The sequence below is a fragment of the Ascaphus truei genome (assembly GCF_040206685.1).
Source record: "Ascaphus truei isolate aAscTru1 chromosome 20 unlocalized genomic scaffold, aAscTru1.hap1 SUPER_20_unloc_1, whole genome shotgun sequence".
Lineage (NCBI taxonomy): Eukaryota > Metazoa > Chordata > Amphibia > Anura > Ascaphidae > Ascaphus > Ascaphus truei.
The window spans coordinates 6,479-136,121 of record NW_027453857.1 but is presented as its reverse complement, the minus strand read 5'-3'; positions in this window follow the sequence as shown (position 1 = coordinate 136,121).

The window sequence follows — 129,643 nt, the reverse complement described above, 5'->3', positions numbered from 1 at the left end:
TTAGGTTCTGTGTCAGCGCGTTAGGTTCTGTGTGTCAGTGCGTTAGGTTCTGTGTGTCAGTGCGTCAGGTTCTGTGTGTCAGTGCGTTAGGTTCTGTGTCAGTGCGTTAGGTTCTGTGTGTCAGCGCGTTAGGTTCTGTGTGTCAGTGCATTAGGTTCTGTGTGTCAGTGCGTTAGGTTCTGTGTGTCTGTGCGTTCGGTTCTGTGTGTGTCATGTTCTATGTGTCAGGTTCTGTGTGTCAGTGCATTAGGTTCTGTGTGTCAGCGCGTTAGGTTCTGTGTGTCAGGTTCTGTGTGTTAGTACGTTAGGTTCTGTGTGTCAGTGCGTTAGGGTCTGTGTGTCAGTGCGTTAGGTTCTGTGTGTCAGGTTCTGTGTGTTAGTACGTTAGGTTCTGTGTCAGCGCGTTAGGTTCTGTGTGTCAGTGCGTTAGGTTCTGTGTGTCAGTGCGTCAGGTTCTGTGTGTCAGTGCGTTAGGTTCTGTGTCAGTGCGTTAGGTTCTGTGTGTCAGCGCGTTAGGTTCTGTGTGTCAGTGCATTAGGTTCTGTGTGTCAGTGCGTTAGGTTCTGTGTGTCTGTGCGTTCGGTTCTGTGTCAGCGCGTTAGGTTCTGTGTGTCAGCGCGTTAGGTTCTGTGTGTCAGTGCGTTAGGTTCTATGTGTCAGTGCGTTAGGTTCTGTGTGTCAGCGCGTTAGGTTCTGTGTGTCAGCGCGTTAGGTTCTGTGTGTCAGTGCGTTAGGTTCTGTGTGTCATGTTCTATGTGTCAGGTTCTGTGTGTCAGTGCGTTAGGTTCTGTGTGTCATGTTCTATGTGTCAGGTTCTGTGTGTCAGTGCGTTAGGTTCTGTGTGTCATGTTCTATGTGTCAGGTTCTGTGTGTCAGTGCGTTAGGTTCTGTGTGTCAGCGCGTTAGGTTCTGTGTGTCAGGTTCTGTGTGTTAGTACGTTAGGTTCTGTGTGTCAGTGCGTTAGGGTCTGTGTGTCAGTGCGTTAGGTTCTGTGTGTCAGGTTCTGTGTGTTAGTACGTTAGGTTCTGTGTCAGCGCGTTAGGTTCTGTGTGTCAGTGCGTTAGGTTCTGTGTGTCAGTGCGTTAGGTTCTGTGTGTCAGTGCTTTAGGTTCTGTGTCAGTGCGTTAGGTTCTGTGTGTCAGCGCGTTAGGTTCTGTGTGTCAGTGCATTAGGTTCTGTGTGTCAGTGCGTTAGGTTCTGTGTGTCAGCGCGTTAGGTTCTGTGTCTGTGCGTTAGGTTCTGTGTGTCTGTGCGTTCGGTTCTGTGTCAGCGCGTTAGGTTCTGTGTGTCAGCGCGTTAGGTTCTGTGTGTCAGTGCGTTAGGTTCTATGTGTCAGTGCGTTAGGTTCTGTGTGTCAGTGCGTTAGGTTCTGTGTGTCAGTGCGTTAGGTTCTGTGTGTCAGTGCGTTAGGTTCTGTGTGTCAGTGCGTTAGGTTCTGTGTGTCAGCGCGTTAGGTTCTGTGTGTCAGTGCGTTAGGTTCTGTGTGTCAGTGCGTCTTAGGTTCTGTGTGTCAGCGTCTTAGGTTCTGTGTGTCAGCGCGTTAGGTTCTGTGTGTCAGCGCGTTAGGTTCTGTGTGTCAGGTTCTGTGTGTCAGTGCGTTAGGTTCTGTGTGTCAGTGCGTTAGGTTCTGTGTGTCAGTGTGTTAGGTTCTGTGTGTCAGGTTCTGTTTGTCAGTGCGTTAGGTTCTGTGTGTCAGTGCGTTGGGTTCTGTGTGTCATTGCGTTAGGTTCTGTGTGTCAGCGTGTTAGGTTCTGTGTGTCAGCGCGTTAGGTTTTGTGTGTCAGTGCGTTAGGTTCTGTGTTTCAGTGTGTTAGGTTCTGTGTGTTAGTACGTTAGGTTCTGTGTGTCAGTGCGTTAGGTTCTGTGTGTCAGTGCGTTAGGTTCTGTGTGTCAGGTTCTGTGTGTCAGTGCGTTAGGTTCTGTGTGTCAGCGCGTTAGGTTCTGTGTGTCAGGTTCTGTGTGTTAGTACGTTAGTTTCTGTGTGTCAGTGCGTTAGGTTCTGTGTGTCAGTGCATTAGGTTCTGTGTGTCAGGTTCTGTGTGTCAGCGCGTTAGGTTCTGTATGTCAGCGCGTTAGGTTCTGTGTCAGTGCGTTAGGTTCTGTGTGTCAGGTTCTATGTGTCAGGTTCTGTGTGTCAGGTTCTGTGTGTCAGGTTCTGTGTGTCAGGTTCTGTGTGTCAGCGCGTTAGGTTCTGTGTCAGTGCGCTAGGTTCTGTGTGTCAGGTTCTATGTGTCAGGTTCTGTGTGTCAGTGCGTTAGGTTCTGTGTGTCAGTGCATTAGGTTCTGTGTGTCAGTGCGTTAGGTTCTGTGTGTCAGGTTCTATGTGTCAGGTTCTGTGTGTCAGTGCGTTAGGTTCTGTGTGTCAGCGCGTTAGGTTCTGTGTGTCAGCGCGTTAGGTTGTGTGTGTCAGTGCGTTAGGTTCTGTGTGTCAGTGCGTTAGGTTCTGTGGGTCAGTGCGTTAGGTTCTGTGGGTCAGTGCGTTAGGTTCTGTGGGTCAGTGCGTTAGGTTCTGTGGGTCAGTGCGTTAGGTTCTGTGTGTCAGTGCGTTAGGTTCTGTGGGTCAGTGCGTTAGGTTCTGTGTGTCAGTGCGTTAGGTTCTGTGTGTCAGTGCGTTAGTTTCTGTGTGTCAGTGCGTTAGTTTCTGTGTGTCAGTGCGTTAGGTTCTGTGTGTCAGTGCGTTAGGTTCTGTGGGTCAGTGCGTTAGGTTCTGTGTGTCAGTGCGTTAGGTTCTGTGTGTCAGTGCGTTAGGTTCTGTGTGTCAGCGCGTTAGGTTCTGTGTGTCAGTGCGTTATGTCCTGTGTGTCAGTGCGTTAGGTTCTGTGTGTCAGTGCATTAGGTTCTGTGGGTCAGTGCGTTAGGTTCTGTGTGTCAGCGCGTTAGGTTCTGTGTGTCAGTGCATTAGGTTCTGTGGGTCAGTGCGTTAGGTTCTGTGTGTCAGCGCGTTAGGTTCTGTGTGTCAGTGCGTTAGGTACGGTGTGTCAGTGCGTTAGGTTCTGTGTGTCAGTGCGTTAGGTTCTGTGTGTCAGTGCGTTAGGTTCTGTGTGTCAGTGCGTTAGGTTCTGTGTGTCAGTGCGTTAGTTTCTGTGTGTCAGTGCGTTAGGTTCTGTGTGTCAGCGCGTTAGGTTCTATGTGTCAGCACGTTAGGTTCTGTGTGTCAGTGCGTTAGGTTCTGTGTGTCAGTGTGTTAGGTTCTGTGTGTCAGGTTCTGTGTGTCAGTGCGTTAGGTTCTGTGTGTCAGTGCGTTAGGTTATGTGTGTCAGTGCGTTAGGTTCTGTGTGTCAGTGCGTTAGGTTCTGTGTGTCAGGTTCTGTGTGTCAGTGCGTTAGGTTCTGTGTGTCAGTGCGTTAGGTTCTGTGTATCATTGCGTTAGGTTCTGTGTGTCAGCGTCTTAGATTCTGTGTGTCAGCGCGTTAGGTTTTGTGTGTCAGTGCGTTAGGTTCTGTGTTTCAGTGTGTTAGGTTCTGTGTGTTAGTACGTTAGGTTCTGTGTGTCAGTGCGTTAGGTTCTGTGTGTCAGTGCGTTAGGTTCTGTGTGTCAGTGCATTAGGTTCTGTGTGTCAGTGCATTAGGTTCTGTGTGTCAGTGCGTTAGGTTCTGTGTGTCAGGTTCTATGTGTCAGGTTCTGTGTGTCAGTGCGTTAGGTTCTGTGTGTCAGCGCGTTAGGTTCTGTGTGTCAGCGCGTTAGGTTCTGTGTGTCAGCGCGTTAGTTTCTGTGTGTCAGCGCGTTAGGTTCTGTGTGTCAGCGCGTTAGGTTCTGAGTGTCAGTGCGTTAGGTTCTGTGTGTCATGTTCTATGTGTCAGGTTCTGTGTGTCAGTGCGTTAAGTTCTGTGTGTCATGTTCTATGTGTCAGGTTCTGTGTGTCAGTGCGTTAGGTTCTGTGTGTCATGTTCTATGTGTCAGGTTCTGTGTGTCAGTGCGTTAGGTTCTGTGTGTCAGTGCGTTAGGTTCTGTGTGTCAGTGCGTTAGGTTCTGTGTCAGCGCGTTAGGTTCTGTGTGTTAGTTTCTGTGTGTCAGCGCGTTAGGTTCTGTGTGTCAGTGCATTAGGTTCTGTGTGTCAGTGCGTTAGGTTCTGTGTGTCTGTGCGTTAGGTTCTGTGTGTCAGTGCGTTAGGTTCTGTGTGTCAGCGCGTTAGGTTCCGTTTTTTAGCGCGTAAGGTTCTGTGTGTCAGTGCGTTAGGTTCTGTGTGTCAGTTTCTGTGTGTCAGTGCGTTAGGTTCTGTGTGTCAGCGCGTTAGTTTCTGTGTCAGCACGTTAGGTTCTGCGTGTCAGTGCATTAGGTTCTGTGTCAGCGCGTTAGGTTCTGTGTGTCAGTGTGTTAGGTTTTGTGTGTCAGGTTCTGTGTGTCAGGTTCTGTGTGTCAGGTTCTGTGTGTCAGGTTCTGTGTGTCAGGTTCTGTGTGTCAGGTTCTGTGTGTCAGCGCGTTAGGTTCTGTGTCAGTGCGCTATGTTCTGTGTGTCAGGTTCTATGTGTCAGGTTCTGTGTGTCAGTGCGTTAGGTTCTGTGTGTCAGTGCATTAGGTTCTGTGTGTCAGTGCATTAGGTTCTGTGTGTCAGTTTCTATGTGTCAGGTTCTGTGTGTCAGCGCGTTAGGTTCTGTGTGTCAGTGCTTAGGTTCTGTGTGTCAGTGCGTTAGGTTCTGTGTGTCAGTGCGTTAGGTTCTATGTGTCAGTGCGTTAGGTTCTGTGTCAGCGTGTTAGGTTCTGTGTGTCAGGTTCTGTGTGTCAGTGCGTTAGGTTCTGTGTGTCAGCGCGTTAGGTTCTGTGTGTCATTGCGTTAGGTTCTATGTGTCAGTGCGTTAGGTTCTCGCGTTAGGTTCTGTGTGTCAGTGCGTTAGGTTCTGTGTGTCAGTGCGTTAGGTTCTGTGTGTCAGTGCGTTACGTTCTGTGTCAGTGCGTTAGGTTCTGTGTGTCAGCGCGTTAGGTTCTGTGTGTCAGTGCATTAGGTTCTGTGTGTCAGTGCGTTAGGTTCTGTGTGTCAGCGCGTTAGGTTCTGTGTCTGTGCGTTAGGTTCTGTGTGTCTGTGCGTTCGGTTCTGTGTCAGCGCGTTAGGTTCTGTGTGTTAGTCTGTTAGGTTCTGTGTGTCAGCGCGTTAGGTTCTGTGTGTCAGTGCGTTAGGTTCTGTGTGTCAGTGCATTAGGTTCTGTGTGTCAGTGCGTTAGGTTCTATGTGTCAGTGCGCTAGGTTCTGTGTCAGCGCGTTAGGTTCTGTGTGTCAGCGCGTTAGGTTCTGTGTGTCAGCGCATTAGGTTCTGTGTGTCAGCGCGTTAGGTTCTGTGTGTCAGTGCGTTAGGTTCTGTGTGTCTGTGCATTAGGTTCTGTGTGTCAGTGCGTTAGATTCTGTGTGTTAGTGCGATAGGTTCTGTGTGTCAGCGCGTTAGGTTCTGTGTGTCAGCGCGTTAAGTTCTGTGTGTCAGCGCGTTAGGTTCTGTGTGTCAGGTTCTGTGTGTCAGTGCGTTAGGTTCTGTGTGTCAGTGCGTTAGGTTCTGTGTGTCAGCGCGTTAGGTTCTGTGTGTCATTGCGTTAGGTTCTATGTGTCAGTGCGTTAGGTTCTCGCGTTAGGTTCTGTGTGTCAGTGCGTTAGGTTCTGTGTGTCAGTGCGTTAGGTTCTGTGTGTCAGCGCGTTAGGTTCTGTGCCTGTGCGTTAGGTTCTGTGTGTCAGTGCGTTAGGTTCTATGTGTCAGTGCGTTAGGTTCTGTGTGTCAGTGCGTTAGGTTCTGTGTGTCAGTGCGTTAGGTTCTGTGTGTCAGTGCGTTAGGTTCTGTGTGTCAGTGCGTTAGGTTCTGTGTGTCAGTGCGTTAGGTTCTGTGTGTCAGCGCGTTAGGTTCTGTGTGTCAGCGTCTTAGGTTCTGTGTGTCAGTGCGTTAGGTTCTGTGTGTCAGCGCGTTAGGTTCTGTGTGTCAGTGTGTTAGGTTCTGTGTGTCAGCGCGTTAGGTTCTGTGTGTCAGGGTCTGTGTGTCAGTGCGTTAGGTTCTGTGTGTCAGTGCGTTAGGTTCTGTGTGTCAGTGCGTCAGGTTCTGTGTGTCAGTGCGTTAGGTTCTGTGTGTCAGTGCGTTAGGTTCTGTGTGTCATTGCGTTAGGTTCTGTGTGTCAGCGTGTTAGGTTCTGTGTGTCAGCACGTTAGGTTTTGTGTGTCAGTGCGTTAGGTTTTGTGTTTCAGTGTGTTAGGTTCTGTGTGTTAGTACGTTAGGTTCTGTGTGTCAGTGCGTTAGGTTCTGTGTGTCAGTGCGTTAGGTTCTGTGTGTCAGGTTCTGTGTGTCAGTGCGTTAGGTTCTGTGTGTCAGGTTCTGTGTGTTAGTACGTTAGGTTCTGTGTGTCAGTGCGTTAGGGTCTGTGTGTCAGTGCGTTAGGTTCTGTGTGTCAGTGCATTAGGTTCTGTGTGTCAGGTTCTGTGTGTCAGCGCGTTAGGTTCTGTGTGTCAGCGCGTTAGGTTCTGTGTCAGTGCGTTAGGTTCTGTGTGTCAGGTTCTATGTGTCAGGTTCTGTGTGTCAGGTTCTGTGTGTCAGGTTCTGTGTGTCAGGTTCTGTGTGTCAGCGCTTTAGGTTCTGTGTCAGTGCGCTAGGTTCTGTGTGTCAGGTTCTATGTGTCAGGTTCTGTGTGTCAGTGCGTTAGGTTCTGTGTGTCAGTGCATTAGGTTCTGTGTGTCAGTGCGTTAGGTTCTGTGTGTCAGGTTCAATGTGTCAGGTTCTGTGTGTCAGTGCGTTAGGTTCTGTGTGTCAGCGCGTTAGGTTCTGTGTGTCAGCGCGTTAGGTTCTGTGTGTCAGCGCGTTAGGTTCTGTGTGTCAGCGCGTTAGGTTCTGTGTGTCAGCGCGTTAGGTTCTGTGTGTCAGCGCGTTAGGTTCTGTGTGTCATGTTCTATGTGTCAGGTTCTGTGTGTCAGTGCGTTAGGTTCTGTGTGTCATGTTCTATGTGTCAGGTTCTGTGTGTCAGGGCGTTAGGTTCTGTGTGTCATGTTCTATGTGTCAGGTTCTGTGTGTCAGTGCGTTAGGTTCTGTGTGTCAGCGCGTTAGGTTCTGTGTGTCAGCGCGTTAGGTTCTGTGTGTCAGTGCGTTAGGTTCTGTGTGTCTGTGCATTAGGTTCTGTGTGTCAGTGCGTTAGATTCTGTGTGTTAGTGCGATAGGTTCTGTGTGTCAGCGCGTTAGGTTCTGTGTGTCAGCGCGTTAAGTTCTGTGTGTCAGCGCGTTAGGTTCTGTGTGTCAGGTTCTGTGTGTCAGTGCGTTAGGTTCTGTGTGTCAGTGCGTTAGGTTCTATGTGTCAGTGCGCTAGGTTCTGTGTCAGCGCGTTAGGTTCTGTGTGTCAGCGCGTTAGGTTCTGTGTGTCAGCGCATTAGGTTCTGTGTGTCAGCGCGTTAGGTTCTGTGTGTCAGTGCGTTAGGTTCTGTGTGTCTGTGCATTAGGTTCTGTGTGTCAGTGCGTTAGATTCTGTGTGTTAGTGCGATAGGTTCTGTGTGTCAGCGCGTTAGGTTCTGTGTGTCAGCGCGTTAAGTTCTGTGTGTCAGCGCGTTAGGTTCTGTGTGTCAGGTTCTGTGTGTCAGTGCGTTAGGTTCTGTGTGTCAGTGCGTTAGGTTCTGTGTGTCAGCGCGTTAGGTTCTGTGTGTCATTGCGTTAGGTTCTATGTGTCAGTGCGTTAGGTTCTCGCGTTAGGTTCTGTGTGTCAGTGCGTTAGGTTCTGTGTGTCAGTGCGTTAGGTTCTGTGTGTCAGCGCGTTAGGTTCTGTGTCTGTGCGTTAGGTTCTGTGTGTCAGTGCGTTAGGTTCTATGTGTCAGTGCGTTAGGTTCTGTGTGTCAGTGCGTTAGGTTCTGTGTGTCAGTGCGTTAGGTTCTGTGTGTCAGTGCGTTAGGTTCTGTGTGTCAGTGCGTTAGGTTCTGTGTGTCAGTGCGTTAGGTTCTGTGTGTCAGCGCGTTAGGTTCTGTGTGTCAGCGTCTTAGGTTCTGTGTGTCAGTGCGTTAGGTTCTGTGTGTCAGCGCGTTAGGTTCTGTGTGTCAGTGTGTTAGGTTCTGTGTGTCAGCGCGTTAGGTTCTGTGTGTCAGGGTCTGTGTGTCAGTGCGTTAGGTTCTGTGTGTCAGTGCGTTAGGTTCTGTGTGTCAGTGCGTCAGGTTCTGTGTGTCAGTGCGTTAGGTTCTGTGTGTCAGTGCGTTAGGTTCTGTGTGTCATTGCGTTAGGTTCTGTGTGTCAGCGTGTTAGGTTCTGTGTGTCAGCACGTTAGGTTTTGTGTGTCAGTGCGTTAGGTTTTGTGTTTCAGTGTGTTAGGTTCTGTGTGTTAGTACGTTAGGTTCTGTGTGTCAGTGCGTTAGGTTCTGTGTGTCAGTGCGTTAGGTTCTGTGTGTCAGGTTCTGTGTGTCAGTGCGTTAGGTTCTGTGTGTCAGGTTCTGTGTGTTAGTACGTTAGGTTCTGTGTGTCAGTGCGTTAGGGTCTGTGTGTCAGTGCGTTAGGTTCTGTGTGTCAGTGCATTAGGTTCTGTGTGTCAGGTTCTGTGTGTCAGCGCGTTAGGTTCTGTGTGTCAGCGCGTTAGGTTCTGTGTCAGTGCGTTAGGTTCTGTGTGTCAGGTTCTATGTGTCAGGTTCTGTGTGTCAGGTTCTGTGTGTCAGGTTCTGTGTGTCAGGTTCTGTGTGTCAGCGCTTTAGGTTCTGTGTCAGTGCGCTAGGTTCTGTGTGTCAGGTTCTATGTGTCAGGTTCTGTGTGTCAGTGCGTTAGGTTCTGTGTGTCAGTGCATTAGGTTCTGTGTGTCAGTGCGTTAGGTTCTGTGTGTCAGGTTCAATGTGTCAGGTTCTGTGTGTCAGTGCGTTAGGTTCTGTGTGTCAGCGCGTTAGGTTCTGTGTGTCAGCGCGTTAGGTTCTGTGTGTCAGCGCGTTAGGTTCTGTGTGTCAGCGCGTTAGGTTCTGTGTGTCAGCGCGTTAGGTTCTGTGTGTCAGCGCGTTAGGTTCTGTGTGTCATGTTCTATGTGTCAGGTTCTGTGTGTCAGTGCGTTAGGTTCTGTGTGTCATGTTCTATGTGTCAGGTTCTGTGTGTCAGGGCGTTAGGTTCTGTGTGTCATGTTCTATGTGTCAGGTTCTGTGTGTCAGTGCGTTAGGTTCTGTGTGTCAGCGCGTTAGGTTCTGTGTGTCAGGTTCTGTGTGTTAGTACGTTAGGTTCTGTGTGTCAGTGCGTTAGGGTCTGTGTGTCAGTGCGTTAGGTTCTGTGTGTCAGGTTCTGTGTGTTAGTACGTTAGGTTCTGTGTTAGCGCGTTAGGTTCTGTGTGTCAGTGCGTTAGGTTCTGTGTGTCAGTGCGTTAGGTTCTGTGTGTCAGTGCGTTAGGTTCTGTGTGTCAGTGCGTTAGGTTCTGTGTGTCAGCGCGTTAGGTTCTGTGTGTCAGTGCATTAGGTTCTGTGTGTCAGTGCGTTAGGTTCTGTGTGTCAGCGCGTTAGGTTCTGTGTCAGTGCGTTAGGTTCTGTGTGTCAGTGTGTTAGGTTCTGTGTGTCAGTGCGTTAGGTTCTGTGTGTCAGCGCATTAGGTTCTGTGTGTCAGTGTGTTAGGTTCTGTGTGTCAGCGCGTTAGGTTCTGTGTGTCAGGTTCTGTGTGTCAGTGCGTTAGGTTCTGTGTGTCAGTGCGTTAGATTCTGTGTGTCAGTGCGTTAGGTTCTGTGTGTCAGTGCGTTAGGTTCTGTGTGTCATTGCGTTAGGTTCTGTGTGTCAGCGTGTTAGGTTCTGTGTGTCAGCGCGTTAGGTTTTGTGTGTCAGTGCGTTAGGTTCTGTTTTTCAGTGTGTTAGGTTCTGTGTGTTAGTACGTTAGGTTCTGTGTGTCAGTGCGTTAGGTTCTGTGTGTCAGTGCGTTAGGTTCTGTGTCAGGTTCTGTGTGTCAGTGCGTTAGGTTCTGTGTGTCAGCGCATTAGGTTCTGTGTGTCAGGTACTGTGTGTTAGTACGTTAGGTTCTGTGTGTCAGTGCGTTAGGGTCTGTGTGTCAGTGCGTTAGGTTCTGTGTGTCAGTGCATTAGGTTCTGTGTGTCAGGTTCTGTGTGTCAGCGCGTTAGGTTCTGTGTGTCAGCGCGTTAGGTTCTGTGTCAGTGCGTTAGGTTCTGTGTGTCAGGTTCTGTGTGTCAGGTTCTGTGTGTCAGGTTCTGTGTGTCAGCGCGTTAGGTTCTGTGTCAGTGCGCTAGTTTCTGTATGTCAGGTTCTATGTGTCAGGTTCTGTGTGTCAGTGCGTTAGGTTCTGTGTGTCAGTGCATTAGGTTCTGTGTGTCAGTGCGTTAGGTTCTGTGTGTCAGGTTCTATGTGTCAGGTTCTGTGTGTCAGTGCGTTAGGTTCTGTGTGTCAGCGCGTTAGGTTCTGTGTGTCAGCGCGTTAGGTTCTGTGTGTCAGCGCGTTAGGTTCTGTGTGTCAGCGCGTTAGGTTCTGTGTGTCAGCGCGTTAGGTTCTGTGTGTCAGTGTGTTAGGTTCTGTGTGTCATGTTCTATGTGTCAGGTTCTGTGTGTCAGTGCGTTAGGTTCTGTGTGTCATGTTCTATGTGTCAGGTTCTGTGTGTCAGTGCGTTAGGTTCTGTGTGTCATGTTCTATGTGTCAGGTTCTGTGTGTCAATGCGTTAGGTTCTGTGTGTCAGTGCGTTAGGTTCTGTGTGTCAGTGCGTTAGGTTCTGTGTGTCAGCGCGTTAGGTTCTGTGTGTTAGGTTCTGTGTGTCAGCGCGTTAGGTTCTGTGTGTCAGGTTCTGTGTGTCAGTGCGTTAGGTTCTGTGTGTCAGTGCGTTAGGTTCTGTGTGTCAGGTTCTGTGTGTCAGTGCGTTAGGTTCTGTGTGTCAGTGCGTTAGGTTCTGTGTGTCATTGCGTTAGGTTCTGTGTGTCAGCGTGTTAGGTTCTGTGTGTCAGCACGTTAGGTTTTGTGTGTCAGTGCGTTAGGTTTTGTGTTTCAGTGTGTTAGGTTCTGTGTGTCAGTGCGTTAGGTTCTGTGTGTCATTGCGTTAGGTTCTGTGTGTCAGCACGTTAGGTTCTGTGTGTCAGCACGTTAGGTTTTGTGTGTCAGTGCGTTAGGTTTTGTGTTTCAGTGCGTTAGGTTCTGTGTGTCAGATTCTGTGTGTCAGTGCGTTAGGTTCTGTGTGTCAGGTTCTGTGTGTTAGTACGTTAGGTTCTGTGTGTCAGTGCGTTAGAGTCTGTGTGTCAGTGCGTTAGGTTCTGTGTGTCAGTGCATTAGGTTCTGTGTGTCAGGTTCTGTGTGTCAGCGCGTTAGGTTCTGTGTGTCAGTGCATTAGGTTCTGTGTGTCAGCGCGTTAGGTTCTGTGTCTGTGCGTTAGGTTCTGTGTGTCTGTGCGTTCGGTTCTGTGTCAGCGCGTTAGGTTCTGTGTGTCAGTGCGTTAGGTTCTGTGTGTCAGCGCGTTAGGTTCTGTGTGTCAGTGCGTTAGGTTCTATGTGTCAGTGCGTTAGGTTCTGTGTGTCAGTGCGTTAGGTTCTGTGTGTCAGTGCGTTAGGTTCTGTGTGTCAGTGCGTTAGGTTCTGTGTGTCAGTGCGTTAGGTTCTGTGTGTCAGTGCGTTAGGTTCTGTGTGTCAGCGCGTTAGGTTCTGTGTGTCAGTGCGTTAGGTTCTGTGTGTCAGCGCGTTAGGTTCTGTGTGTCAGCGCGTTAGGTTCTGTGTGTCAGCGTCTTAGGTTCTGTGTGTCAGTGCGTTAGGTTCTGTGTGTCAGCGCGTTAGGTTCTGTGTGTCAGTGTGTTAGGTTCTGTGTGTCAGCGCGTTAGGTTCTGTGTGTCAGGGTCTGTGTGTCAGTGCGTTATGTTCTGTGTGTCAGTGCGTTAGGTTCTGTGTGTCAGGTTCTGTGTGTCAGTGCGTTAGGTTCTGTGTGTCAGTGCGTTAGGTTCTGTGTGTCATTGCGTTAGGTTCTGTGTGTCAGCGTGTTAGGTTCTGTGTGTCAGCACGTTAGGTTTTGTTTGTCAGTGCGTTAGGTTCTGTGTGTCAGGTTCTGTGTGTTAGTACGTTAGGTTCTGTGTGTCAGTGCGTTAGGGTCTGTGTGTCAGTGCATTAGGTTCTGTGTGTCAGGTTCTGTGTGTCAGCGCGTTAGGTTCTGTGTGTCAGCGCGTTAGGTTCTGTGTCAGTGCGTTAGGTTCTGTGTGTCAGGTTCTACGTGTCAGGTTCTGTGTGTCAGGTTCTGTGTGTCAGGTTCTGTGTGTCAGCGTGTTAGGTTCTGTGTCAGTGCGCTAGGTTCTGTGTGTCAGGTTCTATGTGTCAGGTTCTGTGTGTCAGTGCGTTAGGTTCTGTGTGTCAGTGCATTAGGTTCTGTGTGTCAGTGCGTTAGGTTCTGTGTCAGTGCGTTAGGTTCTGTGTGTCAGCGCGTTAGGTTCTGTGTGTCAGTGCATTAGGTTCTGTGTGTCAGTGCGTTAGGTTCTGTGTGTCAGCGCGTTAGGTTCTGTGTCTGTGCGTTAGGTTCTGTGTGTCTGTGCGTTCGGTTCTGTGTCAGTGCGTTCTGTGTGTCAGTGCATTAGGTTCTGTGTGTCAGGTTCTGTGTGTCAGTGCGTTAGGTTCTGTGTGTCAGTGTGTTAGGTTCTGTGTGTCAGTGCGTTAGGTTCTGTGTGTCAGTGCGTTAGGTTCTGTGTGTCAGCGCGTTAGGTTCTGTGTGTCAGCGTCTTAGGTTCTGTGTGTCAGTGCGTTAGGTTCTGTGTGTCAGCGCGTTAGGTTCTGTGTGTCAGTGTGTTAGGTTCTGTGTGTCAGCGCGTTAGGTTCTGTGTGTCAGGGTCTGTGTGTCAGTGCGTTAGGTTCTGTGTGTCAGTGCGTTAGGTTCTGTGTGTCAGTGCGTTAGGTTCTGTGTGTCAGGTTCTGTGTGTCAGTGCGTTAGGTTCTGTGTGTCAGTGCGTTAGGTTCTGTGTGTCATTGCGTTAGGTTCTGTGTGTCAGCGTGTTAGGTTCTGTGTGTCAGCACGTTAGGTTTTGTGTGTCAGTGCGTTAGGTTTTGTGTTTCAGTGTGTTAGGTTCTGTGTGTTAGTACGTTAGGTTCTGTGTGTCAGTGCGTTAGGTTCTGTGTGTCAGTGCGTTAGGTTCTGTGTGTCAGGTTCTGTGTGTCAGTGCGTTAGGTTCTGTGTGTCAGGTTCTGTGTGTTAGTACGTTAGGTTCTGTGTGTCAGTGCGTTAGGTTCTGTGTGTCAGTGCGTTAGGTTCTGTGTGTCAGGTTCTGTGTGTCAGTACGTTAGGTTCTGTGTGTCAGTGCGTTAGGGTCTGTGTGTCAGTGCGTTAGGTTCTGTGTGTCAGTGCATTAGGTTCTGTGTGTCAGGTTCTGTGTGTCAGCGCGTTAGGTTCTGTGTGTCAGCGCGTTAGGTTCTGTGTCAGTGCGTTAGGTTCTGTGTGTCAGGTTCTATGTGTCAGGTTCTGTGTGTCAGGTTCTGTGTGTCAGGTTCTGTGTGTCAGGTTCTGTGTGTCAGCGCGTTAGGTTCTGTGTCAGTGCGCTAGGTTCTGTGTGTCAGGTTCTATGTGTCAGGTTCTGTGTGTCAGTGCGTTAGGTTCTGTGTGTCAGTGCATTAGGTTCTGTGTGTCAGTGCGTTAGGTTCTGTGTGTCAGGTTCAATGTGTCAGGTTCTGTGTGTCAGTGCGTTAGGTTCTGTGTGTCAGCGCGTTAGGTTCTGTGTGTCAGCGTGTTAGGTTCTGTGTGTCAGCGCGTTAGGTTCTGTGTGTCAGCGCGTTAGGTTCTGTGTGTCAGCGCGTTAGGTTCTGTGTGTCAGCGCGTTAGGTTCTGTGTGTCAGCGCGTTAGGTTCTGTGTGTCATGTTCTATGTGTCAGGTTCTGTGTGTCAGTGCGTTAGGTTCTGTGTGTCAGCGCGTTAGGTTCTGTGTGTCAGGTTCTGTGTGTTAGTACGTTAGGTTCTGTGTGTCAGTGCGTTAGGGTCTGTGTGTCAGTGCGTTAGGTTCTGTGTGTCAGGTTCTGTGTGTTAGTACGTTAGGTTCTGTGTTAGCGCGTTAGGTTCTGTGTGTCAGTGCGTTAGGTTCTGTGTGTCAGTGCGTTAGGTTCTGTGTGTCAGTGCGTTAGGTTCTGTGTGTCAGTGCGTTAGGTTCTGTGTGTCAGCGCGTTAGGTTCTGTGTGTCAGTGCATTAGGTTCTGTGTGTCAGTGCGTTAGGTTCTGTGTGTCAGCGCGTTAGGTTCTGTGTCAGTGCGTTAGGTTCTGTGTGTCAGTGTGTTAGGTTCTGTGTGTCAGTGCGTTAGGTTCTGTGTGTCAGCGCATTAGGTTCTGTGTGTCAGTGTGTTAGGTTCTGTGTGTCAGCGCGTTAGGTTCTGTGTGTCAGGTTCTGTGTGTCAGTGCGTTAGGTTCTGTGTGTCAGTGCGTTAGGTTCTGTGTGTCAGTGCGTTAGGTTCTGTGTGTCAGTGCGTTAGGTTCTGTGTGTCATTGCGTTAGGTTCTGTGTGTCAGCGTGTTAGGTTCTGTGTGTCAGCGCGTTAGGTTTTGTGTGTCAGTGCGTTAGGTTCTGTTTTTCAGTGTGTTAGGTTCTGTGTGTTAGTACGTTAGGTTCTGTGTGTCAGTGCGTTAGGTTCTGTGTGTCAGTGCGTTAGGTTCTGTGTCAGGTTCTGTGTGTCAGTGCGTTAGGTTCTGTGTGTCAGCGCATTAGGTTCTGTGTGTCAGGTTCTGTGTGTTAGTACGTTAGGTTCTGTGTGTCAGTGCGTTAGGTTCTGTGTGTCAGTGCATTAGGTTCTGTGTGTCAGTGCATTAGGTTCTGTGTGTCAGGTTCTGTGTGTCAGCGCGTTAGGTTCTGTGTGTCAGCGCGTTAGGTTCTGTGTCAGTGCGTTAGGTTCTGTGTGTCAGGTTCTGTGTGTCAGGTTCTGTGTGTCAGGTTCTGTGTGTCAGGTTCTGTGTGTCAGCGCGTTAGGTTCTGTGTCAGTGCGCTAGTTTCTGTATGTCAGGTTCTATGTGTCAGGTTCTGTGTGTCAGTGCGTTAGGTTCTGTGTGTCAGTGCATTAGGTTCTGTGTGTCAGTGCGTTAGGTTCTGTGTGTCAGCGCGTTAGGTTCTGTGTGTCAGCGCGTTAGGTTCTGTGTGTCAGCGCGTTAGGTTCTGTGTGTCAGCGCGTTAGGTTCTGTGTGTCAGTGCGTTAGGTTCTGTGTGTCATGTTCTATGTGTCAGGTTCTGTGTGTCAGTGCGTTAGGTTCTGTGTGTCATGTTCTATGTGTCAGGTTCTGTGTGTCAGTGCGTTAGGTTCTGTGTGTCATGTTCTATGTGTCAGGTTCTGTGTGTCAATGCGTTAGGTTCTGTGTGTCAGTGCGTTAGGTTCTGTGTGTCAGTGCGTTAGGTTCTGTGTGTCAGCGCGTTAGGTTCTGTGTGTTAGGTTCTGTGTGTCAGCGCGTTAGGTTCTGTGTGTCAGGTTCTGTGTGTCAGTGCGTTAGGTTCTGTGTGTCAGTGCGTTAGTTTCTGTGTGTCAGGTTCTGTGTGTCAGTGCGTTAGGTTCTGTGTGTCAGTGCGTTAGGTTCTGTGTGTCATTGCGTTAGGTTCTGTGTGTCAGCGTGTTAGGTTCTGTGTGTCAGCACGTTAGGTTTTGTGTGTCAGTGCGTTAGGTTTTGTGTTTCAGTGTGTTAGGTTCTGTGTGTCAGTGCGTTAGGTTCTGTGTGTCATTGCGTTAGGTTCTGTGTGTCAGCACGTTAGGTTCTGTGTGTCAGCACGTTAGGTTTTGTGTGTCAGTGCGTTAGGTTTTGTGTTTCAGTGCGTTAGGTTCTGTGTGTCAGATTCTGTGTGTCAGTGCGTTAGGTTCTGTGTGTCAGGTTCTGTGTGTTAGTACGTTAGGTTCTGTGTGTCAGTGCGTTAGAGTCTGTGTGTCAGTGCGTTAGGTTCTGTGTGTCAGTGCATTAGGTTCTGTGTGTCAGGTTCTGTGTGTCAGCGCGTTAGGTTCTGTGTGTCAGTGCATTAGGTTCTGTGTGTCAGCGCGTTAGGTTCTGTGTCTGTGCGTTAGGTTCTGTGTGTCTGTGCGTTCGGTTCTGTGTCAGCGCGTTAGGTTCTGTGTGTCAGCGCGTTAGGTTCTGTGTCAGTGCGTTAGGTTCTGTGTGTCAGGTTCTACGTGTCAGGTTCTGTGTGTCAGGTTCTGTGTGTCAGGTTCTGTGTGTCAGCGCGTTAGGTTCTGTGTCAGTGCGCTAGGTTCTGTGTGTCAGGTTCTGTGTGTCAGGTTCTGTGTGTCAGGTTCTGTGTGTCAGCGCGTTAGGTTCTGTGTCAGTGCGCTAGTTTCTGTATGTCAGGTTCTATGTGTCAGGTTCTGTGTGTCAGTGCGTTAGGTTCTGTGTGTCAGTGCATTAGGTTCTGTGTGTCAGTGCGTTAGGTTCTGTGTGTCAGGTTCTATGTGTCAGGTTCTGTGTGTCAGTGCGTTAGGTTCTGTGTGTCAGCGCGTTAGGTTCTGTGTGTCAGCGCGTTAGGTTCTGTGTGTCAGCGCGTTAGGTTCTGTGTGTCAGCGCGTTAGGTTCTGTGTGTCAGCGCGTTAGGTTCTGTGTGTCAGTGCGTTAGGTTCTGTGTGTCATGTTCTATGTGTCAGGTTCTGTGTGTCAGTGCGTTAGGTTCTGTGTGTCATGTTCTATGTGTCAGGTTCTGTGTGTCAGTGCGTTAGGTTCTGTGTGTCATGTTCTATGTGTCAGGTTCTGTGTGTCAATGCGTTAGGTTCTGTGTGTCAGTGCGTTAGGTTCTGTGTGTCAGCGCGTTAGGTTCTGTGTGTCAGTGTGTTAGGTTCTGTGTGTCAGCGCGTTAGGTTCTGTGTGTCAGGGTCTGTGTGTCAGTGCGTTATGTTCTGTGTGTCAGTGCGTTAGGTTCTGTGTGTCAGTGCGTTAGGTTTTGTGTTTCAGTGTGTTAGGTTCTGTGTGTCAGTGCGTTAGGTTCTGTGTGTCATTGCGTTAGGTTCTGTGTGTCAGCACGTTAGGTTCTGTGTGTCAGCACGTTAGGTTTTGTGTGTCAGTGCGTTAGGTTTTGTGTTTCAGTGCGTTAGGTTCTGTGTGTCAGATTCTGTGTGTCAGTGCGTTAGGTTCTGTGTGTCAGGTTCTGTGTGTTAGTACGTTAGGTTCTGTGTGTCAGTGCGTTAGAGTCTGTGTGTCAGTGCGTTAGGTTCTGTGTGTCAGTGCATTAGGTTCTGTGTGTCAGGTTCTGTGTGTCAGCGCGTTAGGTTCTGTGTGTCAGTGCATTAGGTTCTGTGTGTCAGCGCGTTAGGTTCTGTGTCTGTGCGTTAGGTTCTGTGTGTCTGTGCGTTCGGTTCTGTGTCAGCGCGTTAGGTTCTGTGTGTCAGCGCGTTAGGTTCTGTGTCAGTGCGTTAGGTTCTGTGTGTCAGGTTCTACGTGTCAGGTTCTGTGTGTCAGGTTCTGTGTGTCAGGTTCTGTGTGTCAGCGCGTTAGGTTCTGTGTCAGTGCGCTAGGTTCTGTGTGTCAGGTTCTATGTGTCAGGTTCTGTGTGTCAGTGCGTTAGGTTCTGTGTGTCAGTGCATTAGGTTCTGTGTGTCAGTGCGTTAGATTCTGTGTGTCAGGTTCAATGTGTCAGGTTCTGTGTGTCAGTGCGTTAGGTTCTGTGTGTCAGCGCGTTAGGTTCTGTGTGTCAGCGCGTTAGGTTCTGTGTGTCAGCGCGTTAGGTTCTGTGTGTCAGCGCGTTAGGTTCTGTGTGTCAGCGCGTTAGGTTCTGTGTGTCAGGTTCTGTGTGTCAGTGCGTTAGGTTCTGTGTGTCAGTGCGTTAGGTTCTGTGTGTCAGCGCGTTAGGTTCTGTGTGTCATTGCGTTAGGTTCTATGTGTCAGTGCGTTAGGTTCTCGCGTTAGGTTCTGTGTGTCAGTGCGTTAGGTTCTGTGTGTCAGTGCGTTAGGTTCTGTGTCAGTGCGTTAGGTTCTGTGTGTCAGCGCGTTAGGTTCTGTGTGTCAGTGCATTAGGTTCTGTGTGTCAGTGCGTTAGGTTCTGTGTGTCAGCGCGTTAGGTTCTGTGTCTGTGCGTTAGGTTCTGTGTGTCTGTGCGTTCGGTTCTGTGTCAGCGCGTTAGGTTCTGTGTGTCAGTGCATTAGGTTCTGTGTGTCAGCGCGTTAGGTTCTGTGTGTCAGTGCGTTAGGTTCTGTGTGTCAGTGCGTTAGGTTCTGTGTGTCAGTGCGTTAGGTTCTATGTGTCAGTGCGTTAGGTTCTGTGTGTCAGTGCGTTAGGTTCTGTGTGTCAGTGCGTTAGGTTCTGTGTGTCAGTGCGTTAGGTTCTGTGTGTCAGTGCGTTAGGTTCTGTGTGTCAGCGCGTTAGGTTCTGTGTGTCAGCGTCTTAGGTTCTGTGTGTCAGTGCGTTAGGTTCTGTGTGTCAGCGCGTTAGGTTCTGTGTGTCAGTGTGTTAAGTTCTGTGTGTCAGCGCGTTAGGTTCTGTGTGTCAGGGTCTGTGTGTCAGTGCGTTAGGTTCTGTGTGTCAGTGCGTTAGGTTCTGTGTGTCAGTGCGTTAGGTTCTGTGTGTCAGGTTCTGTGTGTCAGTGCGTTAGGTTCTGTGTGTCAGTGCGTTAGGTTCTATGTGTCATTGCGTTAGGTTCTGTGTGTCAGCGTGTTAGGTTCTGTGTGTCAGCACGTTAGGTTTTGTGTGTCAGTGCGTTAGGTTTTGTGTTTCAGTGTGTTAGGTTCTGTGTGTTAGTACGTTAGGTTCTGTGTGTCAGTGCGTTAGGTTCTGTGTGTCAGTGCGTTAGGTTCTGTGTGTCAGGTTCTGTGTGTCAGTGCGTTAGGTTCTGTGTGTCAGGTTCTGTGTGTTAGTACGTTAGGTTCTGTGTGTCAGTGCGTTAGGGTCTGTGTGTCAGTGCGTTAGGTTCTGTGTGTCAGTGCATTAGGTTCTGTGTGTCAGGTTCTGTGTGTCAGCGCGTTAGGTTCTGTGTGTCAGCGCGTTAGGTTCTGTGTCAGTGCGTTAGGTTCTGTGTGTCAGGTTCTATGTGTCAGGTTCTGTGTGTCAGGTTCTGTGTGTCAGGTTCTGTGTGTCAGGTTCTGTGTGTCAGCGCGTTAGGTTCTGTGTCAGTGCGCTAGGTTCTGTGTGTCAGGTTCTATGTGTCAGGTTCTGTGTGTCAGTGCGTTAGGTTCTGTGTGTCAGTGCATTAGGTTCTGTGTGTCAGTGCGTTAGGTTCTGTGTGTCAGGTTCAATGTGTCAGGTTCTGTGTGTCAGTGCGTTAGGTTCTGTGTGTCAGCGCGTTAGGTTCTGTGTGTCAGCGTGTTAGGTTCTGTGTGTCAGCGCGTTAGGTTCTGTGTGTCAGCGCGTTAGGTTCTGTGTGTCAGCGCGTTAGGTTCTGTGTGTCAGCGCGTTAGGTTCTGTGTGTCCGCGCGTTAGGTTCTGTGTGTCATGTTCTATGTGTCAGGTTCTATGTGTCAGTGCGTTAGGTTCTGTGTGTCAGCGCGTTAGGTTCTGTGTGTCAGGTTCTGTGTGTTAGTACGTTAGGTTCTGTGTGTCAGTGCGTTAGGGTCTGTGTGTCAGTGCATTAGGTTCTGTGTGTCAGGTTCTGTGTGTTAGTACGTTAGGTTCTGTGTTAGCGCGTTAGGTTCTGTGTGTCAGTGCGTTAGGTTCTGTGTGTCAGTGCGTTAGGTTCTGTGTGTCAGTGCGTTAGGTTCTGTGTGTCAGTGCGTTAGGTTCTGTGTGTCAGCGCGTTAGGTTCTGTGTGTCAGTGCATTAGGTTCTGTGTGTCAGTGCGTTAGGTTCTGTGTGTCAGCGCGTTAGGTTCTGTGTCAGTGCGTTAGGTTCTGTGTGTCAGTGTGTTAGGTTCTGTGTGTCAGTGCGTTAGGTTCTGTGTGTCAGCGCATTAGTTTCTGTGTGTCAGTGTGTTAGGTTCTGTGTGTCAGCGCGTTAGGTTCTGTGTGTCAGGTTCTGTGTGTCAGTGCGTTAGGTTCTGTGTGTCAGTGCGTTAGGTTCTGTGTGTCAGTGCGTTAGGTTCTGTGTGTCAGTGCGTTAGGTTCTGTGTGTCATTGCGTTAGGTTCTGTGTGTCAGCGTGTTAGGTTCTGTGTGTCAGCGCGTTAGGTTTTGTGTGTCAGTGCGTTAGGTTCTGTTTTTCAGTGTGTTAGGTTCTGTGTGTTAGTACGTTAGGTTCTGTGTGTCAGTGCGTTAGGTTCTGTGTGTCAGTGCGTTAGGTTCTGTGTCAGGTTCTGTGTGTCAGTGCGTTAGGTTCTGTGTGTCAGCGCATTAGGTTCTGTGTGTCAGGTTCTGTGTGTTAGTACGTTAGGTTCTGTGTGTCAGTGCGTTAGGGTCTGTGTGTCAGTGCGTTAGGTTCTGTGTGTCAGTGCATTAGGTTCTGTGTGTCAGGTTCTGTGTGTCAGCGCGTTAGGTTCTGTGTGTCAGCGCGTTAGGTTCTGTGTCAGTGCGTTAGGTTCTGTGTGTCAGGTTCTGTGTGTCAGGTTCTGTGTGTCAGGTTCTGTGTGTCAGGTTCTGTGTGTCAGCGCGTTAGGTTCTGTGTCAGTGCGCTAGTTTCTGTATGTCAGGTTCTATGTGTCAGGTTCTGTGTGTCAGTGCGTTAGGTTCTGTGTGTCAGTGCATTAGGTTCTGTGTGTCAGTGCGTTAGGTTCTGTGTGTCAGGTTCTATGTGTCAGGTTCTGTGTGTCAGTGCGTTAGGTTCTGTGTGTCAGCGCGTTAGGTTCTGTGTGTCAGCGCGTTAGGTTCTGTGTGTCAGCGCGTTAGGTTCTGTGTGTCAGCGCGTTAGGTTCTGTGTGTCAGCGCGTTAGGTTCTGTGTGTCAGTGCGTTAGGTTCTGTGTGTCATGTTCTATGTGTCAGGTTCTGTGTGTCAGTGCGTTAGGTTCTGTGTGTCATGTTCTATGTGTCAGGTTCTGTGTGTCAATGCGTTAGGTTCTGTGTGTCAGTGCGTTAGGTTCTGTGTGTCAGTGCGTTAGGTTCTGTGTGTCAGCGCGTTAGGTTCTGTGTGTTAGGTTCTGTGTGTCAGCGCGTTAGGTTCTGTGTGTCAGGTTCTGTGTGTCAGTGCGTTAGGTTCTGTGTGTCAGTGCGTTAGGTTCTGTGTGTCAGGTTCTGTGTGTCAGTGCGTTAGGTTCTGTGTGTCAGTGCGTTAGGTTCTGTGTGTCATTGCGTTAGGTTCTGTGTGTCAGCGTGTTAGGTTCTGTGTGTCAGCACGTTAGGTTTTGTGTGTCAGTGCGTTAGGTTTTGTGTTTCAGTGTGTTAGGTTCTGTGTGTCAGTGCGTTAGGTTCTGTGTGTCATTGCGTTAGGTTCTGTGTGTCAGCACGTTAGGTTCTGTGTGTCAGCACGTTAGGTTTTGTGTGTCAGTGCGTTAGGTTTTGTGTTTCAGTGCGTTAGGTTCTGTGTGTCAGATTCTGTGTGTCAGTGCGTTAGGTTCTGTGTGTCAGGTTCTGTGTGTTAGTACGTTAGGTTCTGTGTGTCAGTGCGTTAGAGTCTGTGTGTCAGTGCGTTAGGTTCTGTGTGTCAGTGCATTAGGTTCTGTGTGTCAGGTTCTGTGTGTCAGCGCGTTAGGTTCTGTGTGTCAGTGCATTAGGTTCTGTGTGTCAGCGCGTTAGGTTCTGTGTCTGTGCGTTAGGTTCTGTGTGTCTGTGCGTTCGGTTCTGTGTCAGCGCGTTAGGTTCTGTGTGTCAGTGCGTTAGGTTCTGTGTGTCAGCGCGTTAGGTTCTGTGTGTCAGTGCGTTAGGTTCTATGTGTCAGTGCGTTAGGTTCTGTGTGTCAGTGCGTTAGGTTCTGTGTGTCAGTGCGTTAGGTTCTGTGTGTCAGTGCGTTAGGTTCTGTGTGTCAGTGCGTTAGGTTCTGTGTGTCAGTGCGTTAGGTTCTGTGTGTCAGCGCGTTAGGTTCTGTGTGTCAGTGCGTTAGGTTCTGTGTGTCAGCGCGTTAGGTTCTGTGTGTCAGCGTCTTAGGTTCTGTGTGTCAGTGCGTTAGGTTCTGTGTGTCAGCGCGTTAGGTTCTGTGTGTCAGTGTGTTAGGTTCTGTGTGTCAGCGCGTTAGGTTCTGTGTGTCAGGGTCTGTGTGTCAGTGCGTTATGTTCTGTGTGTCAGTGCGTTAGGTTCTGTGTGTCAGGTTCTGTGTGTCAGTGCGTTAGGTTCTGTGTGTCAGTGCGTTAGGTTCTGTGTGTCATTGCGTTAGGTTCTGTGTGTCAGCGTGTTAGGTTCTGTGTGTCAGCACGTTAGGTTTTGTGTGTCAGTGCGTTAGGTTTTGTGTTTCAGTGTGTTAGGTTCTGTGTGTCAGTGCGTTAGGTTCTGTGTGTCATTGCGTTAGGTTCTGTGTGTCAGCACGTTAGGTTCTGTGTGTCAGCACGTTAGGTTTTGTGTGTCAGTGCGTTAGGTTTTGTGTTTCAGTGCGTTAGGTTCTGTGTGTCAGATTCTGTGTGTCAGTGCGTTAGGTTCTGTGTGTCAGGTTCTGTGTGTTAGTACGTTAGGTTCTGTGTGTCAGTGCGTTAGAGTCTGTGTGTCAGTGCGTTAGGTTCTGTGTGTCAGTGCATTAGGTTCTGTGTGTCAGGTTCTGTGTGTCAGCGCGTTAGGTTCTGTGTGTCAGTGCATTAGGTTCTGTGTGTCAGCGCGTTAGGTTCTGTGTCTGTGCGTTAGGTTCTGTGTGTCTGTGCGTTCGGTTCTGTGTCAGCGCGTTAGGTTCTGTGTGTCAGCGCGTTAGGTTCTGTGTCAGTGCGTTAGGTTCTGTGTGTCAGGTTCTACGTGTCAGGTTCTGTGTGTCAGGTTCTGTGTGTCAGGTTCTGTGTGTCAGTGCATTAGGTTCTGTGTGTCAGGTTCTGTGTGTCAGCGCGTTAGGTTCTGTGTGTCAGTGCATTAGGTTCTGTGTGTCAGCGCGTTAGGTTCTGTGTCTGTGCGTTAGGTTCTGTGTGTCTGTGCGTTCGGTTCTGTGTCAGCGCGTTAGGTTCTGTGTGTCAGCGCGTTAGGTTCTGTGTCAGTGCGTTAGGTTCTGTGTGTCAGGTTCTACGTGTCAGGTTCTGTGTGTCAGGTTCTGTGTGTCAGGTTCTGTGTGTCAGCGCGTTAGGTTCTGTGTCAGTGCGCTAGGTTCTGTGTGTCAGGTTCTATGTGTCAGGTTCTGTGTGTCAGTGCGTTAGGTTCTGTGTGTCAGTGCATTAGGTTCTGTGTGTCAGTGCGTTAGATTCTGTGTGTCAGGTTCAATGTGTCAGGTTCTGTGTGTCAGTGCGTTAGGTTCTGTGTGTCAGCGCGTTAGGTTCTGTGTGTCAGCGCGTTAGGTTCTGTGTGTCAGCGCGTTAGGTTCTGTGTGTCAGCGCGTTAGGTTCTGTGTGTCAGCGCGTTAGGTTCTGTGTGTCAGGTTCTGTGTGTCAGTGCGTTAGGTTCTGTGTGTCAGTGCGTTAGGTTCTGTGTGTCAGCGCGTTAGGTTCTGTGTGTCATTGCGTTAGGTTCTATGTGTCAGTGCGTTAGGTTCTCGCGTTAGGTTCTGTGTGTCAGTGCGTTAGGTTCTGTGTGTCAGTGCGTTAGGTTCTGTGTCAGTGCGTTAGGTTCTGTGTGTCAGCGCGTTAGGTTCTGTGTGTCAGTGCATTAGGTTCTGTGTGTCAGTGCGTTAGGTTCTGTGTGTCAGCGCGTTAGGTTCTGTGTCTGTGCGTTAGGTTCTGTGTGTCTGTGCGTTCGGTTCTGTGTCAGCGCGTTAGGTTCTGTGTGTCAGTGCATTAGGTTCTGTGTGTCAGCGCGTTAGGTTCTGTGTGTCAGTGCGTTAGGTTCTGTGTGTCAGTGCGTTAGGTTCTGTGTGTCAGTGCGTTAGGTTCTATGTGTCAGTGCGTTAGGTTCTGTGTGTCAGTGCGTTAGGTTCTGTGTGTCAGTGCGTTAGGTTCTGTGTGTCAGTGCGTTAGGTTCTGTGTGTCAGTGCGTTAGGTTCTGTGTGTCAGCGCGTTAGGTTCTGTGTGTCAGCGTCTTAGGTTCTGTGTGTCAGTGCGTTAGGTTCTGTGTGTCAGCGCGTTAGGTTCTGTGTGTCAGTGTGTTAGGTTCTGTGTGTCAGCGCGTTAGGTTCTGTGTGTCAGGGTCTGTGTGTCAGTGCGTTAGGTTCTGTGTGTCAGTGCGTTAGGTTCTGTGTGTCAGTGCGTTAGGTTCTGTGTGTCAGGTTCTGTGTGTCAGTGCGTTAGGTTCTGTGTGTCAGTGCGTTAGGTTCTGTGTGTCATTGCGTTAGGTTCTGTGTGTCAGCGTGTTAGGTTCTGTGTGTCAGCACGTTAGGTTTTGTGTGTCAGTGCGTTAGGTTTTGTGTTTCAGTGTGTTAGGTTCTGTGTGTTAGTACGTTAGGTTCTGTGTGTCAGTGCGTTAGGTTCTGTGTGTCAGTGCGTTAGGTTCTGTGTGTCAGGTTCTGTGTGTCAGTGCGTTAGGTTCTGTGTGTCAGGTTCTGTGTGTTAGTACGTTAGGTTCTGTGTGTCAGTGCGTTAGGGTCTGTGTGTCAGTGCGTTAGGTTCTGTGTGTCAGTGCATTAGGTTCTGTGTGTCAGGTTCTGTGTGTCAGCGCGTTAGGTTCTGTGTGTCAGCGCGTTAGGTTCTGTGTCAGTGCGTTAGGTTCTGTGTGTCAGGTTCTATGTGTCAGGTTCTGTGTGTCAGGTTCTGTGTGTCAGGTTCTGTGTGTCAGGTTCTGTGTGTCAGCGCGTTAGGTTCTGTGTCAGTGCGCTAGGTTCTGTGTGTCAGGTTCTATGTGTCAGGTTCTGTGTGTCAGTGCATTAGGTTCTGTGTGTCAGTGCGTTAGGTTCTGTGTGTCAGGTTCAATGTGTCAGGTTCTGTGTGTCAGTGCGTTAGGTTCTGTGTGTCAGTGCGTTAGGTTCTGTGTGTCAGGTTCAATGTGTCAGGTTCTGTGTGTCAGTGCGTTAGGTTCTGTGTGTCAGCGCGTTAGGTTCTGTGTGTCAGCGTGTTAGGTTCTGTGTGTTAGCGCGTTAGGTTCTGTGTGTCAGCGCGTTAGGTTCTGTGTGTCAGCGCGTTAGGTTCTGTGTGTCAGCGCGTTAGGTTCTGTGTGTCCGCGCGTTAGGTTCTGTGTGTCATGTTCTATGTGTCAGGTTCTGTGTGTCAGTGCGTTAGGTTCTGTGTGTCAGCGCGTTAGGTTCTGTGTGTCAGGTTCTGTGTGTTAGTACGTTAGGTTCTGTGTGTCAGTGCGTTAGGGTCTGTGTGTCAGTGCGTTAGGTTCTGTGTGTCAGGTTCTGTGTGTTAGTACGTTAGGTTCTGTGTTAGCGCGTTAGGTTCTGTGTGTCAGTGCGTTAGGTTCTGTGTGTCAGTGCGTTAGGTTCTGTGTGTCAGTGCGTTAGGTTCTGTGTGTCAGTGCGTTAGGTTCTGTGTGTCAGCGCGTTAGGTTCTGTGTGTCAGTGCATTAGGTTCTGTGTGTCAGTGCGTTAGGTTCTGTGTGTCAGTGCGTTAGGTTCTGTGTGTCAGTGCGTTAGGTTCTGTGTGTCATTGCGTTAGGTTCTGTGTGTCAGCGTGTTAGGTTCTGTGTGTCAGCGCGTTAGGTTTTGTGTGTCAGTGCGTTAGGTTCTGTTTTTCAGTGTGTTAGGTTCTGTGTGTTAGTACGTTAGGTTCTGTGTGTCAGTGCGTTAGGTTCTGTGTGTCAGTGCGTTAGGTTCTGTGTCAGGTTCTGTGTGTCAGTGCGTTAGGTTCTGTGTGTCAGCGCATTAGGTTCTGTGTGTCAGGTTCTGTGTGTTAGTACGTTAGGTTCTGTGTGTCAGTGCGTTAGGGTCTGTGTGTCAGTGCGTTAGGTTCTGTGTGTCAGTGCATTAGGTTCTGTGTGTCAGGTTCTGTGTGTCAGCGCGTTAGGTTCTGTGTGTCAGCGCGTTAGGTTCTGTGTCAGTGCGTTAGGTTCTGTGTGTCAGGTTCTGTGTGTCAGGTTCTGTGTGTCAGGTTCTGTGTGTCAGGTTCTGTGTGTCAGCGCGTTAGGTTCTGTGTCAGTGCGCTAGTTTCTGTATGTCAGGTTCTATGTGTCAGGTTCTGTGTGTCAGTGCGTTAGGTTCTGTGTGTCAGTGCATTAGGTTCTGTGTGTCAGTGCGTTAGGTTCTGTGTGTCAGGTTCTATGTGTCAGGTTCTGTGTGTCAGTGCGTTAGGTTCTGTGTGTCAGCGCGTTAGGTTCTGTGTGTCAGCGCGTTAGGTTCTGTGTGTCAGCGCGTTAGGTTCTGTGTGTCAGCGCGTTAGGTTCTGTGTGTCAGCGCGTTAGGTTCTGTGTGTCAGTGCGTTAGGTTCTGTGTGTCATGTTCTATGTGTCAGGTTCTGTGTGTCAGTGCGTTAGGTTCTGTGTGTCATGTTCTATGTGTCAGGTTCTGTGTGTCAGTGCGTTAGGTTCTGTGTGTCATGTTCTATGTGTCAGGTTCTGTGTGTCAATGCGTTAGGTTCTGTGTGTCAGTGCGTTAGGTTCTGTGTGTCAGTGCGTTAGGTTCTGTGTGTCAGCGCGTTAGGTTCTGTGTGTTAGGTTCTGTGTGTCAGCGCGTTAGGTTCTGTGTGTCAGGTTCTGTGTGTCAGTGCGTTAGGTTCTGTGTGTCAGTGCGTTAGGTTCTGTGTGTCAGGTTCTGTGTGTCAGTGCGTTAGGTTCTGTGTGTCAGTGCGTTAGGTTCTGTGTGTCATTGCGTTAGGTTCTGTGTGTCAGCGTGTTAGGTTCTGTGTGTCAGCACGTTAGGTTTTGTGTGTCAGTGCGTTAGGTTTTGTGTTTCAGTGTGTTAGGTTCTGTGTGTCAGTGCGTTAGGTTCTGTGTGTCATTGCGTTAGGTTCTGTGTGTCAGCACGTTAGGTTCTGTGTGTCAGCACGTTAGGTTTTGTGTGTCAGTGCGTTAGGTTTTGTGTTTCAGTGCGTTAGGTTCTGTGTGTCAGATTCTGTGTGTCAGTGCGTTAGGTTCTGTGTGTCAGGTTCTGTGTGTTAGTACGTTAGGTTCTGTGTGTCAGTGCGTTAGAGTCTGTGTGTCAGTGCGTTAGGTTCTGTGTGTCAGTGCATTAGGTTCTGTGTGTCAGGTTCTGTGTGTCAGCGCGTTAGGTTCTGTGTGTCAGTGCATTAGGTTCTGTGTGTCAGCGCGTTAGGTTCTGTGTCTGTGCGTTAGGTTCTGTGTGTCTGTGCGTTCGGTTCTGTGTCAGCGCGTTAGGTTCTGTGTGTCAGTGCGTTAGGTTCTGTGTGTCAGCGCGTTAGGTTCTGTGTGTCAGTGCGTTAGGTTCTATGTGTCAGTGCGTTAGGTTCTGTGTGTCAGTGCGTTAGGTTCTGTGTGTCAGTGCGTTAGGTTCTGTGTGTCAGTGCGTTAGGTTCTGTGTGTCAGTGCGTTAGGTTCTGTGTGTCAGTGCGTTAGGTTCTGTGTGTCAGCGCGTTAGGTTCTGTGTGTCAGTGCGTTAGGTTCTGTGTGTCAGCGCGTTAGGTTCTGTGTGTCAGCGTCTTAGGTTCTGTGTGTCAGTGCGTTAGGTTCTGTGTGTCAGCGCGTTAGGTTCTGTGTGTCAGTGTGTTAGGTTCTGTGTGTCAGCGCGTTAGGTTCTGTGTGTCAGGGTCTGTGTGTCAGTGCGTTATGTTCTGTGTGTCAGTGCGTTAGGTTCTGTGTGTCAGGTTCTGTGTGTCAGTGCGTTAGGTTCTGTGTGTCAGTGCGTTAGGTTCTGTGTGTCATTGCGTTAGGTTCTGTGTGTCAGCGTGTTAGGTTCTGTGTGTCAGCACGTTAGGTTTTGTGTGTCAGTGCGTTAGGTTTTGTGTTTCAGTGTGTTAGGTTCTGTGTGTCAGTGCGTTAGGTTCTGTGTGTCATTGCGTTAGGTTCTGTGTGTCAGCACGTTAGGTTCTGTGTGTCAGCACGTTAGGTTTTGTGTGTCAGTGCGTTAGGTTTTGTGTTTCAGTGCGTTAGGTTCTGTGTGTCAGATTCTGTGTGTCAGTGCGTTAGGTTCTGTGTGTCAGGTTCTGTGTGTTAGTACGTTAGGTTCTGTGTGTCAGTGCGTTAGAGTCTGTGTGTCAGTGCGTTAGGTTCTGTGTGTCAGTGCATTAGGTTCTGTGTGTCAGGTTCTGTGTGTCAGCGCGTTAGGTTCTGTGTGTCAGTGCATTAGGTTCTGTGTGTCAGCGCGTTAGGTTCTGTGTCTGTGCGTTAGGTTCTGTGTGTCTGTGCGTTCGGTTCTGTGTCAGCGCGTTAGGTTCTGTGTGTCAGTGCGTTAGGTTCTGTGTGTCAGCGCGTTAGGTTCTGTGTGTCAGTGCGTTAGGTTCTATGTGTCAGTGCGTTAGGTTCTGTGTGTCAGTGCGTTAGGTTCTGTGTGTCAGTGCGTTAGGTTCTGTGTGTCAGTGCGTTAGGTTCTGTGTGTCAGTGCGTTAGGTTCTGTGTGTCAGTGCGTTAGGTTCTGTGTGTCAGTGCGTTAGGTTCTGTGTGTCAGTGCGTTAGGTTCTGTGTGTCAGCGCGTTAGGTTCTGTGTGTCAGCGTCTTAGGTTCTGTGTGTCAGTGCGTTAGGTTCTGTGTGTCAGCGCGTTAGGTTCTGTGTGTCAGTGTGTTAGGTTCTGTGTGTCAGCGCGTTAGGTTCTGTGTGTCAGGGTCTGTGTGTCAGTGCGTTATGTTCTGTGTGTCAGTGCGTTAGGTTCTGTGTGTCAGGTTCTGTGTGTCAGTGCGTTAGGTTCTGTGTGTCAGTGCGTTAGGTTCTGTGTGTCATTGCGTTAGGTTCTGTGTGTCAGCGTGTTAGGTTCTGTGTGTCAGCACGTTAGGTTTTGTTTGTCAGTGCGTTAGGTTCTGTGTGTCAGGTTCTGTGTGTTAGTACGTTAGGTTCTGTGTGTCAGTGCGTTAGGGTCTGTGTGTCAGTGCATTAGGTTCTGTGTGTCAGGTTCTGTGTGTCAGCGCGTTAGGTTCTGTGTGTCAGCGCGTTAGGTTCTGTGTCAGTGCGTTAGGTTCTGTGTGTCAGGTTCTACGTGTCAGGTTCTGTGTGTCAGGTTCTGTGTGTCAGCGCGTTAGGTACTGTGTCAGTGCGCTAGGTTCTGTGTGTCAGGTTCTATGTGTCAGGTTCTGTGTGTCAGTGCGTTAGGTTCTGTGTGTCAGTGCATTAGGTTCTGTGTGTCAGTGCGTTAGATTCTGTGTGTCAGGTTCAATGTGTCAGGTTCTGTGTGTCAGTGCGTTAGGTTCTGTGTGTCAGCGCGTTAGGTTCTGTGTGTCAGCGCGTTAGGTTCTGTGTGTCAGCGCGTTAGGTTCTGTGTGTCAGCGCGTTAGGTTCTGTGTGTCAGCGCGTTAGGTTCTGTGTGTCAGTGCGTTAGGTTCTGTGTGTCATGTTCTATGTGTCAGGTTCTGTGTGTCAGTGCGTTAGGTTCTGTGTGTCATGTTCTATGTGTCAGGTTCTGTGTGTCAGTGCGTTAGGTTCTGTGTGTCATGTTCTATGTGTCAGGTTCTGTGTGTCAGTGCATTAGGTTCTGTGTGTCAGCGCGTTAGGTTCTGTGTGTCAGGTTCTGTGTGTTAGTACGTTAGGTTCTGTGTGTCAGTGCGTTAGGGTCTGTGTGTCAGTGCGTTAGGTTCTGTGTGTCAGGTTCTGTGTGTTAGTACGTTAGGTTCTGTGTCAGCGCGTTAGGTTCTGTGTGTCAGTGCGTTAGGTTCTGTGTGTCAGTGCGTTAGGTTCTGTGTGTCAGTGCGTTAGGTTCTGTGTCAGTGCGTTAGGTTCTGTGTGTCAGCGCGTTAGGTTCTGTGTGTCAGTGCATTAGGTTCTGTGTGTCAGTGCGTTAGGTTCTGTGTGTCTGTGCGTTCGGTTCTGTGTCAGCGCGTTAGGTTCTGTGTGTCAGCGCGTTAGGTTCTGTGTGTCAGTGCGTTAGGTTCTATGTGTCAGTACGTTAGGTTCTGTGTGTCAGCGCGTTAGGTTCTGTGTGTCAGCGCGTTAGGTTCTGTGTGTCAGCGCGTTAGGTTCTGTGTGTCAGCGCGTTAGGTTCTGTGTGTCAGTGCGTTAGGTTCTGTGTGTCATGTTCTATGTGTCAGGTTCTGTGTGTCAGTGCGTTAGGTTCTGTGTGTCATGTTCTATGTGTCAGGTTCTGTGTGTCAGTGCGTTAGGTTCTGTGTGTCATGTTCTATGTGTCAGGTTCTGTGTGTCAGTGCGTTAGGTTCTGTGTGTCAGCGCGTTAGGTTCTGTGTGTCAGGTTCTGTGTGTTAGTACGTTAGGTTCTGTGTGTCAGTGCGTTAGGGTCTGTGTGTCAGTGCGTTAGGTTCTGTGTGTCAGGTTCTGTGTGTTAGTACGTTAGGTTCTGTGTCAGCGCGTTAGGTTCTGTGTGTCAGTGCGTTAGGTTCTGTGTGTCAGTGCGTTAGGTTCTGTGTGTCAGTGCGCTAGGTTCTGTGTGTCAGGTTCTATGTGTCAGGTTCTGTGTGTCAGTGCGTTAGGTTCTGTGTGTCAGTGCATTAGGTTCTGTGTGTCAGTGCGTTAGATTCTGTGTGTCAGGTTCAATGTGTCAGGTTCTGTGTGTCAGCGCGTTAGGTTCTGTGTGTCAGCGCGTTAGGTTCTGTGTGTCAGCGCGTTAGGTTCTGTGTGTCAGCGCGTTAGGTTCTGTGTGTCAGCGCGTTAGGTTCTGTGTGTCAGCGCGTTAGGTTCTGTGTGTCAGCGCGTTAGGTTCTGTGTGTCATGTTCTATGTGTCAGGTTCTGTGTGTCAGTGCGTTAGGTTCTGTGTGTCATGTTCTATGTGTCAGGTTCTGTGTGTCAGTGCGTTAGGTTCTGTGTGTCATGTTCTATGTGTCAGGTTCTGTGTGTCAGTGCATTAGGTTCTGTGTGTCAGCGCGTTAGGTTCTGTGTGTCAGGTTCTGTGTGTTAGTACGTTAGGTTCTGTGTGTCAGTGCATTAGGGTCTGTGTGTCAGTGCGTTAGGTTCTGTGTGTCAGGTTCTGTGTGTTAGTACGTTAGGTTCTGTGTCAGCGCGTTAGGTTCTGTGTGTCAGTGCGTTAGGTTCTGTGTGTCAGTGCGTTAGGTTCTGTGTGTCAGTGCGTTAGGTTCTGTGTGTCAGTGCGTTAGGTTCTGTGTCAGTGCGTTAGGTTCTGTGTGTCAGTGCATTAGGTTCTGTGTGTCAGTGCGTTAGGTTCTGTGTGTCTGTGCGTTAGGTTCTGTGTCAGCGCGTTAGGTTCTGTGTGTCAGCGCGTTAGGTTCTGTGTGTCAGTGCGTTAGGTTCTATGTGTCAGTGCGTTAGGTTCTGTGTGTCAGCGCGTTAGGTTCTGTGTGTCAGCGCGTTAGGTTCTGTGTGTCAGCGCGTTAGGTTCTGTGTGTCAGTGCGTTAGGTTCTGTGTGTCATGTTCTATGTGTCAGGTTCTGTGTGTCAGTGCGTTAGGTTCTGTGTGTCATGTTCTATGTGTCAGGTTCTGTGTGTCAGTGCGTTAGGTTCTGTGTGTCATGTTCTATGTGTCAGGTTCTGTGTGTCAGTGCGTTAGGTTCTGTGTGTCAGCGCGTTAGGTTCTGTGTGTCAGGTTCTGTGTGTTAGTACGTTAGGTTCTGTGTGTCAGTGCGTTAGGGTCTGTGTGTCAGTGCGTTAGGTTCTGTGTGTCAGGTTCTGTGTGTTAGTACGTTAGGTTCTGTGTCAGCGCGTTAGGTTCTGTGTGTCAGTGCGTTAGGTTCTGTGTGTCAGTGCGTTAGGTTCTGTGTGTCAGTGCTTTAGGTTCTGTGTCAGTGCGTTAGGTTCTGTGTGTCAGCGCGTTAGGTTCTGTGTCAGTGCGTTAGGTTCTGTGTGTCAGCGCGTTAGGTTCTGTGTGTCAGCGCGTTAGGTTCTGTGTCTGTGCGTTAGGTTCTGTGTGTCTGTGCGTTCGGTTCTGTGTCAGCGCGTTAGGTTCTGTGTGTCAGCGCGTTAGGTTCTGTGTGTCAGTGCGTTAGGTTCTGTGTGTCAGTGCGTTAGGTTCTGTGTGTCAGTGCGTTAGGTTCTGTGTGTCAGTGCGTTAGGTTCTGTGTGTCAGCGCGTTAGGTTCTGTGTGTCAGCGCGTTAGGTTCTGTGTGTCAGCGTCTTAGGTTCTGTGTGTCAGCGTCTTAGGTTCTGTGTGTCAGCGCGTTAGGTTCTGTGTGTCAGCGCGTTAGGTTCTGTGTGTCAGCGCGTTAGGTTCTGTGTGTCAGGTTCTGTGTGTCAGTGCGTTAGGTTCTGTGTGTCAGTGCGTTAGGTTCTGTGTGTCAGTGCGTTAGGTTCTGTGTGTCAGGTTCTGTTTGTCAGTGCGTTAGGTTCTGTGTGTCAGTGCGTTGGGTTCTGTGTGTCATTGCGTTAGGTTCTGTGTGTCAGCGTGTTAGGTTCTGTGTGTCAGCGCGTTAGGTTTTGTGTGTCAGTGCGTTAGGTTCTGTGTTTCAGTGTGTTAGGTTCTGTGTGTTAGTACGTTAGGTTCTGTGTGTCAGTGCGTTAGGTTCTGTGTGTCAGTGCGTTAGGTTCTGTGTGTCAGGTTCTGTGTGTCAGTGCGTTAGGTTCTGTGTGTCAGCGCGTTAGGTTCTGTGTGTCAGGTTCTGTGTGTTAGTACGTTAGTTTCTGTGTGTCAGTGCGTTAGGTTCTGTGTGTCAGTGCATTAGGTTCTGTGTGTCAGGTTCTGTGTGTCAGCGCGTTAGGTTCTGTATGTCAGCGCGTTAGGTTCTGTGTCAGTGCGTTAGGTTCTGTGTGTCAGGTTCTATGTGTCAGGTTCTGTGTGTCAGGTTCTGTGTGTCAGGTTCTGTGTGTCAGGTTCTGTGTGTCAGGTTCTGTGTGTCAGGTTCTGTGTGTCAGCGCGTTAGGTTCTGTGTCAGTGCGCTAGGTTCTGTGTGTCAGGTTCTATGTGTCAGGTTCTGTGTGTCAGTGCGTTAGGTTCTGTGTGTCAGTGCATTAGGTTCTGTGTGTCAGTGCGTTAGGTTCTGTGTGTCAGGTTCTATGTGTCAGGTTCTGTGTGTCAGTGCGTTAGGTTCTGTGTGTCAGTGCGTTAGGTTCTGTGTGTCAGTGTGTTAGGTTCTGTGTGTCAGTGTGTTAGGTTCTGTGTGTCAGTGTGTTAGGTTCTGTGTGTCAGCGCGTTAGGTTCTATGTGTCAGTGCGTTAGGTTCTGTGTCAGCGCGTTAGATTCTGTGTGTCAGGTTCTGTGTGTCAGTGCGTTAGGTTCTGTGTGTCAGTGCGTTAGGTTCTGTGTGTCAGCGCGTTAGGTTCTGTGTGTCAGGTTCTCTGTGTCAGTGTGTTAGGTTCTGTGTGTCAGTGCGTTAGGTTCTGTGTCAGCGCGTTAGGTTCTGTGTGTCAGCGCGTTAGGTTCTGTGTGTCAGTGCATTAGGTTCTGTGTGTCAGTGCGTTAGGTTCTGTGTGTCAGTTTCTGTGTGTCAGTTCGTTAGGTTCTGTGTGTCAGCGCGTTAGGTTCTGTGTCAGCGCGTTAGGTTCTGTGTGTCAGTGTGTTAGGTTCTGTGTGTCAGCGCGTTAGGTTCTGTGTGTCAGGTTCTGTGTGTCAGTTTGTTAGGTTCTGTGTGTCAGCGCGTTAGGTTCTGTGTGTCAGTGCGTTAGGTTCTATGTGTCTGTGCGTTAGGTTCTGTGTGTCAGTGCGTTAGGTTCTGTGTGTCAGTGCGTTAGATTCTGTGTGTTAGTGCGTTAGGTTCTGTGTGTTAGTGCGTTAGGTTCTGTGTGTCAGTGCGTTAGGTTCTGTGTGTCAGTGCGTTAGGTTCTGTGTGTCAGCGCCTTAGGTTCTGTGTGTCAGTGCGTTAGGTTCTGTGTGTCAGCGCGTTAGGTTCTGTGTGTCAGTGCATTAGGTTCTATGTGTCAGTGCGTTAGGTTCTGTGTGTCAGTGTGTTAGGTTCTGTGTGTCAGCGCGTTAGGTTCTATGTGTCAGCGCTTTAGGTTCTGTGTGTCAGTGCGTTAGGTTCTGTGTGTCAGCGTGTTAGGTTCTGTGTGTCAGTGCTTAGGTTCTGTGTGTCATGTTCTATGTGTCAGGTTCTGTGTGTCAGTGCGTTAGGTTCTATGTGTCAGCGCTTTAGGTTCTGTGTGTCAGTGCGTTAGGTTCTGTGTGTCAGTGCGTTAGGTTCTGTGTCAGCGCGTTAGGTTCTGTGTGTCAGCGCTTTAGGTTCTGTGTGTCAGTGCGTTAGGTTCTGTGTGTCAGCGCGTTAGGTTCTGTGTGTCAGCGCGTTAGGTTCTGTGTGTCAGTGCTTAGGTTCTGTGTGTCATGTTCTATGTGTCAGGTTCTGTGTGTCAGTGCGTTAGGTTCTGTGTGTCAGTGCGTTAGGTTCTATGTGTCAGTGCGTTAGGTTCTGTGTCAGCGTGTTAGGTTCTGTGTGTCAGGTTCTGTGTGTCAGTGCGTTAGGTTCTGTGTGTCAGCGCGTTAGGTTCTGTGTGTCATTGCGTTAGGTTCTATGTGTCAGTGCGTTAGGTTCTCGCGTTAGGTTCTGTGTGTCAGTGCGTTAGGTTCTGTGTGTCAGTGCGTTAGGTTCTGTGTGTCAGTGCGTTAGGTTCTGTGTCAGTGCGTTAGGTTATGTGTGTCAGCGCGTTAGGTTCTGTGTGTCAGTGCGTTAGGTTCTGTGTGTCAGTGCATTAGGTTCTGTGTGTCAGTGCGTTAGATTCTATGTGTCAGTGCGCTAGGTTCTGTGTCAGCGCGTTAGGTTCTGTGTGTCAGCGCGTTAGGTTCTGTGTGTCAGCGCGTTAGGTTCTGTGTGTCAGCGCGTTAGGTTCTGTGTGTCAGTGCGTTAGGTTCTGTGTGTCTGTGCATTAGGTTCTGTGTGTCAGTGCGTTAGGTTCTGTGTGTCAGTGCGTTAGATTCTGTGTGTCAGTGCGTTAGGTTCTGTGTGTCATTGCGTTAGGTTCTGTGTGTCAGCGTGTTAGGTTCTGTGTGTCAGCAAATAGGTTTTGTGTGTCAGTGCGTTAGGTTTTGTGTTTCAGTGTGTTAGGTTCTGTGTGTTAGTACGTTAGGTTCTGTGTGTCAGTGCGTTAGGTTCTGTGTGTCAGTGCGTTAGGTTCTGTGTGTCAGGTTCTGTGTGTCAGTGCGTTAGGTTCTGTGTGTCAGGTTCTGTGTGTTAGTACGTTAGGTTCTGTGTGTCAGTGCGTTAGGGTCTGTGTGTCAGTGCGTTTGGTTCTGTGTGTCAGTGCATTAGGTTCTGTGTGTCAGGTTCTGTGTGTCAGCGCGTTAGGTTCTGTGTGTCAGCGCGTTAGGTACTGTGTCAGTGCGTTAGGTTCTGTGTGTCAGGTTTATGTGTCAGGTTCTGTGTGTCAGGTTCTGTGTGTCAGGTTCTGTGTGTCAGGTTCTGTGTGTCAGCGCGTTAGGTTCTGTGTCAGTGCGCTAGGTTCTGTGTGTCAGGTTCTATGTGTCAGGTTCTGTGTGTCAGTGCGTTAGGTTCTGTGTGTCAGTGCATTAGGTTCTGTGTGTCAGTGCGTTAGGTTCTGTGTGTCAGGTTCAATGTGTCAGGTTCTGTGTGTCAGTGCGTTAGGTTCTGTGTGTCAGCGCGTTAGGTTCTGTGTGTCAGCGCGTTAGGTTCTGTGTGTCAGCGCGTTAGGTTCTGTGTGTCAGCGCGTTAGGTTCTGTGTGTCAGCGCGTTAGGTTCTGTGTGTCAGCGCGTTAGGTTCTGTGTGTCATGTTCTATGTGTCAGGTTCTGTGTGTCAGTGCGTTAGGTTCTGTGTGTCATGTTCTATGTGTCAGGTTCTGTGTGTCAGTGCGTTAGGTTCTGTGTGTCAGCGCGTTAGGTTCTGTGTGTCAGGTTCTGTGTGTTAGTACGTTAGGTTCTGTGTGTCAGTGCGTTAGGGTCTGTGTGTCTGTGCGTTAGGTTCTGTGTGTCAGGTTCTGTGTGTTAGTACGTTAGGTTCTGTGTCAGCGCGTTAGGTTCTGTGTGTCAGTGCGTTAAGTTCTGTGTGTCAGTGCGTTAGGTTCTGTGTGTCAGTGCGTTAGGTTCTGTGTCAGTGCGTTAGGTTCTGTGTGTCAGCGCGTTAGGTTCTGTGTGTCAGTGCATTAGGTTCTGTGTGTCAGTGCGTTAGGTTCTGTGTGTCAGCGCGTTAGGTTCTGTGTCTGTGTGTTAGGTTCTGTGTGTCTGTGCGTTCGGTTCTGTGTCAGCGCGTTAGGTTCTGTGTGTCAGTGCGTTAGGTTCTGTGTGTCAGCGCGTTAGGTTCTGTGTGTCAGTGCGTTAGGTTCTATGTGTCAGTGCGTTAGGTTCTGTGTGTCAGTGCGTTAGGTTCTGTGTGTCAGTGCGTTAGGTTCTGTGTGTCAGTGCGTTAGGTTCTGTGTGTCAGTGCGTTAGGTTCTGTGTGTCAGCGCGTTAGATTCTGTGTGTCAGCGCGTTAGGTTCTGTGTGTCAGCGCGTTAGGTTCTGTGTGTCAGTGCGTTAGGTTCTGTGTGTCAGCGCGTTAGGTTCTGTGTGTCAGTGTGTTAGGTTCTGTGTGTCAGCGCGTTAGGTTCTGTGTGTCAGGTTCTGTGTGTCAGTGCGTTAGGTTCTGTGTGTCAGTGCGTTAGGTTCTGTGTGTCAGTGCGTTAGGTTCTGTGTGTCAGTGCGTTAGGTTCTGTGTGTCAGTGCGTTAGGTTCTGTGTGTCAGTGCATTAGGTTCTGTGTCAGTGCGTTAGGTTCTGTGTGTCAGCGCGTTAGGTTCTGTGTCTGTGCGTTAGGTTCTGTGTGTCTGTGCGTTCGGTTCTGTGTCAGCGCGTTAGGTTCTGTGTGTCAGCGCGTTAGGTTCTGTGTGTCAGTGCGTTAGGTTCTATGTGTCAGTGCGTTAGGTTCTGTGTGTCAGTGCGTTAGGTTCTGTGTGTCAGCGCGTTAGGTTCTGTGTGTCAGCGCGCTAGGTTCTGTGTGTCAGCGCGTTAGGTTCTGTGTGTCAGCGCGTTAGGTTCTGTGTGTCAGCGCGTTAGGTTCTGTGTGTCAGCGTGTTAGGTTCTGTGTGTCAGTGCGTTAGGTTCTGTGTGTCATGTTCTATGTGTCAGGTTCTGTGTGTCAGTGCGTTAGGTTCTGTGTGTCATGTTCTATGTGTCAGGTTCTGTGTGTCAGTGCGTTAGGTTCTGTGTGTCATGTTCTATGTGTCAGGTTCTGTGTGTCAGGTTCTGTGTGTCAGGTTCTGTGTGTCAGGTTCTGTGTGTCAGCGCGTTAGGTTCTGTGTCAGTGCGCTAGGTTCTGTGTGTCAGGTTCTATGTGTTAGGTTCTGTGTGTCAGTGCGTTAGGTTCTGTGTGTCAGTGCATTAGGTTCTGTGTGTCAGTGCGTTAGGTTCTGTGTGTCAGGTCCAATGTGTCAGGTTCTGTGTGTCAGTGCGTTAGGTTCTGTGTGTCAGCGCGTTAGGTTCTGTGTGTCAGCGCGTTAGGTTCTGTGTGTCAGCGCGTTAGGTTCTGTGTGTCAGCGCGTTAGGTTCTGTGTGTCAGTGCGTTAGGTTCTGTGTGTCAGTGCGTTAGGTTCTGTGTGTCATGTTCTATGTGTCAGGTTCTGTGTGTCAGCGTGTTAGGTTCTGTGTGTCAGTGCGTTAGGTTCTGTGTGTCATGTTCTATGTGTCAGGTTCTGTGTGTCAGTGCGTTAGGTTCTGTGTGTCATGTTCTATGTGTCAGGTTCTGTGTGTCAGTGCGTTAGGTTCTGTGTGTCATGTTCTATGTGTCAGGTTCTGTGTGTGTCAGTGCGTTAGGTTCTGTGTGTCAGTGCGTTAGGTTCTGTGTCAGTGCGTTAGGTTCTGTGTGTCAGCGCGTTAGGTTCTGTGTGTCAGTGCATTAGGTTCTGTGTGTCAGTGCGTTAGGTTCTGTGTGTCAGCGCGTTAGGTTCTGTGTCTGTGCGTTAGGTTCTGTGTGTCTGTGCGTTCGGTTCTGTGTCAGCGCGTTAGGTTCTGTGTGTCAGTGCGTTAGGTTCTGTGTGTCAGTGCGTTAGGTTCTGTGTGTCAGTGCATTAGGTTCTGTGTGTCAGTGCGCTAGGTTCTGTGTGTCAGTGCGCTAGGTTCTGTGTCAGCGCGTTAGGTTCTGTGTGTCAGCGCGTTTGGTTCTGTGTGTCAGCGCGTTAGGTTCTGTGTGTCAGCGCGTTAGGTTCTGTGTGTCAGTGCGTTAGGTTCTGTGTGTCTGTGCATTAGGTTCTGTGTGTCAGTGCGTTAGGTTCTGTGTGTCAGTGCGTTAGATTCTGTGTGTCAGTGCGTTAGGTTCTGTGTGTCATTGCGTTAGGTTCTGTGTGTCAGCGTGTTAGGTTCTGTGTGTCAGCACGTTAGGTTTTGTGTGTCAGTGCGTTAGGTTTTGTGTTTCAGTGTGTTAGGTTCTGTTTGTTAGTACGTTAGGTTCTGTGTGTCAGTGCGTTAGGTTCTGTGTGTCAGTGCGTTAGGTTCTGTGTGTCAGGTTCTGTGTGTCAGTGCGTTAGGTTCTGTGTGTCAGGTTCTGTGTGTTAGTACGTTAGGTTCTGTGTGTCAGTGCGTTAGGGTCTGTGTGTCAGTGCGTTAGGTTCTGTGTGTCAGTGCATTAGGTTCTGTGTGTCAGGTTCTGTGTGTCAGCGCGTTAGGTTCTGTGTGTCAGCGCGTTAGGTACTGTGTCAGTGCGTTAGGTTCTGTGTGTCATGTTCTATGTGTCAGGTTCTGTGTGTCAGGTTCTGTGTGTCAGGTTCTGTGTGTCAGGTTCTGTGTGTCAGCGCGTTAGGTTCTGTGTCAGTGCGCTAGGTTCTGTGTGTCAGGTTCTATGTGTCAAGTTCTGTGTGTCAGTGCGTTAGGTTCTGTGTGTCAGTGCATTAGGTTCTGTGTGTCAGTGCGTTAGGTTCTGTGTGTCAGGTTCAATGTGTCAGGTTCTGTGTGTCAGTGCGTTAGGTTCTGTGTGTCAGCGCGTTAGGTTCTGTGTGTCAGCGCGTTAGGTTCTGTGTGTCAGCGCGTTAGGTTCTGTGTGTCAGCGCGTTAGGTTCTGTGTGTCAGCGCGTTAGGTTCTGTGTGTCAGCGCGTTAGGTTCTGTGTGTCATGTTCTATGTGTCAGGTTCTGTGTGTCAGTGTGTTAGGTTCTGTGTGTCATGTTCTATGTGTCAGGTTCTGTGTGTCAGTGCGTTAGGTTCTGTGTGTCATGTTCTATGTGTCAGGTTCTGTTTGTCAGTACGTTAGGTTCTGTGTGTCAGCGCGTTAGGTTCTGTGTGTCAGGTTCTGTGTGTTAGTACGTTAGGTTCTGTGTGTCAGTGCGTTAGGGTCTGTGTGTCTGTGCGTTAGGTTCTGTGTGTCAGGTTCTGTGTGTTAGTACGTTAGGTTCTGTGTCTGCGCGTTAGGTTCTGTGTGTCAGTGCGTTAGGTTCTGTGTGTCAGTGCGTTAGGTTCTGTGTGTCAGTGCGTTAGGTTCTGTGTCAGTGCGTTAGGTTCTGTGTGTCAGCGCGTTAGGTTCTGTGTGTCAGTGCATTAGGTTCTGTGTGTCAGTGCGTTAGGTTCTGTGTGTCAGCGCGTTAGGTTCTGTGTCTGTGCGTTAGGTTCTGTGTGTCTGTGCGTTCGGTTCTGTGTCAGCGCGTTAGGTTCTGTGTGTCAGTGCGTTAGGTTCTGTGTGTCAGCGCGTTAGGTTCTGTGTGTCAGTGCGTTAGGTTCTATGTGTCAGTGCGTTAGGTTCTGTGTGTCAGTGCGTTAGGTTCTGTGTGTCAGCGCGTTAGGTTCTGTGTGTCAGTGCGTTAGGTTCTGTGTGTCAGTGCGTTAGGTTCTGTGTGTCAGCGCGTTAGATTCTGTGTGTCAGCGCGTTAGGTTCTGTGTGTCAGCGCGTTAGGTTCTGTGTGTCAGCGTCTTAGGTTCTGTGTGTCAGTGCGTTAGGTTCTGTGTGTCAGCGCGTTAGGTTCTGTGTGTCAGTGTGTTAGGTTCTGTGTGTCAGCGCGTTAGGTTCTGTGTGTCAGGTTCTGTGTGTCAGTGCGTTAGGTTCTGTGTGTCAGTGCGTTAGGTTCTGTGTGTCAGTGCGTTAGGTTCTGTGTGTCAGTGCGTTAGGTTCTGTGTGTCAGTGCGTTAGGTTCTGTGTGTCAGTGCATTAGGTTCTGTGTCAGTGCGTTAGGTTCTGTGTGTCAGTGCATTAGGTTCTGTGTGTCAGTGCGTTAGGTTCTGTGTGTCAGCGCGTTAGGTTCTGTGTCTGTGCGTTAGGTTCTGTGTGTCTGTGCGTTCGGTTCTGTGTCAGCGCGTTAGGTTCTGTGTGTCAGCGCGTTAGGTTCTGTGTGTCAGTGCGTTAGGTTCTATGTGTCAGTGCGTTAGGTTCTGTGTGTCAGTGCGTTAGGTTCTGTGTGTCAGCGCGTTAGGTTCTGTGTGTCAGCGCGTTAGGTTCTGTGTGTCAGCGCGTTAGGTTCTGTGTGTCAGCGCGTTAGGTTCTGAGTGTCAGCGTGTTAGGTTCTGTGTGTCAGTGCGTTAGGTTCTGTGTGTCATGTTCTATGTGTCAGGTTCTGTGTGTCAGTGCGTTAGGTTCTGTGTGTCATGTTCTATGTGTCAGGTTCTGTGTGTCAGTGCGTTAGGTTCTGTGTGTCATGTTCTATGTGTCAGGTTCTGTGTGTCAGGTTCTGTGTGTCAGGTTCTGTGTGTCAGGTTCTGTGTGTCAGCGCGTTAGGTTCTGTGTCAGTGCGCTAGGTTCTGTGTGTCAGGTTCTATGTGTTAGGTTCTGTGTGTCAGTGCGTTAGGTTCTGTGTGTCAGTGCGTTAGGTTCTGTGTGTCAGCGCGTTAGGTTCTGTGTGTCAGCGCGTTAGGTTCTGTGTGTCAGCGCGTTAGGTTCTGTGTGTCAGCGCGTTAGGTTCTGAGTGTCAGCGTGTTAGGTTCTGTGTGTCAGTGCGTTAGGTTCTGTGTGTCATGTTCTATGTGTCAGGTTCTGTGTGTCAGTGCGTTAGGTTCTGTGTGTCATGTTCTATGTGTCAGGTTCTGTGTGTCAGGTTCTGTGTGTCAGGTTCTGTGTGTCAGGTTCTGTGTGTCAGCGCGTTAGGTTCTGTGTCAGTGCGTTAGGTTCTGTGTGTCAGGTTCAATGTGTCAGGTTCTGTGTGTCAGTGCGTTAGGTTCTGTGTGTCAGCGCGTTAGGTTCTGTGTGTCAGCGCGTTAGGTTCTGTGTGTCAGCGCGTTAGGTTCTGTGTGTCAGCGCGTTAGGTTCTGTGTGTCAGCGCGTTAGGTTCTGTGTGTCATGTTCTATGTGTCAGGTTCTGTGTGTCAGTGTGTTAGGTTCTGTGTGTCATGTTCTATGTGTCAGGTTCTGTGTGTCAGTGCGTTAGGTTCTGTGTGTCATGTTCTATGTGTCAGGTTCTGTGTGTCAGTGCGTTAGGTTCTGTGTGTCAGCGCGTTAGGTTCTGTGTGTCAGGTTCTGTGTGTTAGTACGTTAGGTTCTGTGTGTCAGTGCGTTAGGTTCTGTGTGTCAGCGCGTTAGGTTCTGTGTCTGTGCGTTAGGTTCTGTGTGTCTGTGCGTTCGGTTCTGTGTCAGCGCGTTAGGTTCTGTGTGTCAGTGCGTTAGGTTCTGTGTGTCAGCGCGTTAGGTTCTGTGTGTCAGTGCGTTAGGTTCTATGTGTCAGTGCGTTAGGTTCTGTGTGTCAGTGCGTTAGGTTCTGTGTGTCAGTGCGTTAGGTTCTGTGTGTCAGTGCGTTAGGTTCTGTGTGTCAGTGCGTTAGGTTCTGTGTGTCAGCGCGTTAGATTCTGTGTGTCAGCGCGTTAGGTTCTGTGTGTCAGCGCGTTAGGTTCTGTGTGTCAGCGTCTTAGGTTCTGTGTGTCAGTGCGTTAGGTTCTGTGTGTCAGCGCGTTAGGTTCTGTGTGTCAGTGTGTTAGGTTCTGTGTGTCAGCGCGTTAGGTTCTGTGTGTCAGGTTCTGTGTGTCAGTGCGTTAGGTTCTGTGTGTCAGTGCGTTAGGTTCTGTGTGTCAGTGCGTTAGGTTCTGTGTGTCAGTGCGTTAGGTTCTGTGTGTCAGTGCGTTAGGTACTGTGTGTCAGTGCATTAGGTTCTGTGTCAGTGCGTTAGGTTCTGTGTGTCAGTGCATTAGGTTCTGTGTGTCAGTGCGTTAGGTTCTGTGTGTCAGCGCGTTAGGTTCTGTGTCTGTGCGTTAGGTTCTGTGTGTCTGTGCGTTCGGTTCTGTGTCAGCGCGTTAGGTTCTGTGTGTCAGCGCGTTAGGTTCTGTGTGTCAGTGCGTTAGGTTCTATGTGTCAGTGCGTTAGGTTCTGTGTGTCAGTGCGTTAGGTTCTGTGTGTCAGCGCGTTAGGTTCTGTGTGTCAGCGCGTTAGGTTCTGTGTGTCAGCGCGTTAGGTTCTGTGTGTCAGCGCGTTAGGTTCTGTGTGTCAGCGCGTTAGGTTCTGAGTGTCAGCGTGTTAGGTTCTGTGTGTCAGTGCGTTAGGTTCTGTGTGTCATGTTCTATGTGTCAGGTTCTGTGTGTCAGGTTCTGTGTGTCAGGTTCTGTGTGTCAGGTTCTGTGTGTCAGCGCGTTAGGTTCTGTGTCAGTGCGCTAGGTTCTGTGTGTCAGGTTCTATGTGTTAGGTTCTGTGTGTCAGTGCGTTAGGTTCTGTGTGTCAGTGCATTAGGTTCTGTGTGTCAGTGCGTTAGGTTCTGTGTGTCAGGTCCAATGTGTCAGGTTCTGTGTGTCAGTGCGTTAGGTTCTGTGTGTCAGCGCGTTAGGTTCTGTGTGTTAGCGCGTTAGGTTCTGTGTGTCAGCGCGTTAGGTTCTGTGTGTCAGCGCGTTAGGTTCTGTGTGTCAGTGCGTTAGGTTCTGTGTGTCAGCGCGTTAGGTTCTGTGTGTCATGTTCTATGTGTCAGGTTCTGTGTGTCAGCGTGTTAGGTTCTGTGTGTCAGTGCGTTAGGTTCTGTGTGTCATGTTCTATGTGTCAGGTTCTGTGTGTCAGTGCGTTAGGTTCTGTGTGTCAGCGCGTTAGGTTCTGTGTGTCAGGTTCTGTGTGTTAGTACGTTAGGTTCTGTGTGTCAGTGCGTTAGGGTCTGTGTGTCAGTGCGTTAGGTTCTGTGTGTCAGGTTCTGTGTGTTAGTACGTTAGGTTCTGTGTGTTAGTACGTTAGGTTCTGTGTGTCAGTGCGTTAGGTTCTGTCTGTCAGTGCGTTAGGTTCTGTGTGTCAGGTTCTGTGTGTCAGTGCGTTAGGTTCTGTGTGTCAGCGCGTTAGGTTCTGTGTGTCAGGTTCTGTGTGTTAGTACGTTAGGTTCTGTGTGTCAGTGCGTTAGGGTCTGTGTGTCAGTGCGTTAGGTTCTGTGTGTCAGTGCATTAGGTTCTGTGTGTCAGGTTCTGTGTGTCAGCGCGTTAGGTTCTGTGTGTCAGCGCGTTAGGTTCTGTGTCAGTGCGTTAGGTTCTGTGTGTCAGGTTCTATGTGTCAGGTTCTGTGTGTCAGGTTCTGTGTGTCAGGTTCTGTGTGTCAGCGCGTTAGGTTCTGTGTCAGTGCGCTAGGTTCTGTATGTCAGGTTCTATGTGTCAGGTTCTGTGTGTCAGTGCGTTAGGTTCTGTGTGTCAGTGCATTATGTTCTGTGTGCCAGTGCGTTAGGTTCTGTGTGTCAGGTTCTATGTGTCAGGTTCTGTGTGTCAGTGCGTTAGGTTCTGTGTGTCAGCGCGTTAGGTTCTGTGTGTCAGCGCGTTAGGTTCTGTGTGTCAGCGCGTTAGGTTCTGTGTGTCAGCGCGTTAGGTTCTGTGTGTCAGCGCGTTAGGTTCTGTGTGTCAGCGCGTTAGGTTCTGTGTGTCAGTCCGTTAGGTTCTGTGTGTCATGTTCTATGTGTCAGGTTCTGTGTGTCAGTGCGCTAGGTTCTGTGTGTCATGTTCTATGTGTCAGGTTCTGTGTGTCAGTGCGTTAGGTTCTGTGTGTCATGTTCTATGTGTCAGGTTCTGTGTGTCAATGCGTTAGGTTCTGTGTGTCAGTGCGTTAGGTTCTGTGTGTCAGTGCGTTAGGTTCTGTGTGTCAGCACGTTAGGTTCTGTGTGTTAGGTTCTGTGTGTCAGCGCGTTAGTTTCTGTGTGTCAGGTTCTGTGTGTCAGTGCGTTAGGTTCTGTGTGTCAGTGCGTTAGGTTCTGTGTGTCAGGTACTGTGTGTCAGTGCGTTAGGTTCTGTGTGTCAGTGCGTTAGGTTCTGTGTGTCATTGCGTTAGGTTCTGTGTGTCAGCGTGTTAGGTTCTGTGTGTCAGCACGTTAGGTTTTGTGTGTCAGTGCGTTAGGTTTTGTGTTTCAGTGTGTTAGGTTCTGTGTGTCAGTGCGTTAGGTTCTGTGTGTCATTGCGTTAGGTTCTGTGTGTCAGCGTGTTAGGTTCTGTGTGTCAGCACGTTAGGTTTTGTGTGTCAGTGCGTTAGGTTTTGTGTTTCAGTGCGTTAGGTTCTGTGTGTCAGATTCTGTGTGTCAGCGCGTTAGGTTCTGTGGGTCAGTGCGTTAGGTTCTGTGTGTCAGTGCGTTAGGTTCTGTGTGTCAGTGCGTTAGGTTCTGTGTGTCAGGTTCTGTGTGTCAGTGCGTTAGGTTCTGTGTGTCAGGTTCTGTGTGTTAGTACGTTAGGTTCTGTGTGTCAGTGCGTTAGGGTCTGTGTGTCAGTGCGTTAGGTTCTGTGTGTCAGTGCATTAGGTTCTGTGTGTCAGGTTCTGTGTGTCAGCGCGTTAGGTTCTGTGTGTCAGTGCATTAGGTTCTGTGTGTCAGTGCGTTAGGTTCTGTGTGTCAGCGCGTTAGGTTCTGTGTCTGTGCGTTAGGTTCTGTGTGTCTGTGCGTTCGGTTCTGTGTCAGCGCGTTAGGTTCTGTGTGTCAGTGCGTTAGGTTCTGTGTGTCAGCGCGTTAGGTTCTGTGTGTCAGTGCGTTAGGTTCTATGTGTCAGTGCGTTAGGTTCTGTGTGTCAGTGCGTTAGGTTCTGTGTGTCAGTGCGTTAGGTTCTGTGTGTCAGATTCTGTGTGTCAGTGCGTTAGGTTCTGTGTGTCAGTGCGTTAGGTTCTGTGTGTCATTGCGTTAGGTTCTGTGTGTCAGCGTGTTAGGTTCTGTGTGTCAGCACGTTAGGTTTTGTTTGTCAGTGCGTTAGGTTTTGTGTTTCAGTGTGTTAGGTTCTGTGTGTTAGTACGTTAGGTTCTGTGTGTCAGTGCGTTAGGTTCTGTGTGTCAGTGCGTTAGGTTCTGTGTGTCAGGTTCTGTGTGTCAGTGCGTTAGGTTCTGTGTGTCAGGTTCTGTGTGTTAGTACGTTAGGTTCTGTGTGTCAGTGCGTTAGGGTCTGTGTGTCAGTGCATTAGGTTCTGTGTGTCAGGTTCTGTGTGTCAGCGCGTTAGGTTCTGTGTGTCAGCGCGTTAGGTTCTGTGTCAGTGCGTTAGGTTCTGTGTGTCAGGTTCTATGTGTCAGGTTCTGTGTGTCAGGTTCTGTGTGTCAGGTTCTGTGTGTCAGGTTCTGTGTGTCAGCGCGTTAGGTTCTGTGTCAGTGCGCTAGGTTCTGTGTGTCAGGTTCTATGTGTTAGGTTCTGTGTGTCAGTGCGTTAGGTTCTGTGTGTCAGTGCATTAGGTTCTGTGTGTCAGTGCGTTAGGTTCTGTGTGTCAGGTTCAATGTGTCAGGTTCTGTGTGTCAGTGCGTTAGGTTCTGTGTGTCAGCGCGTTAGGTTCTGTGTGTCAGCGCGTTAGGTTCTGTGTGTCAGCGCGTTAGGTTCTGTGTGTCAGCGCGTTAGGTTCTGTGTGTCAGTGCGTTAGGTTCTGTGTGTCAGCGCGTTAGGTTCTGTGTGTCAGTGCGTTAGGTTCTGTGTGTCATGTTCTATGTGTCAGGTTCTGTGTGTCAGTGTGTTAGGTTCTGTGTGTCATGTTCTATGTGTCAGGTTCTGTGTGTCAGTGCGTTAGGTTCTGTGTGTCATGTTCTATGTGTCAGGTTCTGTGTGTCAGTGCATTAGGTTCTGTGTGTCAGCGCGTTAGGTTCTGTGTGTCAGGTTCTGTGTGTTAGTACGTTAGGTTCTGTGTGTCAGTGCGTTAGGGTCTGTGTGTCAGTGCGTTAGGTTCTGTGTGTCAGGTTCTGTGTGTTAGTACGTTAGGTTCTGTGTCAGCGCGTTAGGTTCTGTGTGTCAGTGCGTTAGGTTCTGTGTGTCAGTGCGTTAGGTTCTGTGTCAGTGCGTTAGGTTCTGTGTGTCAGCGCATTAGGTTCTGTGTGTCAGTGCGTTAGGTTCTGTGTGTCAGCGCGTTAGGTTCTGTGTCTGTGCGTTAGGTTCTGTGTGTCTGTGCGTTCGGTTCTGTGTCAGCGCGTTAGGTTCTGTGTGTCAGCGCGTTAGGTTCTGTGTGTCAGTGCGTTAGGTTCTGTGTGTCAGTGCGTTAGGTTCTGTGTGTCAGCGCGTTAGGTTCTGTGTGTCTGTGTGTCAGTGCGTTAGGTTCTGTGTGTCAGTGCGTTAGGTTCTGTGTGTCAGTGCGTTAGGTTCTGTGTGTCAGTGCGTTAGGTTCTGTGTGTCAGCGCGTTAGGTTCTGTGTGTCAGCGCGTTAGGTTCTGTGTGTCAGCGCGTTAGGTTCTGTGTGTCAGGTTCTATGTGTCAGGTTCTGTGTGTCAGGTTCTGTGTGTCAGGTTCTGTGTGTCAGGTTCTGTGTGTAAGCGCGTTAGGTTCTGTGTCAGTGCGCTAGGTTCTGTGTGTCAGGTTCTATGTGTTAGGTTCTGTGTGTCAGTGCGTTAGGTTCTGTGTCAGTGCGTTAGGTTCTGTGTGTCAGGTTCTATGTGTCAGGTTCTGTGTGTCAGGTTCTGTGTGTCAGGTTCTGTGTGTCAGGATCTGTGTGTCAGCGCGTTAGGTTCTGTGTCAGTGCGCTAGGTTCTGTGTGTCAGGTTCTATGTGTTAGGTTCTGTGTGTCAGTGCGTTAGGTTCTGTGTGTCAGTGCATTAGGTTCTGTGTGTCAGTGCGTTAGGTTCTGTGTGTCAGGTTCAATGTGTCAGGTTCTGTGTGTCAGCGCGTTAGGTTCTGTGTGTCAGCGCGTTAGGTTCTGTGTGTCAGCGCGTTAGGTTCTGTGTGTCAGTGCGTTAGGTTCTGTGTGTCAGCGCGTTAGGTTCTGTGTGTCAGTGCGTTAGGTTCTGTGTGTCATGTTCTATGTGTCAGGTTCTGTGTGTCAGTGTGTTAGGTTCTGTGTGTCATGTTCTATGTGTCATGTTCTGTGTGTCAGCGCGTTAGGTTCTGTGTGTCAGCGCGTTAGGTTCTGTGTGTCAGCGCGTTAGGTTCTGTGTGTCAGTGCGTTAGGTTCTGTGTGTCAGCGCGTTAGGTTCTGTGTGTCAGTGCGTTAGGTTCTGTGTGTCATGTTCTATGTGTCAGGTTCTGTGTGTCAGTGTGTTAGGTTCTGTGTGTCATGTTCTATGTGTCAGGTTCTGTGTGTCAGTGCGTTAGGTTCTGTGTGTCATGTTCTATGTGTCAGGTTCTGTGTGTCAGTGCATTAGGTTCTGTGTGTCAGCGCGTTAGGTTCTGTGTGTCAGGTTCTGTGTGTTAGTACGTTAGGTTCTGTGTGTCAGTGCGTTAGGGTCTGTGTGTCAGTGCGTTAGGTTCTGTGTGTCAGGTTCTGTGTGTTAGTACGTTAGGTTCTGTGTCAGCGCGTTAGGTTCTGTGTGTCAGTGCGTTAGGTTCTGTGTGTCAGTGCGTTAGGTTCTGTGTCAGTGCGTTAGGTTCTGTGTGTCAGCGCGTTAGGTTCTGTGTGTCAGTGCATTAGGTTCTGTGTGTCAGTGCGTTAGGTTCTGTGTGTCAGCGCGTTAGGTTCTGTGTCTGTGCGTTAGGTTCTGTGTGTCTGTGCGTTCGGTTCTGTGTCAGCGCGTTAGGTTCTGTGTGTCAGCGCGTTAGGTTCTGTGTGTCAGTGCGTTAGGTTCTGTGTGTCAGTGCGTTAGGTTCTGTGTGTCAGCGCGTTAGGTTCTGTGTGTCTGTGTGTCAGTGCGTTAGGTTCTGTGTGTCAGTGCGTTAGGTTCTGTGTGTCAGTGCGTTAGGTTCTGTGTGTCAGTGCGTTAGGTTCTGTGTGTCAGCGCGTTAGGTTCTGTGTGTCAGCGCGTTAGGTTCTGTGTGTCAGCGCGTTAGGTTCTGTGTGTCAGGTTCTATGTGTCAGGTTCTGTGTGTCAGGTTCTGTGTGTCAGGTTCTGTGTGTCAGGTTCTGTGTGTAAGCGCGTTAGGTTCTGTGTCAGTGCGCTAGGTTCTGTGTGTCAGGTTCTATGTGTTAGGTTCTGTGTGTCAGTGCGTTAGGTTCTGTGTCAGTGCGTTAGGTTCTGTGTGTCAGGTTCTATGTGTCAGGTTCTGTGTGTCAGGTTCTGTGTGTCAGGTTCTGTGTGTCAGGATCTGTGTGTCAGCGCGTTAGGTTCTGTGTCAGTGCGCTAGGTTCTGTGTGTCAGGTTCTATGTGTTAGGTTCTGTGTGTCAGTGCGTTAGGTTCTGTGTGTCAGTGCATTAGGTTCTGTGTGTCAGTGCGTTAGGTTCTGTGTGTCAGGTTCAATGTGTCAGGTTCTGTGTGTCAGCGCGTTAGGTTCTGTGTGTCAGCGCGTTAGGTTCTGTGTGTCAGCGCGTTAGGTTCTGTGTGTCAGCGCGTTAGGTTCTGTGTGTCAGCGCGTTAGGTTCTGTGTGTCAGCGCGTTAGGTTCTGTGTGTCAGTGCGTTAGGTTCTGTGTGTCAGCGCGTTAGGTTCTGTGTGTCAGTGTGTTAGGTTCTGTGTGTCATGTTCTATGTGTCATGTTCTGTGTGTCAGTGCGTTAGGTTCTGTGTGTCATGTTCTATGTGTCAGGTTCTGTGTGTCAGTGCATTAGGTTCTGTGTGTCAGCGCGTTAGGTTCTGTGTGTCAGGTTCTGTGTGTTAGTACGTTAGGTTCTGTGTGTCAGTGCGTTAGGGTCTGTGTGTCAGTGCGTTAGGTTCTGTGTGTCAGGTTCTGTGTGTTAGTACGTTAGGTTCTGTGTCAGCGCGTTAGGTTCTGTGTGTCAGTGCGTTAGGTTCTGTGTGTCAGTGCGTTAGGTTCTGTGTGTCAGTGCGTTAGGTTCTGTGTCAGTGCGTTAGGTTCTGTGTGTCAGCGCGTTAGGTTCTGTGTGTCAGTGCATTAGGTTCTGTGTGTCAGTGCGTTAGGTTCTGTGTGTCAGCGCGTTAGGTTCTGTGTCTGTGCGTTAGGTTCTGTGTGTCTGTGCGTTCGGTTCTGTGTCAGCGCGTTAGGTTCTGTGTGTCAGCGCGTTAGGTTCTGTGTGTCAGTGCGTTAGGTTCTGTGTGTCAGTGCGTTAGGTTCTGTGTGTCAGCGCGTTAGGTTCTGTGTGTCTGTGTGTCAGTGCGTTAGGTTCTGTGTGTCAGTGCGTTAGGTTCTGTGTGTCAGTGCGTTAGGTTCTGTGTGTCAGTGCGTTAGGTTCTGTGTGTCAGCGCGTTAGGTTCTGTGTGTCAGCGCGTTAGGTTCTGTGTGTCAGCGTCTTAGGTTCTGTGTGTCAGCGTCTTAGGTTCTGTGTGTCAGCGCGTTAGGTTCTGTGTGTCAGCGCGTTAGGTTCTGTGTGTCAGCGCGTTAGGTTCTGTGTGTCAGGTTCTGTGTGTCAGTGCGTTAGGTTCTGTGTGTCAGTGCGTTAGGTTCTGTGTGTCAGTGCGTTAGGTTCTGTGTGTCAGGTTCTGTTTGTCAGTGCGTTAGGTTCTGTGTGTCAGTGCGTTAGGTTCTGTGTGTCATTGCGTTAGGTTCTGTGTGTCAGCGTGTTAGGTTCTGTGTGTCAGCGCGTTAGGTTCTGTGTGTTAGTACGTTAGGTTCTGTGTGTCAGTGCGTTAGGTTCTGGGTGTCAGTGCGTTAGGTTCTGTGTGTCAGGTTCTGTGTGTCAGTGCGTTAGGTTCTGTGTGTCAGCGCGTTAGGTTCTGTGTGTCAGGTTCTGTGTGTTAGTACGTTAGGTTCTGTGTGTCAGTGCGTTAGGTTCTGTGTGTCAGTGCATTAGGTTCTGTGTGTCAGGTTCTGTGTGTCAGCGCGTTAGGTTCTGTGTGTCAGCGCGTTAGGTTCTGTGTGTCAGCGCGTTAGGTTCTGTGTGTCAGCGCGTTAGGTTCTGTGTGTCAGTGCGTTAGGTTCTGTGTGTCATGTTCTATGTGTCAGGTTCTGTGTGTCAGTGCGTTAGGTTCTGTGTATCATGTTCTATGTGTCAGGTTCTGTGTGTCAGTGCGTTAGGTTCTGTGTGTCATGTTCTATGTGTCAGGTTCTGTGTGTCAGTGCGTTAGGTTCTGTGTGTCAGCGCGTTAGGTTCTGTGTGTTAGGTTCTGTGTGTCAGCGCGTTAGGTTCTGTGTGTCAGGGTCTGTGTGTCAGTGCGTTAGGTTCTGTGTGTCAGTGCGTTAGGTTCTGTGTGTCAGTGCGTTAGGTTCTGTGTGTCAGGTTCTGTGTGTCAGTGCGTTAGGTTCTGTGTGTCAGTGCGTTAGGTTCTGTGTGTCATTGCGTTAGGTTCTGTGTGTCAGCGTGTTAGGTTCTGTGTGTCAGCACGTTAGGTTTTGTGTGTCAGTGCGTTAGGTTTTGTGTTTCAGTGTGTTAGGTTCTGTGTGTTAGTACGTTAGGTTCTGTGTGTCAGTGCGTTAGGTTCTGTGTGTCAGTGCGTTAGGTTCTGTGTGTCAGGTTCTGTGTGTCAGTGCGTTAGGTTCTGTGTGTCAGGTTCTGTGTGTTAGTACGTTAGGTTCTGTGTGTCAGTGCGTTAGGGTCTGTGTGTCAGTGCGTTAGGTTCTGTGTGTCAGTGCATTAGGTTCTGTGTGTCAGGTTCTGTGTGTCAGCGCGTTAGGTTCTGTGTGTCAGCGCGTTAGGTTCTGTGTCAGTGCGTTAGGTTCTGTGTGTCAGGTTCTGTGTGTCAGGTTCTGTGTGTCAGGTTCTGTATGTCAGGTTCTGTGTGTCAGGTTCTGTGTGTCAGGTTCTGTGTGTCAGGTTCTGTGTGTCAGTGCGTTAGGTTCTGTGTCAGTGCGCTAGGTTCTGTGTGTCAGGTTCTATGTGTCAGGTTCTGTGTGTCAGTGCATTAGGTTCTGTGTGTCAGTGCATTAGGTTCTGTGTGTCAGTGCGTTAGGTTCTGTGTGTCAGGTTCAATGTGTCAGGTTCTGTGTGTCAGTGCGTTAGGTTCTGTGTGTCAGCGCGTTAGGTTCTGTGTGTCAGCGCGTTAGGTTCTGTGTGTCAGCGCGTTAGGTTCTGTGTGTCAGCGCGTTAGGTTCTCTGTGTCAGTGCGTTAGGTTCTGTGTGTCATGTTCTATGTGTCAGGTTCTGTGTGTCAGTGCGTTAGGTTCTGTGTGTCATGCTCTATGTGTCAGGTTCTGTGTGTCAGTGCGTTAGGTTCTGTGTGTCAGTGCGTTAGGTTCTGTGTGTCAGTGCGTTAGGTTCTATGTGTCAGTGCGTTAGGTTCTGTGTCAGCGCGTTAGGTTCTGTGTGTTAGTTTCTGTGTGTCAGCGCGTTAGGTTCTGTGTGTCAGTGCATTAGGTTCTGTGTGTCAGTGCGTTAGGTTCTGTGTGTCTGTGCGTTAGGTTCTGTGTGTCAGTGCGTTAGGTTCTGTGTGTCAGCGCGTTAGGTTCCGTTTGTTAGCGCGTAAGGTTCTGTGTGTCAGTGCGTTAGGTTCTGTGTGTCAGTTTCTGTGTGTCAGTGCGTTAGGTTCTGTGTGTCAGTGCATTAGGTTCTGTGTCAGCGCGTTAGGTTCTGTGTGTCAGTGTGTTAGGTTTTGTGTGTCAGGTTCTGTGTGTCAGTGCATTAGGTTCTGTGTGTCAATGCGTTAGCTTCTATGTGTCAGTGCGTTAGGTTCTGTGTCAGCGCGTTAGGTTCTGTGTGTCAGTGCGTTAGGTTCTGTGTGTCAGCGCGTTAGGTTCTGTGTGTCAGGTTCTGTGTGTCAGTGCATTAGGTTCTGTGTGTCAGGTTCTGTGTGTCAGCGCGTTAGGTTCTGTGTGTCAGCGCGTTAGGTTCTGTGTCAGTGCGTTAGGTTCTGTGTGTCAGGTTCTATGTGTCAGGTTCTGTGTGTCAGGTTCTATGTGTCAGGTTCTGTGTGTCAGGTTCTGTGTGTCAGGTTCTGTGTGTCAGGTTCTGTGTGTCAGGTTCTGTGTGTCAGCGCGTTAGGTTCTGTGTCAGTGCGCTATGTTCTGTGTGTCAGGTTCTATGTGTCAGGTTCTGTGTGTCAGTGCGTTAGGTTCTGTGTGTCAGTGCATTAGGTTCTGTGTGTCAGTGCATTAGGTTCTGTGTGTCAGTTTCTATGTGTCAGGTTCTGTGTGTCAGCGCGTTAGGTTCTGTGTGTCAGCGCGTTAGGTTCTGTGTGTCAGCGTCTTAGGTTCTGTGTGTCAGCGTCTTAGGTTCTGTGTGTCAGCGCGTTAGGTTCTGTGTGTCAGCGCGTTAGGGTCTGTGTGTCAGTGCGTTAGGTTCTGTGTGTCAGTGCGTTAGGTTCTGTGTGTCAGTGCATTAGGTTCTGTGTGTCAGGTTCTGTGTGTCAGCGCGTTAGGTTCTGTGTGTCAGCGCGTTAGGTTCTGTGTCAGTGCGTTAGGTTCTGTGTGTCAGGTTCTGTGTGTCAGGTTCTGTGTGTCAGGTTCTGTGTGTCAGGTTCTGTGTGTCAGGTTCTGTGTGTCAGGTTCTGTGTGTCAGGTTCTGTGTGTCAGCGTGTTAGGTTCTGTGTGTCAGCGCGTTAGGTTCTGTGTGTCAGGTTCTGTGTGTCAGTGCGTTAGGTTCTGTGTGTCAGTGCGTTAGGTTCTGTGTGTCAGTGCGTTAGGTTCTGTGTGTCAGGTTCTGTTTGTCAGTGCGTTAGGTTCTGTGTGTCAGTGCGTTAGGTTCTGTGTGTCATTGCGTTAGGTTCTGTGTGTCAGCGTGTTAGGTTCTGTGTGTCAGCGCGTTAGGTTTTGTGTGTCAGTGCGTTAGGTTCTGTGTTTCAGTGTGTTAGGTTCTGTGTGTTAGTACGTTAGGTTCTGTGTGTCAGTGCGTTAGGTTCTGTGTGTCAGTGCGTTAGGTTCTGTGTGTCAGGTTCTGTGTGTCAGTGCGTTAGGTTCTGTGTGTCAGCGCGTTAGGTTCTGTGTGTCAGGTTCTGTGTGTTAGTACGTTAGGTTCTGTGTGTCAGTGCGTTAGGTTCTGTGTGTCAGTGCATTAGGTTCTGTGTGTCAGGTTCTGTGTGTCAGCGCGTTAGGTTCTGTGTGTCAGCGCGTTAGGTTCTGTGTCAGTGCGTTAGGTTCTGTGTGTCAGGTTCTATGTGTCAGGTTCTGTGTGTCAGGTTCTGTGTGTCAGGTTCTGTGTGTCAGGTTCTGTGTGTCAGGTTCTGTGTGTCAGCGCGTTAGGTTCTGTGTCAGTGCGCTAGGTTCTGTGTGTCAGGTTCTATGTGTCAGGTTCTGTGTGTCAGTGCATTAGGTTCTGTGTGTCAGTGCATTAGGTTCTGTGTGTCAGTGCGTTAGGTTCTGTGTGTCAGGTTCTATGTGTCGGGTTCTGTGTGTCAGCGCGTTAGGTTCTGTGTGTCAGCGCGTTAGGTTCTGTGTGTTAGCGCGTTAGGTTCTGTGTGTCAGCGCGTTAGGTTCTGTGTGTCAGTGCGTTAGGTTCTGTGTGTCATGTTCTATGTGTCAGGTTCTGTGTGTCAGTGCGTTAGGTTCTGTGTATCATGTTCTATGTGTCAGGTTCTGTGTGTCAGTGCGTTAGGTTCTGTGTGTCATGTTCTATGTGTCAGGTTCTGTGTGTCAGTGCGTTAGGTTCTGTGTGTCAGCGCGTTAGGTTCTGTGTGTTAGGTTCTGTGTGTCAGCGCGTTAGGTTCTGTGTGTCAGGGTCTGTGTGTCAGTGCGTTAGGTTCTGTGTGTCAGTGCGTTAGGTTCTGTGTGTCAGGTTCTGTGTGTCAGTGCGTTAGGTTCTGTGTGTCAGTGCGTTAGGTTCTGTGTGTCATTGCGTTAGGTTCTGTGTGTCAGCGTGTTAGGTTCTGTGTGTCAGCACGTTAGGTTATGTGTGTCAGTGCGTTAGGTTTTGTGTTTCAGTGTGTTAGGTTCTGTGTGTTAGTACGTTAGGTTCTGTGTGTCAGTGCGTTAGGTTCTGTGTGTCAGTGCGTTAGGTTCTGTGTGTCAGGTTCTGTGTGTCAGTGCGTTAGGTTCTGTGTGTCAGGTTCTGTGTGTTAGTACGTTAGGTTCTGTGTGTCAGTGCGTTAGGGTCTGTGTGTCAGTGCGTTAGGTTCTGTGTGTCAGTGCATTAGGTTCTGTGTGTCAGGTTCTGTGTGTCAGCGCGTTAGGTTCTGTGTGTCAGCGCGTTAGGTTCTGTGTCAGTGCGTTAGGTTCTGTGTGTCAGGTTCTGTGTGTCAGGTTCTGTGTGTCAGGTTCTGTGTGTCAGGTTCTGTGTGTCAGTGCATTAGGTTCTGTGTGTCAGTGCATTAGGTTCTGTGTGTCAGTGCGTTAGGTTCTGTGTGTCAGGTTCAATGTGTCAGGTTCTGTGTGTCAGTGCGTTAGGTTCTGTGTGTCAGCGCGTTAGGTTCTGTGTGTCAGCGCGTTAGGTTCTGTGTGTCAGCGCGTTAGGTTCTGTGTGTCAGCGCGTTAGGTTCTCTGTGTCAGTGCGTTAGGTTCTGTGTGTCATGTTCTATGTGTCAGGTTCTGTGTGTCAGTGCGTTAGGTTCTGTGTGTCATGCTCTATGTGTCAGGTTCTGTGTGTCAGTGCGTTAGGTTCTGTGTGTCAGTGCGTTAGGTTCTGTGTCAGCGCGTTAGGTTCTGTGTGTTAGTTTCTGTGTGTCAGCGCGTTAGGTTCTGTGTGTCAGTGCATTAGGTTCTGTGTGTCAGTGCGTTAGGTTCTGTGTGTCTGTGCGTTAGGTTCTGTGTGTCAGTGCGTTAGGTTCTGTGTGTCAGCGCGTTAGGTTCCGTTTGTTAGCGCGTAAGGTTCTGTGTGTCAGTGCGTTAGGTTCTGTGTGTCAGTTTCTGTGTGTCAGTGCGTTAGGTTCTGTGTGTCAGCGCGTTAGGTTCTGTGTCAGCGCGTTAGTTTCTGTGTGTCAGTGCATTAGGTTCTGTGTCAGCGCGTTAGGTTCTGTGTGTCAGTGTGTTAGGTTTTGTGTGTCAGGTTCTGTGTGTCAGTGCATTAGGTTCTGTGTGTCAATGCGTTAGCTTCTATGTGTCAGTGCGTTAGGTTCTGTGTCAGCGCGTTAGGTTCTGTGTGTCAGTGCGTTAGGTTCTGTGTGTCAGCGCGTTAGGTTCTGTGTGTCAGGTTCTGTGTGTCAGTGCATTAGGTTCTGTGTGTCAGGTTCTGTGTGTCAGCGCGTTAGGTTCTGTGTGTCAGCGCGTTAGGTTCTGTGTCAGTGCGTTAGGTTCTGTGTGTCAGGTTCTATGTGTCAGGTTCTGTGTGTCAGGTTCTATGTGTCAGGTTCTGTGTGTCAGGTTCTGTGTGTCAGGTTCTGTGTGTCAGGTTCTGTGTGTCAGGTTCTGTGTGTCAGCGCGTTCGGTTCTGTGTCAGTGCGCTATGTTCTGTGTGTCAGGTTCTATGTGTCAGGTTCTGTGTGTCAGTGCGTTAGGTTCTGTGTGTCAGTGCATTAGGTTCTGTGTGTCAGTGCATTAGGTTCTGTGTGTCAGTTTCTATGTGTCAGGTTCTGTGTGTCAGCGCGTTAGGTTCTGTGTGTCAGTGCTTAGGTTCTGTGTGTCATGTTCTATGTGTCAGGTTCTGTGTGTCAGTGCGTTAGGTTCTGTGTGTCAGTGCGTTAGGTTCTATGTGTCAGTGCGTTAGGTTCTGTGTCAGCGTGTTAGGTTCTGTGTGTCAGGTTCTGTGTGTCAGTGCGTTAGGTTCTGTGTGTCAGCGCGTTAGGTTCTGTGTGTCATTGCGTTAGGTTCTATGTGTCAGTGCGTTAGGTTCTCGCGTTAGGTTCTGTGTGTCAGTGCGTTAGGTTCTGTGTGTCAGTGCGTTAGGTTCTGTGTGTCAGTGCGTTACGTTCTGTGTCAGTGCGTTAGGTTCTGTGTGTCAGCGCGTTAGGTTCTGTGTGTCAGTGCATTAGGTTCTGTGTGTCAGTGCGTTAGGTTCTGTGTGTCAGCGCGTTAGGTTCTGTGTCTGTGCGTTAGGTTCTGTGTGTCTGTGCGTTCGGTTCTGTGTCAGCGCGTTAGGTTCTGTGTGTCAGTGCGTTAGGTTCTGTGTGTCAGCGCGTTAGGTTCTGTGTGTCAGTGCGTTAGGTTCTGTGTGTCAGTGCATTAGGTTCTGTGTGTCAGTGCGTTAGGTTCTATGTGTCAGTGCGCTAGGTTCTGTGTCAGCGCGTTAGGTTCTGTGTGTCAGCGCGTTAGGTTCTGTGTGTCAGCGCGTTAGGTTCTGTGTGTCAGTGCGTTATTTTCTGTGTGTCTGTGCATTAGGTTCTGTGTGTCAGTGCGTTAGATTCTGTGTGTTAGTGCGATAGGTTCTGTGTGTCAGCGCGTTAGGTTCTGTGTGTCAGCGCGTTAAGTTCTGTGTGTCAGCGCGTTAGGTTCTGTGTGTCAGGTTCTGTGTGTCAGCGCGTTAGGTTCTGTGTGTCAGTGCGTTAGGTTCTGTGTGTCAGCGCGTTAGGTTCTGTGTGTCATTGTGTTAGGTTCTATGTGTCAGTGCGTTAGGTTCTCGCGTTAGGTTCTGTGTGTCAGTGCGTTAGGTTCTGTGTGTCAGTGCGTTAGGTTCTGTGTTTCAGTGCGTTAAGTTCTGTGTGTCAGCGCGTTAGGTTCTGTGTGTCAGGTTCTGTGTGTCAGCGCGTTAGGTTCTGTGTGTCAGTGCGTTAGGTTCTGTGTGTCAGTGCGTTAGGTTCTGTGTTTCAGTGCGTTAGGTTCTATGTGTCAGTGCGTTATGTTCTGTGTGTCAGTGCGTTAGGTTCTGTGTGTCAGGTTCTGTGTGTCAGTGCGTTAGGTTCTGTGTGTCAGTGCGTTAGGTTCTGTGTGTCATTGCGTTAGGTTCTGTGTGTCAGCGTGTTAGGTTCTGTGTGTCAGCACGTTAGGTTTTGTTTGTCAGTGCGTTAGGTTCTGTGTGTCAGGTTCTGTGTGTTAGTACGTTAGGTTCTGTGTGTCAGTGCGTTAGGGTCTGTGTGTCAGTGCATTAGGTTCTGTGTGTCAGGTTCTGTGTGTCAGCGCGTTAGGTTCTGTGTGTCAGCGCGTTAGGTTCTGTGTCAGTGCGTTAGGTTCTGTGTGTCAGGTTCTATGTATCAGGTTCTGTGTGTCAGGTTCTGTGTGTCAGGTTCTGTGTGTCAGCGCGTTAGGTTCTGTGTCAGTGCGCTAGGTTCTGTGTGTCAGGTTCTATGTGTCAGGTTCTGTGTGTCAGTGCGTTAGGTTCTGTGTGTCAGTGCATTAGGTTCTGTGTGTCAGTGCGTTAGGTTCTGTGTGTCAGGTTCAATGTGTCAGGTTCTGTGTGTCAGTGCGTTAGGTTCTGTGTGTCAGCGCGTTAGGTTCTGTGTGTCAGCGCGTTAGGTTCTGTGTGTCAGCGCGTTAGGTTCTGTGTGTCAGCGCGTTAGGTTCTGTGTGTCAGCGCGTTAGGTTCTGTGTGTCAGCGCGTTAGGTTCTGTGTGTCAGCGCGTTAGGTTCTGTGTGTCATGTTCTATGTGTCAGGTTCTGTGTGTCAGTGCGTTAGGTTCTGTGTGTCATGTTCTATGTGTCAGGTTCTGTGTGTCAGTGCGTTAGGTTCTGTGTGTCATGTTCTATGTGTCAGGTTCTGTGTGTCAGTGCATTAGGTTCTGTGTGTCAGCGCGTTAGGTTCTGTGTGTCAGGTTCTGTGTGTTAGTACGTTAGGTTCTGTGTGTCAGTGCGTTAGGGTCTGTGTGTCAGTGCGTTAGGTTCTGTGTGTCAGGTTCTGTGTGTTAGTACGTTAGGTTCTGTGTCAGCGCGTTAGGTTCTGTGTGTCAGTGCGTTAGGTTCTGTGTGTCAGTGCGTCAGGTTCTGTGTGTCAGTGCGTTAGGTTCTGTGTCAGTGCGTTAGGTTCTGTGTGTCAGCGCGTTAGGTTCTGTGTGTCAGTGCATTAGGTTCTGTGTGTCAGTGCGTTAGGTTCTGTGTGTCTGTGCGTTCGGTTCTGTGTGTGTCATGTTCTATGTGTCAGGTTCTGTGTGTCAGTGCATTAGGTTCTGTGTGTCAGCGCGTTAGGTTCTGTGTGTCAGGTTCTGTGTGTTAGTACGTTAGGTTCTGTGTGTCAGTGCGTTAGGGTCTGTGTGTCAGTGCGTTAGGTTCTGTGTGTCAGGTTCTGTGTGTTAGTACGTTAGGTTCTGTGTCAGCGCGTTAGGTTCTGTGTGTCAGTGCGTTAGGTTCTGTGTGTCAGTGCGTCAGGTTCTGTGTGTCAGTGCGTTAGGTTCTGTGTCAGTGCGTTAGGTTCTGTGTGTCAGCGCGTTAGGTTCTGTGTGTCAGTGCATTAGGTTCTGTGTGTCAGTGCGTTAGGTTCTGTGTGTCTGTGCGTTCGGTTCTGTGTCAGCGCGTTAGGTTCTGTGTGTCAGCGCGTTAGGTTCTGTGTGTCAGTGCGTTAGGTTCTATGTGTCAGTGCGTTAGGTTCTGTGTGTCAGCGCGTTAGGTTCTGTGTGTCAGCGCGTTAGGTTCTGTGTGTCAGTGCGTTAGGTTCTGTGTGTCATGTTCTATGTGTCAGGTTCTGTGTGTCAGTGCGTTAGGTTCTGTGTGTCATGTTCTATGTGTCAGGTTCTGTGTGTCAGTGCGTTAGGTTCTGTGTGTCATGTTCTATGTGTCAGGTTCTGTGTGTCAGTGCGTTAGGTTCTGTGTGTCAGCGCGTTAGGTTCTGTGTGTCAGGTTCTGTGTGTTAGTACGTTAGGTTCTGTGTGTCAGTGCGTTAGGGTCTGTGTGTCAGTGCGTTAGGTTCTGTGTGTCAGGTTCTGTGTGTTAGTACGTTAGGTTCTGTGTCAGCGCGTTAGGTTCTGTGTGTCAGTGCGTTAGGTTCTGTGTGTCAGTGCGTTAGGTTCTGTGTGTCAGTGCTTTAGGTTCTGTGTCAGTGCGTTAGGTTCTGTGTGTCAGCGCGTTAGGTTCTGTGTGTCAGTGCATTAGGTTCTGTGTGTCAGTGCGTTAGGTTCTGTGTGTCAGCGCGTTAGGTTCTGTGTCTGTGCGTTAGGTTCTGTGTGTCTGTGCGTTCGGTTCTGTGTCAGCGCGTTAGGTTCTGTGTGTCAGCGCGTTAGGTTCTGTGTGTCAGTGCGTTAGGTTCTATGTGTCAGTGCGTTAGGTTCTGTGTGTCAGTGCGTTAGGTTCTGTGTGTCAGTGCGTTAGGTTCTGTGTGTCAGTGCGTTAGGTTCTGTGTGTCAGTGCGTTAGGTTCTGTGTGTCAGCGCGTTAGGTTCTGTGTGTCAGTGCGTTAGGTTCTGTGTGTCAGTGCGTCTTAGGTTCTGTGTGTCAGCGTCTTAGGTTCTGTGTGTCAGCGCGTTAGGTTCTGTGTGTCAGCGCGTTAGGTTCTGTGTGTCAGGTTCTGTGTGTCAGTGCGTTAGGTTCTGTGTGTCAGTGCGTTAGGTTCTGTGTGTCAGTGTGTTAGGTTCTGTGTGTCAGGTTCTGTTTGTCAGTGCGTTAGGTTCTGTGTGTCAGTGCGTTGGGTTCTGTGTGTCATTGCGTTAGGTTCTGTGTGTCAGCGTGTTAGGTTCTGTGTGTCAGCGCGTTAGGTTTTGTGTGTCAGTGCGTTAGGTTCTGTGTTTCAGTGTGTTAGGTTCTGTGTGTTAGTACGTTAGGTTCTGTGTGTCAGTGCGTTAGGTTCTGTGTGTCAGTGCGTTAGGTTCTGTGTGTCAGGTTCTGTGTGTCAGTGCGTTAGGTTCTGTGTGTCAGCGCGTTAGGTTCTGTGTGTCAGGTTCTGTGTGTTAGTACGTTAGTTTCTGTGTGTCAGTGCGTTAGGTTCTGTGTGTCAGTGCATTAGGTTCTGTGTGTCAGGTTCTGTGTGTCAGCGCGTTAGGTTCTGTATGTCAGCGCGTTAGGTTCTGTGTCAGTGCGTTAGGTTCTGTGTGTCAGGTTCTATGTGTCAGGTTCTGTGTGTCAGGTTCTGTGTGTCAGGTTCTGTGTGTCAGGTTCTGTGTGTCAGCGCGTTAGGTTCTGTGTCAGTGCGCTAGGTTCTGTGTGTCAGGTTCTATGTGTCAGGTTCTGTGTGTCAGTGCGTTAGGTTCTGTGTGTCAGTGCATTAGGTTCTGTGTGTCAGTGCGTTAGGTTCTGTGTGTCAGGTTCTATGTGTCAGGTTCTGTGTGTCAGTGCGTTAGGTTCTGTGTGTCAGCGCGTTAGGTTCTGTGTGTCAGCGCGTTAGGTTGTGTGTGTCAGTGCGTTAGGTTCTGTGTGTCAGTGCGTTAGGTTCTGTGGGTCAGTGCGTTAGGTTCTGTGGGTCAGTGCGTTAGGTTCTGTGGGTCAGTGCGTTAGGTTCTGTGGGTCAGTGCGTTAGGTTCTGTGTGTCAGTGCGTTAGGTTCTGTGGGTCAGTGCGTTAGGTTCTGTGTGTCAGTGCGTTAGGTTCTGTGTGTCAGTGCGTTAGTTTCTGTGTGTCAGTGCGTTAGTTTCTGTGTGTCAGTGCGTTAGGTTCTGTGTGTCAGTGCGTTAGGTTCTGTGGGTCAGTGCGTTAGGTTCTGTGTGTCAGTGCGTTAGGTTCTGTGTGTCAGTGCGTTAGGTTCTGTGTGTCAGCGCGTTAGGTTCTGTGTGTCAGTGCGTTATGTCCTGTGTGTCAGTGCGTTAGGTTCTGTGTGTCAGTGCATTAGGTTCTGTGGGTCAGTGCGTTAGGTTCTGTGTGTCAGCGCGTTAGGTTCTGTGTGTCAGTGCATTAGGTTCTGTGGGTCAGTGCGTTAGGTTCTGTGTGTCAGCGCGTTAGGTTCTGTGTGTCAGTGCGTTAGGTACGGTGTGTCAGTGCGTTAGGTTCTGTGTGTCAGTGCGTTAGGTTCTGTGTGTCAGTGCGTTAGGTTCTGTGTGTCAGTGCGTTAGGTTCTGTGTGTCAGTGCGTTAGTTTCTGTGTGTCAGTGCGTTAGGTTCTGTGTGTCAGCGCGTTAGGTTCTATGTGTCAGCACGTTAGGTTCTGTGTGTCAGTGCGTTAGGTTCTGTGTGTCAGTGTGTTAGGTTCTGTGTGTCAGGTTCTGTGTGTCAGTGCGTTAGGTTCTGTGTGTCAGTGCGTTAGGTTATGTGTGTCAGTGCGTTAGGTTCTGTGTGTCAGTGCGTTAGGTTCTGTGTGTCAGGTTCTGTGTGTCAGTGCGTTAGGTTCTGTGTGTCAGTGCGTTAGGTTCTGTGTATCATTGCGTTAGGTTCTGTGTGTCAGCGTCTTAGATTCTGTGTGTCAGCGCGTTAGGTTTTGTGTGTCAGTGCGTTAGGTTCTGTGTTTCAGTGTGTTAGGTTCTGTGTGTTAGTACGTTAGGTTCTGTGTGTCAGTGCGTTAGGTTCTGTGTGTCAGTGCGTTAGGTTCTGTGTGTCAGTGCATTAGGTTCTGTGTGTCAGTGCATTAGGTTCTGTGTGTCAGTGCGTTAGGTTCTGTGTGTCAGGTTCTATGTGTCAGGTTCTGTGTGTCAGTGCGTTAGGTTCTGTGTGTCAGCGCGTTAGGTTCTGTGTGTCAGCGCGTTAGGTTCTGTGTGTCAGCGCGTTAGTTTCTGTGTGTCAGCGCGTTAGGTTCTGTGTGTCAGCGCGTTAGGTTCTGAGTGTCAGTGCGTTAGGTTCTGTGTGTCATGTTCTATGTGTCAGGTTCTGTGTGTCAGTGCGTTAAGTTCTGTGTGTCATGTTCTATGTGTCAGGTTCTGTGTGTCAGTGCGTTAGGTTCTGTGTGTCATGTTCTATGTGTCAGGTTCTGTGTGTCAGTGCGTTAGGTTCTGTGTGTCAGTGCGTTAGGTTCTGTGTGTCAGTGCGTTAGGTTCTGTGTCAGCGCGTTAGGTTCTGTGTGTTAGTTTCTGTGTGTCAGCGCGTTAGGTTCTGTGTGTCAGTGCATTAGGTTCTGTGTGTCAGTGCGTTAGGTTCTGTGTGTCTGTGCGTTAGGTTCTGTGTGTCAGTGCGTTAGGTTCTGTGTGTCAGCGCGTTAGGTTCCGTTTTTTAGCGCGTAAGGTTCTGTGTGTCAGTGCGTTAGGTTCTGTGTGTCAGTTTCTGTGTGTCAGTGCGTTAGGTTCTGTGTGTCAGCGCGTTAGTTTCTGTGTCAGCACGTTAGGTTCTGCGTGTCAGTGCATTAGGTTCTGTGTCAGCGCGTTAGGTTCTGTGTGTCAGTGTGTTAGGTTTTGTGTGTCAGGTTCTGTGTGTCAGGTTCTGTGTGTCAGGTTCTGTGTGTCAGGTTCTGTGTGTCAGGTTCTGTGTGTCAGGTTCTGTGTGTCAGCGCGTTAGGTTCTGTGTCAGTGCGCTATGTTCTGTGTGTCAGGTTCTATGTGTCAGGTTCTGTGTGTCAGTGCGTTAGGTTCTGTGTGTCAGTGCATTAGGTTCTGTGTGTCAGTGCATTAGGTTCTGTGTGTCAGTTTCTATGTGTCAGGTTCTGTGTGTCAGCGCGTTAGGTTCTGTGTGTCAGTGCTTAGGTTCTGTGTGTCAGTGCGTTAGGTTCTGTGTGTCAGTGCGTTAGGTTCTATGTGTCAGTGCGTTAGGTTCTGTGTCAGCGTGTTAGGTTCTGTGTGTCAGGTTCTGTGTGTCAGTGCGTTAGGTTCTGTGTGTCAGCGCGTTAGGTTCTGTGTGTCATTGCGTTAGGTTCTATGTGTCAGTGCGTTAGGTTCTCGCGTTAGGTTCTGTGTGTCAGTGCGTTAGGTTCTGTGTGTCAGTGCGTTAGGTTCTGTGTGTCAGTGCGTTACGTTCTGTGTCAGTGCGTTAGGTTCTGTGTGTCAGCGCGTTAGGTTCTGTGTGTCAGTGCATTAGGTTCTGTGTGTCAGTGCGTTAGGTTCTGTGTGTCAGCGCGTTAGGTTCTGTGTCTGTGCGTTAGGTTCTGTGTGTCTGTGCGTTCGGTTCTGTGTCAGCGCGTTAGGTTCTGTGTGTTAGTCTGTTAGGTTCTGTGTGTCAGCGCGTTAGGTTCTGTGTGTCAGTGCGTTAGGTTCTGTGTGTCAGTGCATTAGGTTCTGTGTGTCAGTGCGTTAGGTTCTATGTGTCAGTGCGCTAGGTTCTGTGTCAGCGCGTTAGGTTCTGTGTGTCAGCGCGTTAGGTTCTGTGTGTCAGCGCATTAGGTTCTGTGTGTCAGCGCGTTAGGTTCTGTGTGTCAGTGCGTTAGGTTCTGTGTGTCTGTGCATTAGGTTCTGTGTGTCAGTGCGTTAGATTCTGTGTGTTAGTGCGATAGGTTCTGTGTGTCAGCGCGTTAGGTTCTGTGTGTCAGCGCGTTAAGTTCTGTGTGTCAGCGCGTTAGGTTCTGTGTGTCAGGTTCTGTGTGTCAGTGCGTTAGGTTCTGTGTGTCAGTGCGTTAGGTTCTGTGTGTCAGCGCGTTAGGTTCTGTGTGTCATTGCGTTAGGTTCTATGTGTCAGTGCGTTAGGTTCTCGCGTTAGGTTCTGTGTGTCAGTGCGTTAGGTTCTGTGTGTCAGTGCGTTAGGTTCTGTGTGTCAGCGCGTTAGGTTCTGTGCCTGTGCGTTAGGTTCTGTGTGTCAGTGCGTTAGGTTCTATGTGTCAGTGCGTTAGGTTCTGTGTGTCAGTGCGTTAGGTTCTGTGTGTCAGTGCGTTAGGTTCTGTGTGTCAGTGCGTTAGGTTCTGTGTGTCAGTGCGTTAGGTTCTGTGTGTCAGTGCGTTAGGTTCTGTGTGTCAGCGCGTTAGGTTCTGTGTGTCAGCGTCTTAGGTTCTGTGTGTCAGTGCGTTAGGTTCTGTGTGTCAGCGCGTTAGGTTCTGTGTGTCAGTGTGTTAGGTTCTGTGTGTCAGCGCGTTAGGTTCTGTGTGTCAGGGTCTGTGTGTCAGTGCGTTAGGTTCTGTGTGTCAGTGCGTTAGGTTCTGTGTGTCAGTGCGTCAGGTTCTGTGTGTCAGTGCGTTAGGTTCTGTGTGTCAGTGCGTTAGGTTCTGTGTGTCATTGCGTTAGGTTCTGTGTGTCAGCGTGTTAGGTTCTGTGTGTCAGCACGTTAGGTTTTGTGTGTCAGTGCGTTAGGTTTTGTGTTTCAGTGTGTTAGGTTCTGTGTGTTAGTACGTTAGGTTCTGTGTGTCAGTGCGTTAGGTTCTGTGTGTCAGTGCGTTAGGTTCTGTGTGTCAGGTTCTGTGTGTCAGTGCGTTAGGTTCTGTGTGTCAGGTTCTGTGTGTTAGTACGTTAGGTTCTGTGTGTCAGTGCGTTAGGGTCTGTGTGTCAGTGCGTTAGGTTCTGTGTGTCAGTGCATTAGGTTCTGTGTGTCAGGTTCTGTGTGTCAGCGCGTTAGGTTCTGTGTGTCAGCGCGTTAGGTTCTGTGTCAGTGCGTTAGGTTCTGTGTGTCAGGTTCTATGTGTCAGGTTCTGTGTGTCAGGTTCTGTGTGTCAGGTTCTGTGTGTCAGGTTCTGTGTGTCAGCGCTTTAGGTTCTGTGTCAGTGCGCTAGGTTCTGTGTGTCAGGTTCTATGTGTCAGGTTCTGTGTGTCAGTGCGTTAGGTTCTGTGTGTCAGTGCATTAGGTTCTGTGTGTCAGTGCGTTAGGTTCTGTGTGTCAGGTTCAATGTGTCAGGTTCTGTGTGTCAGTGCGTTAGGTTCTGTGTGTCAGCGCGTTAGGTTCTGTGTGTCAGCGCGTTAGGTTCTGTGTGTCAGCGCGTTAGGTTCTGTGTGTCAGCGCGTTAGGTTCTGTGTGTCAGCGCGTTAGGTTCTGTGTGTCAGCGCGTTAGGTTCTGTGTGTCATGTTCTATGTGTCAGGTTCTGTGTGTCAGTGCGTTAGGTTCTGTGTGTCATGTTCTATGTGTCAGGTTCTGTGTGTCAGGGCGTTAGGTTCTGTGTGTCATGTTCTATGTGTCAGGTTCTGTGTGTCAGTGCGTTAGGTTCTGTGTGTCAGCGCGTTAGGTTCTGTGTGTCAGCGCGTTAGGTTCTGTGTGTCAGTGCGTTAGGTTCTGTGTGTCTGTGCATTAGGTTCTGTGTGTCAGTGCGTTAGATTCTGTGTGTTAGTGCGATAGGTTCTGTGTGTCAGCGCGTTAGGTTCTGTGTGTCAGCGCGTTAAGTTCTGTGTGTCAGCGCGTTAGGTTCTGTGTGTCAGGTTCTGTGTGTCAGTGCGTTAGGTTCTGTGTGTCAGTGCGTTAGGTTCTATGTGTCAGTGCGCTAGGTTCTGTGTCAGCGCGTTAGGTTCTGTGTGTCAGCGCGTTAGGTTCTGTGTGTCAGCGCATTAGGTTCTGTGTGTCAGCGCGTTAGGTTCTGTGTGTCAGTGCGTTAGGTTCTGTGTGTCTGTGCATTAGGTTCTGTGTGTCAGTGCGTTAGATTCTGTGTGTTAGTGCGATAGGTTCTGTGTGTCAGCGCGTTAGGTTCTGTGTGTCAGCGCGTTAAGTTCTGTGTGTCAGCGCGTTAGGTTCTGTGTGTCAGGTTCTGTGTGTCAGTGCGTTAGGTTCTGTGTGTCAGTGCGTTAGGTTCTGTGTGTCAGCGCGTTAGGTTCTGTGTGTCATTGCGTTAGGTTCTATGTGTCAGTGCGTTAGGTTCTCGCGTTAGGTTCTGTGTGTCAGTGCGTTAGGTTCTGTGTGTCAGTGCGTTAGGTTCTGTGTGTCAGCGCGTTAGGTTCTGTGTCTGTGCGTTAGGTTCTGTGTGTCAGTGCGTTAGGTTCTATGTGTCAGTGCGTTAGGTTCTGTGTGTCAGTGCGTTAGGTTCTGTGTGTCAGTGCGTTAGGTTCTGTGTGTCAGTGCGTTAGGTTCTGTGTGTCAGTGCGTTAGGTTCTGTGTGTCAGTGCGTTAGGTTCTGTGTGTCAGCGCGTTAGGTTCTGTGTGTCAGCGTCTTAGGTTCTGTGTGTCAGTGCGTTAGGTTCTGTGTGTCAGCGCGTTAGGTTCTGTGTGTCAGTGTGTTAGGTTCTGTGTGTCAGCGCGTTAGGTTCTGTGTGTCAGGGTCTGTGTGTCAGTGCGTTAGGTTCTGTGTGTCAGTGCGTTAGGTTCTGTGTGTCAGTGCGTCAGGTTCTGTGTGTCAGTGCGTTAGGTTCTGTGTGTCAGTGCGTTAGGTTCTGTGTGTCATTGCGTTAGGTTCTGTGTGTCAGCGTGTTAGGTTCTGTGTGTCAGCACGTTAGGTTTTGTGTGTCAGTGCGTTAGGTTTTGTGTTTCAGTGTGTTAGGTTCTGTGTGTTAGTACGTTAGGTTCTGTGTGTCAGTGCGTTAGGTTCTGTGTGTCAGTGCGTTAGGTTCTGTGTGTCAGGTTCTGTGTGTCAGTGCGTTAGGTTCTGTGTGTCAGGTTCTGTGTGTTAGTACGTTAGGTTCTGTGTGTCAGTGCGTTAGGGTCTGTGTGTCAGTGCGTTAGGTTCTGTGTGTCAGTGCATTAGGTTCTGTGTGTCAGGTTCTGTGTGTCAGCGCGTTAGGTTCTGTGTGTCAGCGCGTTAGGTTCTGTGTCAGTGCGTTAGGTTCTGTGTGTCAGGTTCTATGTGTCAGGTTCTGTGTGTCAGGTTCTGTGTGTCAGGTTCTGTGTGTCAGGTTCTGTGTGTCAGCGCTTTAGGTTCTGTGTCAGTGCGCTAGGTTCTGTGTGTCAGGTTCTATGTGTCAGGTTCTGTGTGTCAGTGCGTTAGGTTCTGTGTGTCAGTGCATTAGGTTCTGTGTGTCAGTGCGTTAGGTTCTGTGTGTCAGGTTCAATGTGTCAGGTTCTGTGTGTCAGTGCGTTAGGTTCTGTGTGTCAGCGCGTTAGGTTCTGTGTGTCAGCGCGTTAGGTTCTGTGTGTCAGCGCGTTAGGTTCTGTGTGTCAGCGCGTTAGGTTCTGTGTGTCAGCGCGTTAGGTTCTGTGTGTCAGCGCGTTAGGTTCTGTGTGTCATGTTCTATGTGTCAGGTTCTGTGTGTCAGTGCGTTAGGTTCTGTGTGTCATGTTCTATGTGTCAGGTTCTGTGTGTCAGGGCGTTAGGTTCTGTGTGTCATGTTCTATGTGTCAGGTTCTGTGTGTCAGTGCGTTAGGTTCTGTGTGTCAGCGCGTTAGGTTCTGTGTGTCAGGTTCTGTGTGTTAGTACGTTAGGTTCTGTGTGTCAGTGCGTTAGGGTCTGTGTGTCAGTGCGTTAGGTTCTGTGTGTCAGGTTCTGTGTGTTAGTACGTTAGGTTCTGTGTTAGCGCGTTAGGTTCTGTGTGTCAGTGCGTTAGGTTCTGTGTGTCAGTGCGTTAGGTTCTGTGTGTCAGTGCGTTAGGTTCTGTGTGTCAGTGCGTTAGGTTCTGTGTGTCAGCGCGTTAGGTTCTGTGTGTCAGTGCATTAGGTTCTGTGTGTCAGTGCGTTAGGTTCTGTGTGTCAGCGCGTTAGGTTCTGTGTCAGTGCGTTAGGTTCTGTGTGTCAGTGTGTTAGGTTCTGTGTGTCAGTGCGTTAGGTTCTGTGTGTCAGCGCATTAGGTTCTGTGTGTCAGTGTGTTAGGTTCTGTGTGTCAGCGCGTTAGGTTCTGTGTGTCAGGTTCTGTGTGTCAGTGCGTTAGGTTCTGTGTGTCAGTGCGTTAGGTTCTGTGTGTCAGTGCGTTAGGTTCTGTGTGTCAGTGCGTTAGGTTCTGTGTGTCATTGCGTTAGGTTCTGTGTGTCAGCGTGTTAGGTTCTGTGTGTCAGCGCGTTAGGTTTTGTGTGTCAGTGCGTTAGGTTCTGTTTTTCAGTGTGTTAGGTTCTGTGTGTTAGTACGTTAGGTTCTGTGTGTCAGTGCGTTAGGTTCTGTGTGTCAGTGCGTTAGGTTCTGTGTCAGGTTCTGTGTGTCAGTGCGTTAGGTTCTGTGTGTCAGCGCATTAGGTTCTGTGTGTCAGGTACTGTGTGTTAGTACGTTAGGTTCTGTGTCAGGTTCTGTGTGTCAGTGCGTTAGGGTCTGTGTGTCAGTGCGTTAGGTTCTGTGTGTCAGTGCATTAGGTTCTGTGTGTCAGGTTCTGTGTGTCAGCGCGTTAGGTTCTGTGTGTCAGCGCGTTAGGTTCTGTGTCAGTGCGTTAGGTTCTGTGTGTCAGGTTCTGTGTGTCAGGTTCTGTGTGTCAGGTTCTGTGTGTCAGCGCGTTAGGTTCTGTGTCAGTGCGCTAGTTTCTGTATGTCAGGTTCTATGTGTCAGGTTCTGTGTGTCAGTGCGTTAGGTTCTGTGTGTCAGTGCATTAGGTTCTGTGTGTCAGTGCGTTAGGTTCTGTGTGTCAGGTTCTATGTGTCAGGTTCTGTGTGTCAGTGCGTTAGGTTCTGTGTGTCAGCGCGTTAGGTTCTGTGTGTCAGCGCGTTAGGTTCTGTGTGTCAGCGCGTTAGGTTCTGTGTGTCAGCGCGTTAGGTTCTGTGTGTCAGCGCGTTAGGTTCTGTGTGTCAGTGTGTTAGGTTCTGTGTGTCATGTTCTATGTGTCAGGTTCTGTGTGTCAGTGCGTTAGGTTCTGTGTGTCATGTTCTATGTGTCAGGTTCTGTGTGTCAGTGCGTTAGGTTCTGTGTGTCATGTTCTATGTGTCAGGTTCTGTGTGTCAATGCGTTAGGTTCTGTGTGTCAGTGCGTTAGGTTCTGTGTGTCAGTGCGTTAGGTTCTGTGTGTCAGCGCGTTAGGTTCTGTGTGTTAGGTTCTGTGTGTCAGCGCGTTAGGTTCTGTGTGTCAGGTTCTGTGTGTCAGTGCGTTAGGTTCTGTGTGTCAGTGCGTTAGGTTCTGTGTGTCAGGTTCTGTGTGTCAGTGCGTTAGGTTCTGTGTGTCAGTGCGTTAGGTTCTGTGTGTCATTGCGTTAGGTTCTGTGTGTCAGCGTGTTAGGTTCTGTGTGTCAGCACGTTAGGTTTTGTGTGTCAGTGCGTTAGGTTTTGTGTTTCAGTGTGTTAGGTTCTGTGTGTCAGTGCGTTAGGTTCTGTGTGTCATTGCGTTAGGTTCTGTGTGTCAGCACGTTAGGTTCTGTGTGTCAGCACGTTAGGTTTTGTGTGTCAGTGCGTTAGGTTTTGTGTTTCAGTGCGTTAGGTTCTGTGTGTCAGATTCTGTGTGTCAGTGCGTTAGGTTCTGTGTGTCAGGTTCTGTGTGTTAGTACGTTAGGTTCTGTGTGTCAGTGCGTTAGAGTCTGTGTGTCAGTGCGTTAGGTTCTGTGTGTCAGTGCATTAGGTTCTGTGTGTCAGGTTCTGTGTGTCAGCGCGTTAGGTTCTGTGTGTCAGTGCATTAGGTTCTGTGTGTCAGCGCGTTAGGTTCTGTGTCTGTGCGTTAGGTTCTGTGTGTCTGTGCGTTCGGTTCTGTGTCAGCGCGTTAGGTTCTGTGTGTCAGTGCGTTAGGTTCTGTGTGTCAGCGCGTTAGGTTCTGTGTGTCAGTGCGTTAGGTTCTATGTGTCAGTGCGTTAGGTTCTGTGTGTCAGTGCGTTAGGTTCTGTGTGTCAGTGCGTTAGGTTCTGTGTGTCAGTGCGTTAGGTTCTGTGTGTCAGTGCGTTAGGTTCTGTGTGTCAGTGCGTTAGGTTCTGTGTGTCAGCGCGTTAGGTTCTGTGTGTCAGTGCGTTAGGTTCTGTGTGTCAGCGCGTTAGGTTCTGTGTGTCAGCGCGTTAGGTTCTGTGTGTCAGCGTCTTAGGTTCTGTGTGTCAGTGCGTTAGGTTCTGTGTGTCAGCGCGTTAGGTTCTGTGTGTCAGTGTGTTAGGTTCTGTGTGTCAGCGCGTTAGGTTCTGTGTGTCAGGGTCTGTGTGTCAGTGCGTTATGTTCTGTGTGTCAGTGCGTTAGGTTCTGTGTGTCAGGTTCTGTGTGTCAGTGCGTTAGGTTCTGTGTGTCAGTGCGTTAGGTTCTGTGTGTCATTGCGTTAGGTTCTGTGTGTCAGCGTGTTAGGTTCTGTGTGTCAGCACGTTAGGTTTTGTTTGTCAGTGCGTTAGGTTCTGTGTGTCAGGTTCTGTGTGTTAGTACGTTAGGTTCTGTGTGTCAGTGCGTTAGGGTCTGTGTGTCAGTGCATTAGGTTCTGTGTGTCAGGTTCTGTGTGTCAGCGCGTTAGGTTCTGTGTGTCAGCGCGTTAGGTTCTGTGTCAGTGCGTTAGGTTCTGTGTGTCAGGTTCTACGTGTCAGGTTCTGTGTGTCAGGTTCTGTGTGTCAGGTTCTGTGTGTCAGCGTGTTAGGTTCTGTGTCAGTGCGCTAGGTTCTGTGTGTCAGGTTCTATGTGTCAGGTTCTGTGTGTCAGTGCGTTAGGTTCTGTGTGTCAGTGCATTAGGTTCTGTGTGTCAGTGCGTTAGGTTCTGTGTCAGTGCGTTAGGTTCTGTGTGTCAGCGCGTTAGGTTCTGTGTGTCAGTGCATTAGGTTCTGTGTGTCAGTGCGTTAGGTTCTGTGTGTCAGCGCGTTAGGTTCTGTGTCTGTGCGTTAGGTTCTGTGTGTCTGTGCGTTCGGTTCTGTGTCAGTGCGTTCTGTGTGTCAGTGCATTAGGTTCTGTGTGTCAGGTTCTGTGTGTCAGTGCGTTAGGTTCTGTGTGTCAGTGTGTTAGGTTCTGTGTGTCAGTGCGTTAGGTTCTGTGTGTCAGTGCGTTAGGTTCTGTGTGTCAGCGCGTTAGGTTCTGTGTGTCAGCGTCTTAGGTTCTGTGTGTCAGTGCGTTAGGTTCTGTGTGTCAGCGCGTTAGGTTCTGTGTGTCAGTGTGTTAGGTTCTGTGTGTCAGCGCGTTAGGTTCTGTGTGTCAGGGTCTGTGTGTCAGTGCGTTAGGTTCTGTGTGTCAGTGCGTTAGGTTCTGTGTGTCAGTGCGTTAGGTTCTGTGTGTCAGGTTCTGTGTGTCAGTGCGTTAGGTTCTGTGTGTCAGTGCGTTAGGTTCTGTGTGTCATTGCGTTAGGTTCTGTGTGTCAGCGTGTTAGGTTCTGTGTGTCAGCACGTTAGGTTTTGTGTGTCAGTGCGTTAGGTTTTGTGTTTCAGTGTGTTAGGTTCTGTGTGTTAGTACGTTAGGTTCTGTGTGTCAGTGCGTTAGGTTCTGTGTGTCAGTGCGTTAGGTTCTGTGTGTCAGGTTCTGTGTGTCAGTGCGTTAGGTTCTGTGTGTCAGGTTCTGTGTGTTAGTACGTTAGGTTCTGTGTGTCAGTGCGTTAGGTTCTGTGTGTCAGTGCGTTAGGTTCTGTGTGTCAGGTTCTGTGTGTCAGTACGTTAGGTTCTGTGTGTCAGTGCGTTAGGGTCTGTGTGTCAGTGCGTTAGGTTCTGTGTGTCAGTGCATTAGGTTCTGTGTGTCAGGTTCTGTGTGTCAGCGCGTTAGGTTCTGTGTGTCAGCGCGTTAGGTTCTGTGTCAGTGCGTTAGGTTCTGTGTGTCAGGTTCTATGTGTCAGGTTCTGTGTGTCAGGTTCTGTGTGTCAGGTTCTGTGTGTCAGGTTCTGTGTGTCAGCGCGTTAGGTTCTGTGTCAGTGCGCTAGGTTCTGTGTGTCAGGTTCTATGTGTCAGGTTCTGTGTGTCAGTGCGTTAGGTTCTGTGTGTCAGTGCATTAGGTTCTGTGTGTCAGTGCGTTAGGTTCTGTGTGTCAGGTTCAATGTGTCAGGTTCTGTGTGTCAGTGCGTTAGGTTCTGTGTGTCAGCGCGTTAGGTTCTGTGTGTCAGCGTGTTAGGTTCTGTGTGTCAGCGCGTTAGGTTCTGTGTGTCAGCGCGTTAGGTTCTGTGTGTCAGCGCGTTAGGTTCTGTGTGTCAGCGCGTTAGGTTCTGTGTGTCAGCGCGTTAGGTTCTGTGTGTCATGTTCTATGTGTCAGGTTCTGTGTGTCAGTGCGTTAGGTTCTGTGTGTCAGCGCGTTAGGTTCTGTGTGTCAGGTTCTGTGTGTTAGTACGTTAGGTTCTGTGTGTCAGTGCGTTAGGGTCTGTGTGTCAGTGCGTTAGGTTCTGTGTGTCAGGTTCTGTGTGTTAGTACGTTAGGTTCTGTGTTAGCGCGTTAGGTTCTGTGTGTCAGTGCGTTAGGTTCTGTGTGTCAGTGCGTTAGGTTCTGTGTGTCAGTGCGTTAGGTTCTGTGTGTCAGTGCGTTAGGTTCTGTGTGTCAGCGCGTTAGGTTCTGTGTGTCAGTGCATTAGGTTCTGTGTGTCAGTGCGTTAGGTTCTGTGTGTCAGCGCGTTAGGTTCTGTGTCAGTGCGTTAGGTTCTGTGTGTCAGTGTGTTAGGTTCTGTGTGTCAGTGCGTTAGGTTCTGTGTGTCAGCGCATTAGGTTCTGTGTGTCAGTGTGTTAGGTTCTGTGTGTCAGCGCGTTAGGTTCTGTGTGTCAGGTTCTGTGTGTCAGTGCGTTAGGTTCTGTGTGTCAGTGCGTTAGGTTCTGTGTGTCAGTGCGTTAGGTTCTGTGTGTCAGTGCGTTAGGTTCTGTGTGTCATTGCGTTAGGTTCTGTGTGTCAGCGTGTTAGGTTCTGTGTGTCAGCGCGTTAGGTTTTGTGTGTCAGTGCGTTAGGTTCTGTTTTTCAGTGTGTTAGGTTCTGTGTGTTAGTACGTTAGGTTCTGTGTGTCAGTGCGTTAGGTTCTGTGTGTCAGTGCGTTAGGTTCTGTGTCAGGTTCTGTGTGTCAGTGCGTTAGGTTCTGTGTGTCAGCGCATTAGGTTCTGTGTGTCAGGTTCTGTGTGTTAGTACGTTAGGTTCTGTGTGTCAGTGCGTTAGGTTCTGTGTGTCAGTGCATTAGGTTCTGTGTGTCAGTGCATTAGGTTCTGTGTGTCAGGTTCTGTGTGTCAGCGCGTTAGGTTCTGTGTGTCAGCGCGTTAGGTTCTGTGTCAGTGCGTTAGGTTCTGTGTGTCAGGTTCTGTGTGTCAGGTTCTGTGTGTCAGGTTCTGTGTGTCAGGTTCTGTGTGTCAGCGCGTTAGGTTCTGTGTCAGTGCGCTAGTTTCTGTATGTCAGGTTCTATGTGTCAGGTTCTGTGTGTCAGTGCGTTAGGTTCTGTGTGTCAGTGCATTAGGTTCTGTGTGTCAGTGCGTTAGGTTCTGTGTGTCAGGTTCTATGTGTCAGGTTCTGTGTGTCAGTGCGTTAGGTTCTGTGTGTCAGCGCGTTAGGTTCTGTGTGTCAGCGCGTTAGGTTCTGTGTGTCAGCGCGTTAGGTTCTGTGTGTCAGCGCGTTAGGTTCTGTGTGTCAGCGCGTTAGGTTCTGTGTGTCAGTGCGTTAGGTTCTGTGTGTCATGTTCTATGTGTCAGGTTCTGTGTGTCAGTGCGTTAGGTTCTGTGTGTCATGTTCTATGTGTCAGGTTCTGTGTGTCAGTGCGTTAGGTTCTGTGTGTCATGTTCTATGTGTCAGGTTCTGTGTGTCAATGCGTTAGGTTCTGTGTGTCAGTGCGTTAGGTTCTGTGTGTCAGTGCGTTAGGTTCTGTGTGTCAGCGCGTTAGGTTCTGTGTGTTAGGTTCTGTGTGTCAGCGCGTTAGGTTCTGTGTGTCAGGTTCTGTGTGTCAGTGCGTTAGGTTCTGTGTGTCAGTGCGTTAGTTTCTGTGTGTCAGGTTCTGTGTGTCAGTGCGTTAGGTTCTGTGTGTCAGTGCGTTAGGTTCTGTGTGTCATTGCGTTAGGTTCTGTGTGTCAGCGTGTTAGGTTCTGTGTGTCAGCACGTTAGGTTTTGTGTGTCAGTGCGTTAGGTTTTGTGTTTCAGTGTGTTAGGTTCTGTGTGTCAGTGCGTTAGGTTCTGTGTGTCATTGCGTTAGGTTCTGTGTGTCAGCACGTTAGGTTCTGTGTGTCAGCACGTTAGGTTTTGTGTGTCAGTGCGTTAGGTTTTGTGTTTCAGTGCGTTAGGTTCTGTGTGTCAGATTCTGTGTGTCAGTGCGTTAGGTTCTGTGTGTCAGGTTCTGTGTGTTAGTACGTTAGGTTCTGTGTGTCAGTGCGTTAGAGTCTGTGTGTCAGTGCGTTAGGTTCTGTGTGTCAGTGCATTAGGTTCTGTGTGTCAGGTTCTGTGTGTCAGCGCGTTAGGTTCTGTGTGTCAGTGCATTAGGTTCTGTGTGTCAGCGCGTTAGGTTCTGTGTCTGTGCGTTAGGTTCTGTGTGTCTGTGCGTTCGGTTCTGTGTCAGCGCGTTAGGTTCTGTGTGTCAGCGCGTTAGGTTCTGTGTCAGTGCGTTAGGTTCTGTGTGTCAGGTTCTACGTGTCAGGTTCTGTGTGTCAGGTTCTGTGTGTCAGGTTCTGTGTGTCAGCGCGTTAGGTTCTGTGTCAGTGCGCTAGGTTCTGTGTGTCAGGTTCTGTGTGTCAGGTTCTGTGTGTCAGGTTCTGTGTGTCAGCGCGTTAGGTTCTGTGTCAGTGCGCTAGTTTCTGTATGTCAGGTTCTATGTGTCAGGTTCTGTGTGTCAGTGCGTTAGGTTCTGTGTGTCAGTGCATTAGGTTCTGTGTGTCAGTGCGTTAGGTTCTGTGTGTCAGGTTCTATGTGTCAGGTTCTGTGTGTCAGTGCGTTAGGTTCTGTGTGTCAGCGCGTTAGGTTCTGTGTGTCAGCGCGTTAGGTTCTGTGTGTCAGCGCGTTAGGTTCTGTGTGTCAGCGCGTTAGGTTCTGTGTGTCAGCGCGTTAGGTTCTGTGTGTCAGTGCGTTAGGTTCTGTGTGTCATGTTCTATGTGTCAGGTTCTGTGTGTCAGTGCGTTAGGTTCTGTGTGTCATGTTCTATGTGTCAGGTTCTGTGTGTCAGTGCGTTAGGTTCTGTGTGTCATGTTCTATGTGTCAGGTTCTGTGTGTCAATGCGTTAGGTTCTGTGTGTCAGTGCGTTAGGTTCTGTGTGTCAGCGCGTTAGGTTCTGTGTGTCAGTGTGTTAGGTTCTGTGTGTCAGCGCGTTAGGTTCTGTGTGTCAGGGTCTGTGTGTCAGTGCGTTATGTTCTGTGTGTCAGTGCGTTAGGTTCTGTGTGTCAGTGCGTTAGGTTTTGTGTTTCAGTGTGTTAGGTTCTGTGTGTCAGTGCGTTAGGTTCTGTGTGTCATTGCGTTAGGTTCTGTGTGTCAGCACGTTAGGTTCTGTGTGTCAGCACGTTAGGTTTTGTGTGTCAGTGCGTTAGGTTTTGTGTTTCAGTGCGTTAGGTTCTGTGTGTCAGATTCTGTGTGTCAGTGCGTTAGGTTCTGTGTGTCAGGTTCTGTGTGTTAGTACGTTAGGTTCTGTGTGTCAGTGCGTTAGAGTCTGTGTGTCAGTGCGTTAGGTTCTGTGTGTCAGTGCATTAGGTTCTGTGTGTCAGGTTCTGTGTGTCAGCGCGTTAGGTTCTGTGTGTCAGTGCATTAGGTTCTGTGTGTCAGCGCGTTAGGTTCTGTGTCTGTGCGTTAGGTTCTGTGTGTCTGTGCGTTCGGTTCTGTGTCAGCGCGTTAGGTTCTGTGTGTCAGCGCGTTAGGTTCTGTGTCAGTGCGTTAGGTTCTGTGTGTCAGGTTCTACGTGTCAGGTTCTGTGTGTCAGGTTCTGTGTGTCAGGTTCTGTGTGTCAGCGCGTTAGGTTCTGTGTCAGTGCGCTAGGTTCTGTGTGTCAGGTTCTATGTGTCAGGTTCTGTGTGTCAGTGCGTTAGGTTCTGTGTGTCAGTGCATTAGGTTCTGTGTGTCAGTGCGTTAGATTCTGTGTGTCAGGTTCAATGTGTCAGGTTCTGTGTGTCAGTGCGTTAGGTTCTGTGTGTCAGCGCGTTAGGTTCTGTGTGTCAGCGCGTTAGGTTCTGTGTGTCAGCGCGTTAGGTTCTGTGTGTCAGCGCGTTAGGTTCTGTGTGTCAGCGCGTTAGGTTCTGTGTGTCAGGTTCTGTGTGTCAGTGCGTTAGGTTCTGTGTGTCAGTGCGTTAGGTTCTGTGTGTCAGCGCGTTAGGTTCTGTGTGTCATTGCGTTAGGTTCTATGTGTCAGTGCGTTAGGTTCTCGCGTTAGGTTCTGTGTGTCAGTGCGTTAGGTTCTGTGTGTCAGTGCGTTAGGTTCTGTGTCAGTGCGTTAGGTTCTGTGTGTCAGCGCGTTAGGTTCTGTGTGTCAGTGCATTAGGTTCTGTGTGTCAGTGCGTTAGGTTCTGTGTGTCAGCGCGTTAGGTTCTGTGTCTGTGCGTTAGGTTCTGTGTGTCTGTGCGTTCGGTTCTGTGTCAGCGCGTTAGGTTCTGTGTGTCAGTGCATTAGGTTCTGTGTGTCAGCGCGTTAGGTTCTGTGTGTCAGTGCGTTAGGTTCTGTGTGTCAGTGCGTTAGGTTCTGTGTGTCAGTGCGTTAGGTTCTATGTGTCAGTGCGTTAGGTTCTGTGTGTCAGTGCGTTAGGTTCTGTGTGTCAGTGCGTTAGGTTCTGTGTGTCAGTGCGTTAGGTTCTGTGTGTCAGTGCGTTAGGTTCTGTGTGTCAGCGCGTTAGGTTCTGTGTGTCAGCGTCTTAGGTTCTGTGTGTCAGTGCGTTAGGTTCTGTGTGTCAGCGCGTTAGGTTCTGTGTGTCAGTGTGTTAAGTTCTGTGTGTCAGCGCGTTAGGTTCTGTGTGTCAGGGTCTGTGTGTCAGTGCGTTAGGTTCTGTGTGTCAGTGCGTTAGGTTCTGTGTGTCAGTGCGTTAGGTTCTGTGTGTCAGGTTCTGTGTGTCAGTGCGTTAGGTTCTGTGTGTCAGTGCGTTAGGTTCTATGTGTCATTGCGTTAGGTTCTGTGTGTCAGCGTGTTAGGTTCTGTGTGTCAGCACGTTAGGTTTTGTGTGTCAGTGCGTTAGGTTTTGTGTTTCAGTGTGTTAGGTTCTGTGTGTTAGTACGTTAGGTTCTGTGTGTCAGTGCGTTAGGTTCTGTGTGTCAGTGCGTTAGGTTCTGTGTGTCAGGTTCTGTGTGTCAGTGCGTTAGGTTCTGTGTGTCAGGTTCTGTGTGTTAGTACGTTAGGTTCTGTGTGTCAGTGCGTTAGGGTCTGTGTGTCAGTGCGTTAGGTTCTGTGTGTCAGTGCATTAGGTTCTGTGTGTCAGGTTCTGTGTGTCAGCGCGTTAGGTTCTGTGTGTCAGCGCGTTAGGTTCTGTGTCAGTGCGTTAGGTTCTGTGTGTCAGGTTCTATGTGTCAGGTTCTGTGTGTCAGGTTCTGTGTGTCAGGTTCTGTGTGTCAGGTTCTGTGTGTCAGCGCGTTAGGTTCTGTGTCAGTGCGCTAGGTTCTGTGTGTCAGGTTCTATGTGTCAGGTTCTGTGTGTCAGTGCGTTAGGTTCTGTGTGTCAGTGCATTAGGTTCTGTGTGTCAGTGCGTTAGGTTCTGTGTGTCAGGTTCAATGTGTCAGGTTCTGTGTGTCAGTGCGTTAGGTTCTGTGTGTCAGCGCGTTAGGTTCTGTGTGTCAGCGTGTTAGGTTCTGTGTGTCAGCGCGTTAGGTTCTGTGTGTCAGCGCGTTAGGTTCTGTGTGTCAGCGCGTTAGGTTCTGTGTGTCAGCGCGTTAGGTTCTGTGTGTCCGCGCGTTAGGTTCTGTGTGTCATGTTCTATGTGTCAGGTTCTATGTGTCAGTGCGTTAGGTTCTGTGTGTCAGCGCGTTAGGTTCTGTGTGTCAGGTTCTGTGTGTTAGTACGTTAGGTTCTGTGTGTCAGTGCGTTAGGGTCTGTGTGTCAGTGCATTAGGTTCTGTGTGTCAGGTTCTGTGTGTTAGTACGTTAGGTTCTGTGTTAGCGCGTTAGGTTCTGTGTGTCAGTGCGTTAGGTTCTGTGTGTCAGTGCGTTAGGTTCTGTGTGTCAGTGCGTTAGGTTCTGTGTGTCAGTGCGTTAGGTTCTGTGTGTCAGCGCGTTAGGTTCTGTGTGTCAGTGCATTAGGTTCTGTGTGTCAGTGCGTTAGGTTCTGTGTGTCAGCGCGTTAGGTTCTGTGTCAGTGCGTTAGGTTCTGTGTGTCAGTGTGTTAGGTTCTGTGTGTCAGTGCGTTAGGTTCTGTGTGTCAGCGCATTAGTTTCTGTGTGTCAGTGTGTTAGGTTCTGTGTGTCAGCGCGTTAGGTTCTGTGTGTCAGGTTCTGTGTGTCAGTGCGTTAGGTTCTGTGTGTCAGTGCGTTAGGTTCTGTGTGTCAGTGCGTTAGGTTCTGTGTGTCAGTGCGTTAGGTTCTGTGTGTCATTGCGTTAGGTTCTGTGTGTCAGCGTGTTAGGTTCTGTGTGTCAGCGCGTTAGGTTTTGTGTGTCAGTGCGTTAGGTTCTGTTTTTCAGTGTGTTAGGTTCTGTGTGTTAGTACGTTAGGTTCTGTGTGTCAGTGCGTTAGGTTCTGTGTGTCAGTGCGTTAGGTTCTGTGTCAGGTTCTGTGTGTCAGTGCGTTAGGTTCTGTGTGTCAGCGCATTAGGTTCTGTGTGTCAGGTTCTGTGTGTTAGTACGTTAGGTTCTGTGTGTCAGTGCGTTAGGGTCTGTGTGTCAGTGCGTTAGGTTCTGTGTGTCAGTGCATTAGGTTCTGTGTGTCAGGTTCTGTGTGTCAGCGCGTTAGGTTCTGTGTGTCAGCGCGTTAGGTTCTGTGTCAGTGCGTTAGGTTCTGTGTGTCAGGTTCTGTGTGTCAGGTTCTGTGTGTCAGGTTCTGTGTGTCAGGTTCTGTGTGTCAGCGCGTTAGGTTCTGTGTCAGTGCGCTAGTTTCTGTATGTCAGGTTCTATGTGTCAGGTTCTGTGTGTCAGTGCGTTAGGTTCTGTGTGTCAGTGCATTAGGTTCTGTGTGTCAGTGCGTTAGGTTCTGTGTGTCAGGTTCTATGTGTCAGGTTCTGTGTGTCAGTGCGTTAGGTTCTGTGTGTCAGCGCGTTAGGTTCTGTGTGTCAGCGCGTTAGGTTCTGTGTGTCAGCGCGTTAGGTTCTGTGTGTCAGCGCGTTAGGTTCTGTGTGTCAGCGCGTTAGGTTCTGTGTGTCAGTGCGTTAGGTTCTGTGTGTCATGTTCTATGTGTCAGGTTCTGTGTGTCAGTGCGTTAGGTTCTGTGTGTCATGTTCTATGTGTCAGGTTCTGTGTGTCAATGCGTTAGGTTCTGTGTGTCAGTGCGTTAGGTTCTGTGTGTCAGTGCGTTAGGTTCTGTGTGTCAGCGCGTTAGGTTCTGTGTGTTAGGTTCGGTGTGTCAGCGCGTTAGGTTCTGTGTGTCAGGTTCTGTGTGTCAGTGCGTTAGGTTCTGTGTGTCAGTGCGTTAGGTTCTGTGTGTCAGGTTCTGTGTGTCAGTGCGTTAGGTTCTGTGTGTCAGTGCGTTAGGTTCTGTGTGTCATTGCGTTAGGTTCTGTGTGTCAGCGTGTTAGGTTCTGTGTGTCAGCACGTTAGGTTTTGTGTGTCAGTGCGTTAGGTTTTGTGTTTCAGTGTGTTAGGTTCTGTGTGTCAGTGCGTTAGGTTCTGTGTGTCATTGCGTTAGGTTCTGTGTGTCAGCACGTTAGGTTCTGTGTGTCAGCACGTTAGGTTTTGTGTGTCAGTGCGTTAGGTTTTGTGTTTCAGTGCGTTAGGTTCTGTGTGTCAGATTCTGTGTGTCAGTGCGTTAGGTTCTGTGTGTCAGGTTCTGTGTGTTAGTACGTTAGGTTCTGTGTGTCAGTGCGTTAGAGTCTGTGTGTCAGTGCGTTAGGTTCTGTGTGTCAGTGCATTAGGTTCTGTGTGTCAGGTTCTGTGTGTCAGCGCGTTAGGTTCTGTGTGTCAGTGCATTAGGTTCTGTGTGTCAGCGCGTTAGGTTCTGTGTCTGTGCGTTAGGTTCTGTGTGTCTGTGCGTTCGGTTCTGTGTCAGCGCGTTAGGTTCTGTGTGTCAGTGCGTTAGGTTCTGTGTGTCAGCGCGTTAGGTTCTGTGTGTCAGTGCGTTAGGTTCTATGTGTCAGTGCGTTAGGTTCTGTGTGTCAGTGCGTTAGGTTCTGTGTGTCAGTGCGTTAGGTTCTGTGTGTCAGTGCGTTAGGTTCTGTGTGTCAGTGCGTTAGGTTCTGTGTGTCAGTGCGTTAGGTTCTGTGTGTCAGCGCGTTAGGTTCTGTGTGTCAGTGCGTTAGGTTCTGTGTGTCAGCGCGTTAGGTTCTGTGTGTCAGCGTCTTAGGTTCTGTGTGTCAGTGCGTTAGGTTCTGTGTGTCAGCGCGTTAGGTTCTGTGTGTCAGTGTGTTAGGTTCTGTGTGTCAGCGCGTTAGGTTCTGTGTGTCAGGGTCTGTGTGTCAGTGCGTTATGTTCTGTGTGTCAGTGCGTTAGGTTCTGTGTGTCAGGTTCTGTGTGTCAGTGCGTTAGGTTCTGTGTGTCAGTGCGTTAGGTTCTGTGTGTCATTGCGTTAGGTTCTGTGTGTCAGCGTGTTAGGTTCTGTGTGTCAGCACGTTAGGTTTTGTGTGTCAGTGCGTTAGGTTTTGTGTTTCAGTGTGTTAGGTTCTGTGTGTCAGTGCGTTAGGTTCTGTGTGTCATTGCGTTAGGTTCTGTGTGTCAGCACGTTAGGTTCTGTGTGTCAGCACGTTAGGTTTTGTGTGTCAGTGCGTTAGGTTTTGTGTTTCAGTGCGTTAGGTTCTGTGTGTCAGATTCTGTGTGTCAGTGCGTTAGGTTCTGTGTGTCAGGTTCTGTGTGTTAGTACGTTAGGTTCTGTGTGTCAGTGCGTTAGAGTCTGTGTGTCAGTGCGTTAGGTTCTGTGTGTCAGTGCATTAGGTTCTGTGTGTCAGGTTCTGTGTGTCAGCGCGTTAGGTTCTGTGTGTCAGTGCATTAGGTTCTGTGTGTCAGCGCGTTAGGTTCTGTGTCTGTGCGTTAGGTTCTGTGTGTCTGTGCGTTCGGTTCTGTGTCAGCGCGTTAGGTTCTGTGTGTCAGCGCGTTAGGTTCTGTGTCAGTGCGTTAGGTTCTGTGTGTCAGGTTCTACGTGTCAGGTTCTGTGTGTCAGGTTCTGTGTGTCAGGTTCTGTGTGTCAGCGCGTTAGGTTCTGTGTCAGTGCGCTAGGTTCTGTGTGTCAGGTTCTATGTGTCAGGTTCTGTGTGTCAGTGCGTTAGGTTCTGTGTGTCAGTGCATTAGGTTCTGTGTGTCAGTGCGTTAGATTCTGTGTGTCAGGTTCAATGTGTCAGGTTCTGTGTGTCAGTGCGTTAGGTTCTGTGTGTCAGCGCGTTAGGTTCTGTGTGTCAGCGCGTTAGGTTCTGTGTGTCAGCGCGTTAGGTTCTGTGTGTCAGCGCGTTAGGTTCTGTGTGTCAGCGCGTTAGGTTCTGTGTGTCAGGTTCTGTGTGTCAGTGCGTTAGGTTCTGTGTGTCAGTGCGTTAGGTTCTGTGTGTCAGCGCGTTAGGTTCTGTGTGTCATTGCGTTAGGTTCTATGTGTCAGTGCGTTAGGTTCTCGCGTTAGGTTCTGTGTGTCAGTGCGTTAGGTTCTGTGTGTCAGTGCGTTAGGTTCTGTGTCAGTGCGTTAGGTTCTGTGTGTCAGCGCGTTAGGTTCTGTGTGTCAGTGCATTAGGTTCTGTGTGTCAGTGCGTTAGGTTCTGTGTGTCAGCGCGTTAGGTTCTGTGTCTGTGCGTTAGGTTCTGTGTGTCTGTGCGTTCGGTTCTGTGTCAGCGCGTTAGGTTCTGTGTGTCAGTGCATTAGGTTCTGTGTGTCAGCGCGTTAGGTTCTGTGTGTCAGTGCGTTAGGTTCTGTGTGTCAGTGCGTTAGGTTCTGTGTGTCAGTGCGTTAGGTTCTATGTGTCAGTGCGTTAGGTTCTGTGTGTCAGTGCGTTAGGTTCTGTGTGTCAGTGCGTTAGGTTCTGTGTGTCAGTGCGTTAGGTTCTGTGTGTCAGTGCGTTAGGTTCTGTGTGTCAGCGCGTTAGGTTCTGTGTGTCAGCGTCTTAGGTTCTGTGTGTCAGTGCGTTAGGTTCTGTGTGTCAGCGCGTTAGGTTCTGTGTGTCAGTGTGTTAGGTTCTGTGTGTCAGCGCGTTAGGTTCTGTGTGTCAGGGTCTGTGTGTCAGTGCGTTAGGTTCTGTGTGTCAGTGCGTTAGGTTCTGTGTGTCAGTGCGTTAGGTTCTGTGTGTCAGGTTCTGTGTGTCAGTGCGTTAGGTTCTGTGTGTCAGTGCGTTAGGTTCTGTGTGTCATTGCGTTAGGTTCTGTGTGTCAGCGTGTTAGGTTCTGTGTGTCAGCACGTTAGGTTTTGTGTGTCAGTGCGTTAGGTTTTGTGTTTCAGTGTGTTAGGTTCTGTGTGTTAGTACGTTAGGTTCTGTGTGTCAGTGCGTTAGGTTCTGTGTGTCAGTGCGTTAGGTTCTGTGTGTCAGGTTCTGTGTGTCAGTGCGTTAGGTTCTGTGTGTCAGGTTCTGTGTGTTAGTACGTTAGGTTCTGTGTGTCAGTGCGTTAGGGTCTGTGTGTCAGTGCGTTAGGTTCTGTGTGTCAGTGCATTAGGTTCTGTGTGTCAGGTTCTGTGTGTCAGCGCGTTAGGTTCTGTGTGTCAGCGCGTTAGGTTCTGTGTCAGTGCGTTAGGTTCTGTGTGTCAGGTTCTATGTGTCAGGTTCTGTGTGTCAGGTTCTGTGTGTCAGGTTCTGTGTGTCAGGTTCTGTGTGTCAGCGCGTTAGGTTCTGTGTCAGTGCGCTAGGTTCTGTGTGTCAGGTTCTATGTGTCAGGTTCTGTGTGTCAGTGCATTAGGTTCTGTGTGTCAGTGCGTTAGGTTCTGTGTGTCAGGTTCAATGTGTCAGGTTCTGTGTGTCAGTGCGTTAGGTTCTGTGTGTCAGTGCGTTAGGTTCTGTGTGTCAGGTTCAATGTGTCAGGTTCTGTGTGTCAGTGCGTTAGGTTCTGTGTGTCAGCGCGTTAGGTTCTGTGTGTCAGCGTGTTAGGTTCTGTGTGTTAGCGCGTTAGGTTCTGTGTGTCAGCGCGTTAGGTTCTGTGTGTCAGCGCGTTAGGTTCTGTGTGTCAGCGAGTTAGGTTCTGTGTGTCCGCGCGTTAGGTTCTGTGTGTCATGTTCTATGTGTCAGGTTCTGTGTGTCAGTGCGTTAGGTTCTGTGTGTCAGCGCGTTAGGTTCTGTGTGTCAGGTTCTGTGTGTTAGTACGTTAGGTTCTGTGTGTCAGTGCGTTAGGGTCTGTGTGTCAGTGCGTTAGGTTCTGTGTGTCAGGTTCTGTGTGTTAGTACGTTAGGTTCTGTGTTAGCGCGTTAGGTTCTGTGTGTCAGTGCGTTAGGTTCTGTGTGTCAGTGCGTTAGGTTCTGTGTGTCAGTGCGTTAGGTTCTGTGTGTCAGTGCGTTAGGTTCTGTGTGTCAGCGCGTTAGGTTCTGTGTGTCAGTGCATTAGGTTCTGTGTGTCAGTGCGTTAGGTTCTGTGTGTCAGTGCGTTAGGTTCTGTGTGTCAGTGCGTTAGGTTCTGTGTGTCATTGCGTTAGGTTCTGTGTGTCAGCGTGTTAGGTTCTGTGTGTCAGCGCGTTAGGTTTTGTGTGTCAGTGCGTTAGGTTCTGTTTTTCAGTGTGTTAGGTTCTGTGTGTTAGTACGTTAGGTTCTGTGTGTCAGTGCGTTAGGTTCTGTGTGTCAGTGCGTTAGGTTCTGTGTCAGGTTCTGTGTGTCAGTGCGTTAGGTTCTGTGTGTCAGCGCATTAGGTTCTGTGTGTCAGGTTCTGTGTGTTAGTACGTTAGGTTCTGTGTGTCAGTGCGTTAGGGTCTGTGTGTCAGTGCGTTAGGTTCTGTGTGTCAGTGCATTAGGTTCTGTGTGTCAGGTTCTGTGTGTCAGCGCGTTAGGTTCTGTGTGTCAGCGCGTTAGGTTCTGTGTCAGTGCGTTAGGTTCTGTGTGTCAGGTTCTGTGTGTCAGGTTCTGTGTGTCAGGTTCTGTGTGTCAGGTTCTGTGTGTCAGCGCGTTAGGTTCTGTGTCAGTGCGCTAGTTTCTGTATGTCAGGTTCTATGTGTCAGGTTCTGTGTGTCAGTGCGTTAGGTTCTGTGTGTCAGTGCATTAGGTTCTGTGTGTCAGTGCGTTAGGTTCTGTGTGTCAGGTTCTATGTGTCAGGTTCTGTGTGTCAGTGCGTTAGGTTCTGTGTGTCAGCGCGTTAGGTTCTGTGTGTCAGCGCGTTAGGTTCTGTGTGTCAGCGCGTTAGGTTCTGTGTGTCAGCGCGTTAGGTTCTGTGTGTCAGCGCGTTAGGTTCTGTGTGTCAGTGCGTTAGGTTCTGTGTGTCATGTTCTATGTGTCAGGTTCTGTGTGTCAGTGCGTTAGGTTCTGTGTGTCATGTTCTATGTGTCAGGTTCTGTGTGTCAGTGCGTTAGGTTCTGTGTGTCATGTTCTATGTGTCAGGTTCTGTGTGTCAATGCGTTAGGTTCTGTGTGTCAGTGCGTTAGGTTCTGTGTGTCAGTGCGTTAGGTTCTGTGTGTCAGCGCGTTAGGTTCTGTGTGTTAGGTTCTGTGTGTCAGCGCGTTAGGTTCTGTGTGTCAGGTTCTGTGTGTCAGTGCGTTAGGTTCTGTGTGTCAGTGCGTTAGGTTCTGTGTGTCAGGTTCTGTGTGTCAGTGCGTTAGGTTCTGTGTGTCAGTGCGTTAGGTTCTGTGTGTCATTGCGTTAGGTTCTGTGTGTCAGCGTGTTAGGTTCTGTGTGTCAGCACGTTAGGTTTTGTGTGTCAGTGCGTTAGGTTTTGTGTTTCAGTGTGTTAGGTTCTGTGTGTCAGTGCGTTAGGTTCTGTGTGTCATTGCGTTAGGTTCTGTGTGTCAGCACGTTAGGTTCTGTGTGTCAGCACGTTAGGTTTTGTGTGTCAGTGCGTTAGGTTTTGTGTTTCAGTGCGTTAGGTTCTGTGTGTCAGATTCTGTGTGTCAGTGCGTTAGGTTCTGTGTGTCAGGTTCTGTGTGTTAGTACGTTAGGTTCTGTGTGTCAGTGCGTTAGAGTCTGTGTGTCAGTGCGTTAGGTTCTGTGTGTCAGTGCATTAGGTTCTGTGTGTCAGGTTCTGTGTGTCAGCGCGTTAGGTTCTGTGTGTCAGTGCATTAGGTTCTGTGTGTCAGCGCGTTAGGTTCTGTGTCTGTGCGTTAGGTTCTGTGTGTCTGTGCGTTCGGTTCTGTGTCAGCGCGTTAGGTTCTGTGTGTCAGTGCGTTAGGTTCTGTGTGTCAGCGCGTTAGGTTCTGTGTGTCAGTGCGTTAGGTTCTATGTGTCAGTGCGTTAGGTTCTGTGTGTCAGTGCGTTAGGTTCTGTGTGTCAGTGCGTTAGGTTCTGTGTGTCAGTGCGTTAGGTTCTGTGTGTCAGTGCGTTAGGTTCTGTGTGTCAGTGCGTTAGGTTCTGTGTGTCAGCGCGTTAGGTTCTGTGTGTCAGTGCGTTAGGTTCTGTGTGTCAGCGCGTTAGGTTCTGTGTGTCAGCGTCTTAGGTTCTGTGTGTCAGTGCGTTAGGTTCTGTGTGTCAGCGCGTTAGGTTCTGTGTGTCAGTGTGTTAGGTTCTGTGTGTCAGCGCGTTAGGTTCTGTGTGTCAGGGTCTGTGTGTCAGTGCGTTATGTTCTGTGTGTCAGTGCGTTAGGTTCTGTGTGTCAGGTTCTGTGTGTCAGTGCGTTAGGTTCTGTGTGTCAGTGCGTTAGGTTCTGTGTGTCATTGCGTTAGGTTCTGTGTGTCAGCGTGTTAGGTTCTGTGTGTCAGCACGTTAGGTTTTGTGTGTCAGTGCGTTAGGTTTTGTGTTTCAGTGTGTTAGGTTCTGTGTGTCAGTGCGTTAGGTTCTGTGTGTCATTGCGTTAGGTTCTGTGTGTCAGCACGTTAGGTTCTGTGTGTCAGCACGTTAGGTTTTGTGTGTCAGTGCGTTAGGTTTTGTGTTTCAGTGCGTTAGGTTCTGTGTGTCAGATTCTGTGTGTCAGTGCGTTAGGTTCTGTGTGTCAGGTTCTGTGTGTTAGTACGTTAGGTTCTGTGTGTCAGTGCGTTAGAGTCTGTGTGTCAGTGCGTTAGGTTCTGTGTGTCAGTGCATTAGGTTCTGTGTGTCAGGTTCTGTGTGTCAGCGCGTTAGGTTCTGTGTGTCAGTGCATTAGGTTCTGTGTGTCAGCGCGTTAGGTTCTGTGTCTGTGCGTTAGGTTCTGTGTGTCTGTGCGTTCGGTTCTGTGTCAGCGCGTTAGGTTCTGTGTGTCAGTGCGTTAGGTTCTGTGTGTCAGCGCGTTAGGTTCTGTGTGTCAGTGCGTTAGGTTCTATGTGTCAGTGCGTTAGGTTCTGTGTGTCAGTGCGTTAGGTTCTGTGTGTCAGTGCGTTAGGTTCTGTGTGTCAGTGCGTTAGGTTCTGTGTGTCAGTGCGTTAGGTTCTGTGTGTCAGTGCGTTAGGTTCTGTGTGTCAGTGCGTTAGGTTCTGTGTGTCAGTGCGTTAGGTTCTGTGTGTCAGCGCGTTAGGTTCTGTGTGTCAGCGTCTTAGGTTCTGTGTGTCAGTGCGTTAGGTTCTGTGTGTCAGCGCGTTAGGTTCTGTGTGTCAGTGTGTTAGGTTCTGTGTGTCAGCGCGTTAGGTTCTGTGTGTCAGGGTCTGTGTGTCAGTGCGTTATGTTCTGTGTGTCAGTGCGTTAGGTTCTGTGTGTCAGGTTCTGTGTGTCAGTGCGTTAGGTTCTGTGTGTCAGTGCGTTAGGTTCTGTGTGTCATTGCGTTAGGTTCTGTGTGTCAGCGTGTTAGGTTCTGTGTGTCAGCACGTTAGGTTTTGTTTGTCAGTGCGTTAGGTTCTGTGTGTCAGGTTCTGTGTGTTAGTACGTTAGGTTCTGTGTGTCAGTGCGTTAGGGTCTGTGTGTCAGTGCATTAGGTTCTGTGTGTCAGGTTCTGTGTGTCAGCGCGTTAGGTTCTGTGTGTCAGCGCGTTAGGTTCTGTGTCAGTGCGTTAGGTTCTGTGTGTCAGGTTCTACGTGTCAGGTTCTGTGTGTCAGGTTCTGTGTGTCAGCGCGTTAGGTACTGTGTCAGTGCGCTAGGTTCTGTGTGTCAGGTTCTATGTGTCAGGTTCTGTGTGTCAGTGCGTTAGGTTCTGTGTGTCAGTGCATTAGGTTCTGTGTGTCAGTGCGTTAGATTCTGTGTGTCAGGTTCAATGTGTCAGGTTCTGTGTGTCAGTGCGTTAGGTTCTGTGTGTCAGCGCGTTAGGTTCTGTGTGTCAGCGCGTTAGGTTCTGTGTGTCAGCGCGTTAGGTTCTGTGTGTCAGCGCGTTAGGTTCTGTGTGTCAGCGCGTTAGGTTCTGTGTGTCAGTGCGTTAGGTTCTGTGTGTCATGTTCTATGTGTCAGGTTCTGTGTGTCAGTGCGTTAGGTTCTGTGTGTCATGTTCTATGTGTCAGGTTCTGTGTGTCAGTGCGTTAGGTTCTGTGTGTCATGTTCTATGTGTCAGGTTCTGTGTGTCAGTGCATTAGGTTCTGTGTGTCAGCGCGTTAGGTTCTGTGTGTCAGGTTCTGTGTGTTAGTACGTTAGGTTCTGTGTGTCAGTGCGTTAGGGTCTGTGTGTCAGTGCGTTAGGTTCTGTGTGTCAGGTTCTGTGTGTTAGTACGTTAGGTTCTGTGTCAGCGCGTTAGGTTCTGTGTGTCAGTGCGTTAGGTTCTGTGTGTCAGTGCGTTAGGTTCTGTGTGTCAGTGCGTTAGGTTCTGTGTCAGTGCGTTAGGTTCTGTGTGTCAGCGCGTTAGGTTCTGTGTGTCAGTGCATTAGGTTCTGTGTGTCAGTGCGTTAGGTTCTGTGTGTCTGTGCGTTCGGTTCTGTGTCAGCGCGTTAGGTTCTGTGTGTCAGCGCGTTAGGTTCTGTGTGTCAGTGCGTTAGGTTCTATGTGTCAGTACGTTAGGTTCTGTGTGTCAGCGCGTTAGGTTCTGTGTGTCAGCGCGTTAGGTTCTGTGTGTCAGCGCGTTAGGTTCTGTGTGTCAGCGCGTTAGGTTCTGTGTGTCAGTGCGTTAGGTTCTGTGTGTCATGTTCTATGTGTCAGGTTCTGTGTGTCAGTGCGTTAGGTTCTGTGTGTCATGTTCTATGTGTCAGGTTCTGTGTGTCAGTGCGTTAGGTTCTGTGTGTCATGTTCTATGTGTCAGGTTCTGTGTGTCAGTGCGTTAGGTTCTGTGTGTCAGCGCGTTAGGTTCTGTGTGTCAGGTTCTGTGTGTTAGTACGTTAGGTTCTGTGTGTCAGTGCGTTAGGGTCTGTGTGTCAGTGCGTTAGGTTCTGTGTGTCAGGTTCTGTGTGTTAGTACGTTAGGTTCTGTGTCAGCGCGTTAGGTTCTGTGTGTCAGTGCGTTAGGTTCTGTGTGTCAGTGCGTTAGGTTCTGTGTGTCAGTGCGCTAGGTTCTGTGTGTCAGGTTCTATGTGTCAGGTTCTGTGTGTCAGTGCGTTAGGTTCTGTGTGTCAGTGCATTAGGTTCTGTGTGTCAGTGCGTTAGATTCTGTGTGTCAGGTTCAATGTGTCAGGTTCTGTGTGTCAGCGCGTTAGGTTCTGTGTGTCAGCGCGTTAGGTTCTGTGTGTCAGCGCGTTAGGTTCTGTGTGTCAGCGCGTTAGGTTCTGTGTGTCAGCGCGTTAGGTTCTGTGTGTCAGCGCGTTAGGTTCTGTGTGTCAGTGCGTTAGGTTCTGTGTGTCATGTTCTATGTGTCAGGTTCTGTGTGTCAGTGCGTTAGGTTCTGTGTGTCATGTTCTATGTGTCAGGTTCTGTGTGTCAGTGCGTTAGGTTCTGTGTGTCATGTTCTATGTGTCAGGTTCTGTGTGTCAGTGCATTAGGTTCTGTGTGTCAGCGCGTTAGGTTCTGTGTGTCAGGTTCTGTGTGTTAGTACGTTAGGTTCTGTGTGTCAGTGCGTTAGGGTCTGTGTGTCAGTGCGTTAGGTTCTGTGTGTCAGGTTCTGTGTGTTAGTACGTTAGGTTCTGTGTCAGCGCGTTAGGTTCTGTGTGTCAGTGCGTTAGGTTCTGTGTGTCAGTGCGTTAGGTTCTGTGTGTCAGTGCGTTAGGTTCTGTGTCAGTGCGTTAGCTTCTGTGTGTCAGCGCGTTAGGTTCTGTGTGTCAGTGCGTTAGGTTCTATGTGTCAGTGCGTTAGGTTCTGTGTGTCAGCGCGTTAGGTTCTGTGTGTCAGCGCGTTAGGTTCTGTGTGTCAGCGCGTTAGGTTCTGTGTGTCAGTGCGTTAGGTTCTATGTGTCAGTGCGTTAGGTTCTGTGTGTCATGTTCTATGTGTCAGGTTCTGTGTGTCAGTGCGTTAGGTTCTGTGTGTCATGTTCTATGTGTCATGTTCTGTGTGTCAGTGCGTTAGGTTCTGTGTGTCATGTTCTATGTGTCAGGTTCTGTGTGTCAGTGCATTAGGTTCTGTGTGTCAGCGCGTTAGGTTCTGTGTGTCAGGTTCTGTGTGTTAGTACGTTAGGTTCTGTGTGTCAGTGCGTTAGGGTCTGTGTGTCAGTGCGTTAGGTTCTGTGTGTCAGGTTCTGTGTGTTAGTACGTTAGGTTCTGTGTCAGCGCGTTAGGTTCTGTGTGTCAGTGCGTTAGGTTCTGTGTGTCAGTGCTTTAGGTTCTGTGTCAGTGCGTTAGGTTCTGTGTGTCAGCGCGTTAGGTTCTGTGTGTCAGTGCATTAGGTTCTGTGTGTCAGTGCGTTAGGTTCTGTGTGTCAGCGCGTTAGGTTCTGTGTCTGTGCGTTAGGTTCTGTGTGTCTGTGAGTTCGGTTCTGTGTCAGTGCGTTAGGTTCTGTGTGTCAGCGCGTTAGGTTCTGTGTGTCAGTGCATTAGGTTCTATGTGTCAGTGCGTTAGGTTCTGTGTGTCAGTGCGTTAGGTTCTGTGTGTCAGTGCGTTAGGTTCTGTGTGTCAGTGCGTTAGGTTCTGTGTGTCAGCGCGTTAGGTTCTGTGTGTCAGCGCGTTAGGTTCTGTGTGTCAGCTCGTTAGGTTCTGTGTGTCAGCGCGTTAGGTTCTGTGTGTCAGGTTCTGTGTGTCAGTGCGTTAGGTTCTGTGTGTCAGTGCGTTAGGTTCTGTGTGTCAGTGCGTTAGGTTCTGTGTGTCAGGTTCTGTGTGTCATTGCGTTAGGTTCTGTGTGTCAGCGTGTTAGGTTCTGTGTGTCAGCGCGTTAGGTTTTGTGTGTCAGTGCGTTAGGTTCTGTGTTTCAGTGTGTTAGGTTCTGTGTGTTAGTACGTTAGGTTCTGTGTGTCAGTGCGTTAGGTTCTGTGTGTCAGTGCGTTAGGTTCTGTGTGTCAGGTTCTGTGTGTCAGTGCGTTAGGTTCTGTGTGTCAGTGCATTAGGTTCTGTGTGTCAGGTTCTGTGTGTCAGCGCGTTAGGTTCTGTATGTCAGCGCGTTAGGTTCTGTGTCAGTGCGTTAGGTTCTGTGTGTCAGGTTCTATGTGTCAGGTTCTGTGTGTCAGGTTCTGTGTGTCAGGTTCTGTGTGTCAGGTTCTGTGTGTCAGGTTCTGTGTGTCAGCGCGTTAGGTTCTGTGTCAGTGCGCTAGGTTCTGTGTGTCAGGTTCTATGTGTCAGGTTCTGTGTGTCAGTGCGTTAGGTTCTGTGTGTCAGTGCATTAGGTTCTGTGTGTCAGTGCGTTAGGTTCTGTGTGTCAGGTTCTATGTGTCAGGTTCTGTGTGTCAGTGCGTTAGGTTCTGTGTGTCAGTGCGTTAGGTTCTGTGTGTCAGTGCGTTAGGTTCTGTGTGTCACTGTGTTAGGTTCTGTGTGTCAGTGTGTTAGGTTCTGTGTGTCAGTGTGTTAGGTTCTGTGTGTCAGCGTGTTAGGTTCTGTGTGTCAGTGTGTTAGGTTCTGTGTGTCAGCGCGTTAGGTTCTGTGTGTCAGTGTGTTAGGTTCTGTGTGTCAGTGCGTTAGGTTCTGTGTGTCAGGTTCTGTGTGTCAGCGCGTTAGGTTCTGTGTGTCAGCGCGTTAGGTTCTGTGTGTCAGCGCGTTAGGTTCTGTGTGTCAGTGTGTTAGGTTCTGTGTGTCAGTGCGTTAGGTTCTGTGTGTCAGTGTGTTAGGTTCTGTGTGTCAGTGTGTTAGGTTCTGTGTGTCAGTGTGTTAGGTTCTGTGTGTCAGCGCGTTAGGTTTTGTGTGTCAGCGCGTTAGGTTCTGTGTGTCAGCGCGTTAGGTTCTGTGTGTCAGTGCGTTAGGTTCTGTGTGTCAGTGCGTTAGGTTCTGTGTGTCAGTGCGTTAGGTTCTGTGTGTCAGGTTCTATGTGTTAGGTTCTGTGTGTCAGTGCGTTATGTTCTGTGTGTCAGTGCGTTAGGTTCTGTGTGTCAGTGTGTTAGGTTCTGTGTGTCAGTGTGTTAGGTTCTGTGTGTCAGTGTGTTAGGTTCTGTGTGTCAGTGTGTTAGGTTCTGTGTGTCAGCGCGTTAGGTTCTGTGTGTCAGTGTGTTAGGTTCTGTGTGTCAGCGCGTTAGGTTCTGTGTGTCAGGTTCTGTGTGTCAGCGCGTTAGGTTCTGTGTGTCAGCGAGTTAGGTTCTGTGTGTCAGCGCGTTAGGTTCTGTGTGTCAGTGTGTTAGGTTCTGTGTGTCAGTGCGTTAGGTTCTGTGTGTCAGTGTGTTAGGTTCTGTGTGTCAGTGTGTTAGGTTCTGTGTGTCAGTGTGTTAGGTTCTGTGTGTCAGCGCGTTAGGTTTTGTGTGTCAGCGCGTTAGGTTCTGTGTGTCAGCGCGTTAGGTTCTGTGTGTCAGTGCGTTAGGTTCTGTGTGTCAGTGCGTTAGGTTCTGTGTGTCAGCGCGTTAGGTTCTGTGTGTCAGTGTGTTAGGTTATGTGTGTCAGTGCGTTAGGTTCTGTGTGTCAGGTTCTGTGTGTCAGCGCGTTAGGTTCTGTGGGTCAGTGCGTTAGGTTCTGTGTGTCAGTGCGTTAGGTTCTGTGTGTCAGCGCGTTAGGTTCTGTGTGTCAGTGCGTTAGGTTCTGTGTGTCAGTGCGTTAGGTTCTGTGTGTCAGTGCGTTAGGTTCTGTGTGTCAGTGCGTTAGGTTCTGTGTGTCAGCGCGTTAGGTTCTGTGTGTCAGTGTGTTAGGTTCTGTGTGTCAGCGCGTTAGGTTCTGTGTGTCAGCGCGTTAGGTTCTGTGTGTCAGTGTGTTAGGTTCTGTGTGTCAGTGTGTTAGGTTCTGTGTGTCAGCGCGTTAGGTTCTGTGTGTCAGTGTGTTAGGTTCTGTGTGTCAGTGCGTTAGGTGCTGTGTGTCAGGTTCTGTATGTCATTGTGTTAGGTTCTGTGTGTTAGTGCGTTAGGTTCTGTGTGTCAGTGCGTTAGGTTCTGTGTGTCAGGTTCTGTGTGTCATTGTGTTAGGTTCTGTGTGTTAGTGCGTTAGGTTCTGTGTGTCAGTGCGTTAGGTTCTGTGTGTCAGTGCGTTAGGTTCTGTGTGTCAGTGCGTTAGGTTCTGTGTGTCAGTGCGTTAGGTTCTGTGTGTCAGCGCGTTAGGTTCTGTGTGTCAGCACGTTAGGTTCTGTGTGTCAGCACGTTAGGTTCTGTGTGTCAGTGTGTTAGGTTCTGTGTGTCAGCGCGTTAGGTTCTGTGTGTCAGTGTGTTAGGTTATGTGTGTCAGATTCTGTGTGTCAGTGCGTTAGGTTCTGTGTGTCAGTGCGTTAGGTTCTGTGTGTCAGTGCGTTAGGTTCTGTGTGTCAGTGCGTTAGGTTCTGTGTGTCAGATTCTGTGTGTCAGTGCGTTAGGTTCTGTGTGTCAGTGCGTTAGGTTCTGTGTGTCAGTGCGTTAGGTTCTGTGTGTCAGGTTCTGTGTGTCATTGTGTTAGGTTCTGTGTGTTAGTGCGTTAGGTTCTGTGTGTCAGTGCGTTAGGTTCTGTGTGTCAGTGTGTTAGGTTCTGTGTGTCAGCGCGTTAGGTTCTGTGTGTCAGGTTCTGTGTGTCAGTGCGTTAGGTTCTGTGTGTCAGTGCGTTAGGTTCTGTGTGTCAGTGCGTTAGGTTCTGTGTGTCATTGCGTTAGGTTCTGTGTGTCAGGTTCTGTGTGTCAGTGCGTTAGGTTCTGTGTGTCAGTGCGTTAGGTTCTGTGTATCATTGCGTTAGGTTCTGTGTGTCAGCGTGTTAGATTCTGTGTGTCAGCGCGTTAGGTTTTGTGTGTCAGTGCGTTAGGTTCTGTGTTTCAGTGTGTTAGGTTCTGTGTGTTAGTACGTTAGGTTCTGTGTGTCAGTGCGTTAGGTTCTGTGTGTCAGTGCGTTAGGTTCTGTGTGTCAGTGCGTTAGGTTCTGTGTGTCAGGTTCTGTGTGTCAGTGCATTAGGTTCTGTGTGTCAGCGCGTTAGGTTCTGTGTGTCAGGTTCTGTGTGTTAGTACGTTAGGTTCTGTGTGTCAGTGTTAGGTTCTGTGTGTCAGGGCGTTAGGTTCTGTGTCAGTGCGTTAGGTTCTGTGTGTCAGTGCGTTAGGTTCTGTGTGTCAGTGCGTTAGGTTCTGTGTGTCAGGTTCTGTGTGTCAGCGCGTTAAGTTCTGTGTGTCAGCGCGTTAAGTTCTGTGTGTCAGTGCGTTAAGTTCTGTGTGTCAGCGCGTTAGGTTCTGTGTGTCAGTGCGTTAGGTTCTGTGTGTCAGTGCGTTAGGTTCTGTGGGTCAGTGCGTTAGGTTCTGTGGGTCAGTGCGTTAGGTTCTGTGGGTCAGTGCATTAGGTTCTGTGTGTCAGTGCGTTAGGTTCTGTGTGTCAGTGCGTTAGGTTCTGTGTGTCAGTGCATTAGGTTCTGTTTGTCAGTGCGTTAGGTTCTGTGTGTCAGTGCGTTAGGTTCTGTGTGTCAGGTTCTGTGTGTCAGTGCATTAGGTTCTGTGTGTCAGCGCATTAGGTTCTGTGTGTCAGGTTCTGTGTGTTAGTACGTTAGGTTCTGTGTGTCAGTGTTAGGTTCTGTGTGTCAGGGCGTTAGGTTCTGTGTCAGTGCGTTAGGTTCTGTGTGTCAGTGCGTTAGGTTCTGTGTGTCAGTGCGTTAGGTTCTGTGTGTCAGGTTCTGTGTGTCAGCGCGTTAGGTTCTGTGTGTCAGCGCGTTAGGTTGTGTGTGTCAGTGCGTTAGGTTCTGTGTGTCAGTGCGTTAGGTTCTGTGGGTCAGTGCGTTAGGTTCTGTGGGTCAGTGCGTTAGGTTCTGTGGGTCAGTGCGTTAGGTTCTGTGTGTCAGCGCGTTAGGTTTTGTGTGTCAGTGCGTTAGGTTCTGTTTTTCAGTGTGTTAGGTTCTGTGTGTTAGTACGTTAGGTTCTGTGTGTCAGTGCGTTAGGTTCTGTGTGTCAGTGCGTTAGGTTCTGTGTCAGGTTCTGTGTGTCAGTGCGTTAGGTTCTGTGTGTCAGCGCATTAGGTTCTGTGTGTCAGGTTCTGTGTGTTAGTACGTTAGGTTCTGTGTGTCAGTGCGTTAGGGTCTGTGTGTCAGTGCGTTAGGTTCTGTGTGTCAGTGCATTAGGTTCTGTGTGTCAGGTTCTGTGTGTCAGCGCGTTAGGTTCTGTGTGTCAGCGCGTTAGGTTCTGTGTCAGTGCGTTAGGTTCTGTGTGTCAGGTTCTGTGTGTCAGGTTCTGTGTGTCAGGTTCTGTGTGTCAGGTTCTGTGTGTCAGCGCGTTAGGTTCTGTGTCAGTGCGCTAGTTTCTGTATGTCAGGTTCTATGTGTCAGGTTCTGTGTGTCAGTGCGTTAGGTTCTGTGTGTCAGTGCATTAGGTTCTGTGTGTCAGTGCGTTAGGTTCTGTGTGTCAGGTTCTATGTGTCAGGTTCTGTGTGTCAGTGCGTTAGGTTCTGTGTGTCAGCGCGTTAGGTTCTGTGTGTCAGCGCGTTAGGTTCTGTGTGTCAGCGCGTTAGGTTCTGTGTGTCAGCGCGTTAGGTTCTGTGTGTCAGCGCGTTGGGTTCTGTGTGTCAGTGCGTTAGGTTCTGTGTGTCATGTTCTATGTGTCAGGTTCTGTGTGTCAGTGCGTTAGGTTCTGTGTGTCATGTTCTATGTGTCAGGTTCTGTGTGTCAGTGCGTTAGGTTCTGTGTGTCATGTTCTATGTGTCAGGTTCTGTGTGTCAATGCGTTAGGTTCTGTGTGTCAGTGCGTTAGGTTCTGTGTGTCAGTGCGTTAGGTTCTGTGTGTCAGCGCGTTAGGTTCTGTGTGTTAGGTTCTGTGTGTCAGCGCGTTAGGTTCTGTGTGTCAGGTTCTGTGTGTCAGTGCGTTAGGTTCTGTGTGTCAGTGCGTTAGGTTCTGTGTGTCAGGTTCTGTGTGTCAGTGCGTTAGGTTCTGTGTGTCAGTGCGTTAGGTTCTGTGTGTCATTGCGTTAGGTTCTGTGTGTCAGCGTGTTAGGTTCTGTGTGTCAGCACGTTAGGTTTTGTGTGTCAGTGCGTTAGGTTTTGTGTTTCAGTGTGTTAGGTTCTGTGTGTCAGTGCGTTAGGTTCTGTGTGTCATTGCGTTAGGTTCTGTGTGTCAGCACGTTAGGTTCTGTGTGTCAGCACGTTAGGTTTTGTGTGTCAGTGCGTTAGGTTTTGTGTTTCAGTGCGTTAGGTTCTGTGTGTCAGATTCTGTGTGTCAGTGCGTTAGGTTCTGTGTGTCAGGTTCTGTGTGTTAGTACGTTAGGTTCTGTGTGTCAGTGCGTTAGAGTCTGTGTGTCAGTGCGTTAGGTTCTGTGTGTCAGTGCATTAGGTTCTGTGTGTCAGGTTCTGTGTGTCAGCGCGTTAGGTTCTGTGTGTCAGTGCATTAGGTTCTGTGTGTCAGCGCGTTAGGTTCTGTGTCTGTGCGTTAGGTTCTGTGTGTCTGTGCGTTCGGTTCTGTGTCAGTGCGTTAGGTTCTATGTGTCAGTGCGTTAGGTTCTGTGTGTCAGTGCGTTAGGTTCTGTGTGTCAGTGCGTTAGGTTCTGTGTGTCAGTGCGTTAGGTTCTGTGTGTCAGTGCGTTAGGTTCTGTGTGTCAGTGCGTTAGGTTCTGTGTGTCAGCGCGTTAGGTTCTGTGTGTCAGTGCGTTAGGTTCTGTGTGTCAGCGCGTTAGGTTCTGTGTGTCAGCGCGTTAGGTTCTGTGTGTCAGCGTCTTAGGTTCTGTGTGTCAGTGCGTTAGGTTCTGTGTGTCAGCGCGTTAGGTTCTGTGTGTCAGTGTGTTAGGTTCTGTGTGTCAGCGCGTTAGATTCTGTGTGTCAGGGTCTGTGTGTCAGTGCGTTATGTTCTGTGTGTCAGTGCGTTAGGTTCTGTGTGTCAGGTTCTGTGTGTCAGTGCGTTAGGTTCTGTGTGTCAGTGCGTTAGGTTCTGTGTGTCATTGCGTTAGGTTCTGTGTGTCAGCGTGTTAGGTTCTGTGTGTCAGCACGTTAGGTTTTGTTTGTCAGTGCGTTAGGTTCTGTGTGTCAGGTTCTGTGTGTTAGTACGTTAGGTTCTGTGTGTCAGTGCGTTAGGGTCTGTGTGTCAGTGCATTAGGTTCTGTGTGTCAGGTTCTGTGTGTCAGCGCGTTAGGTTCTGTGTGTCAGCGCGTTAGGTTCTGTGTCAGTGCGTTAGGTTCTGTGTGTCAGGTTCTACGTGTCAGGTTCTGTGTGTCAGGTTCTGTGTGTCAGGTTCTGTGTGTCAGCGTGTTAGGTTCTGTGTCAGTGCGCTAGGTTCTGTGTGTCAGGTTCTATGTGTCAGGTTCTGTGTGTCAGTGCGTTAGGTTCTGTGTGTCAGTGCATTAGGTTCTGTGTGTCAGTGCGTTAGGTTCTGTGTCAGTGCGTTAGGTTCTGTGTGTCAGCGCGTTAGGTTCTGTGTGTCAGTGCATTAGGTTCTGTGTGTCAGTGCGTTAGGTTCTGTGTGTCAGCGCGTTAGGTTCTGTGTCTGTGCGTTAGGTTCTGTGTGTCTGTGCGTTCGGTTCTGTGTCAGCGCGTTAGGTTCTGTGTGTCAGTGCATTAGGTTCTGTGTGTCAGCGCGTTAGGTTCTGTGTGTCAGTGCGTTAGGTTCTGTGTGTCAGTGCGTTAGGTTCTGTGTGTCAGTGCGTTAGGTTCTGTGTGTCAGTGCGTTAGGTTCTATGTGTCAGTGCGTTAGGTTCTGTGTGTCAGTGCGTTAGGTTCTGTGTGTCAGTGTGTTAGGTTCTGTGTGTCAGTGCGTTAGGTTCTGTGTGTCAGTGCGTTAGGTTCTGTGTGTCAGCGCGTTAGGTTCTGTGTGTCAGCGTCTTAGGTTCTGTGTGTCAGTGCGTTAGGTTCTGTGTGTCAGCGCGTTAGGTTCTGTGTGTCAGTGTGTTAGGTTCTGTGTGTCAGCGCGTTAGGTTCTGTGTGTCAGGGTCTGTGTGTCAGTGCGTTAGGTTCTGTGTGTCAGTGCGTTAGGTTCTGTGTGTCAGTGCGTTAGGTTCTGTGTGTCAGGTTCTGTGTGTCAGTGCGTTAGGTTCTGTGTGTCAGTGCGTTAGGTTCTGTGTGTCATTGCGTTAGGTTCTGTGTGTCAGCGTGTTAGGTTCTGTGTGTCAGCACGTTAGGTTTTGTGTGTCAGTGCGTTAGGTTTTGTGTTTCAGTGTGTTAGGTTCTGTGTGTTAGTACGTTAGGTTCTGTGTGTCAGTGCGTTAGGTTCTGTGTGTCAGTGCGTTAGGTTCTGTGTGTCAGGTTCTGTGTGTCAGTGCGTTAGGTTCTGTGTGTCAGGTTCTGTGTGTTAGTACGTTAGGTTCTGTGTGTCAGTGCGTTAGGTTCTGTGTGTCAGTGCGTTAGGTTCTGTGTGTCAGGTTCTGTGTGTCAGTACGTTAGGTTCTGTGTGTCAGTGCGTTAGGGTCTGTGTGTCAGTGCGTTAGGTTCTGTGTGTCAGTGCATTAGGTTCTGTGTGTCAGGTTCTGTGTGTCAGCGCGTTAGGTTCTGTGTGTCAGCGCGTTAGGTTCTGTGTCAGTGCGTTAGGTTCTGTGTGTCAGGTTCTATGTGTCAGGTTCTGTGTGTCAGGTTCTGTGTGTCAGGTTCTGTGTGTCAGGTTCTGTGTGTCAGCGCGTTAGGTTCTGTGTCAGTGCGCTAGGTTCTGTGTGTCAGGTTCTATGTGTCAGGTTCTGTGTGTCAGTGCGTTAGGTTCTGTGTGTCAGTGCATTAGGTTCTGTGTGTCAGTGCGTTAGGTTCTGTGTGTCAGGTTCAATGTGTCAGGTTCTGTGTGTCAGTGCGTTAGGTTCTGTGTGTCAGCGCGTTAGGTTCTGTGTGTCAGCGTGTTAGGTTCTGTGTGTCAGCGCGTTAGGTTCTGTGTGTCAGCGCGTTAGGTTCTGTGTGTCAGCGCGTTAGGTTCTGTGTGTCAGCGCGTTAGGTTCTGTGTGTCAGCGCGTTAGGTTCTGTGTGTCATGTTCTATGTGTCAGGTTCTGTGTGTCAGTGCGTTAGGTTCTGTGTGTCAGCGCGTTAGGTTCTGTGTGTCAGGTTCTGTGTGTTAGTACGTTAGGTTCTGTGTGTCAGTGCGTTAGGGTCTGTGTGTCAGTGCGTTAGGTTCTGTGTGTCAGGTTCTGTGTGTTAGCGCGTTAGGTTCTGTGTGTCAGTGCGTTAGGTTCTGTGTGTCAGTGCGTTAGGTTCTGTGTGTCAGTGCGTTAGGTTCTGTGTGTCAGTGCGTTAGGTTCTGTGTGTCAGTGCGTTAGGTTCTGTGTGTCAGCGCGTTAGGTTCTGTGTGTCAGTGCATTAGGTTCTGTGTGTCAGTGCGTTAGGTTCTGTGTGTCAGCGCGTTAGGTTCTGTGTCAGTGCGTTAGGTTCTGTGTGTCAGTGTGTTAGGTTCTGTGTGTCAGTGCGTTAGGTTCTGTGTGTCAGCGCATTAGGTTCTGTGTGTCAGTGTGTTAGGTTCTGTGTGTCAGCGCGTTAGGTTCTGTGTGTCAGGTTCTGTGTGTCAGTGCGTTAGGTTCTGTGTGTCAGTGCGTTAGGTTCTGTGTGTCAGTGCGTTAGGTTCTGTGTGTCAGTGCGTTAGGTTCTGTGTGTCAGCGTGTTAGGTTCTGTGTGTCAGCGCGTTAGGTTTTGTGTGTCAGTGCGTTAGGTTCTGTTTTTCAGTGTGTTAGGTTCTGTGTGTTAGTACGTTAGGTTCTGTGTGTCAGTGCGTTAGGTTCTGTGTGTCAGTGCGTTAGGTTCTGTGTCAGGTTCTGTGTGTCAGTACGTTAGGTTCTGTGTGTCAGTGCGTTAGAGTCTGTGTGTCAGTGCGTTAGGGTCTGTGTGTCAGTGCATTAGGTTCTGTGTGTCAGGTTCTGTGTGTCAGCGCGTTAGGTTCTGTGTGTCAGCGCGTTAGGTTCTGTGTCAGTGCGTTAGGTTCTGTGTGTCAGGTTCTACGTGTCAGGTTCTGTGTGTCAGGTTCTGTGTGTCAGGTTCTGTGTGTCAGCGTGTTAGGTTCTGTGTCAGTGCGCTAGGTTCTGTGTGTCAGGTTCTATGTGTCAGGTTCTGTGTGTCAGTGCGTTAGGTTCTGTGTGTCAGTGCATTAGGTTCTGTGTGTCAGTGCGTTAGGTTCTGTGTCTGTGCGTTAGGTTCTGTGTGTCTGTGCGTTCGGTTCTGTGTCAGCGCGTTAGGTTCTGTGTGTCAGTGCATTAGGTTCTGTGTGTCAGCGCGTTAGGTTCTGTGTGTCAGTGCGTTAGGTTCTGTGTGTCAGTGCGTTAGGTTCTGTGTGTCAGTGCGTTAGGTTCTGTGTGTCAGTGCGTTAGGTTCTATGTGTCAGTGCGTTAGGTTCTGTGTGTCAGTGCGTTAGGTTCTGTGTGTCAGTGTGTTAGGTTCTGTGTGTCAGTGCGTTAGGTTCTGTGTGTCAGTGCGTTAGGTTCTGTGTGTCAGCGCGTTAGGTTCTGTGTGTCAGCGTCTTAGGTTCTGTGTGTCAGTGCGTTAGGTTCTGTGTGTCAGCGCGTTAGGTTCTGTGTGTCAGTGTGTTAGGTTCTGTGTGTCAGCGCGTTAGGTTCTGTGTGTCAGGGTCTGTGTGTCAGTGCGTTAGGTTCTGTGTGTCAGTGCGTTAGGTTCTGTGTGTCAGTGCGTTAGGTTCTGTGTGTCAGGTTCTGTGTGTCAGTGCGTTAGGTTCTGTGTGTCAGTGCGTTAGGTTCTGTGTGTCATTGCGTTAGGTTCTGTGTGTCAGCGTGTTAGGTTCTGTGTGTCAGCACGTTAGGTTTTGTGTGTCAGTGCGTTAGGTTTTGTGTTTCAGTGTGTTAGGTTCTGTGTGTTAGTACGTTAGGTTCTGTGTGTCAGTGCGTTAGGTTCTGTGTGTCAGTGCGTTAGGTTCTGTGTGTCAGGTTCTGTGTGTCAGTGCGTTAGGTTCTGTGTGTCAGGTTCTGTGTGTTAGTACGTTAGGTTCTGTGTGTCAGTGCGTTAGGTTCTGTGTGTCAGTGCGTTAGGTTCTGTGTGTCAGGTTCTGTGTGTCAGTACGTTAGGTTCTGTGTGTCAGTGCGTTAGGGTCTGTGTGTCAGTGCGTTAGGTTCTGTGTGTCAGTGCATTAGGTTCTGTGTGTCAGGTTCTGTGTGTCAGCGCGTTAGGTTCTGTGTGTCAGCGCGTTAGGTTCTGTGTCAGTGCGTTAGGTTCTGTGTGTCAGGTTCTATGTGTCAGGTTCTGTGTGTCAGGTTCTGTGTGTCAGGTTCTGTGTGTCAGGTTCTGTGTGTCAGCGCGTTAGGTTCTGTGTCAGTGCGCTAGGTTCTGTGTGTCAGGTTCTATGTGTCAGGTTCTGTGTGTCAGTGCGTTAGGTTCTGTGTGTCAGTGCATTAGGTTCTGTGTGTCAGTGCGTTAGGTTCTGTGTGTCAGGTTCAATGTGTCAGGTTCTGTGTGTCAGTGCGTTAGGTTCTGTGTGTCAGCGCGTTAGGTTCTGTGTGTCAGCGTGTTAGGTTCTGTGTGTCAGCGCGTTAGGTTCTGTGTGTCAGCGCGTTAGGTTCTGTGTGTCAGCGCGTTAGGTTCTGTGTGTCAGCGCGTTAGGTTCTGTGTGTCAGCGCGTTAGGTTCTGTGTGTCATGTTCTATGTGTCAGGTTCTGTGTGTCAGTGCGTTAGGTTCTGTGTGTCAGCGCGTTAGGTTCTGTGTGTCAGGTTCTGTGTGTTAGTACGTTAGGTTCTGTGTGTCAGTGCGTTAGGGTCTGTGTGTCAGTGCGTTAGGTTCTGTGTGTCAGGTTCTGTGTGTTAGTACGTTAGGTTCTGTGTTAGCGCGTTAGGTTCTGTGTGTCAGTGCGTTAGGTTCTGTGTGTCAGTGCGTTAGGTTCTGTGTGTCAGTGCGTTAGGTTCTGTGTGTCAGTGCGTTAGGTTCTGTGTGTCAGCGCGTTAGGTTCTGTGTGTCAGTGCATTAGGTTCTGTGTGTCAGTGCGTTAGGTTCTGTGTGTCAGCGCGTTAGGTTCTGTGTCAGTGCGTTAGGTTCTGTGTGTCAGTGTGTTAGGTTCTGTGTGTCAGTGCGTTAGGTTCTGTGTGTCAGCGCATTAGGTTCTGTGTGTCAGTGTGTTAGGTTCTGTGTGTCAGCGCGTTAGGTTCTGTGTGTCAGGTTCTGTGTGTCAGTGCGTTAGGTTCTGTGTGTCAGTGCGTTAGGTTCTGTGTGTCAGTGCGTTAGGTTCTGTGTGTCAGTGCGTTAGGTTCTGTGTGTCATTGCGTTAGGTTCTGTGTGTCAGCGTGTTAGGTTCTGTGTGTCAGCGCGTTAGGTTTTGTGTGTCAGTGCGTTAGGTTCTGTTTTTCAGTGTGTTAGGTTCTGTGTGTTAGTACGTTAGGTTCTGTGTGTCAGTGCGTTAGGTTCTGTGTGTCAGTGCGTTAGGTTCTGTGTCAGGTTCTGTGTGTCAGTGCGTTAGGTTCTGTGTGTCAGCGCATTAGGTTCTGTGTGTCAGGTTCTGTGTGTTAGTACGTTAGGTTCTGTGTGTCAGTGCGTTAGGTTCTGTGTGTCAGTGCATTAGGTTCTGTGTGTCAGTGCATTAGGTTCTGTGTGTCAGGTTCTGTGTGTCAGCGCGTTAGGTTCTGTGTGTCAGCGCGTTAGGTTCTGTGTCAGTGCGTTAGGTTCTGTGTGTCAGGTTCTGTGTGTCAGGTTCTGTGTGTCAGGTTCTGTGTGTCAGGTTCTGTGTGTCAGCGCGTTAGGTTCTGTGTCAGTGCGCTAGTTTCTGTATGTCAGGTTCTATGTGTCAGGTTCTGTGTGTCAGTGCGTTAGGTTCTGTGTGTCAGTGCATTAGGTTCTGTGTGTCAGTGCGTTAGGTTCTGTGTGTCAGGTTCTATGTGTCAGGTTCTGTGTGTCAGTGCGTTAGGTTCTGTGTGTCAGCGCGTTAGGTTCTGTGTGTCAGCGCGTTAGGTTCTGTGTGTCAGCGCGTTAGGTTCTGTATGTCAGCGCGTTAGGTTCTGTGTGTCAGCGCGTTAGGTTCTGTGTGTCAGTGCGTTAGGTTCTGTGTGTCATGTTCTATGTGTCAGGTTCTGTGTGTCAGTGCGTTAGGTTCTGTGTGTCATGTTCTATGTGTCAGGTTCTGTGTGTCAGTGCGTTAGGTTCTGTGTGTCATGTTCTATGTGTCAGGTTCTGTGTGTCAATGCGTTAGGTTCTGTGTGTCAGTGCGTTAGGTTCTGTGTGTCAGTGCGTTAGGTTCTGTGTGTCAGCGCGTTAGGTTCTGTGTGTTAGGTTCTGTGTGTCAGCGCGTTAGGTTCTGTGTGTCAGGTTCTGTGTGTCAGTGCGTTAGGTTCTGTGTGTCAGTGCGTTAGGTTCTGTGTGTCAGGTTCTGTGTGTCAGTGCGTTAGGTTCTGTGTGTCAGTGCGTTAGGTTCTGTGTGTCATTGCGTTAGGTTCTGTGTGTCAGAGTGTTAGGTTCTGTGTGTCAGCACGTTAGGTTTTGTGTGTCAGTGCGTTAGGTTTTGTGTTTCAGTGTGTTAGGTTCTGTGTGTCAGTGCGTTAGGTTCTGTGTGTCATTGCGTTAGGTTCTGTGTGTCAGCACGTTAGGTTCTGTGTGTCAGCACGTTAGGTTTTGTGTGTCAGTGCGTTAGGTTTTGTGTTTCAGTGCGTTAGGTTCTGTGTGTCAGATTCTGTGTGTCAGTGCGTTAGGTTCTGTGTGTCAGGTTCTGTGTGTTAGTACGTTAGGTTCTGTGTGTCAGTGCGTTAGAGTCTGTGTGTCAGTGCGTTAGGTTCTGTGTGTCAGTGCATTAGGTTCTGTGTGTCAGGTTCTGTGTGTCAGCGCGTTAGGTTCTGTGTGTCAGTGCATTAGGTTCTGTGTGTCAGCGCGTTAGGTTCTGTGTCTGTGCGTTAGGTTCTGTGTGTCTGTGCGTTTGTTTCTGTGTCAGCGCGTTAGGTTCTGTGTGTCAGCGCGTTAGGTTCTGTGTCAGTGCGTTAGGTTCTGTGTGTCAGGTTCTACGTGTCAGGTTCTGTGTGTCAGGTTCTGTGTGTCAGGTTCTGTGTGTCAGCGCGTTAGGTTCTGTGTCAGTGCGCTAGGTTCTGTGTGTCAGGTTCTGTGTGTCAGGTTCTGTGTGTCAGGTTCTGTGTGTCAGCGCGTTAGGTTCTGTGTCAGTGCGCTAGTTTCTGTATGTCAGGTTCTATGTGTCAGGTTCTGTGTGTCAGTGCGTTAGGTTCTGTGTGTCAGTGCATTAGGTTCTGTGTGTCAGTGCGTTAGGTTCTGTGTGTCAGGTTCTATGTGTCAGGTTCTGTGTGTCAGTGCGTTAGGTTCTGTGTGTCAGCGCGTTAGGTTCTGTGTGTCAGCGCGTTAGGTTCTGTGTGTCAGCGCGTTAGGTTCTGTGTGTCAGCGCGTTAGGTTCTGTGTGTCAGCGCGTTAGGTTCTGTGTGTCAGTGCGTTAGGTTCTGTGTGTCATGTTCTATGTGTCAGGTTCTGTGTGTCAGTGCGTTAGGTTCTGTGTGTCATGTTCTATGTGTCAGGTTCTGTGTGTCAGTGCGTTAGGTTCTGTGTGTCATGTTCTATGTGTCAGGTTCTGTGTGTCAATGCGTTAGGTTCTGTGTGTCAGTGTGTTAGGTTCTGTGTGTCAGTGTGTTAGGTTCTGTGTGTCAGTGTGTTAGGTTCTGTGTGTCAGCGCGTTAGGTTCTGTGTGTCAGTGTGTTAGGTTCTGTGTGTCAGTGCGTTAGGTTCTGTGTGTCAGGTTCTGTGTGTCAGCGCGTTAGGTTCTGTGTGTCAGCGCGTTAGGTTCTGTGTGTCAGCGCGTTAGGTTCTGTGTGTCAGTGTGTTAGGTTCTGTGTGTCAGTGCGTTAGGTTCTGTGTGTCAGTGTGTTAGGTTCTGTGTGTCAGTGTGTTAGGTTCTGTGTGTCAGTGTGTTAGGTTCTGTGTGTCAGCGCGTTAGGTTTTGTGTGTCAGCGCGTTAGGTTCTGTGTGTCAGCGCGTTAGGTTCTGTGTGTCAGTGCGTTAGGTTCTGTGTGTCAGTGCGTTAGGTTCTGTGTGTCAGTGCGTTAGGTTCTGTGTGTCAGGTTCTATGTGTTAGGTTCTGTGTGTCAGTGCGTTATGTTCTGTGTGTCAGTGTGTTAGGTTCTGTGTGTCAGTGTGTTAGGTTCTGTGTGTCAGTGTGTTAGGTTCTGTGTGTCAGTGTGTTAGGTTCTGTGTGTCAGCGCGTTAGGTTCTGTGTGTCAGTGTGTTAGGTTCTGTGTGTCAGCGCGTTAGGTTCTGTGTGTCAGTGTGTTAGGTTCTGTGTGTCAGTGCGTTAGGTTCTGTGTGTCAGGTTCTGTGTGTCAGCGCGTTAGGTTCTGTGTGTCAGCGAGTTAGGTTCTGTGTGTCAGCGCGTTAGGTTCTGTGTGTCAGTGTGTTAGGTTCTGTGTGTCAGTGCGTTAGGTTCTGTGTGTCAGTGTGTTAGGTTCTGTGTGTCAGTGTGTTAGGTTCTGTGTGTCAGTGTGTTAGGTTCTGTGTGTCAGCGCGTTAGGTTTTGTGTGTCAGCGCGTTAGGTTCTGTGTGTCAGCGCGTTAGGTTCTGTGTGTCAGTGCGTTAGGTTCTGTGTGTCAGTGCGTTAGGTTCTGTGTGTCAGCGCGTTAGGTTCTGTGTGTCAGTGTGTTAGGTTATGTGTGTCAGTGCGTTAGGTTCTGTGTGTCAGGTTCTGTGTGTCAGCGCGTTAGGTTCTGTGGGTCAGTGCGTTAGGTTCTGTGTGTCAGTGCGTTAGGTTCTGTGTGTCAGCGCGTTAGGTTCTGTGTGTCAGTGCGTTAGGTTCTGTGTGTCAGTGCGTTAGGTTCTGTGTGTCAGTGCGTTAGGTTCTGTGTGTCAGTGTGTTAGGTTCTGTGTGTCAGTGTGTTAGGTTCTGTGTGTCAGCGCGTTAGGTTCTGTGTGTCAGTGTGTTAGGTTCTGTGTGTCAGTGCGTTAGGTTCTGTGTGTCAGGTTCTGTGTGTCATTGTGTTAGGTTCTGTGTGTTAGTGCGTTAGGTTCTGTGTGTCAGTGCGTTAGGTTCTGTGTGTCAGGTTCTGTGTGTCATTGTGTTAGGTTCTGTGTGTTAGTGCGTTAGGTTCTGTGTGTCAGTGCGTTAGGTTCTGTGTGTCAGTGCGTTAGGTTCTGTGTGTCAGTGCGTTAGGTTCTGTGTGTCAGTGCGTTAGGTTCTGTGTGTCAGCGCGTTAGGTTCTGTGTGTCAGCACGTTAGGTTCTGTGTGTCAGCACGTTAGGTTCTGTGTGTCAGTGTGTTAGGTTCTGTGTGTCAGCGCGTTAGGTTCTGTGTGTCAGTGTGTTAGGTTATGTGTGTCAGATTCTGTGTGTCAGTGCGTTAGGTTCTGTGTGTCAGTGCGTTAGGTTCTGTGTGTCAGTGGGTTAGGTTCTGTGTGTCAGTGCGTTAGGTTCTGTGTGTCAGATTCTGTGTGTCAGTGCGTTAGGTTCTGTGTGTCAGTGCGTTAGGTTCTGTGTGTCAGTGCGTTAGGTTCTGTGTGTCAGGTTCTGTGTGTCATTGTGTTAGGTTCTGTGTGTTAGTGCGTTAGGTTCTGTGTGTCAGTGCGTTAGGTTCTGTGTGTCAGTGTGTTAGGTTCTGTGTGTCAGCGCGTTAGGTTCTGTGTGTCAGGTTCTGTGTGTCAGTGCGTTAGGTTCTGTGTGTCAGTGCGTTAGGTTCTGTGTGTCAGTGCGTTAGGTTCTGTGTGTCATTGCGTTAGGTTCTGTGTGTCAGGTTCTGTGTGTCAGTGCGTTAGGTTCTGTGTGTCAGTGCGTTAGGTTCTGTGTATCATTGCGTTAGGTTCTGTGTGTCAGCGTGTTAGATTCTGTGTGTCAGCGCGTTAGGTTTTGTGTGTCAGTGCGTTAGGTTCTGTGTTTCAGTGTGTTAGGTTCTGTGTGTTAGTACGTTAGGTTCTGTGTGTCAGTGCGTTAGGTTCTGTGTGTCAGTGCGTTAGGTTCTGTGTGTCAGTGCGTTAGGTTCTGTGTGTCAGGTTCTGTGTGTCAGTGCATTAGGTTCTGTGTGTCAGCGCGTTAGGTTCTGTGTGTCAGGTTCTGTGTGTTAGTACGTTAGGTTCTGTGTGTCAGTGTTAGGTTCTGTGTGTCAGGGCGTTAGGTTCTGTGTCAGTGCGTTAGGTTCTGTGTGTCAGTGCGTTAGGTTCTGTGTGTCAGTGCGTTAGGTTCTGTGTGTCAGGCTCTGTGTGTCAGCGCGTTAAGTTCTGTGTGTCAGTGCGTTAAGTTCTGTGTGTCAGCGCGTTAGGTTCTGTGTGTCAGTGCGTTAGGTTCTGTGTGTCAGTGCGTTAGGTTCTGTGTGTCAGGTTCTGTGTGTCATTGTGTTAGGTTCTGTGTGTTAGTGCGTTAGGTTCTGTGTGTCAGTGCGTTAGGTTCTGTGTGTCAGTGCGTTAGGTTCTGTGTGTCAGTGCGTTAGGTTCTGTGTGTCAGTGCGTTAGGTTCTGTGTGTCAGCGCGTTAGGTTCTGTGTGTCAGCACGTTAGGTTCTGTGTGTCAGCACGTTAGGTTCTGTGTGTCAGTGTGTTAGGTTCTGTGTGTCAGCGCGTTAGGTTCTGTGTGTCAGTGTGTTAGGTTATGTGTGTCAGATTCTGTGTGTCAGTGCGTTAGGTTCTGTGTGTCAGTGCGTTAGGTTCTGTGTGTCAGTGGGTTAGGTTCTGTGTGTCAGTGCGTTAGGTTCTGTGTGTCAGATTCTGTGTGTCAGTGCGTTAGGTTCTGTGTGTCAGTGCGTTAGGTTCTGTGTGTCAGTGCGTTAGGTTCTGTGTGTCAGGTTCTGTGTGTCATTGTGTTAGGTTCTGTGTGTTAGTGCGTTAGGTTCTGTGTGTCAGTGCGTTAGGTTCTGTGTGTCAGTGTGTTAGGTTCTGTGTGTCAGCGCGTTAGGTTCTGTGTGTCAGGTTCTGTGTGTCAGTGCGTTAGGTTCTGTGTGTCAGTGCGTTAGGTTCTGTGTGTCAGTGCGTTAGGTTCTGTGTGTCATTGCGTTAGGTTCTGTGTGTCAGGTTCTGTGTGTCAGTGCGTTAGGTTCTGTGTGTCAGTGCGTTAGGTTCTGTGTATCATTGCGTTAGGTTCTGTGTGTCAGCGTGTTAGATTCTGTGTGTCAGCGCGTTAGGTTTTGTGTGTCAGTGCGTTAGGTTCTGTGTTTCAGTGTGTTAGGTTCTGTGTGTTAGTACGTTAGGTTCTGTGTGTCAGTGCGTTAGGTTCTGTGTGTCAGTGCGTTAGGTTCTGTGTGTCAGTGCGTTAGGTTCTGTGTGTCAGGTTCTGTGTGTCAGTGCATTAGGTTCTGTGTGTCAGCGCGTTAGGTTCTGTGTGTCAGGTTCTGTGTGTTAGTACGTTAGGTTCTGTGTGTCAGTGTTAGGTTCTGTGTGTCAGGGCGTTAGGTTCTGTGTCAGTGCGTTAGGTTCTGTGTGTCAGTGCGTTAGGTTCTGTGTGTCAGTGCGTTAGGTTCTGTGTGTCAGGCTCTGTGTGTCAGCGCGTTAAGTTCTGTGTGTCAGTGCGTTAAGTTCTGTGTGTCAGCGCGTTAGGTTCTGTGTGTCAGTGCGTTAGGTTCTGTGTGTCAGGTTCTGTGTGTCAGTGCGTTAGGTTCTGTGTGTCAGTGCGTTAGGTTCTGTGTATCATTGCGTTAGGTTCTGTGTGTCAGCGTGTTAGATTCTGTGTGTCAGCGCGTTAGGTTTTGTGTGTCAGTGCGTTAGGTTCTGTGTTTCAGTGTGTTAGGTTCTGTGTGTTAGTACGTTAGGTTCTGTGTGTCAGTGCGTTAGGTTCTGTGTGTCAGTGCGTTAGGTTCTGTGTGTCAGTGCGTTAGGTTCTGTGTGTCAGGTTCTGTGTGTCAGTGCATTAGGTTCTGTGTGTCAGCGCGTTAGGTTCTGTGTGTCAGGTTCTGTGTGTTAGTACGTTAGGTTCTGTGTGTCAGTGTTAGGTTCTGTGTGTCAGGGCGTTAGGTTCTGTGTCAGTGCGTTAGGTTCTGTGTGTCAGTGCGTTAGGTTCTGTGTGTCAGTGCGTTAGGTTCTGTGTGTCAGGCTCTGTGTGTCAGCGCGTTAAGTTCTGTGTGTCAGTGCGTTAAGTTCTGTGTGTCAGCGCGTTAGGTTCTGTGTGTCAGTGCGTTAGGTTCTGTGTCAGTGCGCTAGGTTCTGTGTGTCAGGTTCTGTGTGTCAGGTTCTGTGTGTCAGGTTCTGTGTGTCAGCGCGTTAGGTTCTGTGTCAGTGCGCTAGTTTCTGTATGTCAGGTTCTATGTGTCAGGTTCTGTGTGTCAGTGCGTTAGGTTCTGTGTGTCAGTGCATTAGGTTCTGTGTGTCAGTGCGTTAGGTTCTGTGTGTCAGGTTCTATGTGTCAGGTTCTGTGTGTCAGTGCGTTAGGTTCTGTGTGTCAGCGCGTTAGGTTCTGTGTGTCAGCGCGTTAGGTTCTGTGTGTCAGCGCGTTAGGTTCTGTGTGTCAGCGCGTTAGGTTCTGTGTGTCAGCGCGTTAGGTTCTGTGTGTCAGTGCGTTAGGTTCTGTGTGTCATGTTCTATGTGTCAGGTTCTGTGTGTCAGTGCGTTAGGTTCTGTGTGTCATGTTCTATGTGTCAGGTTCTGTGTGTCAGTGCGTTAGGTTCTGTGTGTCATGTTCTATGTGTCAGGTTCTGTGTGTCAATGCGTTAGGTTCTGTGTGTCAGTGTGTTAGGTTCTGTGTGTCAGTGTGTTAGGTTCTGTGTGTCAGTGTGTTAGGTTCTGTGTGTCAGCGCGTTAGGTTCTGTGTGTCAGTGTGTTAGGTTCTGTGTGTCAGCGCGTTAGGTTCTGTGTGTCAGTGTGTTAGGTTCTGTGTGTCAGTGCGTTAGGTTCTGTGTGTCAGGTTCTGTGTGTCAGCGCGTTAGGTTCTGTGTGTCAGCGCGTTAGGTTCTGTGTGTCAGCGCGTTAGGTTCTGTGTGTCAGTGTGTTAGGTTCTGTGTGTCAGTGCGTTAGGTTCTGTGTGTCAGTGTGTTAGGTTCTGTGTGTCAGTGTGTTAGGTTCTGTGTGTCAGTGTGTTAGGTTCTGTGTGTCAGCGCGTTAGGTTTTGTGTGTCAGCGCGTTAGGTTCTGTGTGTCAGCGCGTTAGGTTCTGTGTGTCAGTGCGTTAGGTTCTGTGTGTCAGTGCGTTAGGTTCTGTGTGTCAGTGCGTTAGGTTCTGTGTGTCAGGTTCTATGTGTTAGGTTCTGTGTGTCAGTGCGTTATGTTCTGTGTGTCAGTGTGTTAGGTTCTGTGTGTCAGTGTGTTAGGTTCTGTGTGTCAGTGTGTTAGGTTCTGTGTGTCAGTGTGTTAGGTTCTGTGTGTCAGCGCGTTAGGTTCTGTGTGTCAGTGTGTTAGGTTCTGTGTGTCAGCGCGTTAGGTTCTGTGTGTCAGTGTGTTAGGTTCTGTGTGTCAGTGCGTTAGGTTCTGTGTGTCAGGTTCTGTGTGTCAGCGCGTTAGGTTCTGTGTGTCAGCGAGTTAGGTTCTGTGTGTCAGCGCGTTAGGTTCTGTGTGTCAGTGTGTTAGGTTCTGTGTGTCAGTGCGTTAGGTTCTGTGTGTCAGTGTGTTAGGTTCTGTGTGTCAGTGTGTTAGGTTCTGTGTGTCAGTGTGTTAGGTTCTGTGTGTCAGCGCGTTAGGTTTTGTGTGTCAGCGCGTTAGGTTCTGTGTGTCAGCGCGTTAGGTTCTGTGTGTCAGTGCGTTAGGTTCTGTGTGTCAGTGCGTTAGGTTCTGTGTGTCAGCGCGTTAGGTTCTGTGTGTCAGTGTGTTAGGTTATGTGTGTCAGTGCGTTAGGTTCTGTGTGTCAGGTTCTGTGTGTCAGCGCGTTAGGTTCTGTGGGTCAGTGCGTTAGGTTCTGTGTGTCAGTGCGTTAGGTTCTGTGTGTCAGCGCGTTAGGTTCTGTGTGTCAGTGCGTTAGGTTCTGTGTGTCAGTGCGTTAGGTTCTGTGTGTCAGTGCGTTAGGTTCTGTGTGTCAGTGTGTTAGGTTCTGTGTGTCAGTGTGTTAGGTTCTGTGTGTCAGCGCGTTAGGTTCTGTGTGTCAGTGTGTTAGGTTCTGTGTGTCAGTGCGTTAGGTTCTGTGTGTCAGGTTCTGTGTGTCATTGTGTTAGGTTCTGTGTGTTAGTGCGTTAGGTTCTGTGTGTCAGTGCGTTAGGTTCTGTGTGTCAGGTTCTGTGTGTCATTGTGTTAGGTTCTGTGTGTTAGTGCGTTAGGTTCTGTGTGTCAGTGCGTTAGGTTCTGTGTGTCAGTGCGTTAGGTTCTGTGTGTCAGTGCGTTAGGTTCTGTGTGTCAGTGCGTTAGGTTCTGTGTGTCAGCGCGTTAGGTTCTGTGTGTCAGCACGTTAGGTTCTGTGTGTCAGCACGTTAGGTTCTGTGTGTCAGTGTGTTAGGTTCTGTGTGTCAGCGCGTTAGGTTCTGTGTGTCAGTGTGTTAGGTTATGTGTGTCAGATTCTGTGTGTCAGTGCGTTAGGTTCTGTGTGTCAGTGCGTTAGGTTCTGTGTGTCAGTGGGTTAGGTTCTGTGTGTCAGTGCGTTAGGTTCTGTGTGTCAGATTCTGTGTGTCAGTGCGTTAGGTTCTGTGTGTCAGTGCGTTAGGTTCTGTGTGTCAGTGCGTTAGGTTCTGTGTGTCAGGTTCTGTGTGTCATTGTGTTAGGTTCTGTGTGTTAGTGCGTTAGGTTCTGTGTGTCAGTGCGTTAGGTTCTGTGTGTCAGTGTGTTAGGTTCTGTGTGTCAGCGCGTTAGGTTCTGTGTGTCAGGTTCTGTGTGTCAGTGCGTTAGGTTCTGTGTGTCAGTGCGTTAGGTTCTGTGTGTCAGTGCGTTAGGTTCTGTGTGTCATTGCGTTAGGTTCTGTGTGTCAGGTTCTGTGTGTCAGTGCGTTAGGTTCTGTGTGTCAGTGCGTTAGGTTCTGTGTATCATTGCGTTAGGTTCTGTGTGTCAGCGTGTTAGATTCTGTGTGTCAGCGCGTTAGGTTTTGTGTGTCAGTGCGTTAGGTTCTGTGTTTCAGTGTGTTAGGTTCTGTGTGTTAGTACGTTAGGTTCTGTGTGTCAGTGCGTTAGGTTCTGTGTGTCAGTGCGTTAGGTTCTGTGTGTCAGTGCGTTAGGTTCTGTGTGTCAGGTTCTGTGTGTCAGTGCATTAGGTTCTGTGTGTCAGCGCGTTAGGTTCTGTGTGTCAGGTTCTGTGTGTTAGTACGTTAGGTTCTGTGTGTCAGTGTTAGGTTCTGTGTGTCAGGGCGTTAGGTTCTGTGTCAGTGCGTTAGGTTCTGTGTGTCAGTGCGTTAGGTTCTGTGTGTCAGTGCGTTAGGTTCTGTGTGTCAGGCTCTGTGTGTCAGCGCGTTAAGTTCTGTGTGTCAGTGCGTTAAGTTCTGTGTGTCAGCGCGTTAGGTTCTGTGTGTCAGTGCGTTAGGTTCTGTGTGTCAGTGCGTTAGGTTCTGTGGGTCAGTGCGTTAGGTTCTGTGGGTCAGTGCGTTAGGTTCTGTGGGTCAGTGCGTTAGGTTCTGTGGGTCAGTGCATTAGGTTCTGTGTGTCAGTGCGTTAGGTTCTGTGTGTCAGTGCGTTAGGTTCTGTGTGTCAGTGCATTAGGTTCTGTTTGTCAGTGCGTTAGGTTCTGTGTGTCAGTGCGTTAGGTTCTGTGTGTCAGGTTCTGTGTGTCAGTGCATTAGGTTCTGTGTGTCAGCGCATTAGGTTCTGTGTGTCAGGTTCTGTGTGTTAGTACGTTAGGTTCTGTGTGTCAGTGTTAGGTTCTGTGTGTCAGGGCGTTAGGTTCTGTGTCAGTGCGTTAGGTTCTGTGTGTCAGTGCGTTAGGTTCTGTGTGTCAGTGCGTTAGGTTCTGTGTGTCAGGTTCTGTGTGTCAGCGCGTTAGGTTGTGTGTGTCAGTGCGTTAGGTTCTGTGTGTCAGTGCGTTAGGTTCTGTGGGTCAGTGCGTTAGGTTCTGTGGGTCAGTGCGTTAGGTTCTGTGGGTCAGTGCATTAGGTTCTGTGTGTCAGTGCGTTAGGTTCTGTGGGTCAGTGCGTTAGGTTCTGTGTGTCAGCGCGTTAGGTTCTGTGTGTCAGTGCGTTAGGTACGGTGTGTCAGTGCGTTAGGTTCTGTGTGTCAGTGCGTTAGGTTCTGTGTGTCAGTGCGTTAGGTTCTGTGTGTCAGTGCGTTAGGTTCTGTGTGTCAGTGCGTTAGTTTCTGTGTGTCAGTGCGTTAGTTTCTGTGTGTCAGTGCGTTAGGTTCTGTGTGTCAGTGCGTTAGGTTCTGTGGGTCAGTGCGTTAGGTTCTGTGTGTCAGTGCGTTAGGTTCTGTGTGTCAGTGCGTTAGGTTCTGTGTGTCAGCGCGTTAGGTTCTGTGTGTCAGTGCGTTATGTCCTGTGTGTCAGTGCGTTAGGTTCTGTGTGTCAGTGCATTAGGTTCTGTGGGTCAGTGCGTTAGGTTCTGTGTGTCAGCGCGTTAGGTTCTGTGTGTCAGTGCATTAGGTTCTGTGGGTCAGTGCGTTAGGTTCTGTGTGTCAGCGCGTTAGGTTCTGTGTGTCAGCGCGTTAGGTACGGTGTGTCAGTGCGTTAGGTTCTGTGTGTCAGTGCGTTAGGTTCTGTGTGTCAGTGCGTTAGGTTCTGTGTGTCAGTGCGTTAGGTTCTGTGTGTCAGTGCGTTAGTTTCTGTGTGTCAGTGCGTTAGGTTCTGTGTGTCAGCGCGTTAGGTTCTATGTGTCAGCACGTTAGGTTCTGTGTGTCAGTGCGTTAGGTTCTGTGTGTCAGTGTGTTAGGTTCTGTGTGTCAGGTTCTGTGTGTCAGTGCGTTAGGTTCTGTGTGTCAGTGCGTTAGGTTCTGTGTGTCAGTGCGTTAGGTTCTGTGTGTCAGTGCGTTAGGTTCTGTGTGTCAGGTTCTGTGTGTCAGTGCGTTAGGTTCTGTGTGTCAGTGCGTTAGGTTCTGTGTATCATTGCGTTAGGTTCTGTGTGTCAGCGTCTTAGATTCTGTGTGTCAGCGCGTTAGGTTTTGTGTGTCAGTGCGTTAGGTTCTGTGTTTCAGTGTGTTAGGTTCTGTGTGTTAGTACGTTAGGTTCTGTGTGTCAGTGCGTTAGGTTCTGTGTGTCAGTGCGTTAGGTTCTGTGTGTCAGTGCATTAGGTTCTGTGTGTCAGTGCATTAGGTTCTGTGTGTCAGTGCGTTAGGTTCTGTGTGTCAGGTTCTATGTGTCAGGTTCTGTGTGTCAGTGCGTTAGGTTCTGTGTGTCAGCGCGTTAGGTTCTGTGTGTCAGCGCGTTAGGTTCTGTGTGTCAGCGCGTTAGTTTCTGTGTGTCAGCGCGTTAGGTTCTGTGTGTCAGCGCGTTAGGTTCTGAGTGTCAGTGCGTTAAGTTCTGTGTGTCATGTTCTATGTGTCAGGTTCTGTGTGTCAGTGCGTTAGGTTCTGTGTGTCATGTTCTATGTGTCAGGTTCTGTGTGTCAGTGCGTTAGGTTCTGTGTGTCAGTGCGTTAGGTTCTGTGTGTCAGTGCGTTAGGTTCTGTGTGTCAGTGCGTTAGGTTCTATGTGTCAGTGCGTTAGGTTCTGTGTCAGCGCGTTAGGTTCTGTGTGTTAGTTTCTGTGTGTCAGCGCGTTAGGTTCTGTGTGTCAGTGCATTAGGTTCTGTGTGTCAGTGCGTTAGGTTCTGTGTGTCTGTGCGTTAGGTTCTGTGTGTCAGTGCGTTAGGTTCTGTGTGTCAGCGCGTTAGGTTCCGTTTTTTAGCGCGTAAGGTTCTGTGTGTCAGTGCGTTAGGTTCTGTGTGTCAGTTTCTGTGTGTCAGTGCGTTAGGTTCTGTGTGTCAGCGCGTTAGTTTCTGTGTCAGCGCGTTAGGTTCTGTGTGTCAGTGCATTAGGTTCTGTGTCAGCGCGTTAGGTTCTGTGTGTCAGTGTGTTAGGTTTTGTGTGTCAGGTTCTGTGTGTCAGGTTCTGTGTGTCAGGTTCTGTGTGTCAGGTTCTGTGTGTCAGGTTCTGTGTGTCAGGTTCTGTGTGTCAGGTTCTGTGTGTCAGTGCATTAGGTTCTGTGTGTCAATGCGTTAGCTTCTATGTGTCAGTGCGTTAGGTTCTGTGTCAGCGCGTTAGGTTCTGTGTGTCAGTGCGTTAGGTTCTGTGTGTCAGCGCGTTAGGTTCTGTGTGTCAGGTTCTGTGTGTCAGTGCATTAGGTTCTGTGTGTCAGGTTCTGTGTGTCAGCGCGTTAGGTTCTGTGTGTCAGCGCGTTAGGTTCTGTGTCAGTGCGTTAGGTTCTGTGTGTCAGGTTCTATGTGTCAGGTTCTGTGTGTCAGGTTCTGTGTGTCAGGTTCTGTGTGTCAGGTTCTGTGTGTCAGCGCGTTAGGTTCTGTGTCAGTGCGCTATGTTCTGTGTGTCAGGTTCTATGTGTCAGGTTCTGTGTGTCAGTGCGTTAGGTTCTGTGTGTCAGTGCATTAGGTTCTGTGTGTCAGTGCATTAGGTTCTGTGTGTCAGTTTCTATGTGTCAGGTTCTGTGTGTCAGCGCGTTAGGTTCTGTGTGTCAGTGCTTAGGTTCTGTGTGTCATGTTCTATGTGTCAGGTTCTGTGTGTCAGTGCGTTAGGTTCTGTGTGTCAGTGCGTTAGGTTCTATGTGTCAGTGCGTTAGGTTCTGTGTCAGCGTGTTAGGTTCTGTGTGTCAGGTTCTGTGTGTCAGTGCGTTAGGTTCTGTGTGTCAGCGCGTTAGGTTCTGTGTGTCATTGCGTTAGGTTCTATGTGTCAGTGCGTTAGGTTCTCGCGTTAGGTTCTGTGTGTCAGTGCGTTAGGTTCTGTGTGTCAGTGCGTTAGGTTCTGTGTGTCAGTGCGTTACGTTCTGTGTCAGTGCGTTAGGTTCTGTGTGTCAGCGCGTTAGGTTCTGTGTGTCAGTGCATTAGGTTCTGTGTGTCAGTGCGTTAGGTTCTGTGTGTCAGCGCGTTAGGTTCTGTGTCTGTGCGTTAGGTTCTGTGTGTCTGTGCGTTCGGTTCTGTGTCAGCGCGTTAGGTTCTGTGTGTTAGTCTGTTAGGTTCTGTGTGTCAGCGCGTTAGGTTCTGTGTGTCAGTGCGTTAGGTTCTGTGTGTCAGTGCATTAGGTTCTGTGTGTCAGTGCGTTAGGTTCTATGTGTCAGTGTGCTAGGTTCTGTGTCAGCGCGTTAGGTTCTGTGTGTCAGCGCGTTAGGTTCTGTGTGTCAGTGCGTTAGGTTCTGTGTGTCTGTGCATTAGGTTCTGTGTGTCAGTGCGTTAGATTCTGTGTGTTAGTGCGATAGGTTCTGTGTGTCAGCGCGTTAGGTTCTGTGTGTCAGCGCGTTAAGTTCTGTGTGTCAGCGCGTTAGGTTCTGTGTGTCAGGTTCTGTGTGTCAGTGCGTTAGGTTCTGTGTGTCAGTGCGTTAGGTTCTGTGTGTCAGCGCGTTAGGTTCTGTGTGTCATTGCGTTAGGTTCTATGTGTCAGTGCGTTAGGTTCTCGCGTTAGGTTCTGTGTGTCAGTGCGTTAGGTTCTGTGTGTCAGTGCGTTAGGTTCTGTGTCAGTGCGTTAGGTTCTGTGTGTCAGCGCGTTAGGTTCTGTGTGTCAGTGCATTAGGTTCTGTGTGTCAGTGCGTTAGGTTCTGTGTGTCAGCGCGTTAGGTTCTGTGTCTGTGCGTTAGGTTCTGTGTGTCTGTGCTTTCGGTTCTGTGTCAGCGCGTTAGGTTCTGTGTGTCAGTGCATTAGGTTCTGTGTGTCAGCGCGTTAGGTTCTGTGTGTCAGTGCGTTAGGTTCTGTGTGTCAGTGCGTTAGGTTCTGTGTGTCAGTGCGTTAGGTTCTATGTGTCAGTGCGTTAGGTTCTGTGTGTCAGTGCGTTAGGTTCTGTGTGTCAGTGCGTTAGGTTCTGTGTGTCAGTGCGTTAGGTTCTGTGTGTCAGTGCGTTAGGTTCTGTGTGTCAGCGCGTTAGGTTCTGTGTGTCAGCGTCTTAGGTTCTGTGTGTCAGTGCGTTAGGTTCTGTGTGTCAGCGCGTTAGGTTCTGTGTGTCAGTGTGTTAGGTTCTGTGTGTCAGCGCGTTAGGTTCTGTGTGTCAGGGTCTGTGTGTCAGTGCGTTAGGTTCTGTGTGTCAGTGCGTTAGGTTCTGTGTGTCAGTGCGTTAGATTCTGTGTGTCAGGTTCTGTGTGTCAGTGCGTTAGGTTCTGTGTGTCAGTGCGTTAGGTTCTGTGTGTCATTGCGTTAGGTTCTGTGTGTCAGCGTGTTAGGTTCTGTGTGTCAGCACGTTAGGTTTTGTGTGTCAGTGCGTTAGGTTTTGTGTTTCAGTGTGTTAGGTTCTGTGTGTTAGTACGTTAGGTTCTGTGTGTCAGTGCGTTAGGTTCTGTGTGTCAGTGCGTTAGGTTCTGTGTGTCAGGTTCTGTGTGTCAGTGCGTTAGGTTCTGTGTGTCAGGTTCTGTGTGTTAGTACGTTAGGTTCTGTGTGTCAGTGCGTTAGGGTCTGTGTGTCAGTGCGTTAGGTTCTGTGTGTCAGTGCATTAGGTTCTGTGTGTCAGGTTCTGTGTGTCAGCGCGTTAGGTTCTGTGTGTCAGCGCGTTAGGTTCTGTGTCAGTGCGTTAGGTTCTGTGTGTCAGGTTCTGTGTGTCAGGTTCTGTGTGTCAGGTTCTGTGTGTCAGGTTCTGTGTGTCAGCGCGTTAGGTTCTGTGTCAGTGCGCTAGGTTCTGTGTGTCAGGTTCTATGTGTCAGGTTCTGTGTGTCAGTGCGTTAGGTTCTGTGTGTCAGTGCATTAGGTTCTGTGTGTCAGTGCGTTAGGTTCTGTGTGTCAGGTTCAATGTGTCAGGTTCTGTGTGTCAGTGCGTTAGGTTCTGTGTGTCAGCGCGTTAGGTTCTGTGTGTCAGCGCGTTAGGTTCTGTGTGTCAGCGCGTTAGGTTCTGTGTGTCAGCGCCTTAGGTTCTGTGTGTCAGCGCGTTAGGTTCTGTGTGTCAGCGCGTTAGGTTCTGTGTGTCAGCGCGTTAGGTTCTGTGTGTCATGTTCTATGTGTCAGGTTCTGTGTGTCAGTGCGTTAGGTTCTGTGTGTCATGTTCTATGTGTCAGGTTCTGTGTGTCAGGGCGTTAGGTTCTGTGTGTCATGTTCTATGTGTCAGGTTCTGTGTGTCAGTGCGTTAGGTTCTGTGTGTCAGCGCGTTAGGTTCTGTGTGTCAGGTTCTGTGTGTTAGTACGTTAGGTTCTGTGTGTCAGTGCGTTAGGGTCTGTGTGTCAGTGCGTTAGGTTCTGTGTGTCAGGTTCTGTGTGTTAGTACGTTAGGTTCTGTGTTAGCGCGTTAGGTTCTGTGTGTCAGTGCGTTAGGTTCTGTGTGTCAGTGCGTTAGGTTCTGTGTGTCAGTGCGTTAGGTTCTGTGTGTCAGTGCGTTAGGTTCTGTGTGTCAGCGCGTTAGGTTCTGTGTGTCAGTGCATTAGGTTCTGTGTGTCAGTGCGTTAGGTTCTGTGTGTCAGCGCGTTAGGTTCTGTGTCAGTGCGTTAGGTTCTGTGTGTCAGTGTGTTAGGTTCTGTGTGTCAGTGCGTTAGGTTCTGTGTGTCAGCGCATTAGGTTCTGTGTGTCAGTGTGTTAGGTTCTGTGTGTCAGCGCGTTAGGTTCTGTGTGTCAGGTTCTGTGTGTCAGTGCGTTAGGTTCTGTGTGTCAGTGCGTTAGGTTCTGTGTGTCAGTGCGTTAGGTTCTGTGTGTCAGTGCGTTAGGTTCTGTGTGTCATTGCGTTAGGTTCTGTGTGTCAGCGTGTTAGGTTCTGTGTGTCAGCGCGTTAGGTTTTGTGTGTCAGTGCGTTAGGTTCTGTTTTTCAGTGTGTTAGGTTCTGTGTGTTAGTACGTTAGGTTCTGTGTGTCAGTGCGTTAGGTTCTGTGTGTCAGTGCGTTAGGTTCTGTGTCAGGTTCTGTGTGTCAGTGCGTTAGGTTCTGTGTGTCAGCGCATTAGGTTCTGTGTGTCAGGTTCTGTGTGTTAGTACGTTAGGTTCTGTGTGTCAGTGCGTTAGGGTCTGTGTGTCAGTGCGTTAGGTTCTGTGTGTCAGTGCATTAGGTTCTGTGTGTCAGGTTCTGTGTGTCAGCGCGTTAGGTTCTGTGTGTCAGCGCGTTAGGTTCTGTGTCAGTGCGTTAGGTTCTGTGTGTCAGGTTCTGTGTGTCAGGTTCTGTGTGTCAGGTTCTGTGTGTCAGGTTCTGTGTGTCAGCGCGTTAGGTTCTGTGTCAGTGCGCTAGTTTCTGTATGTCAGGTTCTATGTGTCAGGTTCTGTGTGTCAGTGCGTTAGGTTCTGTGTGTCAGTGCATTAGGTTCTGTGTGTCAGTGCGTTAGGTTCTGTGTGTCAGGTTCTATGTGTCAGGTTCTGTGTGTCAGTGCGTTAGGTTCTGTGTGTCAGCGCGTTAGGTTCTGTGTGTCAGCGCGTTAGGTTCTGTGTGTCAGCGCGTTAGGTTCTGTGTGTCAGCGCGTTAGGTTCTGTGTGTCAGCGCGTTAGGTTCTGTGTGTCAGTGCGTTAGGTTCTGTGTGTCATGTTCTATGTGTCAGGTTCTGTGTGTCAGTGCGTTAGGTTCTGTGTGTCATGTTCTATGTGTCAGGTTCTGTGTGTCAGTGCGTTAGGTTCTGTGTGTCATGTTCTATGTGTCAGGTTCTGTGTGTCAATGCGTTAGGTTCTGTGTGTCAGTGCGTTAGGTTCTGTGTGTCAGTGCGTTAGGTTCTGTGTGTCAGCGCGTTAGGTTCTGTGTGTTAGGTTCTGTGTGTCAGCGCGTTAGGTTCTGTGTGTCAGGTTCTGTGTGTCAGTGCGTTAGGTTCTGTGTGTCAGTGCGTTAGGTTCTGTGTGTCAGGTTCTGTGTGTCAGTGCGTTAGGTTCTGTGTGTCAGTGCGTTAGGTTCTGTGTGTCATTGCGTTAGGTTCTGTGTGTCAGCGTGTTAGGTTCTGTGTGTCAGCACGTTAGGTTTTGTGTGTCAGTGCGTTAGGTTTTGTGTTTCAGTGTGTTAGGTTCTGTGTGTCAGTGCGTTAGGTTCTGTGTGTCATTGCGTTAGGTTCTGTGTGTCAGCACGTTAGGTTCTGTGTGTCAGCACGTTAGGTTTTGTGTGTCAGTGCGTTAGGTTTTGTGTTTCAGTGCGTTAGGCTCTGTGTGTCAGATTCTGTGTGTCAGTGCGTTAGGTTCTGTGTGTCAGGTTCTGTGTGTTAGTACGTTAGGTTCTGTGTGTCAGTGCGTTAGAGTCTGTGTGTCAGTGCGTTAGGTTCTGTGTGTCAGTGCATTAGGTTCTGTGTGTCAGGTTCTGTGTGTCAGCGCGTTAGGTTCTGTGTGTCAGTGCGTTAGGTTCTGTGTGTCTGTGCGTTCGGTTCTGTGTCAGCGCGTTAGGTTCTGTGTGTCTGTGCGTTCGGTTCTGTGTCAGCGCGTTAGGTTCTGTGTGTCAGTGCGTTAGGTTCTGTGTGTCAGCGCGTTAGGTTCTGTGTGTCAGTGCGTTAGGTTCTATGTGTCAGTGCGTTAGGTTCTGTGTGTCAGTGCGTTAGGTTCTGTGTGTCAGTGCGTTAGGTTCTGTGTGTCAGTGCGTTAGGTTCTGTGTGTCAGTGCGTTAGGTTCTGTGTGTCAGTGCGTTAGGTTCTGTGTGTCAGCGCGTTAGGTTCTGTGTGTCAGTGCGTTAGGTTCTGTGTGTCAGCGCGTTAGGTTCTGTGTGTCAGCGCGTTAGGTTCTGTGTGTCAGCGTCTTAGGTTCTGTGTGTCAGTGTGTTAGGTTCTGTGTGTCAGCGCGTTAGGTTCTGTGTGTCAGGGTCTGTGTGTCAGTGCGTTATGTTCTGTGTGTCAGTGCGTTAGGTTCTGTGTGTCAGGTTCTGTGTGTCAGTGCGTTAGGTTCTGTGTGTCATTGCGTTAGGTTCTGTGTGTCAGCGTGTTAGGTTCTGTGTGTCAGCACGTTAGGTTTTGTTTGTCAGTGCGTTAGGTTCTGTGTGTCAGGTTCTGTGTGTTAGTACGTTAGGTTCTGTGTGTCAGTGCGTTAGGGTCTGTGTGTCAGTGCATTAGGTTCTGTGTGTCAGGTTCTGTGTGTCAGCGCGTTAGGTTCTGTGTGTCAGCGCGTTAGGTTCTGTGTCAGTGCGTTAGGTTCTGTGTGTCAGGTTCTACGTGTCAGGTTCTGTGTGTCAGGTTCTGTGTGTCAGGTTCTGTGTGTCAGCGTGTTAGGTTCTGTGTCAGTGCGCTAGGTTCTGTGTGTCAGGTTCTATGTGTCAGGTTCTGTGTGTCAGTGCGTTAGGTTCTGTGTGTCAGTGCATTAGGTTCTGTGTGTCAGTGCGTTAGATTCTGTGTGTCAGGTTCAATGTGTCAGGTTCTGTGTGTCAGTGCGTTAGGTTCTGTGTGTCAGCGCGTTAGGTTCTGTGTGTCAGCGCGTTAGGTTCTGTGTGTCAGCGCGTTAGGTTCTGTGTGTCAGCGCGTTAGGTTCTGTGTGTCAGCGCGTTAGGTTCTGTGTGTCAGTGCGTTAGGTTCTGTGTGTCATGTTCTATGTGTCAGGTTCTGTGTGTCAGTGCGTTAGGTTCTGTGTGTCATGTTCTATGTGTCAGGTTCTGTGTGTCAGTGCGTTAGGTTCTGTGTGTCATGTTCTATGTGTCAGGTTCTGTGTGTCAGTGCATTAGGTTCTGTGTGTCAGCGCGTTAGGTTCTGTGTGTCAGGTTCTGTGTGTCAGCGCGTTAGGTTCTGTGTCTGTGCGTTAGGTTCTGTGTGTCAGTGCGTTAGGTTCTGTGTGTCAGTGCGTTAGGTTCTGTGTGTCAGGTTCTGTGTGTCAGCGCGTTAGGTTGTGTGTGTCAGTGCGTTAGGTTCTGTGTGTCAGTGCGTTAGGTTCTGTGGGTCAGTGCGTTAGGTTCTGTGGGTCAGTGCGTTAGGTTCTGTGGGTCAGTGCATTAGGTTCTGTGTGTCAGTGCGTTAGGTTCTGTGGGTCAGTGCGTTAGGTTCTGTGTGTCAGCGCGTTAGGTTCTGTGTGTCAGTGCGTTAGGTACGGTGTGTCAGTGCGTTAGGTTCTGTGTGTCAGTGCGTTAGGTTCTGTGTGTCAGTGCGTTAGGTTCTGTGTGTCAGTGCGTTAGGTTCTGTGTGTCAGTGCGTTAGTTTCTGTGTGTCAGTGCGTTAGTTTCTGTGTGTCAGTGCGTTAGGTTCTGTGTGTCAGTGCGTTAGGTTCTGTGGGTCAGTGCGTTAGGTTCTGTGTGTCAGTGCGTTAGGTTCTGTGTGTCAGTGCGTTAGGTTCTGTGTGTCAGCGCGTTAGGTTCTGTGTGTCAGTGCGTTATGTCCTGTGTGTCAGTGCGTTAGGTTCTGTGTGTCAGTGCATTAGGTTCTGTGGGTCAGTGCGTTAGGTTCTGTGTGTCAGCGCGTTAGGTTCTGTGTGTCAGTGCATTAGGTTCTGTGGGTCAGTGCGTTAGGTTCTGTGTGTCAGCGCGTTAGGTTCTGTGTGTCAGCGCGTTAGGTACGGTGTGTCAGTGCGTTAGGTTCTGTGTGTCAGTGCGTTAGGTTCTGTGTGTCAGTGCGTTAGGTTCTGTGTGTCAGTGCGTTAGGTTCTGTGTGTCAGTGCGTTAGTTTCTGTGTGTCAGTGCGTTAGGTTCTGTGTGTCAGCGCGTTAGGTTCTATGTGTCAGCACGTTAGGTTCTGTGTGTCAGTGCGTTAGGTTCTGTGTGTCAGTGTGTTAGGTTCTGTGTGTCAGGTTCTGTGTGTCAGTGCGTTAGGTTCTGTGTGTCAGTGCGTTAGGTTCTGTGTGTCAGTGCGTTAGGTTCTGTGTGTCAGTGCGTTAGGTTCTGTGTGTCAGGTTCTGTGTGTCAGTGCGTTAGGTTCTGTGTGTCAGTGCGTTAGGTTCTGTGTATCATTGCGTTAGGTTCTGTGTGTCAGCGTCTTAGATTCTGTGTGTCAGCGCGTTAGGTTTTGTGTGTCAGTGCGTTAGGTTCTGTGTTTCAGTGTGTTAGGTTCTGTGTGTTAGTACGTTAGGTTCTGTGTGTCAGTGCGTTAGGTTCTGTGTGTCAGTGCGTTAGGTTCTGTGTGTCAGTGCATTAGGTTCTGTGTGTCAGTGCATTAGGTTCTGTGTGTCAGTGCGTTAGGTTCTGTGTGTCAGGTTCTATGTGTCAGGTTCTGTGTGTCAGTGCGTTAGGTTCTGTGTGTCAGCGCGTTAGGTTCTGTGTGTCAGCGCGTTAGGTTCTGTGTGTCAGCGCGTTAGTTTCTGTGTGTCAGCGCGTTAGGTTCTGTGTGTCAGCGCGTTAGGTTCTGAGTGTCAGTGCGTTAAGTTCTGTGTGTCATGTTCTATGTGTCAGGTTCTGTGTGTCAGTGCGTTAGGTTCTGTGTGTCATGTTCTATGTGTCAGGTTCTGTGTGTCAGTGCGTTAGGTTCTGTGTGTCAGTGCGTTAGGTTCTGTGTGTCAGTGCGTTAGGTTCTGTGTGTCAGTGCGTTAGGTTCTATGTGTCAGTGCGTTAGGTTCTGTGTCAGCGCGTTAGGTTCTGTGTGTTAGTTTCTGTGTGTCAGCGCGTTAGGTTCTGTGTGTCAGTGCATTAGGTTCTGTGTGTCAGTGCGTTAGGTTCTGTGTGTCTGTGCGTTAGGTTCTGTGTGTCAGTGCGTTAGGTTCTGTGTGTCAGCGCGTTAGGTTCCGTTTTTTAGCGCGTAAGGTTCTGTGTGTCAGTGCGTTAGGTTCTGTGTGTCAGTTTCTGTGTGTCAGTGCGTTAGGTTCTGTGTGTCAGCGCGTTAGTTTCTGTGTCAGCGCGTTAGGTTCTGTGTGTCAGTGCATTAGGTTCTGTGTCAGCGCGTTAGGTTCTGTGTGTCAGTGTGTTAGGTTTTGTGTGTCAGGTTCTGTGTGTCAGGTTCTGTGTGTCAGGTTCTGTGTGTCAGGTTCTGTGTGTCAGGTTCTGTGTGTCAGGTTCTGTGTGTCAGGTTCTGTGTGTCAGTGCATTAGGTTCTGTGTGTCAATGCGTTAGCTTCTATGTGTCAGTGCGTTAGGTTCTGTGTCAGCGCGTTAGGTTCTGTGTGTCAGTGCGTTAGGTTCTGTGTGTCAGCGCGTTAGGTTCTGTGTGTCAGGTTCTGTGTGTCAGTGCATTAGGTTCTGTGTGTCAGGTTCTGTGTGTCAGCGCGTTAGGTTCTGTGTGTCAGCGCGTTAGGTTCTGTGTCAGTGCGTTAGGTTCTGTGTGTCAGGTTCTATGTGTCAGGTTCTGTGTGTCAGGTTCTGTGTGTCAGGTTCTGTGTGTCAGGTTCTGTGTGTCAGCGCGTTAGGTTCTGTGTCAGTGCGCTATGTTCTGTGTGTCAGGTTCTATGTGTCAGGTTCTGTGTGTCAGTGCGTTAGGTTCTGTGTGTCAGTGCATTAGGTTCTGTGTGTCAGTGCATTAGGTTCTGTGTGTCAGTTTCTATGTGTCTGGTTCTGTGTGTCAGCGCGTTAGGTTCTGTGTGTCAGTGCTTAGGTTCTGTGTGTCATGTTCTATGTGTCAGGTTCTGTGTGTCAGTGCGTTAGGTTCTGTGTGTCAGTGCGTTAGGTTCTATGTGTCAGTGCGTTAGGTTCTGTGTCAGCGTGTTAGGTTCTGTGTGTCAGGTTCTGTGTGTCAGTGCGTTAGGTTCTGTGTGTCAGCGCGTTAGGTTCTGTGTGTCATTGCGTTAGGTTCTATGTGTCAGTGCGTTAGGTTCTCGCGTTAGGTTCTGTGTGTCAGTGCGTTAGGGTCTGTGTGTCAGTGCGTTAGGTTCTGTGTGTCAGTGCGTTACGTTCTGTGTCAGTGCGTTAGGTTCTGTGTGTCAGCGCGTTAGGTTCTGTGTGTCAGTGCATTAGGTTCTGTGTGTCAGTGCGTTAGGTTCTGTGTGTCAGCGCGTTAGGTTCTGTGTCTGTGCGTTAGGTTCTGTGTGTCTGTGCGTTCGGTTCTGTGTCAGCGCGTTAGGTTCTGTGTGTTAGTCTGTTAGGTTCTGTGTGTCAGCGCGTTAGGTTCTGTGTGTCAGTGCGTTAGGTTCTGTGTGTCAGTGCATTAGGTTCTGTGTGTCAGTGCGTTAGGTTCTATGTGTCAGTGTGCTAGGTTCTGTGTCAGCGCGTTAGGTTCTGTGTGTCAGCGCGTTAGGTTCTGTGTGTCAGTGCGTTAGGTTCTGTGTGTCTGTGCATTAGGTTCTGTGTGTCAGTGCGTTAGATTCTGTGTGTTAGTGCGATAGGTTCTGTGTGTCAGCGCGTTAGGTTCTGTGTGTCAGCGCGTTAAGTTCTGTGTGTCAGCGCGTTAGGTTCTGTGTGTCAGGTTCTGTGTGTCAGTGCGTTAGGTTCTGTGTGTCAGTGCGTTAGGTTCTGTGTGTCAGCGCGTTAGGTTCTGTGTGTCATTGCGTTAGGTTCTATGTGTCAGTGCGTTAGGTTCTCGCGTTAGGTTCTGTGTGTCAGTGCGTTAGGTTCTGTGTGTCAGTGCGTTAGGTTCTGTGTCAGTGCGTTAGGTTCTGTGTGTCAGCGCGTTAGGTTCTGTGTGTCAGTGCATTAGGTTCTGTGTGTCAGTGCGTTAGGTTCTGTGTGTCAGCGCGTTAGGTTCTGTGTCTGTGCGTTAGGTTCTGTGTGTCTGTGCTTTCGGTTCTGTGTCAGCGCGTTAGGTTCTGTGTGTCAGTGCATTAGGTTCTGTGTGTCAGCGCGTTAGGTTCTGTGTGTCAGTGCGTTAGGTTCTGTGTGTCAGTGCGTTAGGTTCTGTGTGTCAGTGCGTTAGGTTCTATGTGTCAGTGCGTTAGGTTCTGTGTGTCAGTGCGTTAGGTTCTGTGTGTCAGTGCGTTAGGTTCTGTGTGTCAGTGCGTTAGGTTCTGTGTGTCAGTGCGTTAGGTTCTGTGTGTCAGCGCGTTAGGTTCTGTGTGTCAGCGTCTTAGGTTCTGTGTGTCAGTGCGTTAGGTTCTGTGTGTCAGCGCGTTAGGTTCTGTGTGTCAGTGTGTTAGGTTCTGTGTGTCAGCGCGTTAGGTTCTGTGTGTCAGGGTCTGTGTGTCAGTGCGTTAGGTTCTGTGTGTCAGTGCGTTAGGTTCTGTGTGTCAGTGCGTTAGATTCTGTATGTCAGGTTCTGTGTGTCAGTGCGTTAGGTTCTGTGTGTCAGTGCGTTAGGTTCTGTGTGTCATTGCGTTAGGTTCTGTGTGTCAGCGTGTTAGGTTCTGTGTGTCAGCACGTTAGGTTTTGTGTGTCAGTGCGTTAGGTTTTGTGTTTCAGTGTGTTAGGTTCTGTGTGTTAGTACGTTAGGTTCTGTGTGTCAGTGCGTTAGGTTCTGTGTGTCAGTGCGTTAGGTTCTGTGTGTCAGGTTCTGTGTGTCAGTGCGTTAGGTTCTGTGTGTCAGGTTCTGTGTGTTAGTACGTTAGGTTCTGTGTGTCAGTGCGTTAGGGTCTGTGTGTCAGTGCGTTAGGTTCTGTGTGTCAGTGCATTAGGTTCTGTGTGTCAGGTTCTGTGTGTCAGCGCGTTAGGTTCTGTGTGTCAGCGCGTTAGGTTCTGTGTCAGTGCGTTAGGTTCTGTGTGTCAGGTTCTATGTGTCAGGTTCTGTGTGTCAGGTTCTGTGTGTCAGGTTCTGTGTGTCAGGTTCTGTGTGTCAGCGCGTTAGGTTCTGTGTCAGTGCGCTAGGTTCTGTGTGTCAGGTTCTATGTGTCAGGTTCTGTGTGTCAGTGCGTTAGGTTCTGTGTGTCAGTGCATTAGGTTCTGTGTGTCAGTGCGTTAGGTTCTGTGTGTCAGGTTCAATGTGTCAGGTTCTGTGTGTCAGTGCGTTAGGTTCTGTGTGTCAGCGCGTTAGGTTCTGTGTGTCAGCGCGTTAGGTTCTGTGTGTCAGCGCGTTAGGTTCTGTGTGTCAGCGCCTTAGGTTCTGTGTGTCAGCGCGTTAGGTTCTGTGTGTCAGCGCGTTAGGTTCTGTGTGTCAGCGCGTTAGGTTCTGTGTGTCATGTTCTATGTGTCAGGTTCTGTGTGTCAGTGCGTTAGGTTCTGTGTGTCATGTTCTATGTGTCAGGTTCTGTGTGTCAGGGCGTTAGGTTCTGTGTGTCATGTTCTATGTGTCAGGTTCTGTGTGTCAGTGCGTTAGGTTCTGTGTGTCAGCGCGTTAGGTTCTGTGTGTCAGGTTCTGTGTGTTAGTACGTTAGGTTCTGTGTGTCAGTGCGTTAGGGTCTGTGTGTCAGTGCGTTAGGTTCTGTGTGTCAGGTTCTGTGTGTTAGTACGTTAGGTTCTGTGTTAGCGCGTTAGGTTCTGTGTGTCAGTGCGTTAGGTTCTGTGTGTCAGTGCGTTAGGTTCTGTGTGTCAGTGCGTTAGGTTCTGTGTGTCAGTGCGTTAGGTTCTGTGTGTCAGCGCGTTAGGTTCTGTGTGTCAGTGCATTAGGTTCTGTGTGTCAGTGCGTTAGGTTCTGTGTGTCAGCGCGTTAGGTTCTGTGTCAGTGCGTTAGGTTCTGTGTGTCAGTGTGTTAGGTTCTGTGTGTCAGTGCGTTAGGTTCTGTGTGTCAGCGCATTAGGTTCTGTGTGTCAGTGTGTTAGGTTCTGTGTGTCAGCGCGTTAGGTTCTGTGTGTCAGGTTCTGTGTGTCAGTGCGTTAGGTTCTGTGTGTCAGTGCGTTAGGTTCTGTGTGTCAGTGCGTTAGGTTCTGTGTGTCAGTGCGTTAGGTTCTGTGTGTCATTGCGTTAGGTTCTGTGTGTCAGCGTGTTAGGTTCTGTGTGTCAGCGCGTTAGGTTTTGTGTGTCAGTGCGTTAGGTTCTGTTTTTCAGTGTGTTAGGTTCTGTGTGTTAGTACGTTAGGTTCTGTGTGTCAGTGCGTTAGGTTCTGTGTGTCAGTGCGTTAGGTTCTGTGTCAGGTTCTGTGTGTCAGTGCGTTAGGTTCTGTGTGTCAGCGCATTAGGTTCTGTGTGTCAGGTTCTGTGTGTTAGTACGTTAGGTTCTGTGTGTCAGTGCGTTAGGGTCTGTGTGTCAGTGCGTTAGGTTCTGTGTGTCAGTGCATTAGGTTCTGTGTGTCAGGTTCTGTGTGTCAGCGCGTTAGGTTCTGTGTGTCAGCGCGTTAGGTTCTGTGTCAGTGCGTTAGGTTCTGTGTGTCAGGTTCTGTGTGTCAGGTTCTGTGTGTCAGGTTCTGTGTGTCAGGTTCTGTGTGTCAGCGCGTTAGGTTCTGTGTCAGTGCGCTAGTTTCTGTATGTCAGGTTCTATGTGTCAGGTTCTGTGTGTCAGTGCGTTAGGTTCTGTGTGTCAGTGCATTAGGTTCTGTGTGTCAGTGCGTTAGGTTCTGTGTGTCAGGTTCTATGTGTCAGGTTCTGTGTGTCAGTGCGTTAGGTTCTGTGTGTCAGCGCGTTAGGTTCTGTGTGTCAGCGCGTTAGGTTCTGTGTGTCAGCGCGTTAGGTTCTGTGTGTCAGCGCGTTAGGTTCTGTGTGTCAGCGCGTTAGGTTCTGTGTGTCAGTGCGTTAGGTTCTGTGTGTCATGTTCTATGTGTCAGGTTCTGTGTGTCAGTGCGTTAGGTTCTGTGTGTCATGTTCTATGTGTCAGGTTCTGTGTGTCAGTGCGTTAGGTTCTGTGTGTCATGTTCTATGTGTCAGGTTCTGTGTGTCAATGCGTTAGGTTCTGTGTGTCAGTGCGTTAGGTTCTGTGTGTCAGTGCGTTAGGTTCTGTGTGTCAGCGCGTTAGGTTCTGTGTGTTAGGTTCTGTGTGTCAGCGCGTTAGGTTCTGTGTGTCAGGTTCTGTGTGTCAGTGCGTTAGGTTCTGTGTGTCAGTGCGTTAGGTTCTGTGTGTCAGGTTCTGTGTGTCAGTGCGTTAGGTTCTGTGTGTCAGTGCGTTAGGTTCTGTGTGTCATTGCGTTAGGTTCTGTGTGTCAGCGTGTTAGGTTCTGTGTGTCAGCACGTTAGGTTTTGTGTGTCAGTGCGTTAGGTTTTGTGTTTCAGTGTGTTAGGTTCTGTGTGTCAGTGCGTTAGGTTCTGTGTGTCATTGCGTTAGGTTCTGTGTGTCAGCACGTTAGGTTCTGTGTGTCAGCACGTTAGGTTTTGTGTGTCAGTGCGTTAGGTTTTGTGTTTCAGTGCGTTAGGCTCTGTGTGTCAGATTCTGTGTGTCAGTGCGTTAGGTTCTGTGTGTCAGGTTCTGTGTGTTAGTACGTTAGGTTCTGTGTGTCAGTGCGTTAGAGTCTGTGTGTCAGTGCGTTAGGTTCTGTGTGTCAGTGCATTAGGTTCTGTGTGTCAGGTTCTGTGTGTCAGCGCGTTAGGTTCTGTGTGTCAGTGCGTTAGGTTCTGTGTGTCTGTGCGTTCGGTTCTGTGTCAGCGCGTTAGGTTCTGTGTGTCTGTGCGTTCGGTTCTGTGTCAGCGCGTTAGGTTCTGTGTGTCAGTGCGTTAGGTTCTGTGTGTCAGCGCGTTAGGTTCTGTGTGTCAGCGCGTTAGGTTCTGTGTGTCAGTGCGTTAGGTTCTATGTGTCAGTGCGTTAGGTTCTGTGTGTCAGTGCGTTAGGTTCTGTGTGTCAGTGCGTTAGGTTCTGTGTGTCAGTGCGTTAGGTTCTGTGTGTCAGTGCGTTAGGTTCTGTGTGTCAGCGCGTTAGGTTCTGTGTGTCAGTGCGTTAGGTTCTGTGTGTCAGCGCGTTAGGTTCTGTGTGTCAGCGCGTTAGGTTCTGTGTGTCAGCGTCTTAGGTTCTGTGTGTCAGTGTGTTAGGTTCTGTGTGTCAGCGCGTTAGGTTCTGTGTGTCAGGGTCTGTGTGTCAGTGCGTTATGTTCTGTGTGTCAGTGCGTTAGGTTCTGTGTGTCAGGTTCTGTGTGTCAGTGCGTTAGGTTCTGTGTGTCATTGCGTTAGGTTCTGTGTGTCAGCGTGTTAGGTTCTGTGTGTCAGCACGTTAGGTTTTGTTTGTCAGTGCGTTAGGTTCTGTGTGTCAGGTTCTGTGTGTTAGTACGTTAGGTTCTGTGTGTCAGTGCGTTAGGGTCTGTGTGTCAGTGCATTAGGTTCTGTGTGTCAGGTTCTGTGTGTCAGCGCGTTAGGTTCTGTGTGTCAGCGCGTTAGGTTCTGTGTCAGTGCGTTAGGTTCTGTGTGTCAGGTTCTACGTGTCAGGTTCTGTGTGTCAGGTTCTGTGTGTCAGGTTCTGTGTGTCAGCGTGTTAGGTTCTGTGTCAGTGCGCTAGGTTCTGTGTGTCAGGTTCTATGTGTCAGGTTCTGTGTGTCAGTGCGTTAGGTTCTGTGTGTCAGTGCATTAGGTTCTGTGTGTCAGTGCGTTAGATTCTGTGTGTCAGGTTCAATGTGTCAGGTTCTGTGTGTCAGTGCGTTAGGTTCTGTGTGTCAGCGCGTTAGGTTCTGTGTGTCAGCGCGTTAGGTTCTGTGTGTCAGCGCGTTAGGTTCTGTGTGTCAGCGCGTTAGGTTCTGTGTGTCAGCGCGTTAGGTTCTGTGTGTCAGTGCGTTAGGTTCTGTGTGTCATGTTCTATGTGTCAGGTTCTGTGTGTCAGTGCGTTAGGTTCTGTGTGTCATGTTCTATGTGTCAGGTTCTGTGTGTCAGTGCGTTAGGTTCTGTGTGTCATGTTCTATGTGTCAGGTTCTGTGTGTCAGTGCATTAGGTTCTGTGTGTCAGCGCGTTAGGTTCTGTGTGTCAGGTTCTGTGTGTTAGTACGTTAGGTTCTGTGTGTCAGTGCGTTAGGGTCTGTGTGTCAGTGCGTTAGGTTCTGTGTGTCAGGTTCTGTGTGTTAGTACGTTAGGTTCTGTGTCAGCGCGTTAGGTTCTGTGTGTCAGTGCGTTAGGTTCTGTGTGTCAGTGCGTTAGGTTCTGTGTGTCAGTGCGTTAGGTTCTGTGTCAGTGCGTTAGGTTCTGTGTGTCAGCGCGTTAGGTTCTGTGTGTCAGTGCATTAGGTTCTGTGTGTCAGTGCGTTAGGTTCTGTGTGTCTGTGCGTTCGGTTCTGTGTCAGCGCGTTAGGTTCTGTGTGTCAGCGCGTTAGGTTCTGTGTGTCAGTGCGTTAGGTTCTATGTGTCAGTGCGTTAGGTTCTGTGTGTCAGCGCGTTAGGTTCTGTGTGTCAGCGCGTTAGGTTCTGTGTGTCAGCGCGTTAGGTTCTGTGTGTCAGCGCGTTAGGTTCTGTGTGTCAGTGCGTTAGGTTCTGTGTGTCATGTTCTATGTGTCAGGTTCTGTGTGTCAGTGCGTTAGGTTCTGTGTGTCATGTTCTATGTGTCAGGTTCTGTGTGTCAGTGCGTTAGGTTCTGTGTGTCAGCGCGTTAGGTTCTGTGTGTCAGGTTCTGTGTGTTAGTACGTTAGGTTCTGTGTGTCAGTGCGTTAGGGTCTGTGTGTCAGTGCGTTAGGTTCTGTGTGTCAGGTTCTGTGTGTTAGTACGTTAGGTTCTGTGTCAGCGCGTTAGGTTCTGTGTGTCAGTGCGTTAGGTTCTGTGTGTCAGTGCGTTAGGTTCTGTGTGTCAGTGCGCTAGGTTCTGTGTGTCAGGTTCTATGTGTCAGGTTCTGTGTGTCAGTGCGTTAGGTTCTGTGTGTCAGTGCATTAGGTTCTGTGTGTCAGTGCGTTAGATTCTGTGTGTCAGGTTCAATGTGTCAGGTTCTGTGTGTCAGCGCGTTAGGTTCTGTGTGTCAGCGCGTTAGGTTCTGTGTGTCAGCGCGTTAGGTTCTGTGTGTCAGCGCGTTAGGTTCTGTGTGTCAGCGCGTTAGGTTCTGTGTGTCAGCGCGTTAGGTTCTGTGTGTCAGTGCGTTAGGTTCTGTGTGTCATGTTCTATGTGTCAGGTTCTGTGTGTCAGTGCGTTAGGTTCTGTGTGTCATGTTCTATGTGTCAGGTTCTGTGTGTCAGTGCGTTAGGTTCTGTGTGTCATGTTCTATGTGTCAGGTTCTGTGTGTCAGTGCATTAGGTTCTGTGTGTCAGCGCGTTAGGTTCTGTGTGTCAGGTTCTGTGTGTTAGTACGTTAGGTTCTGTGTGTCAGTGCGTTAGGGTCTGTGTGTCAGTGCGTTAGGTTCTGTGTGTCAGGTTCTGTGTGTTAGTACGTTAGGTTCTGTGTCAGCGCGTTAGGTTCTGTGTGTCAGTGCGTTAGGTTCTGTGTGTCAGTGCGTTAGGTTCTGTGTGTCAGTGCGTTAGGTTCTGTGTCAGTGCGTTAGCTTCTGTGTGTCAGCGCGTTAGGTTCTGTGTGTCAGTGCGTTAGGTTCTATGTGTCAGTGCGTTAGGTTCTGTGTGTCAGCGCGTTAGGTTCTGTGTGTCAGCGCGTTAGGTTCTGTGTGTCAGCGCGTTAGGTTCTGTGTGTCAGTGCGTTAGGTT